The 144179-nt window shown below is 27.1% G+C and overlaps 8 protein-coding genes across 9 annotated transcripts; 7 read left to right on the top strand and 1 right to left on the bottom strand.

The window, feature by feature from the left end:
* The first annotated feature begins 1973 nt into the window (after positions 1 to 1973).
* LOC145844092 (uncharacterized) lies at positions 1974 to 25256 on the top strand. Of its 2 annotated transcripts, XM_082951439.1 has the most exons (12): positions 1974 to 2016; positions 2939 to 3058; positions 10929 to 11076; positions 12791 to 13193; positions 13830 to 14065; positions 16242 to 16576; positions 17272 to 17437; positions 20271 to 20426; positions 21059 to 21274; positions 22830 to 22883; positions 23363 to 23478; positions 24717 to 25256. In XM_082951439.1, the coding sequence occupies exons 1-12, from the start codon at positions 1986 to 1988 to the stop codon at positions 24908 to 24910; spliced, it is 2175 nt and encodes a 724-aa protein (XP_082807565.1). In that variant the 5' UTR covers positions 1974 to 1985; the 3' UTR covers positions 24911 to 25256. The 2 variants fall into 2 exon arrangements, with proteins under 2 accessions (XP_082807565.1, XP_082807566.1); XM_082951440.1 differs by lacking the exons at positions 1974 to 2016; positions 2939 to 3058 and adding an exon at positions 10566 to 10622 and having other exon boundaries at positions 24717 to 25254.
* Positions 25257 to 28575: 3319 nt separating this feature from the next.
* Positions 28576 to 32011, bottom strand: LOC145844370 (uncharacterized). The gene is made up of 8 exons (XM_082951767.1): positions 31829 to 32011; positions 31280 to 31450; positions 30844 to 31021; positions 30206 to 30275; positions 30025 to 30101; positions 29740 to 29894; positions 29164 to 29395; positions 28576 to 28882 (listed from the first exon to the last, which is right to left on the bottom strand). The coding sequence occupies exons 1-8, from the start codon at positions 31976 to 31978 to the stop codon at positions 28842 to 28844; spliced, it is 1074 nt and encodes a 357-aa protein (XP_082807893.1). The 5' UTR covers positions 31979 to 32011; the 3' UTR covers positions 28576 to 28841.
* An 18752-nt stretch (positions 32012 to 50763) lies between these two features.
* On the top strand, positions 50764 to 71423 carry LOC145844248 (uncharacterized). Its single transcript, XM_082951624.1, has 16 exons — positions 50764 to 50895; positions 51181 to 51316; positions 51701 to 51789; positions 52299 to 52535; positions 52984 to 53072; positions 53670 to 53913; positions 54168 to 54294; positions 54912 to 55029; positions 55248 to 55522; positions 55867 to 55917; positions 57380 to 57538; positions 58999 to 59119; positions 60736 to 60864; positions 61781 to 61992; positions 67669 to 67754; positions 71218 to 71423. Exons 1-16 carry the CDS (start codon positions 50815 to 50817, stop codon positions 71410 to 71412), a joined length of 2349 nt encoding a protein of 782 aa, XP_082807750.1. The 5' UTR covers positions 50764 to 50814; the 3' UTR covers positions 71413 to 71423.
* Positions 71424 to 80667: 9244 nt separating this feature from the next.
* On the top strand, positions 80668 to 88346 carry LOC145845196 (organic cation transporter protein-like). The gene is made up of 14 exons (XM_082952619.1): positions 80668 to 80813; positions 81371 to 81472; positions 81905 to 82031; positions 82423 to 82526; positions 82964 to 83118; positions 83420 to 83544; positions 84188 to 84292; positions 84810 to 84893; positions 85970 to 86079; positions 86139 to 86221; positions 86439 to 86561; positions 86861 to 86969; positions 87382 to 87600; positions 88265 to 88346. Exons 1-14 carry the CDS (start codon positions 80668 to 80670, stop codon positions 88344 to 88346), a joined length of 1674 nt encoding a protein of 557 aa, XP_082808745.1.
* Positions 88347 to 95143: 6797 nt separating this feature from the next.
* LOC145845195 (organic cation transporter protein-like) lies at positions 95144 to 101235 on the top strand. The gene is made up of 12 exons (XM_082952618.1): positions 95144 to 95289; positions 95637 to 95741; positions 95967 to 96105; positions 96198 to 96301; positions 96882 to 97036; positions 97534 to 97658; positions 98032 to 98136; positions 98638 to 98715; positions 99012 to 99159; positions 99690 to 99866; positions 100586 to 100694; positions 100971 to 101235. The coding sequence occupies exons 1-12, from the start codon at positions 95144 to 95146 to the stop codon at positions 101233 to 101235; spliced, it is 1656 nt and encodes a 551-aa protein (XP_082808744.1).
* A 7642-nt stretch (positions 101236 to 108877) lies between these two features.
* On the top strand, positions 108878 to 117606 carry LOC145845194 (organic cation transporter protein-like). The gene is made up of 10 exons (XM_082952617.1): positions 108878 to 109020; positions 109478 to 109573; positions 112918 to 113044; positions 113325 to 113428; positions 114353 to 114507; positions 114651 to 114775; positions 115088 to 115192; positions 115352 to 115429; positions 117013 to 117098; positions 117516 to 117606. The coding sequence occupies exons 1-10, from the start codon at positions 108878 to 108880 to the stop codon at positions 117604 to 117606; spliced, it is 1110 nt and encodes a 369-aa protein (XP_082808743.1).
* A 402-nt stretch (positions 117607 to 118008) lies between these two features.
* LOC145844620 (solute carrier family 22 member 16-like) lies at positions 118009 to 120978 on the top strand. Its single transcript, XM_082952017.1, has 4 exons — positions 118009 to 118131; positions 118700 to 118808; positions 120112 to 120330; positions 120854 to 120978. The coding sequence occupies exons 1-4, from the start codon at positions 118026 to 118028 to the stop codon at positions 120945 to 120947; spliced, it is 528 nt and encodes a 175-aa protein (XP_082808143.1). The 5' UTR covers positions 118009 to 118025; the 3' UTR covers positions 120948 to 120978.
* Positions 120979 to 123370: 2392 nt separating this feature from the next.
* On the top strand, positions 123371 to 125891 carry LOC145845193 (solute carrier family 22 member 16-like). Its single transcript, XM_082952616.1, has 3 exons — positions 123371 to 123447; positions 125025 to 125243; positions 125767 to 125891. The coding sequence occupies exons 1-3, from the start codon at positions 123371 to 123373 to the stop codon at positions 125858 to 125860; spliced, it is 390 nt and encodes a 129-aa protein (XP_082808742.1). The 3' UTR covers positions 125861 to 125891.
* Positions 125892 to 144179: the final 18288 nt, after the last annotated feature.

The raw sequence follows: 144179 nt of genomic DNA, 5'->3' as shown, positions 1-144179 counted from the left end.
TACTACTTAGCACAGTGTGCATCTATAAAAGCAGATTGTGTTTTTAATAAAAAGACTTCATAACTTTTTGTTACTTTCATGAAATGTTTGAGTGTTTTTTAAAGTAAAAAAAAAAATAACTAGAAGAAGAAAAATATATTAACTTAGTTTAAAGTTGTTTTATCTCATTAGTAAACTTATATTTTACAAGTATTTTAGGTTTAGGTCTGAATGAATAAGTTTTTTTTGGTTTATTTATTTTCTTTTTTAATATTTTTCTAAAGTTTTGAAGAAAATTAACACTTAACATAGTTTCTATATACCTATCATATAATAGAAAAAATCTATGTTAAAGCTTTTGTTTGCTTTATTGACAAACGTGTTTGTTCAAGAGACATTTTTCAAACAGCATTTCCGGTATTGCGATATCTACTTCCGGATTTTTTTTTGGCTACGAATTGTATACTTGTTGGCTCAAAGCTTTGAAGATTGATTCTTAATCTTCGTTTTATTCATTTTGCAAAGATGATCAACTTTAAAGGAACGTTTGAAGTTCTACACAAAATTTTTAGTTAAAAACGTATAGATTAAAATATTTTTAAATTTTTAAGGGGAAATAAGTTCTAGTTTTATGCAATATCGACTGCAATTAAAATTTATTAGTAGTAAAAAAATACTGTGTTTCTCTATACATACATAACTTAGATACAGAAAAAAAAGGTTTCTAAATTTTTTTATAAAGTATGACATAAAGACAACTCAAAATACTAAAATATTTGAATCTAAAAAAAAAATATTATTTAAGTTATTATAATAGTAGTATCTATATTCTCGAAAATACGTATTAAAAATAAATTAAAATACGTATTTTCAAAACTGTATGCAAAAGTGCCTCTTAAAGTATTACGTTTAGAAAAAAATAAGTATTTATACTATTTTATGTTGTAGTCGTATTTAAAACTTAAACACTTGTTTTATTATAATTGAAATTAACAAAACCAGTACTTTAAATAAAACTTGTGTTTTCAAAAGTATAGATCCAGTCTTTACTTCTTATTATTGTTTCGTGAATAGCTTTAAACTGGCAGTTTATTAAAACTCTATTGAAGTTAAACAGGCATTTATTTTACAAATATTAAAATAAAAAGTTTTTACTAATGATGAATTTCAAACTTAAGTTTTCTTTTTTCGAACAATGTTTTTACTGTTTAGTAAAACGGTAATTCAAATTAGTACATATCTACCGCAAAGTAATGAAACAGTTTTATAAACTTATTATAAAACGTATAAACTTGTTTCTGTAAAATTAAAAAAAACTGAAACAATTTAACAGGTAACAATTAAATTATGTTATTACTTTCAATTATCTGACTGATAAAAACTTACAAACCTAATTCAAATTAGTACTTAACGTTTTTTATTTCCAAAAGTACATTAATCTAAAAAAAACGTCCAGTTATATAATAAACGCTTTAATTTTTATAAACGAAACCCTCTGTTTAATTTTTGAATTATTTTTTTTTAAAGCTATACTACTGTAGCTATTATATCAAAATTATGTAAGTACTATAACGTACGTAAAAACATTTACTACCTCAAAAAATATTTTCTCAAAAACTTGTGAGCTTGAACTAAAACTTTTTATTTTCCATCACATTAAAATATAATTTTTTTTAATTATGAAGTTGTATTTAAGCAAGCATACTGTATGATCGAGAATCTGTTTAAAAATCACTCTTTACTTTCGTTATTAAGTTTAATTAAAAGAAAAATTTAAGGGTAATTATAATACTAAAACTAATGCAAATTAGTGTTGACAAAAGAATTCCAGTGTTTTTCTCACTAATTGTTCTTGATTTTAACTTGAAAAGAAATTAAACTTGAGCTAAGGATGTTTAGTGAATTTTTCATCAAGTGGTTTAACACTTGAGTTGAAATAAATCCTCGAATTTTTTTCTAAACTTTTACTCAAGTCTTTACACAGATTTGTTTAGAATAAAGCAGAAATGTCAAAGACGACGGTTAACAGAGCATTTAGTGAGTTTTGTTTGCTTTTTAGAGTAAGTAAAAACTAGTTATGATTTTGAATTATAAATTGGTAGTAAATTTACAAAAAAATAACAAGAAAAGCAAATATAAGCTAATAATATTTATTAAAATAGCAATTAATTGTTTGTAGCAAATGAAAAAACTGGCAACTTTACTTTTAGTCTTTTTTGTTTGATCTTTGAGCTAATATAATATTCTAGAATTAAGTTTATCGACAAAAACTTAGTTTTTGTGTTCATCAAAAGAAACAGCAATAAATGTTTAAAAGTATGTTCAAAAATAGGGTTATTAAAGAAACTTACTTAAGTTTAAAAGTTAAAAAACGATAAAAAACATCAATTTAACAAATATTAGTAAATAATCAGTACCTGTTATTAGAACAACCACTATCTTTAAGTCACAACTTTTAACGAGCTACAAAAATGAAACAAGTATAAGAAAAAGCATATTATTCATTAAATATTTTTCACTAATACTAGTGTAAAAGCCGAACATATTTAACGTTTTACTGATCATAAATATTTATGGTGCAAAAAAATATTTTAGCAAAAAAAAACAAAATAGCTAGCATTTAAAGCTAACCGCAAACTGCATTAAAATTTTGTTGAGTAAAACTCAAGCTTAAATAACTTTAACTTATTTAATAATTAATTTATAAAGTCTTAAGCCTTAAGGTATCATTTATAAAAAGGAAAAATTGTTTTTTCCAAAATACATTTTTAAAGCACTTATTTTCTGGGAAGAATAATATGCCAACTAATTACATACACACTAACTTGTAACTTTCACAACTTGCATACGTACAACCTTTAGAAATTTTACAAATAAAAGCCTAAACAAGTATTCGAATTAGTAAAAATAGCTTATGCATTTCATTATGATAATACTTATAAAAGTTTCTACATTTCAGGTATAAATCGAAGAGCTGCTGAATTGAAAGCGAAAATTACTTCAAACCGAAAGACTTTGGATGAGATGTGGAAAAATTTGATGCCCGGGTCAAAGTCAAGAAAAAGTATTAAAAATACAGGTACTAAAATTCAAATATAAAACTGAGTTTATATAAAAAAAATTATTTTTGATTTAAAAAATAACAGATTGTAGTGAAAATAAAAGCAGATAAGAGTTAGCTATTAAAACAAATACTTTATTCAGTATAGGCTATATAAAGCATTAGTTTCATAGTTAAAACCATCAAACGCATTTGTTATAGAAGTAAGTTTGTTGAAAGTCGTAGTTTTAAAAAGATTTTAGAAACATAGTTTATCGAAAACTTTTTAATAAACTTTTAAGAGAAGGGAGTCTTAATAAAATTTTTGTTTGATAGATTTATTAAGAGTTAAGAGTGATTTATGGGGTTTGTAAATATTTTTATTTAATTTTTTGTTTAAAAATATTTCTTTTAAAGGATGTTTTTTATAACTTAAGCTGTGTAGTGGATCAACATTTTTATGAAATTATTCATATTAAAGAATACTTTCTTTTGACCTGTTTTTATCAAACTTGTTTAACCTCGTTTAGTATCATAGAATTTAAAAAAACTCTCCATTAGAAAACAAAAAGTTTTTTTCATTTATACAAATAATTTTTCAACAATTAACTTAGAAAACTTCAGAAAAAAAGGCTTATTGAAAATCAAAAAACGGTTTAATGTTTCATAAACAGTCTGCTACACTTTGCATTTGTTTTTATAATATGTTGAAGTATTTTAGTGGATATACTTCGAATTTTTGTGGTTTATTCTTATTCACTGTAATAATAAGACGGTACACCTTTTCTTTTGTAAAATTAAAAAGCAGATGTTTTCAAAAAAACGTTACTTTTTCATCTATTAGATTTTCACGGAAAACGGAAAAACATCTTGAGGTATAAAACACAGATACAAAATTGAAAGTGGTATAAAAACGTCAGTAATATTTTTTCAAAGTATTTATTTCGAAATTATTAGATTAACTTTACTCTGAATTTTTCACTTTGATTTTCAGAGAACACTTATTTTGTGGTAAGATATCAAACTGATGACATTTTACTAAATAAATTATGTTACTTAAAATAATTTGAATTACAAAATCAACTATTTTCGTGTTTTCATGAATTGTAAGTAAGGTCATCACTGCCATACTTAATGACTTTTATTCTTAAATACTCCTGATGAGTGTTCTATTCGTATACTAAGACAATTTTTTTAAACTTAGGTTCAATAAGATTTTATTTATATTTTATTTTTTTATTCTAAAATCATTCTTTCTAATTTCTATAAAAAAACTTAGCTAAAATTTTGGTTTTTTTCCAAGTTGCTATGTTAATTCATCCAAGTTAACTTTGCCTTTTCTTATGACATAAACATATAGCATTGCAAAATTTCCATCAAAAATAAAAATATTACAACAAAAGCCAATTTAGCCCTTTTATGTTCTTAAAATTTTTCGAAAGCGATTTTAATGGGTTTAAAATAACATGTGTATTTTCATTAAACAATTATACGCTGTTTTGAAATTAAATTTGCACTCAAAATGGTTCAATAAGTTTCTCTATTATTAGATGAGATAATAGGTCTTCGGTGAGTGAGCTATTCGCACGTTCTTTTATTTGTTAACTTATGATGCATCTGTTTTTTTTCTATAATAAAATCACGTATTGTTTGATAAAAGTACTGTTTATGACTTTAACTCATATTTATTTTAATTCATTTATGTAACACAGGAAAACTTAAAACAAATTATGAACAAAAAAAAAAAGAATAGTACTATTGTGTAAATTTTATTTTGAAGGTCATTGTTGGATTATCGTATAAGCCTGTTTAGCATATGTTTTCCTTTATATTCAAATTTTGCTGTTAAATGCCTGTACAAAATATAAAACTTTAAAATATCTAAGTAAAAATAAACTTACAGACTATTATATATCTATCACATTATATATAAATTTAAAAATTTCAGATTGTTTCTAGAATTTCGTAGTGAACTTTAACAGTTTGTAGCCAACAAAATCATATGCATTAAATAACATGAAAAAGAAACAATGTTTTAAGGTTGACCAAGCTTTACTGGTTTACTAATTTTTCCGCTTCACTGGCAAATAACTCTTTTGTTTTGGGTACAAACTTTTTTTTTTGTTGTGCAAAAGAGTTCACATGTTTTCATATTTTACATTCACAAAAAAATAAGTTCGAAATACCTAAGGAAGTTTTCTTGTTTTAAACGTTTTAAGTCATCAATAAAGTATTTTTTTTTGTATCATATCCGAGTTTTAGTGTTAAAATTTTCACAAACTTTGAACTGTGTTTTTTTAAACTTTATTTTCGAACATCTATCTATATTGTTGGAACTAAATTGTTTCAAGTATTCATAATATATAATTTAAACATTCATACATTACAAATATCTTAAGTTTATTAAAAAATTATTTTTTAAAATACTTTAGGTTCTTTTGCTGTGTTAAATTTTTAGAGTCATCGTTAAAGTTTTTTTGTTTATATCAGATTTTTTGTGACAAACAAGTATTAGGACTATATACTTTTAGAACTTTTTTTTCGAACATCTTCTTTGTTACGACTAATTTGTTTTAAACGGTCAAATATTAAAAAATGTACCATATTTTTATATTAAAAAAAACAGAAACTGTAAACATCAAGTAACAAGTAGCAAGGCGGCTGGCTACCGCACACAAAATCATTGAAGCGTGACCGAATTTCAAATTTTCCACCTGAGAGCCGCGACCATTGTTTGAATTCTCTCGAATTTTTTTTCACCTCTCTCGTTTGTGCATAAACCTTGACACCGTAGCATGTTGCACATAAACACAGTTAAACAAGCGAAAACAATAAAGTCGTTGTTTGAACATTTTTTGCAAGTTTTTTATTTAGTTTTTTATTTAGTTTTTTTAATTAGTTAATAACTTTCGTTCGAGATTTTTGATATAGCAGAAGCGAAAGAGTTAAAGATTTATGCGCGCATATAGCAAGCAGCTTTTTATGATGAAATTAATAATTTATTAGCAGCTTATTCGTCACTTTTCTCAAGATGACAATCTTAGCGTCAGTTGAGTTTTGTTTAAAGTAAAATATTATTTCTAGGGTAGAAAAGTTTGAATTTTTTGTTTTGGCTTTTTTGAGTCATAGGAGAGTTTTTACGTTTTGTTTTTTGTCGTTTGTTGAAAAACTTAGTAGTTGTTTTACGCTTTAAGTTCGTTTAAAATCGTATAAGATATTTATAGAAGAACAATTGTCGAATTAAACAAAAAAAAAAATTACAAAAAAATAAGATTTTTTTAAAGTCATATATTTTGTATAAAAAAAATAAAAGAAAAACATAAATACCAATGCAATGTTTGTTTTAGCAACGCTTAGTACTCTTGTATTGAATTTTAAAAAACGTGTCAAATACTAAAAATAAACAATAGTTAGAAAAAATACTGCAAAGTTTGAAAAATTTTAATAAATAAATTCAATTACTTCACAGAATTACTCAATACGGTTTTAGATATTTAAAAACTTTACGAAAGCTTAAGAGCAAGATTTAAAAATTAACATTACAGCTTTTGTTGATTGTTATTTAGCAAAATTCAGTAGTAACTGTTTTTAAATTAGACTAGATGAATTTAAGAGTTATTATTACTTTGATTTTACGTTTTACTTTTGTTTCGTTTTCTTATCAGTTTAGTCGATAAAATAAGATAAAGTTTTGCCATTCGTTTGCAATGCAAAAATCAATTACAATTCAGATCTTTAAAATTTATAACAGTTTTTAACTACTAGTATGCTAATTATAGCAGTAATTCAGTAATTATAGTAGTAAGTAAATTAGTTTCATACTTATTAAACTAATACACTAATATATCAAGTTTTAAGTGTATCCATTTTCAGTAATTACTGCCTTATTAATTAATATTTTATAATTATTAAAAAAAATGAAATTTACAGACTTAAGTACTCGAATAGGAAACTTACTAGAACGGACAATTTGTTTAAAACTTATATTAATAAAATGATACTTAAAAATTTTGTATCTCAAGCACTTCCACTCGAAAATGGAACTGAGTAAACAAAACAACTTTTTATAGAAGTTTTAAAGCTTATTTTATTGTACACCTTTTTTTAATGGAAAAATATTAACTTAGGTGTATATTAGTATAAAAAACAAATGTTTTTAATTTTCAATTTTTATTATTTTTTTCAGTTTGATTGTTTAAATCATTAAAACATAGTGAAAAAAAAGGTGTAAGTAAAGTTTAGTCTTTATTACTTTCATCATTTTAATTATGCTTCTATTAGTTTAGTGGACAATTCAACTTTAAAAAAACTATACAGAAATTTCAAAAACATTATCAAGCTTTGGTTTATAAGAAATTATTACATTTATACTTTTTAGTTTTCTAAATAATTGATGAAATTTTATCGTTTTAAGCAAAAGTCACATCTAATGATGTAAACCGATTATATGGTCAACCAACCGGATTTTAATTAATTTTTATTTGTCTCTAATGCAAAATTGTTACACACTTGATCTTAATCTTAATTGAAATGTGGTCAGAAATATTATGTTTTTATATACACTTTATAGAAATGCAATGTAATTTTCGACACTTTTGAAGTAGAAATCAGTTTTTATGAAATTAGAGAAACGTTTAAAAAATTACGTGATAAATATTTAAAACCTTTGTAAAATAATTCGACAAAAACAGCCTTAATGCGCAATTTAGTACGAATGTTTAATCTGCAAATATCAAATTACAGTAAACGCTAGGAAAACGTTTTTCCTCTTTACAAATTAAAACTTAAAAAAAAAATATTTCTCACATTCTGCTGGACCAGACTTTAAAAAAAAGAAGTAACAAAACTTAGACAAATGAATAATAACTTTTCAAAGAGATAAAAAGAAGCTACTTACAAAGTCAAGTGTTAACAGACGAACGCGTGTGATAACACCACCGCGCACATAAACAGAAACTTGAAAGAAAAAACAAGAAAAAGTTGAAAGAAATACCAAGTCGCTTACACAAACTTTGAAGAGGCCTTCCTTTCAAAGAAATTTTTAATACTCATAAAGTTCTCATAGGAACCAGTGTGCATTTTCGTAAAACGCACACTGTGCAAACATTCACCTCTGTTTTGTGCAAACACCAACGATTTACAGTAAAACGCAGTTGCGAGACTTGCCCACGTACGAGAGACAAACTGATGTTTGGCATTCGAAACGACACAACCGGCAGTCAAGTTAGCCGAAAAGGCGCCAACAAGGACGTAATGTTCGACATTCGACATTGTTTGCTCGAGTGACCTTTGATACTTGAGTGTTTGTTTGCAGTTTGTTTGTTTGGAAGTTTATTGCGGCTCGTCACATTGTTGGTTTCGGGATTGGGAGAATTGTTTTTTGATGAGGATGACCTGAATTTTTGATCAATTTGTTTTTTGTGGTTGTAAAGTTTTACTGCCCCAGTTTTACGTATGTTTCGGTACATGCTTGGTTTATTGTTTTTGTCTTAAAAGTTTGTTTTTACGACAAAGTTGAGTTTGTTAACTTACAACAGGGGTTAAGAAACTGTAAAAAGAATGCTGAAAGCTTTGTTACTCTTTTCTAATTAACTAATTGTATCAGCTGTGTTTGATGAAATTTTTATTGAACAAAATTAAGTTTATGTAATTTAATTTGTTGTAAAATTGTTATCTAATTTTATGTGCTGAAAAACTTTTTGTTATTACAGTTTTGAGTTTAAAACAAGTTGAAACTCATTTTAGAAAGTAAATATAAAAAAGATTTAAAAATATATAATTAGTTTTTTAATTTTAATTTATTATAGTTTTTGATCATACCACTTTTGATCATCAGGCCATAAGTGGTATGATCAAAAATTTGTGTTAACTTGAGCTTGTCTCACGGCACACGAAAGTACAAGCTTTGGTTCTGATGACTTTTGATAATATTTTCTTTTGTATACTAAAGTAAACACTTTTAGGTTTAAAGATACAATACAACAACTATTTATCTATTCAACAAAAAAGCTTACCTAGGTATAAAAAAAACTTTGACTATTTGTTGCATTTTAGCTGGTAAAATAAAGTGATGATTACTATTTACTGCAAAAACATTGCTAGCTAAGTTTATCTAAAACCAGGTGACAACAAAACAGTTTTCACAACTTTCCATTCTCCAAGGATAGGTGAATTATAACAACCATTGTACGGAGAACAGTCTTGAGCGCCGTTATTGTAACTAAATCAACAGCTCAATTATCAAAAATGCGAACTTTCCCAGGAGATTTTCTCACTCATCGCGGGCCAAATTGGAAAGTTGCTCAGTTCAAAGTTGACGTCTGCGAAATTTCAGTTGTCTCTGTTTGTGCGAATGTAAAACTGCGCTTGCGCTGTTGTGTATTGAGATTTTCTTTTTTTTTTTTTTCAGCTGTTGTAAAAGATAATTTCTTTTAGTTTAGTTGTAGTATTTTCTAAAAAGAAATTAAGTTTTTATGAACTAACATAAAAATTATTTATAAAAAAATATTTAGGTGTAAGTTTGACTTGAAAGGTTTTTAAAAACGACTTTGATTAAAGTGTCCCTTTTTTTATTGTTGGCAAGTGTATTTTGATACAATAGTTTATTGTGTTGTTGCTCACAGTAGCGTTACGTTCCAATTGAATTATTTTTCCAAAGTTTTTATTTCTTTGCTCAACTCACTGTGCTTTAGAAAAAAAAAGCGCTTTTAATAAAAACTATTAAAAATAATGCTTGATTATAAAAAAAAACAGTGCATAGTTTGTTTAAAAACACAAATAATTATATATAACAACACAAAACTAACCACACTGCAACACGAAACTGGCAACACGCAATATTTTAATGCAGCTGAAGTGTCATAAAAACAACAAGAACATCAGTAGATCGATACGTGTGAAGTGCTTCAAAGTGTGCACTGTTCGCAAGTGTCAAGAGCAACATCTATTTGATGTAGCCCACCTTGTTTACATTTGCATGTAAAAACTTTTTGTGAGTTTTTGTCAAATGTCAAATGCTTTTGAAATTCCTGAGCTTATCAGCTGATTGTTGCTCTGTTGCCAGTGGCGACGTTGGAATGTTTACGCGTTGCGTCATAATCGTCATACTTTGTGGCGTCACAATGCTTTCGACGCTTGACAAGTCGATTGCGATTGAACGTGGTTTCAAAACAGTCGATGTGATTAACATTTTTGTTTTATTAAAAGTTTTTTATTTGACCTATTTAATAAAGAACATGGCTATTTACTCTATAGATTATCACTGGTTTAACTGTGCTAAACTTGATTTTGTTTTGTGTTGCATTTTTCTAAGTTAGACTGCTAGGTCAGTTATAAAAACTATAAAGTGTTAGTTCTTTTTTAATAGTACAGGCAACTTAGAAGTTATCATTATTAACTATGAATCTGAACAGCAACATTTTTAAATATAATAGTAAATGGTACCTTAAAAAAATAACAAATAATATTTTTTACATTTAAGACAATTTTGTTGTGACTTTTCTAAGTTAAAAAACTTAATTTTACTAGTTTTAATTAATCTTTATTCAGAGTGCTTTTAAATATTAAAAAAAATTACGTTTTTACATGGAATCTACCGTCACAGGTTAGTGCAAGTTTAAAATTTTTAATGTTTTTATAGCCATTTTAATGCTAGATGATTATAGTTTTACTAAAAAGAAAATTAAAATCAGTTAGATATTCACAAATTAAATAAATAAATAAAACTTATTTGTACCATTACTAATGAATTTACAAAACTTAATTATTACAAAAGTGAGCAAAAGTTCATGATATCATTTTTGTGTGTTTAAAAAAGTGTAAAACACTAAACAATCCTAAAAGCTAGAACTAAAGTTTATAAAAGCATTAAAACTATATAAAATTAAATAAAAATACCAATTTACATCAGACCCGTCCTACGCGAGCCAACAAGCAAGTTCGAGCCACATTATGACGTCACAAGCAAATTCGAAAGTCATCGAATCGTTTTCTAGTTCCGATGATGACGTCAACGTTCCCATGGAAATGAAAACACCAAACTTGTCCGACCATGAAAAGTTTGTTTGTTTTATTTTGTGAAAAATTCAAATTTAAGAAAAAACAACTTATTCTTTTATATATTCATTAGAAATTTTTAGGTTAAATTTATGAGTGTTTCATATAAGATTAATGATAATTTTTTGATAGCTTCTATAAACTCTTTTATTAAAAATATTATATACCAATATTTATACAAATGTAGTTGTGAAAACAGTTTCGTTAAGTGTATTTTTATTTCATTTATTGTAAATCTGTTTTTGCGTTTGTTTGACTGACATATATGAACCATGTAATGCACAAAAATAGTTCGGTCGACCACAAAGAATTTAATGTGTAATTATTTTTACATAACAGCCTTATTTTTAAAAACATCTAGTATAAATTGTTATGCAACTGACATTTACTTAATAAAGTTTACTGTAGTAAATATTTTTACAATCGTCGTTTATAACTAAATTGATTTTTTCATCCTTATAACAAATTTTTGTAGAGTTCTAAAACTTTTTTTCTTTTATAATGTTATAAATTTTTTAGTTTAAAATGATCACCTAATGTTCATTGTATTTTTTGGGCGCATCAAATAGTTATGTATAGTCATCTGTTTTAAAAAATGAAAACATACGTAGACTTAAACTTAATGCAATATATTTTTATAACTTTTAACTTAACTATAACTTAACAACAGAAAATACGTGAAAAATAAACATTCAATTAAGTAATTACTTATTAAATTAAAATAATTTTTTTATTCAAAACATTAAAGCTTTTTTTAATGTGTTTTAGTGACACTTATAGAAACAAAAAAAAAAACTTGTCCGGAAATACATAACTAATTTCATCAGTAATGATTGTGGTTACAAAAGTTTATGTAACCCACTTATTAACAACGTATTGAGTTTAGTATTTTTGAAGTATCAATAAATATACATAAGTTGTAAGTACTTCAACTTGAAAATGGTCAAAATAGTAATTATTATTTTTTCTTTAGTTTGCGAAATTTATTTTATTCCGAATCTTTTAATATTAGTGTATTCTTTAATGAACCATACATGCAACTATTCAAAGTATAATTTGCATTAGATATGTATTGTTTTAAATTTCTGTACAAAAATACAAAAATAATAAAATAAACATTACTAGTAAGCTATTACAACATTAATATTCAACAATATCAAATATTCCACGTTTAATATGTAAAATTTTGTGAATAATGTAAATAAAAAAGATTTCTTTTGATAAGTTTATAAGTATACTTAAAATAGAAAACAATAACACTTTTAAAATGAATGAATTTGCATTTTTCCGTTACTAACCTCTTTTATTAATAAACAAAAGCACTTTCACCTCTAAGCCAAACATTAAATTTTAACATAATAAAATAGTTTCAAGCTGAGTAATTACTCAAAAGTGAAAAAGAGTTTGAAGTAAAAAAATCCTTTCACCTTGAAATATATATATATGTGTAAAACGTGCAAAAGTTCAAAGCTGTTCATACACCTGAAAACCCAAAAACTCAAAATTATTTCTAAGTTATGTTTTTGTTTTCTTTTGAGGAAAAAATTTAAAAATAAACAAGTGATATTTACTATTCAAAAAACATAAAATAAATAAAAGCTTTAAAGCTTACTGCTTTATTATCAATTAATTTGGAAAAATATTTTTTGCTTGTAAACATTAATATTTTTAAACTAACATATTTTTAACGTTAACACTACTCTTTATTATCAACAGTGACTCTTTCTCCGCTTCAGAACCCAAAAAACCATCCGACCAGTTTCCACCCTCAAACCTTTCACCGATCCCCATTAAGACCCTAGAAAATTCCCCCAAGCCGAGCCCGCCCGCCAGGCTGTACCGCAGGGCCAAGAACAAATCCCTCAATGACGTCACGAAGAACGGTGACGTCACAGTTAAAAAGTTGAAGCAGAAGTTGCGGATGAACGCTGCTCAGTCTTCATCCGGGTATTCCTCCCCGTCTTCGAGGAGCAGCTCTCTGTCGCCATCATCCTCCAACGTGTCCAGTTCATCGTTTAAGAGTTCGACGAAGATCGTTGAAAACATACCGAAGTTGAACGATGATCTACCGAGTGTTCAAAAGTCCTCCGTGAATGGTGATTCCCCGAAATCTGTCGAGGTTGGTTTCTTTTTTTCAGTTGTTTTGAATTACTGAGCAACTTATTTTAGATTTTTTGGTTTTATACTAACATAATTTTTGTTTAAAGTCATTACAGAGTAGTTACGTTATTAAAAAAATGTTAAAGTTCTTTTTAAGCATTAATGATTTTATAACTTTTTTATACCAGACTCTTTTGATAAGCTTAGTACAACTTATAAAGTAGTATAACTTATAACTTTAGCCTAACATACACTTAAAACTATACAGTTTTTTAACACAGTCTTCTAAAATTTTACTTCACAAACACTTTCTATACTGATTGCAAAAATCTCAACAATAAACATAATCATAAACAGATTATAAATTTTTGTATATAATTTTTGTAAATGTGTAATCTTTTATAGTCAATGCATAAGTTTATATATGAAAATTTATTTTGTTTTATATTTTGTACATATTAAGTTATACTTGATCATACAGGACAACTTGTTTGTATTTTTTTTTCATATGTTATGTTTAATTTTTTATTGAATGTAGTTTGTTTGATTCTTTTTTGGTGTGTATTGTTTAAGCGGCTCAGGTTTTAATGACCGAGTCCATCTTCGCACAATAAACTCCAACAACAATAATAATAATAATAATCATTTACCACAGAACTCCAGTGATCCCAGCAAACCGGATAGTACAGAAGTTCCGACGAAAATAGTCAAGAGCCAGTCGTGCGTGGTGAGAAGCGAGCCCATGAAGGCCCTTCCCGCCACCATGGAGCGGGTCAAGACCCAAGATGACGTCAGGACCTCCGTCGATGACGTCATGCTGAAGAGGGCGTCGTACGCGGCTCCGTCACGAGCAGACTACAGCAAGCACGTCAGGCTGCAATCAGGAAACACGTGAGTTTTCATGTGTTTGAGAAATATTTAAAGTCGGAACAGTTGTAAAAATAACAGTGACAAATTTTAAAAAAATATGCACTTTTAAGTTGTAAATATATTTACAAATGCTGCGACTAATTGTTTCAAGACTTATGATTTGGTAGAGTCAGCAAGTGGTTTGTAAAAGTAAAGCAATGAATCAGTGAAAAATATTGTGAAATTAGCTTTGTTGCTATTATTTTTATTTGCACGCCTCTAGCTTAATATTTTCTACATTTTAGATATATATGTACAATTTTATAATTTTTCTAACAATTTATTAATTGTAGTCAATTTTTTTTTCCTCGTTTAAATTTATAGTGAGTCACGAGTCATACTAGAACATACTTATTAAAACTCATCAGTAGCATATACATACGGATAAATAAATGATTTATTAAAAAATATTTAAAAATCATTTAGAACAACACTTCAATTTAGTTTTCATGTTTTGCGATTAGATTTCTCACCTTTTAAACTCTGCGCGCTAATCCGTTTAATATTTTAACCTTTTTTATTCGTTTTTCCAACAATTGTTTTTTTAAACGCGCCAAGCGGAATTAACGTGAGCAAACGAAGAAAATCATGAATAATTTAGATAAATAAAAGAAAGACAAAAACTCAACGTTTCCCAATTATTTAATTGTAGTATTTTGAATATTTTACTAATTCATAGTAACGTATTTCTTAATACAACAGAACACCTATCTAGTTTTTGTGTATTCTTAAATTTTTCAATACTTTTTTAAGAGACAAATAAATAAAAAATAACATTTTTACTGTAAAAAATTAAAAATAAAAAAATCACTGTCCTAGCAATAGAATTTTATTTATAAAGTCTGGTCTTTAATTAAAGCATATTACTTGTCAAATTTAAAACATCTTTAACAAATTGATCTAATGTAAATATGCAAAGTTTAATATGGAAAGAGTTTTAAATAAATCATTAACTATCTAAAAGTTAGGAGGTTTGAAAATATTTATTTATTTTGCAATCACATAAGTCAAAATGAATCTAGCAGGTACTAAACGCTATAAAAATTTGTACAATATTACTTTTGTTTCGTTGTATTTGTTTTTAACGCTAAAAATAAATCAAAAAATAACAGTTCTACTTTGCTTATAAAACAAACCTTGTTTAAAGAGTTAAGCGATAAACTTAATTTCAACCTAAACTTTTAAAGCAAAAATCATTCAAATACTCATATAAAAACTAAACGTTGAGTTATAATAAATTTTAAAGCGTTTCCAAAAAGGTTTTCATACCAAAACAGTCGGAAAAAGATTTTAATGAATTATTCATTCGAAGATTAAAGTCTTTATTTTCATTTTATTCCTATTATGAGATCAAGTGCCTAATTTTAAAGATCATTTTGCTTAATTTTCTTGGAAAATTTAAATCGTACGTAGTTACACACCTAAGCTTTTAAAACGTTTTTATTAAGATTTTTCTCTCCGTTTAACGTATTTTTCAAAATTTGTACTATATGTCGGTCGATTTAAAAAAAAACTATTAGTTTTATATGAAATTAAAGTAGGTATATTAATTTATTTTTGTATAATATTTAGTTTTTCTAAGTATATATAAAGTCAGATTGGAAGGTGTTGTATAGAACTTTTTAAAACATAACTTAAAAGGCGAATAGGATATATTTGAATTACAAATATTAAACCTTGAAGTGCTAAAGCTAAAGAGCTTTCTGTTTTTATTATGTAAAGTCACTCATTTTGCCAGAGTTTTCGGAGTCAAACTTTAGTTTATGCAGTTTAAAAGTTTTGATATCATTCAAATGAATAAAGTATTTTTTTAAATGAAATTATCAATTATTTTACTTTAAAATGAAAAAAACTATATTAAAAATACAAAAAGTTAATACAGCACAAAACACATAAAAGAGTGAATACAAATAAATGTCGTACTTGTGTAGCAATAAACAAAAAGCATTTTTCTTAAATAAAGAAGTTTGTGCAACTTAAGTTTAGAAACAAAAATCTTTTCCAAGTTCTTACTACACAAAACAGAGTGTTTAATAAAAATTAAACAAACACTTAAACAAATAAACAAAATATACGTACAGACACTAAGCTTTTGCAAAACAATGAAAAAAAAAAATAAACAAAATGTTTAAAAAGTTAAACATAAACAAATTTTCAGCATCTGCATGGTCGAGGACGCCCACTCTCTAGCGCGGCAGCGGCGCAACCTGGCGCAAAAAAATCCCCACAACGGGAGCCACCACCAGGTGAAGATGCGCATCAGGAGCACGACCTTCGACAACGGAATGACCATGACGTCACAATCGCACGACAGGAGGAGCGTGCCGACGTTCCCCTTCAACCTGAACGGCAACAACTCGCACCAGGGGCGGAGGGGCAATGCGGGGGGTTACCCGTACGACCAGTATCACCACGCCAACGAGATGAACTACCCAATCAGCGAGCAGGACCTCAGCGCGTCGCTGGCAAATTTAGCGAAAGCGTCCGAGTCCGGTATGTGTGTGTTTTTCAGTTTATAAGTTTAGTGGTCAAATTTGACTAGTTAATAAACAAATGAGATTTTTAGTTTGTTTAATACAACTTATTAAAATTTTTTTCAGAAATTGTACACGCTTTAAAACTTGAATTACAACTTTTTATGTTTTACAATAAATTACAAAACAAAAACATTGAATAAATGTTATGTAAATGACAACCGTGATTTTATCACTTTGTTTTAATGTAACGATTTAAATCAAACCACTTTACTAGAAACTAAATACAGTTTATATTTTAGATTTAACAACAATAAAAACATGAACTTGAAAAAATTATCTTGAACATAATAGTTTTAAAACTTTTTTATAAAGACATCAACTATTTAAAAATAGATGTTTTGTAATTATTCTTTAGCATGTGATAATTTTCACCTTAAGAGCTTTTTTGCAACGACTTTTATGACGTATTTTCTTATAAACATAAACTACTTAAAGTAATTATAAATTTAATTATTAGTTTTGGAATTTTAAGACAAATATATTATCAAAATACTCTTATTTAATTTTGTTTATAATCATTAATAATCCCAACGAAACTTTAAACTAGCTTTTCGCATATTATTACATAAAGTATATGTTTCAAAAGTAAGTTTTATTTTCTAGCAAAACATTTGTAAAAAAGATCTTTTGTTTATGACATCACACTTTCAGGCACGAGCGACAGGGACCTGATGCCCCCACCCAACTCCAAGTTCAGCACCATGTCGGCGGCCACTGGGAGGCGCATGTCGAACATGAGATCGACCACTTCGGGCGATCTGGCGAATGGCGGGAAAAATGACAAGAAGAACCACAGCGGGTCCCTGTGGAGCCTCAAGTTAGTTTGGTTTAAACTTGCATTTTAAGACTTTCATCAATGTATCTATATTGGCAGCTAGATATTTTACTTGCGGTAGGTTCTCATTAGTAGGTGTTATATTTCTTTCTACCGTATGAAAACGGTAAAAGCAAATTTGAATTCTTTGTCACTTTAGGTATCTGTTAGAACGATGATTTTTTATCTTGAATATTTATTAATATGTGGTTTAAACTTGAAGCTATTAACAATTGTAACTAGGACTTTTTTGTTTACGGCCGTTTCTTTTTTTTTTCTAGTTGTGTGATTTTTCCTGTTCTCGTGAAAAAACATCAAGATATTAGTTTTAAAACTTTTTTTACTTTAAATCTTTTGTACTCTATCTAGATTCTTGAAGTATTACCGTGTTTACCGGTAATAATTGAAGTTTACCGTGAGTATTATTAACTTATCTTTATTATTGTCAAAGTTTTTAAAATCAGTTATAGTTAGGTTTACTGCTTTTAAAAGTTGTTTAAAGTTACTGCAAACAAATTGTTATGATAATAAAAGTTGAACAGTTTTTTTCTGATCCAATTTAATACTTTAGTTTACCTAATACGTATTTTAAACGACTTTTAAACGTTTTTTGTTTAACTTCAATCTAAAACATGTTTTTTGGAGTTTCTTAAAGTTTGTGTTACTTTCTTTTAAATTTGATACTTTTAAGTTAATTAAAGTTTAAGCCGTTGTAGCTTACTTTATAAACTAATAGTTTCTTTTCAAATTCAACAGTTTCATTACCTTCATTGTTATTTTGTAGGTGGTAATATTTAAAATATACTTATTTTATTTGTGTTTAGTTAAGTTACTGTTTCTGACTTTTTCTTATTTTTAATAAATCATATCTATAAATACGACTATTTTTGTTTGTAACATTTAAGCGTATTCTAGTTGAATTATTTCTATCATGCTTAAAATGTTGTTTACACTTTTAAGTAAAATAATAGTTTTTTTTAATATTTAACTGTTTAAATTTTAGTCTGAAAAGATTTACATTTTATAAAATTAATTTTTTACATGTTTTAAACATACTGTTAACTTTATTATTTTTAGTAATTTACTTCTTGATTTTTACAACTTTAAAAAAGTTGTTGTCAAAGAGTAAAAATTCTTTATAAGTTTTTCAAAAAAAAACATTTTTGTTTAAGCACATTTTTACAAAACTACCTTTTAAAAATTACTTGTTACAAGCTTTTAGTTATTCTTACCTGTTTATGATTGTTTTTGTAGCGTTAAAGCTTAAAACAATTCTTTATTTCATATAAAAGTTAGTTAAGTAAAACTTCATGCATATGTATCCTTAGACAGAAAAAAAATACTGGTTTTGTGTGCAAAATTATATCATTTTTTAAAATAGTGTGCTATTTTATTTCAAACATAAACTAAATATTTAAAACACTAACTAATTTAATAATTACTGGCAAACAATCAGCAAGTAGTTAATTTGATCAAGTGATTTCGCTCCAAAAGTGTCTGTTAATTGCTCTTCAGCTCTGTGTTGTTTTCTGCTATCAGCAAAGTTAAACAAGTTTGCCGATTAATGATTAACCAAGCGCATAAAACTTGTTTGATTACGTTGTCTGTCTTCTTCCCTTAAGCTGCTTACTTAGTTTAAAGCTAAAACAATAAAATAATGTTATCGTTTTTTATTAGTTTTATAAGAGGTTGCGATTTAAAACAGTATTACTAATTTTTATTTTTTTTACTGTAACATAGTTTTGTGCTAAACATAAAAAGTAAAGTTGAGTGTGTAACTGTAAAAACTTTAGTTAAAAAAAAAGTTTTGAATTTTTTGTATAAGAGAATTATTTTTTTAACTTGTGCTTTTACATGTTTTGTTGGATTTTATATTTGAATTTTTATTTATACTGTTGTTTTTTAAAGTATGATATCATTTTATACATTTTTATACTATAAAAGAAATTACGACAACGCTTTACAAAAAGTATATTGTATGATATAATTTTTAACCACAAAATTTGTTTAAAATCATTTCGCTCTAATTTTATAAGATTGTGGGTAAGCTTAATTTGAGTATAAAATATCAATTTATTTTCTGAAGGATTTGTATAAAAAATAAGTATGAAATTGATAAATTTTGACCTCGTAAATTTAAAATGATACTAGTAAAATTTCAATACATACTACAAATACTTATATACTTTGAAAATTTAAACATTGTAATGCGTTAGTAAGTTATTAAAAAAATTTTTTTTTGTTAAAATAAATAAAAAATTTCTAAATTAAAAAAGACAGAAATAATCGTCGTAAGTAAAAATAAAATTTATCGTTTTCATGACTTTTTTAAATACTAAATATATTATTCATACTTAAATTAAGGTTTTGCTTTAAAAACTGCTTATAAAAACCTTTCTTACTAGTAGAGTTCAAACTTCATCTTAATAGGTTTTCAAATATTTTTCCCAGAAAAGTTCACATTTAATCTAAATAGTTTTCCAAGTAAAATACCAAACAACTTTGCTCATCCGATAAACACCAATTTTCACTTAACAAATCTTATTAACGCTTTAAACTTCCATTTATAGCTTCAAATTCATGTTATCTGTATAAAAATTCCGAATAACATACTTATTGACCACTTGAGATGTTAATGATATTTCTAATTCTAACAGAAATTTTTTTTTAAACAGTTTATCCGTTTTAAACATTTTTCTGAATATAAAACCAAACAACTCAGGTCACCCGAAAAACACCAATATTTGCTTAACAGTTATCATTAGGCTTTAAATCTATATTTACAGTTTTATAACTATAATCGGCATACATAATAAATTCCTAAAAAAATGAACAGTTTTTCTGGAAAGAAGCCGTCCAGCCCCGGTCATCCGACCAGCTTCAGTCAACCGAGGAGACCCAGTATCAAGGAGCGGTTGAAGGGAGCGTTCAGTTTTCAGAACATCAGGAGAGCGATCAGCATGGATAAGGTGGCGGAAGAAGATTCTAACTAGTGAGTTGAAGAGAGTTTAGATTTTATATATAATAAATTTATAAACTGGCATAGATTAATTGTAGAACTTTTTTCATACCACTAGTTTTGGCATTCATTGAATGTTTAAAAGACTAATTTTTGAAGCTAGATGTAGAATGTAACTGTATGTAAATACTAAATCTTCTTTAATGTAACTTTGGTTAAAATATTTCAAGAATATTATTTAATAAGAAGATTCTAATAACTTGTGAGTTGAAACAAAACTTTTGTTTATAATAAATATATGTAATGACATAGACTAACTATTTTTAACGTTTTTTTATACATACAATTTTTGCTTTTATTTCAACTTTGGCAACTTATGAATATGTTGAATAAATATAGCTAAATGGTATAATGTGAATCAACTTTGTTAAAACTAATATTTCTTTACTAACTTTGATAACAAGTTTACAGCTTGGTTGATAATTTAGAAAGATAAAAGGTTAATATTAACAAGGTTACTGTAATGGTTTAAATTTTAAACTTAATTTTTCCTCAAAATCAACGAGAAACTGAAATTAAATTTTAGCTTGGTAATAAAATTTGAAAATTTTCACGACAACAAACTTCAACAACAGTTTACAACAACTTTACAATTTTCACAACAGCTCAACGTCCAACCGATCGCCGACGTCGCCACCCAGCGGATACAACAACGACGAGGTGTTCGAGCAGGGAAGGTTGAAGAAGTCGCCCTCAATAGCGTCGATGATCAGCAGCACGGTGAGGATGAGGAAGAGGAAGTCGAGGTTGAGAAGGCAACAGGTGAGGAACACGATCGCCATCGACACCTTCAACCTGGAAAACATCGCCGAGAAGGAACGGTGAGTTGGTTGAAATTCGTTTTTAAATCAGTTAGCAATGATTGTTAGTCAACGTTTGTTTGTTGTAGTACAAATGTTTTCCTGTTTCTTACAGCTCGTCAGGTACAATTGTGGTAGAATAAATAAACATTGGCGGAGTGTTACTATTGCTCATTTGTTTATAGTTCTCTAAAATTTGTCTGGTTAGCATACAGTCACTGATAAGAGTATGTAAGTGTGAAATTTAAAAAATAAACAAAGATTTGTCTAAGAAATCAAAAGTTATTTTAACTCATGACAATTGGCTTAATTCGAAGTTTTTCTTTTGAAAATAAGTTTATTTTTTACATCAATGTTTTCTTATAATTTATAATCCATACTCACTACTAATTGGCATGTACTTGAGTTTTAGCTTAATTTTTTTTGTTGGGAAACTTTTTTGTGTTGAAATACAAGTACAACTAAAAAAACTATCGAAATTATTATTTTTTGGTTTTATTATTGAAACTCTAAACAAACGTAACTAACTTCAGTTTTGTGATAGCTAAACACTAATCTAACGTGTAAGTTTAGTGAACTTACTTTTATACCTGACATAAATTTAACAATTATAATTTTTTTTTACATGCTCTTAATAGGTTAAAGGAAGTGAAGATTCCGGTATTTGAAAGTAGCTTAACATTTATTATAAGCTCATAGTTTATTAGGAGTAACTTTTTATTTATACATGAAATCTTCGTTTTTTTGAAACTAATAAGTAAAACTCAACAAACATTATAATTTTTTTTGCAAATTCTTCATACACAAAACTTTTAATACTAATAATAAAAGTCACTGATTATAAATATCTCGTCAAAACTGTACACTTGAACGTTTTTTTTCTGATAATTCAAAATGCCACGGGCTTTGAACATCTCGCCACACAGACAATTGAAAATTTATTGAGTGTCTCTCAAAACGGCAGATGACTGAAATATGATAAAAAACAAAACTAAAAACGAAAGAACAAACTTGAGTATTAGCGCATTTGTAAAAATAAACACATCTCTTTTTTTGAATGAAATGGGAAAATTGCCCATCTTGCTCATGAGGTTAAACAAACAGTTGCCATCTGAGATAATGTTGCCATAACAACCGTAATTGCGTTGCTGCGGGCTTGAAAATCGCTCGGGCGTGAACTTTTCACAAACTTCCTACAAAAGTTTTTGTCCAACAGGTCGAAATATGACGTCTTAAACTTAAACTGGTGATGAATCATCTGCCACGATAATTGTCACTTTTGCTGTCTCTATTGTTGTAGTGGTTTTCTTGGAAATTTTACAACTGTGTGTTTTTTTGTCATCAGCTCTCTAATAACATTCTCACGTTAGCGCAGTGTAGTTGAGCGCTTTAGTTTATTTATATTTACCGTAATTTACTAAGATATTTTGTTTGCATTTGTTATGTACTTGATTACTTTTTCCACATGTGGTTAAGGAATGGTTTTGTAGGTTGTGTTTAAGCTAACAACTGTATCTAAAAGCTGTAAATACTTATGCAATTAAAGAAGAAGTTTTAAATATTTACGTGAAAACAGGTTAACAACATCGGTGAGACATCCTTCCGAAATAAGCCGACCCAACTATTTTAGGTATGTTGAATTTCCTAACTTTAGCAGCTTTTAAAATTAGCATAAATATTATGCATAAAATCAAGTTTTAGATCTATGCAATGTAGAGTAAATGAGTATAGTAAAAGTAGGATAAGGCTGTATATAATAACAAAAAAAAAAGACATTCAAATAGAAATGTAAATAATGATTTTCAATACTTGATTAAAACAAAAACCCTCTTTTAAAAACCAATTGCAATAAAGTTAACTAAAACTGGAAATGATTTAACTTAATCTTTATTACAATGAAAAAAATGTTTAAGTCAACAAACAAATCATACAACAAATAAAAGAATATCTTAAAGTTAGAGAATTTAGAACAAATATATCCAGTTCAAAAAGGCAAAAGTTATTTTCAATTGAAAAAATTATACTTTTTTACAAAAATTCAAAGTTTTAGTTATTAAATGATATTATTTACCTATAATATTTAGTAAAACAATTATTAATAAATTCCAGACCGATCGGACGAGTGGTCAGCATCAACGCCATAGAAGGAACGGCCTTGGTTGAAATCTCCAAACCGCCTTCGGGACCCTTCGGCTTCTACCTGGACCAACATCCTCACAGCCAGAGTGAGTTTCGTGACGTCATAAAAACAAAAGTCGTATCGGGCAAATACGAGATGTTTTTAGTTTTGTTGTTTTGCTCGGCGTGGGTTGGTATAATATTTGCTTTGTGGGAGAGATCTGTTGAGGTTTGCTGCTTGTAAAGAGCGAAAGTACATTCAATTGACTTTCATGTCGCTAAAAGTAGTAAAGTTGTTTTGAATAAAACAAAGGTTGAACTTTTAAGTGAATAATTTAAAGTCGTAAAGTTTCGTGTAAAATTAAACATTTTTGTGTGAGTAACATGAAAATAGTTCAATTACATAACTTCATAGTCAGTAGCGACTAATTAAGAAAAAGACTGATATTTTTGTTGCTTTATCCTGTTGGAGTTTTAAACTTGTACATACAAACAAGTTTCCAACTTTAGTGTAAACATTTTTTATCTATATTAACTACTTTTAATTGTCAATTCCTAGTATACATAAAAGAAAAAAATCTTGTTAAACTTGACGATTATAAAACTTTAAAAACATTCGTAGTATGGATTCCAATTTTGAAATTATATTTGAAATTATATTTCGTAAAGTAGTTTTTCACTTAACTACACCATTCTACCTCTTTACGGCAAATTAATATATTAAAAAAATAAAACTTGTATTGATATCTGTAAAAAAACTAAAAGATATGCAACTTATCGTTTTGTATAGTTTTTACGAATAAAAATCTGTTAGCAATTATTATTTATTTAAAATTTTTATATGGTTAAAACGATGTATGAAATATAACAATTTTTAACGAAACTTTATAGTTTTATTGACCTAATGTTTTATAACATTAGTTGCTTGATCAAATTTTAAAAATAAGTCAAAATAAAGTATTTAGTTTACTTTCTTAACTATGCGTTGATTCTATTTAGTCGTTAAAGATTAAAAAGATAATTTTGCAAAAAAGTTGTAACGACAGTAAAACACCAAGGATTATAAGTATAAGGTTATCTATAAAATCTTATATTATTCCTTCTTTATTCCTAAATACTAGCCCTTCCACTAATCTCAGATCTTTTTTAAACAATTATAAATTTTTTTAGCATCTTTCCTCATAATTTATTCATTATCTTCCGTGTTTTTACATTATTAACTGAAGTAAATTTATAAGGTTTTAAAATATTTAGTTAGATATAATGCTTTTCAAGGTTTTTATAAATTTGACTAAATATTTTTTAGCACAGGTTTCAAATATTTAAATATAATTAACTTCGACAGCTTTCTACATATCATCATTGAACGACGGCTACCCGGAAAAGATGTATTCTGGACTGATGCGAACCGGGGACGAAGTTTTGGAGGTGAACGGAATCTCGCTGGAAGGTCTCTCATTGGACGCCGTAAACGACATTATACTCGACAGCGACAGCGTGCGGTTAAAAGTCAAGCCCGCCAAAGTTCAGACCGTTTAAAGACTGTTCGATTTTTTTAGGAGCTCGAAAGGATAGCTTACGTGTTGTTAAAGTTCAAAGCGAATAGAAAAAGTTCTTTTTGGTTTGTATTCAACAATTAAAAAGAATGATTGTCTCAAAAAATACTTACTCAAAATAATTTAATAGATAATTAGAAAATTTTTTTGTAAATGGTCTTATGCTACTTACTTTAAATTCATTAAAAATAACATATTTTATTTTTTTTACAGAGTTTTAATAAAATGGTCTTAAGATATTAAAGAAACAAATTAAAAAAGGTTTAAAAGTGGTGGTTGCTCAACAAAAACCAATATTTTTGTTTATTTTTTCTTTTTGCAACGTTTTATTTTTGTTAAAACATTTAAAACAAAATAACTGAAGCTTTCTGCTCTAAATTTCTAACACTAGTCAAATTTTAAATCAAGTTTTTAAACTTTTCTTTCTGACGTTGTATGTTCTATGCCGATATACTCACTTTTTGTTTACTTTATATGTAATACTTGCCTATCATTGTTTGTTTTAATAAAATGAATAATACTTAAGCTGTACAGCCTTGCAATTTATGTACTATTTTTAGCATTTAAGTAGACATAAAGTTTCATAATAGATAAAAGTTTTTTATATAAATCAAGTTTTTGTAAACAAACAAATTTAAAATGGTCTATTTTGCAGATTGTATTAAGTTATATTTTTTTAATTTTAGCACAAAAAATACCCTTTCCACTAAATAGCATAAGTTTTTGTTTATTTTTTTTTTAAAGTTATTCGGAACAAATAAAAATAACTTGGTTTTACTACTGGTAGTGTAACCATTTATTAAGCTTCTACTTAGAATATTTTAGAGTTGTCTCATAATAAGTACAGCTTTGGTCTTAACGAAATACTAAAAGTTTAAGTATGTTATTCGGTTAATAATATATCACTTTAGTAGTTATTTTATTTTATTAAACATAGGTACTACACATGTTACTGACGTGACAATTTAAAGACACATTTGTGAAATTATTAAAATAGTTGTATAATTTTCGATAGGAACTTTTAATTATTTACTTCCAACTGAGTTTTTTGATATTAAAACAAGATATTATTTGGGTTGATAAGGTTTCAGCAAGAGTTTTGATAAAGTTGGTAGTGGTACATAACTTTAATATCGAATAAACAAATAGAGTCATGAAGATTTGCAAAAAACTTTGCTGCAAATGTTATAAAATTGTTTACTTTATTTGTTAAAACAAAATCAGAAACTTTCTTTCAGTGCAATTTTAAAAAATCAATAAAAATAGTTTTTTATGAAAAATTAATTTTTCGGTAGTAACAAATATTTTATAAAGTTTTTATACGAAACCTAACTTGCTAATGTTTTGTGTTTAACATTGTTATTTTATCTTTTGGCCACTAACTCAAAGTCTGTAGTTTTATTGCTTTAACTTATTATTATGTTTGTGTTCAGTGTTACTTATTTCTTAATAAAAATGTTCAAAAAAAAAACCTAGTTTAACGGCATTCGATTTACAAAACTCACTAACTTTATAACTAACTTAGTAATATCTATCACGTTTTATATGTAAATTTTCTGTAGCTTTTATAAAACATACACAGTATTTGTAAAATGTCGAATATTTGTTTTTATTAGTAATTAAACATTAGTTAAATTATTTATTAACAATATATTTCTGCTAACAATCAAATTAATTTTTGTCTTCAAAATTGAACAAAATTTAAACACTCTAACAATAAATATTTCAATTGTTATTAAGATTTTGAGCTAATTGTCATTGTTAATTACAATTTAGCAAACTTAAACATGTTTTTGTTTAGTTTTTAAGGTTTAAAACTTTTATAAATGTATCATGTACAAAAAAAAACAACGTTTAGTTTCAGAACCATAAAATTAGAGTTAAGTACGTAAAAGTTACAACTTAATATAATTTTTAAAAGTATTAGTTTATAATAAAGGAGTACAATTGTTTAACAAGGTTTTAATGTTACACGAATAAATTCAAATGTTTTGACTTGTAATATTCTTTATATTTTATATTTTGTTATAATTAAACTTACTTTTTTAACAAGCTCTATTATAAAAGCAAAATGTTTAAAAATAACTTAAGTTATTAATCGTTGTATTAACGCATTGCAATCTGAATAATTTTGCTATTTTTCAACTACATCTTGTAGTTTTTTGAATAACGTAAGGCACTCGAAATACTTTTGTACTGACAGTTTCCAGATATCGTTGTTTTTAACTTTCAGTTATATAACTATTTGTTATTTAATAAATATTTTTTCTAACATAACTGTTTAAAACTACATTTATTCACTTGATTAATAAACTTAAACTCAATATTGTTAAAGCCAGATACCACAGTTTGTCTTAAGCAAAAATTTGATTTCTGTAAATGTAATAAAAATTGAAGAAATAAATAAATTAAAAATAATAAATTGAAATAACAAATAAATAAATGAATAAAGGAACTTGCTAATGAAAATTTGAAAGCTTTTATTTTAGATCAAGTTTTAGTACATTAGCACCCTAACTGGTTAAACTTCGAATATACAGAACTAAAAAAAATATATAAACCGAACAAATTGATTACCAAAAGTGCAGTTCTGTTTCATAGTATATGAAGTTTTACTGTTAGATTTTTAATTCTATATGTAAATGTGACAAAATAGTACAGTGTATTGTTTTCATTTATTGGCTCATTGTAAATTAAAATCTCAAAGAAATATATAAAAAAGGAACACAGATAATTTTTGAAATTAAAGTATAAAAAATAAGGAGCACCCAAAAACTGTTGTTGATAAAATTAAAAAAAAAGGTAAGCGTTCTGTTGTGAATCTGTTTAAAGTCTCTAATTTTCAGCAAATATCAATAAAAAACATATTAAAAAAAAAGAACTATGCTCTTTACGTTTTTTAAAATATGAGATTATTAAAAAATATTTCAAAAGTTCTGTAGTTTTTTGTTCTTTAAATAATTTTAGACATTTATCAAAACATTTGAGATGCTGCATAGCTGAAAATGAGACATAAGCACATAGTCATTTTTGATTACTAAGACTGTTTCTTTATTTAATAATAATTAGTTTAGCTTTTAAATTTATACAGCATTTATTTTAAAAGTGTGTTTATTGTGATTTTAAAAGGCACGTGCACAAAATAGTATTTATTATACTGTAGTTTAAGTAAACAAACACAAGACTATTTTTAAATACTTTCCATTTAGTTGTTTATTTTTAGATAAAAACTTGACTAATTACCACTATAAATAGACGTTGTGCAGATTAAGCAATTTATTAACGGTTATTGTGTAAGCGAACTGTTATGTTGAGTAAATAGATTGTCAAACTTTTTATTTACTTGATCATATAAGTTTTAGGTACATTGAATAAACTTCGTTTTGTACATTTTTTTTGACAGGAGTACAAACTTGTTAACAAAAACTAAGCATTGTGGACATTACACTTTTTCAATACAGTAATTTTTTGATCAAGAAAAGTTTCACACTTTTAAAATCTAGTCAAAGAATTTTAAAACCTTTTAGCATAGAAAATTTATAAACAAAACTAATGAAATACAACAAACAATGTTAACTTAAAATGATTTAAACCGTTAAAAATGAAAACAAGTGTATCTTTAAAATTTACATCTATGCCGTTATTTTTTTTTCAAATTAAATCAAAAGAGAAGTACGGTAAAGAAATAGTAGTAGTATAAATTGTTTAAAAGTTAAGTAATTGATAACTTAACTAAGTTTGACTCTTTAAAAATAAAAAATGAAATCTAAAATTTTTAATTTCATATTAAGAACATATATTAATACTACAATTTTGTCTTGTTAAATGACATTATAAAAACTAAAGTTAATTTACTTCAAAAAACTAATAAGTAACAACCGAGTACATTACTATACATAACTCTGCTCATTCCTCTACTTGATTTTTGACATCTTTATTTTCAAAGTTGATTTTTCTGTTTTAAAGATAAAGAAATGAAAAGATATATCTTAAAACTCATTATATTTTGTATATTTTAAAAAGTAGTTAAGAAACACTTTTTCTGCTTACACATATTAAAAACTATTTAGTTTTCTGCTAAAAAATTGTCAACGATGAAAATTTATAAAAAGTTAATAAACAGAGCTTGTACCTTATACACAAGTTTATCATGTTTCCTCGTAAGTTTATTATCCAACGGTATGCATAAAATCAAAAAAAAAATTGTTCTTATACTTTAAAACATTTACGACTAACCATTTTTAAACACTGGTTTCATTGTAATAGTTGCAGCCGACATTGTAGTAGTGAATGTACTTGCACTACTGTCATCTTGACCGTTTTCATTTTCACTGTTGTCTTCACAACTGTCATTATTTTGATTCGTTTCATTATCCTCATCTTTATCATCAGACTGCTGCCTGTAAGGAACAACAAAAAAGTCCTGATCCGAGGGCGGAGGGTGTTTAGAAGTATTCGTGGCTGGATTCTAAAAATTTAGATGGTAAAATAATTTTTAAGTAAATACTTGTTGTTTAAAAAGCAACGTTTAGTTCTAATAACAGCGTTTTTATACCTGTTTAAGTTGAAAGTATTTTTTTTCTCTGTTTTAACTTATTTTCGCTATCTTAATAAAAATTACAAACTTGTTTTTTACTATTTCATAGTTTATATAAACCAGTTGTTGCTCTTAATTTCACTTGTATAGATCTAAAACAGTTTTATAGAGAAAGTAACGATTAATAACAAATGTTGAATATGTCTTTAGTTTTCCCAGATTTTTACTAAATCTGAGGAAAAAGAGTTTTTCATTTTAAAAGAAGACAAACTAACAAGTGTTATGCTTGTTTTGCTTTGGATAATATCGTCAAGACTTTTTAATTTTTTGTCATACTCATCAAAACCAGCTTCGTTTTCTCTGGTAAACCGTTTCATTCTTATCCTTTGTTTTTCGAATATCTTGAAACCCCTTCCCTTCATTTTAGCAGCTGAAAATCAACAAAAAATGTTTAATGTTTTTTCCTATAAACAACAAATATGATAAGATTAAGAAAACATTAATTCAAAATTGAGATAAATTTATACATTAAGTTTACAAAACAATTTTTTTATGACAACCTTGACAATTTTTTCGCTTTTCAATCGCAGCTTTAGTCAGCTCCTCAACTCTTTCCGGATCAAAGTATTTCTGTGGACTGTATTTAAGTTGGTACTATCAATTCGCTTTATTTTTTTACTTAATAAAAATTGAAACTAAAATGACAAAATGAAAAACAACTTTTTCAAAATTCTCACTTACTAATCGTTGGGAAAAGGTTGTGAATAAACAGAATTTGTTTGTAGATTTTCGGTTTTGCTAGTATCGGTGTCTGAAAAAGAAATAAAGTATATGTAATAAATAGTTTTTACATTGTTGAATGAATTATATAACTTAATTTTAGTATAATTGTTTTGAAAACTTTTTGAGTACTGTAATTGACATAATCTTATATTTTAACTTATTTTTTAAATTAAAAATCTATATAACACACTACAAACATTTTGTATCTCACTAAAAATAAGTTTATAGGTTTTAATATTTATTGTAAGCGTAAATAGTTTTAAATAAAATTTAAAGTTTTTTGGTGGTAACTTTGACTGAAGTTTTATAAAAAATGCGTTGCTAAAAATTTATAAAAAACTATCTTTTGAAAATAAACAACTTTTACAACCAAGATACTTGACTTTTTAGATTTTATAAGTAGCAAATAGTTGAACTTTTAGACCAACTTTTTTTAAAGCTACATGATACTATATTCTTTCAAAATAGAAATACTCAAAAATTGCTCATTGTTTGATATACACTTGTACAGTCTAACTGTACAAGTGTATACTAACAAAACTAACTTTTTTCTAACTTGTTTTATAATAGTACAAAACGGTTAAATTCAAACTCACAGTACGCAAACGTTGGTTGCGGATGGGAACTGTTGGAGTCTTTTGGAGACTTGAGCTGGAAGCTGGTTGATTGCACGAAGTGATCTTCTTCTTTGTCCTCAAGTACGAACCTCTTCATTCGCTGCTGCCTCTTCTCAAAAAGCTTGGCTCCGCGACCTTTCGACTCTAAAGGCTCTATCTGAACCGACAATCAAAACTAATGGGCTGACTTTAAATTTATACTTCGGTGTTAAAACTTTAAGAGTTTATAGTACATCTAACACTTTTAAAAGTGATCTCGATTAATAATAGTTAGTTTTAAGTAATAAAAGGTGGTTAAGGAATTAATCAAGTTTTTACTTAATAAAAACTTTTGTTAAATAATAAAATACAATTAAGTAAAAGTTATTAAAATATAGTCAATTAAATAGATTAACTAAAGTTCAACATAGCATACATTGTTATTGTTATTCAAGTCGGACGTTTTTTCATTGGTTTTTGTTAGAAATGGAGGAGTGATTTCTTCTTCCTCGCTCAACTCTTCACTTTCCAACTCGTCTTCAGATGAAATGATGGATTTGGTTCCTGAGCATCTCGATGCGCTCCTGGAGCTGTAGTACGACTGCAACTGTATTTAGTTTAAATAAAAATTTTACTTGTTTGTAAAAACAGCGCATAACAATTATTAAGAAATGGTTTTATCTTTTCAAAGAATTATCTATTTTTCTATCAAAAGTGAAAGTGTATATTCAACGCAAGAAAAATAAAAGATATTTAAAAATTCATTTTACAATTCTTGTTTAGCAACGATTTGAAAAACCAATTATTTTTAATTGAGGTTTTTATCTAAAAAATACATGCTGTTTTTACTAAAAAGAAAACCCATAAACGGTTTTTTTTTCTCTAAACTTAATTAATAGGGTTAAAATTTAAATCCAACTTGCAAAAAAAATTAACCACTAAAACTTGTTTCTAAAATAAACTACAGCTTATACGAAATTACTACCTCATCATCTTCTACAGGTTGGGAGCCGAACCCGACCAAACTGAAATTCTTCTCGCTTCTTTTCCTTTTCTTCTGAAATATTTTAGCGCCCTTCGTTTTATCAGTATTACTCAACAGTGACTTGGAAATAAACTTGCTCATTTCACACATGGTGATGCTTGAATTGTTAAACTATTAAGTTAAACTTTAAACTGTTGTTGTACAGCTTTCAATATATAAAAATAGACCAGCGAAAACATCTGCGAAAGTCTACAGAGCCTAAGCCTGGACTTTCGTATGCCATGAGATAAGCTCGAGTTAACTTTGATAGTACCAATTATATTATCAGACCACAAGCCTTCTGTAGACTGAGACCAGTTTTGTCCTGTCATCAAAAATGTCATTTGCAGGACGAAACCAGTCTCCGTCTACCGAAGGCTTGTGGTCTGATGATCAAATTGGTATGACCAAACCTTTTTGTATAATATAAACCTTTTTTTATTGGGTGTATAATAAAAATCAACAAAGAACCTTACAATGATATACATATATACTATTATAACTAAGTAAAAATATAAGTTTTGTTTCTTATTGTGAACTTAACGATTTTAGGTTTACTTTTTAGTAGTGCTATTAATCTGAACATCATACTTAAAAAATATATTTAACCATTTAAAAGTTAATTAAATTTATGAACTACCTTTTAATAAAAACTAACTTTATCAAAGCTTTATAGTTTATATCATGTTATACACTTTTTATTTTGCAGTATCAAAATAAATGTTATTTATAGTATCAAAAATTCTTTTTTGGTTCATTTACACTTAAAAATATTACAGCAAACTTTTATTAAAAATTAACTAAAACAATGAAGAAAAAAAAATTAAAATAAATTTTCTTAATATAACACTAGTAGCAAACTACATTTAAATATCTACTTATAAGGTAGATGTATTATATTTCTATTTAAAAAACGTTTATACATCACTAAAAAATAAATTTAGAACGGATTACTACTTAATAGATTGATGAACCAAATGAATTGATTTTAATTCTGCTGGTATAAGACAAATGTGAAAGCTTCTAAATAAAAAAACCTTAAACTTTAACCTATTTTTGTGTGCAATAATGTAAACAATATTTAGTTAAAAATCTAAACTTATTTTGTTACACACTATCAGTAAAAACTGTTTTTGAGAAGCATACAATATTTTAGAGTAAGTTTATCTTATTAAATAAAGTTGTGATTGTAAAAAAAGATTAATGATATTTCTATAAAAATATAGCAATAATCAATCAAAAACACGGTTTTAAAAATCTACTTTTGAGTTAAACATTTTTTTCAAAATTTAAAGCTAAATTTGAGCTTCAACAAAGAAGACTTACAAAATATTTCGTTCTAAATTTGCCGCATTATTGATCTATTATGTTGTTTTAATGTAGCTGTCGATAATGAATGTTTTATGTCATAGGATTTAAAAACATCATTGCATATGGCAGTAAAACAAATAAGGTTTCTCACAACTTTTAGCAATACGAGAAACGCAGACTAAAAGCATGTTGCGTGCTACTTGCTTAAGCTTTAAAGTATACATGTTGAACTATTTTTATCTACTGTACAATAGGAATGTCTGTTTGAAGGTTTGTTTTTAAAGTTTTAGAGCAACGAAAAATGATGGAACTTAGTTTTTAGTTTTCCATAAAAAGCTTCTTTCATTTTTACAGTTTATTTTAGTACGACTTTTACTAATGTGGTTTGAATTCAAAGTAAACTTTGAGCACACTTTAGCCGTCATTTAATTGTTTTTACACTTATTTTTAATATTTTTTTAAACAACCAATCCTTAAAAACTCATAGAAGAATACAATTAAAATCACGATGAAGTTATTTGTCAGATGAGTTTAACATAAAATTTATTTTTAATTCGTGAGACGATTGTTTTTAATTGCAGTAAAGTTTCAAGGTTTTTGATTGAATAAAAATATGTTTTAAGTTTTTTTTATACAAACAAATTTAAAATAAGCTTTTTATATTTACATGCTATTTAACAATGAACTTCAAAACAAAACTGGAATAACAAGGTCTTAACTCCTGCACTAATCACTTTCAACAAAAGAAATAATCATAATGCGACAAGTTTGTGCTAGTCTGACAATTATGACGTAAGAATAACGCCTGCTTCTTTTCAAAATTATAGTTGTCTAAATCTGCTAATTGCGTCAATGCTATTTAAAGATTATAATTTTCGTAAAACACATTTTTATAAGTAATTTTTTTTTCAACATATAATTAATGTTTCAGTACTATATAAAAACGATTTCCTACGTAGTAGAACAACTTTAAAACTTAAAGGTTAATAAAATATTTAAAACGTCAAACTTTGAGTTTTACAAAGCTTTAAGGTTTCAATTACTTTTTATTGATATAAAAATCTTTTTTTTTACTTGGACTTGTCTACCTGAGTGTTTTTGAAGTATACTATAAATTTTATTTGATTATACATATGATATGCTTTTCAATGCAACAAAATGAAATCTTATAACAAAAACTAAAAACTGAAACATGCATATGAATTTTATGTGTATTTTTTTAAGCTAAAAAACGTTCAAAATTACTTTTACTTCTATTTCCGTATATCTAAATTAAATAAACAAGAGATGGGTAATTTTATTTTTAACCTTGAGGTTTTAGAAAGCTTAAAAATAATTTAGTTATTTGCACGGTCTATTAACATGTACAATTGAACTTACAAGTATTAATCTGTATATAAAACTTCAATTTATTTTTAAAACGCGAAGTACAGCTACTGCAATATAAATGATTACAACACTGTATTAGAAATCTTCAAAAAATATGCAATAGTAAAAATCTAAAACATATGAAAATAATTAAAAAAGAAAGTTATCTTTAAGCTGAAATTTATGTCTACAATTAAAATAGCTTTCTACTAAAAAGAAAACAATAGTTTACTTATTTAAAAAAAATTTAAGTTTAAAAACTAGCCAAAGAAAGACTTATAGGTTTTGAGTATTCAAGTTATCATAAAAAATGTATTGGTTTTATTTTTTAACTATTTTATAAAATATTACAGCCCCAACAACATGTCTGTGGATAATCTTCTGTGAAGACTTTGTGTTCAAGTCCGTATACCCACATTCTGTATTATATATTAGTTTGAATAAAAACCTGTATGTTTTATGTAATGTGAATTTCAAAAAATAGTAGTTTAAGATAACACTAATCACTCATTTGAATAAGTGTTAAAAAAATACGTAGTTAATTTTTTTTTTAATTTATGCAGCTTTACTGTTGTTGCTGTCATTTCAAAGCTGTTTGTAAAAAAGTAATCTTAAAAATAAACGGAAAATAACAAAAGCTTCTATAAAAGCATTTAAGCTCTTAAAACTTACTTCTTTAACCACTAATAGATACGTTTTAGATAGCTTAAAAAATCAAAATCAAAAAGTGTAAAAGTTTACAAAAAAAAAGTAAGGGAATACAATTTACTTCGAAAAGTAAAATGTTACTTTTATAAAACTAAATAATACTTTTCAACCTTCCTGTTTTGTCTTTCCACTTGAAATGACACTCGAACACAGGGACGCACTGAAGTTTGTGCCTCTATAAAAATGTCATTAATATAAAGATATATATAAAAATTAATAAATACATTTAATAAAAATTTTAAAGCTTCTTTAACAAATTAATAACTACAATTACAGCTCTTTAGCTTAAACATGTATTAAAGGCATTGTTAAAGTTAATGAGAACTTTGGGTGAAGTATTGTTATAAGTTCTGAAAGTATAAAACTAATATTATATTAAAACATATTGAAGGTGATACTTTTTAAAGCCAACAAATATATATATATAGATATATGTATATATATGAACTAGCTGAAGATTAAAGACAATCTTTTTTGTCTTTATGAAACATATGTTCTAGAATTTTTTTAATCGCATTTTACTTAAAAAATATTTAAAAGCCCTTCAAGTTGGCTCTGTAAAAAGTAATTGAGTTTAAACAATTGCCTTATTTTCTATATATATATATGTAATTAATAAGTGAAAAAAAAGTCATATGATTGAAAAACGATATGGTAAACAAAGACATACTTGTTGCAAAACCCTTCCATCGTTCTGAAGGTGAACATGCCTGCTTACAAACTCGCTCGACCTTCTGTTTATTTCGTTGTTCGGATATCCGCTAACTGGCGCCACCTTTTGTTGTTTTTTTAATGAATATTATTTTTGAACAAGCTTGTTTTTGAAATTATAATGTAATGATGTTATGAGCATTGATGGTTTTTCAAAACCACTCTGATTAGTAAAAGATCTAAGGACAATCTTCTATTCCCAGTCGTGGGTTAATATATATTTTCTTATTTTATGATAAAAACATCAGTCTCAAACTCTACTTCTTGCAACTATAAACGTTTTCTGTAAAAAATTCCGTATTGTGTACAACTAAATTAACATAACGCATAATATATACTCTTGGACAGTGTTTTAAATTGATAAGATGCTAACAGAATAAACTTAATACGCATGTATAAACTTTTTTAATGTAAAATAAAACTGACTAAATTAGATAAACTTTCGAACTCAACGGCACCACTCACACCTCGAATCAGGTCGTCTGGTAGGTCAGTTTTCTCAATCACGTGGGAAAGTTGGTGATTTTTACTGTGAACATTGTTTGATTAAACAACATTAGTTTAAGTTTAATTTATGGATTATCGTTGTCCGATAAGTATTATAACTATAATTCTACCAAATTGAGAACAGTTAAATTGAACATATTTTTTTATGTTTACAAAGTTTGTAAAAAAACTTACATTCGTAATAAAAAGTTATTGAACAATCAAAAATCAAAACTAACAATTCAACTTTGAGTTCTATGTACTTTTTAACTTTTCCTGCAGTATCGCAAACATTACAAGGAATTTTACCCATTCCATTACAAACAGTACACCTGGATAGTAATAAAGTGTAAACTTTTTAGTGTTATAAAAATAAAATCTAAGTGAAAATAGTATTGAAGTAACCTTATAAAAATTACTGATATTGCATTTTTAATTTTGAAATTGATTTTTGTATACAGACTTTGAAAAACTAAACTGTTTATTTTAAACAAAAGTAGATAGTGCATTTCAATGTTGTGAAAAATGATTAGTTTATTAAACTTAAATATACAAAAAAGGAATTATATTTTAGTAAACTTAAAAAGTCAGATATTTGACGTTATAAAATATATACCAAAATACTTGAAAATGTATAATGATTTTTTTAGTTCAACAAATTTAAATAAAGTAGTTTATTCAATAACTTTTGTCTTCCATCTCTGCAATGATGACAATGTTCTTCACCAGAATGATGTCTATGACGATGCCTGCGACCATGACCGTGTTCCCCATGCCTGCAGTGTGTGCACCAGATGAACCCTTTAGCATTACAACTGCCGCAAGAATTGAATCCGTACCCTTTGCAGTGTCTACACCTCTGTCATATAAAAAGTAAATTCGACTGTTTTTGCTGTTATCATGCAACCTTAGACCTGGGCATCAAGTTATGAGGCACATTAACAGAAGCCAAGAAAGAAAAATATATAGCACAAATAAACCTCAAAATAGCTTAATTAAGCGTTAATTTCTAATTATATATACAAGCAAGGCCGTCAGAAAAAATTATAACCTATGTTTTGTAAAACTGACAAGTTTCTCTGCCTATCAAAAGCAGCACCACTACAAACTTTTAAAAGCTTTGTTAGGTTCAGTACTTTCTATGGGCTAAGATAAATAATTAAATGCAATCAATAAAAATATCAATATCGGCAAACAGTAAATTACCCTGACGTGAGCAGTATGGGGAGTTTCGTGGTAGAAAGTGTCGTTTTTGAAAAATTCCCCGCAGTACTGTTCAATTTCCCACGGACCCAGTGCCCTTCCGTTCTCCGGCCCGTCGATATAACCCCCTGTTGGGTTTTCAACTTGTTGTAATATAGACCGATAACAAAAATATTGATTTAATCATTATGGTTATCCAATAAATTCTGACAAAAAACTGTTTATTATTAGTATGGTTGTACAAAGTTATTTTTAGCTTAATTATATATTAGAGATTCATTGTTTAATGAGATAATATTATATTTATGTAAGGTTTTCAAACTAAAAAATACTAGTTGATTTTTACATTTAGAAGATAAAACTGTGAAGAAAATAAAAATCAATAAAAGTATTCAAAATGAACTTAAAAATATGTTTAAGTAAAAGTTAACAAAAACTTAATAAAACTTTATATATATCATTTTTATTAAATCTAAATATAGTTTTCAACAAACCAACCAAAGTAAGGCACCTTGTTCCATTTTGTAGTTCTGGTTTCCACATACGTCTCAAAAGTGTACTGTTAACCAAAAAAGCATTAAAAACTAAAAAGATAGTTTATTTAAGCGTTTGAAAGAAATTGGTGTAATTTTAAAACAAAGTTATTACAAATTATATATGCTATATGAAGTTTTCATAGTGTTCTCTTGTTGAACACAATTGAAAGAATAATTTAAAAAGCTTTTTGTTGTAGAAAACGATTAAAATAAAGTTTCTTTTATCAATAAACTTTTTAGTGCTTATTCAAGAAACTAACATGAAGAGCTGAGGTGCTTATGATGTCGGTGAATTCAAGTTCTTTTGATGGCTTCTTACCATAGCAGCAATGTTCGTTCACGAATTCAATCAAACACTCCCTTGCCTCTTCAGCGGAAAGCGAACTTTAACATTAAAAAAAAATCAAGCTGGGGTACCATTTTCTTAATAAAGCTTAAAGTGTTACATTAAAAAATATTTCAACTACTTTATCAACAACTTTTTTGATTAAGCTTTTAAAAGCGCATAAACTCACTTATTTTAGACTAAAATTTTCATTACTTTATAGTATGTGTTTTTAGAATAATATATAAAAAGGTTTTAGTTGCCAATAAATTTTGATATGAACAAAATTTTAAAACTTCGGTTGTTTATCTGGAAGTAAAACTTAAAATACTTCGAGACTTTTTAAAAATCTCAGTTAAAAAATTATAAGCTGCTGTGAGTTAATCACTTCGTAAATTGTAAAAAAAAAATTGTTATTGTTTTTTTTTGTATAAATCAACCAAACTAACAATTTTTGAGAAGGTGTGAAATTAACTTGTTGAGCATCAATTGACTCGTACGGCGGTGGAAGGCAGTTTGAACCTTTAAAACTTTCAAATAAAAAAATATATATAACTGTTGAGTTTTAAATTTTTGCTTTTCAGTTTTGTAAAGTACTAATCGCTAATTTATTTTTAAGTCGAATGCTTTTCAAGCTGATTGTTTATTACACCAAGTAATTTGGTAAAAAAAACGTCATATTAAAATATTTTATCATTTAAAAATATATAAGTACCAAAACAATGAATAATTTCCTTCATCCTAAGTCTTTTACTAGAAACAGAACTTAAAATTTAATTTAAATTTTTTTTACACTCAACATTATAGAAGGTAAAAATAGATTAACGCGTTTAAGAGCATAGAAAATAAAACTTTAAGATGACTTTTTGTTTAAAACGGTTTCGTATAAACATTACTAAATCATACAGTAATTTTTTTAGTTTTATTAGAAAGCCAGCATGTTACATATCTTAGCTAAGGTTTGAATACTCGTAAAATAAACCTTCAGTATGTAGATTCTCATAGCCTACAATGGTGAAATCTTCATTCTGATTTTGCATCATATCTTTGTTAGTTGGAGCAGATGGAGTTAGCTGATCTAAATAGTTTAAGTTTAGATTTAGACTTATTAGATTATTGATTTTTAGTATATAAAATTTAACACAAATAAAAACATGAAAAACTTTGTTCACACCTTTGTTTTTTTGCTTTTGAAAAAATATTAAGTTAAAAATTTCACAAAATAGCTCATAACTTACCATTAACATTTTGTTGATAGCCATTGGGCTCAGGATACCCTACAATAGAAGAAATTTTAAATTAGTGAGTGTGTTAGGTTTGTAAACAAAATTTTAACTAAAATACAGCCTCGCTTAAAAGTTTTTACTTACTTTTTATACAGTAAATTTTTTTTTCTTATAATGTAATTATTAACTTACCGTTTACATTTTGTTGGTAACTGCCGGGTTCTGGGTAATGAGGATAGGGAAGGTCAGATTTCTCCATCTTATACGTAAAAAAATTGCCGATGTTCTGTCAAATATCTCAAATTCCTTAAAAATTTTTAAAATAAAAGTATGATAAACAATAGTAATATAATATTTTTAACTACAAGTAAATGAATAATCACATTAAGTTTGTACAATACGAAAACTTAATTATAAAAAATTACAGAATTTCTTGAAGTCGACATGAATAAATTTTGCAAAAGTTATATATTTTTCAAAAGCAAGTTTAATTGCTTCCTAATATTATTTTTTTTTCTACAATTGAAATTACTTTATACTTTAAAACATCAAATCGAAGTTTTTCTTTTTATTTTTTACCAGAATTTAATATGTTTTCAGCGTTTGTAAATAACTGGTAAAAAAACTAACTTATAAAGATGTTAACTTCATGTACATGTACAAAAAATTTTTATACTTAATATTTTTTACTTTAAAATGTATTTAATTATCAGTCGTGGTTTGTGGGTGCATTTTGGCATCAAAAACTACCTTAAATGCTTTGACTTTTACATCTAACTATGCAATATGTAGCTTTTATATGTTTTTTTTTTACGAAAACACTTAACATTGAGAATTTTAGCAAAGTTTTTATTTTTGCTCCTTTTACTCGTTGTTATTGATAAAAGTTATTTTTACAACCAGTTTGATTATTTTTAACGTAATATAAATATTTATATAAGGAAAAAAAAGATTTTTTATATCCCATTATATTTTTATCTATCAATGAAATGAAAAAAATTTCTTTTAACAATATTTTTATTACACTGTTTTCACACAATAAGTATAAAAACAAAAGCTCGTAGTTTGCTTTAGCGATAAATACTTTAAAGATAAAAATTATTTGATCTCTATAGAAGGTTATTCTTTGAATAAATTGAAATAAATTTTAGGAAAATGGTATAATCCTGTAGAAGTAAATGCATCTAAAGAATAAATTACTGAAAACTTAGTTAAAAAATCATGGTACTAAGGTGAAGAAACAAATTAAGTAGTAATGTAAAACTTTACGCTTTATAAATTTAGAAATAAACTTGAATAAAGTACGTTATGATGAAAACTCTACTACTTACATCTTAAAATTCAACGACAATACATATCTTAGTGAACTCTTTAAATGAAGACTTTTCTTACAAAAAAAAGTTTTTTATAATTGTGATTTTCACAATTTAGAAAAATAAAGTGTTTGTTCAAACAAGAAAATGTATACTAATAACCTACGATGAATACTTTTATACTAAAACTCTACTTTATGAAAAACGGTTGTATAAAATAATGATTGTTAGTATTCTAGGTTTTTGAAAATTTTACATTTTATTTCAAGTACTTTTTACAAAGCAATAAAATAAATGACTTTTTTTTCTCTAAATTAAAACAGTTGTAAGTTTTATAGATTTTCATAAAATCTATAGCAATTTTATCTTTTGTTTTTTAGATCAAATTAACTTCTTAGTTAAGTTAACACGAAAATGATAGTTATTTCGTTAAAGTTAGTTTAAACAGTGATATTTTTAAATAAACAGAAGAATAGTAGAAGCTTCAGCAAAAAGTATCTGTATTATGTAAAACAAACAAAAAATCCAAAATATTTTGAACAAAAAACGCTGATTAAGTATAAAATACTTTAATTTAGCAAACTTTGCACTTTTGCTTATTTTGATGAGTAATTGTTTTTCAAATGATACCGAAAAAAAAATTAATCTATATTTAAAAAAGTTAGAGTGTTGTGCACATGTAGTATAAACATTTAATCACTTACTGAATCTAAACTTTTATATAAAAAAAACTAGCTTCTATACTGATTAAGTGCTTTAGGAAAAAAATTGAACTTAAGTACTCAAAATAATAGTTATTATGAAAAATTTGGTAGTTCAAATTTTTCGAGCTTTATCGAACTTTTGTTTATTCAAAAACGTTTGTTTTGCTTTACACTAGTTAATGTTTGAGCAATCTGTTTACACACAGTACTTGTTTCCAAGTATTAAATATTAACAGATTTTATAACATCAATTTATTTATAATAAAGGTAGTTTTAATAAACTTATGGTTTGTTTAAGTAAGATTTGTAAAAAATGTTACGCAATAAATAATTAAAAGTGGTAGAAATTTCAGCTACCTTTCAGACTTTTTAAAACTTAGTCTAAATCATTAGTTTTAACTTTTTATTCTAAACCTTATAGTTGAAATATATTTAAAAGTTAATTAATTTAATTAGAGATCTTTGTGATTTTAAAAGTCATTGCTACTTTATATTAAACTATTAGTTATTGGTTCATCGCTCAAACCAAAAAAAAAACAATTAAATTTTAATTTTTGCGTTTAAAAACAAGTTAGTGTGGAATAATATAGTTACTCCATGAAGTAATTTCTTTTTAAAATCTAGTATGCTAAAGTTTAGCTTTTATTCTTAAAATATTTAAGTTTTCAAAACTTTTTAACCCTTTAAAAATATAATTTAGATAGATTCCAACAAATCAATTACTAAATTAAAGCAGTTTAAAAAGTAGTACTGCATTGAAAGCATTTACGTTCCTATTTAGAGATTAGTTTTTATTATTATAGTTTATGAAACGACAAAAAAAATAATGCTTAAAATTTATAGTCCTAGGACCTGGTGCACGAAAAAACTTTCGGTTTTCGAATTGCACACCTTTCGAATTGCACACCGCTTGGTTACCTTTTAACGTCTTGTCCAGATAATGGGTTTAAATAGGTTTAAAACCAATTGAATGATTAGGTTCAGCAAAATACTTTTATCATAAATATATAGTTTGTTCCTACTTCATTATCGTAACTTTTTTTTTATAGTGCTCATTCTTACCTTTAAAATGTATTTACCAAAAAACAAATATTAGATAATGTTAGAAAATTAAATAAAAATTTGTTTATATTTTTACAGATTATTTTACTGTAAAGTTTATTTAAAAACCTATAACAAATGATGCTTCTTTTTACTAATTTAGTTAGATATAAAACAGTAAAACAAATTTTTATACAAGTATAGTTTAGAACGAACCCTTTACTTTAACTTAGGTATGTTTTGAAATTAAAATTTAAAATGCTTTTTAAAAGTCAAAAACCAACTGCATTCAAAAAATAAAAATTTGTTTGCAAAATAATTTTTTTTTTATAACATCTTAAAGCATTAGTTGTTCTAAGATTCAAAAAACCTTCAACTCAAGTTAAAAAAATTGTTTAGTTCAATTTTTTTACTTTATTTAGTTTATTCTTTTAAACTTTTTAGTTAATGATACTAAAACAACTAACAAAAGCATATTTTACGGTTAGTATGTTGAACTCGTTCTGTAACTGTAAATATTCCTTTTAAATGTGCTTGGTTTGTAGATGAGAATACGTATTTTAATGATCTATATAGGCAAAACTCTAAGTAAAAAGCTTTGTCTAATTTTGCAATTATTTCTATCTCGAGTTTTTAAAAGTGAAAAATAAAACTACAAGCGGTTATGATGGAAACGTTTGATGTGATAGGGTGAGTCAGAAAGACTCATGCTGATTACGATCAGATAACGCCTGAAAAGCTCAACGGCGAAACATCATAATATAAATTAGTTAAACATCTTTTACTACTGTTGTGAAGTAAAATTAAAAAAATACATCTTATAAACCAGTATTAGTTTTTTGTTAGTACTATAAATAAAGTATAAACTATAAAGATATGTAAACTTTTTTTTAAAGTATTTAGAAATTGAAACATACTTTTTTAACTTAAAATTAATTCAGTAGTTTGAACTTTATAAAACTTTTAAAAACTATACTACATACTTACATATGTTTATCAAACAGAAAATGAATATCATAAAATTATTCTATCAACTGTACATGACATAAAACAAATTCAATACAATATTTTTTAATTTTTGATAATTAAAAATTATTGAGTTACAATTGTTTTATATAAGTATTCGTTAAAACCTTTTGTTGAAAAGAGAAATACATACTTTAGTTTTATTTTTATTACACGATTGAAAAAATAACCTTAACCGGGAATGGCCTTAAAAGCTCTTTACCATTTTGGCCATTAGTATCACTTTCAGCAAAACTTTAACCACTAACTGGCAGCTGCGATCCCAATACTTGTCTTCATTTTTTCTCTTTTTATCTTTGACAGATGGCAGGTGTAAAAAGAGGTTCTTCTGATCGTGGCTTTGTTCTAACTGTCAATGTTTAAATCACAATTTACTACTGCATCCGTAGCTACCAGTGGTTTGATATGTGTTTGAAGTTGTACATTACTTATTACAAAGCTTATAATTGGTAGTTTGTTTTTTAAAACCTTCTCAAAAATATATCACAATTTTCAACTATATATAAATTAATTCTGAAAAATAATTTAAATTTTGTCAATAAATTTAATAACACTTCTAAAAGTATCTTTTTGTTGTTGTTAAAACTAATTAAATTTTATCCTAATATTTAGTTTAATGATATTATACTTAATGAGTCCTATATTTTGCACTAGAGTCAATCAAAAACCTAATTTGACTCTTAATTTTTAGATATTCTTATACTCTAATTTACTATAGTTTATTAAATGGCAAAGAATGTGCTCAAAATATTTGGTCCCAGGACCTGGTGCACATAAAAACCTTTTGGTTATCTATTGCACACCACTATGATATCTTTAAATGGCTTGTCCAGGTCTTGTTTCAATAGAGAATAACCTTAGTTCAAACAAAATTAATTTTAAGGGTCAACATAGCTTAGCTTAAGCCCAAAAGAATTAAAATAGTAGACACAGTAGTATATACTGAAATAATATTTAAAACTTAGTTCTTAAAGAGTTAATTGTTTTTGTATCAGTTAGAGTTAATTATGTTTTTAAGTATTAATATGGTTTTTTATGTAAAATAGTTGTTTTTGATGCTAACTTTGTTGATTCTTTAGTTTTATTTAACATGTTATAAATTAGAAAATTAGCAGTATTATCTAGAACATTTTTATTTCAGTATATAATCTGTTGTAATAGAAATAAAAAAGAATAAACAGGTTACAAAAGCTAAAAATATAAGTAATTTCATTCCGGTCAGAATATGATTACCAATTAAGAATTTGACTTTAGCAATAAAAATAAAATTCAATTATCTGTCTGTAAAATAAATTTTCAAAAAAACCTACCTAAAAGATTTATTTTAGATGATAAGCTGCAGCTGTAGCATTTCATTGTTTGTTGCATGGTTGTCACAGTCAAGGAAACTCAGGATATTTTGAAACTCTAGAAAATCTCAGGGAGACTCAGGGCAGTTTTGAGTTTTTAAAAATCTCAGGATGGTTTTAAGATCAAAAAAACATTTAAATGAGTTTAGTGAACATCCAATGCAGAAGCATTCATATACAAGCTTCCTTATAATTATTAAGAAAAAAAAAGAACATGAGGTATAAGTAGTTAGTGCCAGTGACAAATTTTTTTTAAAGGATTTGAAAAAAAACACAGGGTAACTCAGGGTAGTTTAAGGTTTATTAAAGGTCAGTTTTTTTTGACTAAAAGAGTGGCAACCCTGTTATTGGTGTTGTTTTTAAAAGTTTCAAAACTACTGATAAAAATTGTAAACACAGTGCTATCTAGTGAGTTGTGTGTTAGATTTTTAGAATGGTGATATTTGTTTATGCACTACAGTATTCCTAAAGAAATTAGCTGTCTTTAATATTAGATCTGTGATTTTGATTGTAAACTTTGAAGAGCAAGTTTAATAACAGACTGTATGTTTTAGCTTTTTGGATGTCAATAATGTTCATTAAGTATCTTTAAATGCGTTTAAAGATAACAGAATGTTAACAACCTTCACAATTACCAGTTTAAATGAATTTAACTCTATAGAGTTTGTGTTCTTTGCTTAGTAGATCTCTATCAAAACTTAAAAGAACAACCTTGAAAAAAGTTTAGTATCTTTTGAATAAAAGCCTCTAGTGCCAAATATAAATCAGGGTTATTAAAAGAAGATTGCTTAATATTAATAAGAAAGTATATTTTTTTATTGAAGAAAATTTTTTAAATGTTATAGTTTGTACCTTCTGCAAAATATACTAATCTTATGATCTCATTCTCTATCTTATATTTAAAAGACTATAAAATTTTGTTCAGCTGTTAAAATTGTTAACAATGATACCAATTTACAAATAGTGATCACTTTAAAAAGACTCCCCATCATTCTTTAATGCATATTAATTACTTCTACATTTTAAAGCAAAACAATATTAACTGCTGAGCTTTTAAAAGGTCTAATATATATATATATAAAGTCCTTAGTTTTTGCATGTAAGTTAAAACATTGTAAAATACATAGTTATATAGCTTAGTTATAAATGAAATAAAGTTTGTATCTTCTTAATTTTTTATTTTAAAGCTTAATATTTTTCAAAAATTTAACTAAATAAAACAAATTATTGTTATGAAAAAGTATCCCTAAGCGGTATTAGCTGATCTTATGATGAAAACAATTTGAAAATTTTGTGAAAAGCAATTAAGGTTACTGATAATAAAAACTATTTCTGTAGTTGAAAAAAAAGATTAATAATTTTGATTAAGGTAATCAATGGTCAACTCAATAGACTTCTTTTTTAATATGCATGCAAACTAAAAAGTAAAAACTTGTTTCATAAAATGTCAATCTTCTAAAAGATTTTAACCAACCTTTGTCAAACTTTCACAGATTAATCTTTTCTTATTAATTACAAAAGTACATTCAACAATTTTAGTATCTTTGAGATAAAGTCTTTTTTCAAAAGAAGGATTTTTTGGGAGCTTTTGTGACATAACTTTTGATAAGCTTAAAACACAACATATAAATGAATATTTAAAAACTATTTTAGGAGCATTTTCTCAGATTAAGTATCAAAAAACAAAACAAGTATGACCCAACTTTACTTAAATTGCCACAAGTTTGAAAATGAAAAAGTTTATTCTTTTAGTTTTTTTATAATACTGACTATATCTCAAAGTAAAATTGATAATTTATTTCAATAAAAAAATATTTATAGTTCATACTTTTAGCTCCCATAAAAAAATAAATGTGATCACTCACAATTATGGTTACCAGACTTAGTATAGAGATAGACTTATTGGTCATTGATTTTTTGTTGTATATAAAAAATGAATATATTTACCTTACTATGATATTAATCATAAACATCTGAATGAACACTTTTAAAAAGAAATAAATACTTTTAAGATTTCCAAGTATTTATTTTTGTTTTAATTAGGCCTTTTTAGTGAAGCTAAATATAAGTATTAACTAATTTGACATTGCTATGGACAGTTATGTCCTATAATGGAACTAGCATCTGAAATTAAAATACAGTTTTTTATACTATAAAATATTACTTTAAAGATCCCTAAAATTGGTGTGTGACTGTACTAAATTATTGAAAAAAGTCTTTTAAAAAGTCATTATTTTTCAAAAGTTTTTGATAAAGTTATCCTAATTAAGCAAAAAAAAACATTAATTCTTCAGATATAACTTGAATTTGCAACTAGGTAGTAGTACTGTTTATGTTATACCAATGAAACATGTTTATTTAAATGAATTGTGTTATACCAATGACTTTTAAAACAAAATTATCACAGAAACTTGAAATAACTTGATAGAAAGTAACAGCTTAAATAAAAAAAAGCTTTACAATTTATTTAAGTTAATTAAAAATTAATAAAAACTACCCTTTCACTTTCAGTTCAAGTTAACATAGCATTGAGACAACAAAACTCATACTATAACTTAAAATAAAGTCAGAAAATTACAAATATAATTCAACACAAATCTGTAGATCCTAAATACAGCAAACTAGCTCATAGTGATCTAGTAAAGCTACCTTAAATATTATGTGGTATTAATCAATAAATTTAATTGATTTATTAAATTGGTTGAAAATTACTGTTTATTGTATTATATTAAAATGAAATGTTTATTATTGTTATTAACAAATAATATTACTATGAATACTATGAGTGTGAACCAAAAAAATTAAAAAAAAAGTATTTAGCTGTAGTTTAGGTAAATTAAAGATAAAAAAGTTGTTGCTTGTATCAAACCTATTAGTTTATAAACTCTTAAAATGAGATCTTAGATAATTTGAAAAAGTCTTTTCTTCTAAAAGCTTCTTTTCTTTCAATACATATCACTTCAACTAAACAAACTATTTTAAAAATTATCAAAAAGAGGGCTTATCATTTTTTTGCAGTATAAATCTGTAGTTTTGTATTGGTTTGTAACATTGATTTTTGCTGTAAAACATTCAATCATGTATGTTTTATACCCATTTAAAAAATAAGGCAACAATGAACTTAAAAATAGACCAGAATTATTTCTATGGTTTTACAGATTTGGTGTTCAGACTTAATTTTCTTTAAATTAGTTTTTAAAGTTCAAAGTATACATTTTGTTATGATTTTCAGTAATCTTAGTATTTATTAAAAATTAAAATTGTTGGTTGTTTGGCCCTTCTTAGCATTCTTATGATGGCAAAGTAAATTATTATTACCAATTTAGATTCACCTTAAGTATTCAAATGTGTTGTTGCATTAATTGCCTGTTTTTTTTGTATTTTTCAAATTTCTTTAAACTAGGTCACTTCAATAAACTAGCTGCATTTGATAAATAAAAAAAAAAACTAAAAGAATCCTTTTAACAATAATTTTTGTTTTATAGTTTAGACTTAAAATAAAGTTGTACATAAAATTACTTTTTTATAAATTAAAATCTTAACTAATATAAGTCTACAACTTTAATTACAATTTAATACAACAAAATTTAAGTATAGCTTTGTCTGAAACAATAGTTTATTGGAGTTGTTTTTTGACCCCGGATTACGACTTACCTGTTTTCTTTAATATTAGTCTATTAGTTTTAAGCTTTGCAATGAAATAATTGTAGTAAGTATTTCAAAAAGTAAACTTTATAACTGTATTAAAAGCTAAGTATGTGGTAAAATACTTGTATATACATTTAAAATAGTATGTGTGTACAAATTATATATTTCAAGAGAATTAAGAAGAAGCAGAGTGTGAAACCAAATGAAACAAACTGTAACATAAGGTTGCTTTTTAAATAATTACAGCCGAATACTGAGCTTGTTATGTAAAAAGAATAGTTTATTTAAATAAAAAACCTTTAAAGGTACTAAAAAAAAGGATGCTGTTGTACTTTAACATTTTTTGAAAGGTTGTCAAATATGTAGCTAACAAGATATCTTGAGATATTTCTTAAGTGGTCAAAGGCCAACTATGAGTACTATTGTTCTGAACTGGTTACAATAGCTGAGAAAATGTCAAGTTAATTTTTGAGAATAATTTTACTTTAGTTCGATTTTTTATAAACAGTAAGGTTTTTGTTTTTATTTTTGATGAGCATTTATAATGAACTTTGAATTTATATCAAAATATTTGTCTTTATAGACTTATAAATAATCAAGTAGAAAAATAATGTTACTAAATTAATAACTAGTATTATTAGTAATTATTACTAGTATATTATGATTATTAAATAATAAAAATTACTTATTTTTACAATGCTCATAATGCATTATACAAAAAATAAGCAAGTTAATTGTTGTAACTCATTTTTTGAAAAGTGGGTGTTATTTTTTTCTATTTGGTAATAGAAACTTTTTTTAACTTGTTATCTTTAAATGTTACTTAATTAACCAAACAAATCACAAAAACTAATAATTTTGCATACCTTGAATTACTGTTAAAAGAGTTACAATTTCAGTAAAATTTTTACTAATTGGTCTAAGTAAAAGGACAGTATTAACCTTAATGTATACTTAATTTAGCAATATTTTATTGTTTAATAGCTTTTGATATAGGTTTTTAAATGTTATCATTAAAAAAATTTTATGTTTAATTTTACATATTGATAGACATTTATTTTATCAATAAACTCATAAGCTTAAAATAGAATTTTGGTTTAATTAAAACTTAATAAATTATTATATTTTGCTCTCCTAGTTTTGAAGAACAATTGAAAAAAGTTAAAAGTATCTTTATAAAACTGTTTGATACTAAAGTTTAATAAAAGTTTTGCAAACTATACAATGTTTGCAGTAGTCCTAAAATCTACAATGCTGTATTGAAAACTAGTTACTTCACATGTACTTTGTGAATATTTGAAATCAACTTTTTATTATCACATTGGCTTTCTCCAAATACGAGTTTTCACCTTTTTGAAAACCAAAACGCCTGATATTTGTATGAAACTTTAACAGTATCATTAGATTATATTGTTTCTTTTAAATATTGCTGTTGTAAATCAGAAATCTGTAAAACTGAAATATAAACAAGTTATTACTATTTTTAAACAAGTATAAAGTTTTGTGTAAAATTATGCTCAAAATTAATTATGCGCTGTAGTTTTAAAGGCAAAAAAGGAATTGAAACTTAAAAAATAATGTTTTATAGTTTGTCTTAAATGAACTTATTTAAAACTAAAAATCTACTTTCCCTCAAAGATACAAACTAACTAAATAGTATCTTGTCTAAATAATCAGATTTTTTTCTTTTAATCTAAAAAACTAAAATATTGTTGTTATGTTTCATAAAAATTCAAATAAATGTATTGATAATTAAATTTTTTCAAAGTACAATTATGTTTTAAAAACTAGGCTTTTACTGTTTTGTAAGTATGAGCTGTAAAAAATATGGTTTTTAACTTACTCAAGTATGCTTGCAATGCAAAGTCAATCAACAATGTTGTTTCACATTCGCAGGTTGATTCATAACTGAGTACAGCTTTATAAATAGTTACACATAAATTAAATTCACAAAAGAGTCTTGTGAAAAACTTCCCCCCAACCAGCTGTGAGATGAGTCAAGTAAAAGTGAAGCAGGAAAACGAGAATGTGTCCTACACGTTTCCCATGTCCTGTCTCATCTGCAAGGGGCAGGTTTGAGTGAACATTTCTATTTGAAGTTTAAAGCGTAACTCTTTTTATTTCACAACATTGCTTTAAATGATAGTAGGCAGTCAAAAAGTAAAGAAGTTTGTGTTGTTTGGTGCACTGATGTGTTTAAAACTTAAATGCTGCAACTAAACAAGTTATAATTTTTATTAATAATTTTGCATTTAAACATTCAACCAGTAACATGTTAACTTATTTCATAACTTTCAACCGCTCTTTGCTGCATCAAAACCTTTTAAATTCACAATGATCAAAACATCAGTTTCGCAGGTGAAGAACCCTTGGATATGCTGCAACACTCACGTCTTCTGCCACGAGTGCATCAAGATCTGGCTGGAGAAGAAGTCGCGCTGCCCCTGCTGCAGGGTCGACGTGTCCGGCGATCGACCCATGCTCCCCGTCAGAGGTGAGACCGTTGTTAAGCGTGATAAAGTTTTTAGTGAATACTGTTCGAGTTGTAAGATGTTTGAGATTTTATGCTAAGCAGTGTGTTCATTTGGTAACAAAATATTTTAAACTATATGATAAGAAAACAACTTACTCAATGTCTACATTTTTTTATCAACTTACAACGATGAAAAAATAAATTGATAATTGAATACTTTTATTTGTGAAACTAATTTTAAAATGTTTTATTTTTATTTGTGCTCAACTTCTTTTCTTTAAAAGTAACTAACCAGTTTTTATACATTGAAGATAAATTCAAACTCTAAAGCGTTTTGTACTCTTCCCATTGTAGATTATAAATTGTAGTTTGGTATTTATACTAAACACGGAAGCATATGTATAGGAGGAGAAATTACATCTGTGTCCATCGACAAGAAAATGGTGCACGAAATCAACAAGAACAAAGTGGCTTCCATTCTCGACGATTATTCAGTATGTGATTTGTATTTATTTTGTCTTATAAAGCGCTTTATTTTATGTGCTCGTACTTTTAAAGACTACTGAATATTTTGTATTAAAGCAGGTGTACTAAAATTTTATTTTAAATGACTACTCAATACTCAGTACGTTTTTGTGTAGTAATGAGTGTAAAATGACAAACATTCGCAAAAGTTTATTAAATATAAAAAAATGTAAAATTTAACGACTTTATCTAACTAAAAAAAAAATACTAACCTAAACATTAAAAAGAAAATTAATAACAATTAATTTACATAACTTGTACAAAGAAAATGAAACTAATATAAAACAAGTACTAGCCTTCAAAAACACAAGTATTTCAATTAAAATAAGTTAATAAAATAAATATAAACTTTTTATACGTTTCTATCACTTTGAGAATCTTATGCTAAACGAAAATTCTAAACTTTAACATTTTCGGGACCTTTTTTATAAATTGATCCTGCTGCAAAAATAAAATGCAAAAAAATCCGATCTCGCAGAACGAACTGGTCGCAAAGGACAGGGAGATCGAGTCTCTGAAGCAAACGTTGGAGGAGCACCTGATGAAGAGCCAGATGACCGCCGCCGCCAACACTTCCGACTCCCAGCAGTCCACCGGGTCCGTGTCGTCGGGGATAAGCGCCGATTTCGCCAAAGACGACCTCGCGAGCACCTTCGCTTCGTGCAGCAAGATCGACTCCGACATGTCGGATCGCAACATCAAGCTGCTCAACGAGGTACGGAAAATAAGTGTTGTGTTTTCATTGCATATTAATCTGCATGTACTGTGTGTGAAATTATTTTTAGTTTTTTGTTAAAAAAATCTTATCAAGCTGCCGAACGAGGTGCTGGTAAAGATGTTGTTTTCAAAACTCCAGTTTTATATGTAATTGACTTTGGTTTAAAATAAGTTTTTCAAACTTGAAAATGAGTGTTTCAGTTAGTTGCGTGTTGAACTGCGTGCACCTTGTCTGAAATTTTTTTCATTTATTTTAAATCTACAGCTTTTGTAAGGTCAACCGTAAAGTCAAGTGATTTCTATTTTAGCATTCCAAGAAATTTTTTTCCTTGTTTTTAGTTGTCACATTTAGTTTTTGTGCATGATTTTTTTACTGATACCTCTTGTTTGCTATGCTGTTTAAATCGCCTTTGGTAATCGTAGTTCGTCATACTTACGTTCTTTAGGAGCTGAAAGAAGAGAAGGAGAAAAGGAGCGCGGTAGAGGCGGAGTTGAGAAGAGTGAAAAGCCAGCTCATGCTTCAATCCCCGACCAAGTTTGTTCGAATTAATAACAAATATATTATTGTAAGTTTTGGTTTTAAGAAAACAAATAAAAAGAGATCTCAACTACTGGAGGAGATTCAAATATATTGAATAAGATTTATTTAAGCACCGACGAGGTCTTTAACTGAAACTTGGTTTGTAAAATAAATTGTTGAAAGAATAAATTCATAAGTATGTTATTTTGCAAGACGTGAATTAGGTCTGCTCTTTCAACTTTTAATTCCAATTCTTGCTGCGAGAGAGCAAAAAAAAGTCTGAAAGTTGAAAGTTGTTTTTTATCATGAATAAACGCAAAGTCCGAAGTTGTTTAACTTGTCTTTGGTTGAAAAAATACATTTTTGCTTGAACGACTAACCTGTTTTTTTATAGTTCTAAATTAAAAAACTAATTATCCTGCCATAAGAATCCTGTTGTAGTCTCTGACTTCGACCGGCTATATTTAAAAGTTATTTTGAGTTTAAAAAAACTGTAAAATGCAACTTGCATCCTGGTTAAAACTCAATGAAAGAAGACTAAACTGTAAAAAAAAGTCACCACCCCCCTATTCCCTTAACAACTTTGAAAATTAACGCGTTTTTCAAACACAGGATGAGCCGCGCTTACGTGGCCACGATGGAGGCGCAGCTCAAGTCGGCGCAGAAGGAGTCCGAGCAGCTGAGGAACGCCTTCAAGAAGTCCGACGAGTACACCACCAAGCTGGAAGGGGAAGTCCGAGCGTTGAGAGCGCAAGTCGTAGGGATGGGGGGATCTCCCGAAAGCGACAAGAACCCGGTGAAGATCGAGCCCAGGGCGAGGAAGACCTCGAAGGAAATATTTCCCACTCTCGTTGAGGTTCGTTACTTAATTTTTACACGGTAGATTAACGCAGAAGCTCGGAGTATGTAGTTTACAAGTGTTTTATAAGCTTTTGTATGTTTTTTTTGAAGTTTTATATAAAATAAAAAATTAGATTTAAAAGAAATAAGTTGTAATATTTTGTACAGAAAGTTACATTTCTAAGGTTTTTAAACCTTTGAGCACAACCAGAAACTTCAAAACTGTCAAATCTTTTTAATCAAATTATTTAAATTTTTTTTTTTCTTCAGGTGAAGCAAGACCAAGTGCAGAACCCTTCGGCGTGCAAGAGGCTGCTGTTCGACAAGGCCACCCCGTCTCCGGACAAGAAGAAGAAAAGCTTCGTTTCTTTCCCGGCCGGCAAAAAGTTTCTGACCAGTGAGCGCTTTGCAGTACTTGTGAAAAATAAAAATGTATGAAGTTTTTAACCGTTCAGTACTTTTCAGTGCTCATAAAAAAGCCAACAAAAAACAAAATTGCCACGCGTCAAAGCTAATTTAGGAACCTAAAAATATTATTACCCTCAAGCTTTTCACAAAAGCGTGTTTTGTCAGTTTTGTTGAATGGCTTCAAAATTTTATGCATCGAATTTAAACGTACTGCGAATTATGATGGGGAGCAAAGTTAAGCTTTTCATTTATTTGCTCGAACTTACAAATAATTTTTAAAACCATTTTTCCAAAAAATGTAAAATACAGACTCGTACAACTGTTTTGATTGTTGATAATCACAACAGCGCAAAATATTATCTTTTTGTGTACGAAATATATAGTTTAGTAAATTTCGAGTTAACTAAAAAATATATTTGATGCCTTACAGCACAAGTATTTGTATCTTAAAAAATAGCAATAAATAGTACCTACAACTCAAAAGGAATGCTAAATTGATCCGTCAAAGAACTTTTGTTTGTTGTTTAAAACAAGTTGCAATTATAATTTAAATTACACAACGTTAGTAAATATGCATGGTACGATCAAGTGTCTATTTTTTTAAAGTCAACCCCATCAAGACCGAGGTGAAGGAGAAAATGGTGAAAGTCATCATACCGCGCAACGGGCTGAGGAAAGCCGAGCAGATCACTTCGACCTCCGTTCCTCTTGCGCAAAAGCAATCGTGAGTTTTGATAAGATAAATTTTGTCAAGTGTAAAATGTGGCACAACACACAATGTGAACCTCTTCTTTTCGAAAGGAAATTTTAATGTAAAAATCTCCTTTATGCTCTAAGAAAAATTAAACACAAAAACAAGTTTTGTTTGCTGTTTTAAAAAATTTCGTACAAGTTTGTAATCAACGTAACGTTGCATTTTTGATAACAAAAAAAAAAAAAAAGATCGGATCTGGTGTTTCCCCTGGACGAGGAAACCATCCAGCCGCCGCCGCCCTGCTCCTCCTCGTACGACCCCTCCCAGATGTACTCCTCCAGCTTCAACACGGAGGAGCAGCAGTCGCTGATGCGCAAGTTCGAGGAGATAGTGAGGAACTCCCCGCCACTGGAGGACCTCATAGAGCCCAGTTCGTCTTCCACCATCAACAGCGAGATCAACAGCTTGCACGTCAAGTCGGGCAGGTGCTCGTCCCTGGCAATAGACGAGATCGACTGTCAGAGTGCGTTTTTTACGTTTGAATATATAATATTCTAGCAATGCTGGGTTTTATTTATTAAATTTTATAGTGTTAAAATGTTGTTAAGAAGTTTTGCTCGTGTTGCGAGTCTTCTGACTTTTGTTCTTAGTGATGAGTTTAAAGGTCAGCTTAGGTTTACATTTTTTTTATTATTCGAGTTGTTAAAGATTTGTTGTGGGTTAAATTAAAAGGCAAGTTTTTTTTTGTGTAAGAGTTTAAAAGTTTTATTTAAAAGTTAAGGGCATAGGGGGTTATAAAAAGTTAAGCTTAACTCAAACTGAATTTCAATTTAAAGTGTACAATGCAAATGTGTTATTCATTTTCAGGAGCGCTCAACAACGACGTGTTGTTTTCAAACTACCCGAAGCCCCACCCAGGTAAGATTTAAGTTAAATAAATAAAATATTTAATATTAACATTATGATACCACCCGAAATAATGACAACAAACTGTCGTATCAGTGGCGTGGTCAACACAATATTGCGAGTTGTGAACTGTTCAAAGACTTGAAACGGCAGTACAACTTGATAAAAAAAATTGTTTTCATACACTTTTTGGATATGAATACACTCGTTGTAGTCATGCGATAACGTTCAAGCTTTGCAGCCTTGCTGCTTTTGCAAAGCTAATAAGAATTATAATGCAAATTAGTGTGTAAGGTAGTGTATTTAAAGTCTTTTGTTTCCGTCAAAGTGTAAAAGTAAACTCTTGAAAAAAATATAAGAGATTCAAAATACTTCAACAAATTAATGTTAAACGACTACTGATTAAATACCTCATAAGTAACAATAACTCTTTTGTTCACAGATAAAAACAAAAATTCTAAAAATACAGATAACATTTATTTATAAATTCTAAACAAATGAAATTAAAAAAAGCTTAATAAGATTTCTTGAATAGAATGCAACACAAAACAAGTTGGTTTATTTCTCCATTTGTTTTATTAAAAACTACCTATTTTTATCCAAATTTTATAAAAACCTATTATCAGATTGTTAATATTTTATAAACTGACCATAAAAACGCAACAAACGATTTTTCAAAGAGAACCTTCAAACATCAAGTGTATCACAAAATACAAGCAAAACGTATACTTTCTTATAAAGTTCTAATTGATTGAAAACTTTACTATTTAATGTTGAAAAATGAGGTATTTAGCACGATACTTCGAAAATGTTACATATCGAACAGTTTGCATTTTATGTTTGATTGCATATGTGAGTCAATATCTAGTATTTAGTATTTGTAATAAAATCTGAAGTTTGTTTAAAAGAAAATCAAAACGTTGTACAAAAGTATGATTTTGTTTACTGTTTTCATACAAGTAGCAACAAGTTAATATATACTTGCATAATTTTCACAAATTGCCGCACAATAAACGTATTTACAAACAAGGACCTTTAAGCACAATATATCCATGTTTATAATACCAGCAGAGTATGTCCTTTCTTATGGATTGCTAACTTACTGACCAAAAAAAAATTGTTTTAATCTCAAACATATAAATTTTCACATGTCCTCATCTCTAGCACTTGGTATTTGTAACAAACCCAAAGATTTTTAGTCACATAAAAAAATGCAAAGTTATGCTTATGAATATTTTAACATCAACAAGTTAACGGTGTACGGTTTATTTTAAAATAGTGCTGATAAAAATCAATTTATTTTTTAAATAAATTTTTTTGCTTTCTACTTTAATACAAGTAGCAACGACTTATTATACACCTATATTATTTTCACACAGTGCAAACCATGCCTGTGATTTTTGTTAATACACAAACTGTAACAAGTTAACAAGTATGCAATTTATTTTGTATTGATAATCATAAATTCACAAAGTGCCCACGAAAACGACGATAAACGCGGGTTCGAGCCGCATCACGATGTCGAGGCTGTCGGTGGAGGAGCAGAAGCTGTTCAGCAACCGGCCCAAGTCGGCTCCCAGCAAGACGTTCCTGCTGCAGTCCAACCTCTTCTCGACCATCAAACCCGTCGACGGTTGGTTTTGATTGTATTTTAAGTACACAAGTTATGCTGGCCACAGGGTTGCCACTTTACCTGGAAACCTAGAAAAACCTGGAATTTGGCAATTCAGGCAAAAAAAACATGGAAAATCCTGGAATTTGAGAAATTTTGAATATAACCTGAAAAAAGCTGGAACTTTAAACAAAATCACTTAAAAAAACTGGAAAAACCTGGAATTTTAACAAATTTCACATGTTCAGTAGTAAAATTTCAATTTGACTCAAAGAATCTATCATATAAATAAATTTTTTTTGTCATCATCAAAAACGTTTTTTATTAAAAAACATATTTAAAGTAGCTTTACAGTATCTTTTTAATTTTTTATACTAGTTAGCACAGTTTCATATCTTAAACTTAACTTTAAACTAAAAATAGACCCAAAAATGTTTACTTTTAAACACCTGGAAGAAATTTGGAAAACCTGGAAAAAATTTTGAAAAAGCGAGTGGTAACCCTGTGGCCAGCTGTTTGATTAATTTTTGTTATTTGTAAATAAATAGTTAACATTTAAACATTAATCTTTTCAAACTAAATAAATTCTCAACCGTTAAACCCGCTGACGGTCGGTTTTGATTTTGTTGTTAGTTGAATGAACAGTTACCTTTTAAACTTTGATTATTTTAAAACAAATTTTTTCTCCGCTAAACCCGTTGATGGTCGGTTCAAGTTAAACTTTAAAAAGCTTGTTTAAAATGCAAGTTGCTAATAAACTTGTGCTGGCTAGCTTTTAATGTGCAAAAAATAACGCAAGACCGCAGGACTGTTGCCGTGAAGTTGAGGAATGAGTGTTAATTATATATGAAACTCTTTGATGGTTGGCTCGTTTGTTTACTGTTTGTACATAAAAATTAAAATACTCCTGATAGTTGATTTTAATAAATCATGAATAAGTGCGCTACAAAACCTTTGGTGTTTGGTTGTAGCTTAAAGTTATAAAGCTAGAAAACGTTAGGGTTTAACCTGCCTGAGGATTATTAGCTATTGCTTAAGTATCTTAATGATTCCACCATGAATATTTTTATGGATAAAAGTGCTTTTATTCAATTCAATTCAATACTCGAGAATAAAAAAATACTTTCATTGAAGTATTAAAGTTTGGTATAACAATAATATACTGTGGTTTACCAAAGAATTGAAGTTTACATTAACTTTTTTTAAAAGGCCCCCTTTAAGAAATTATAAAAGTTATGGCCCCTTCCAAAAAGAGTTCTCAAAAAACGACCATTAAAAACGCCAAAGACCTTTTTTTGCTCTTCATCATCAATTCCAGAATATCCAGTGTAGGTTTCTATCTATGACCTCATGGCCCCCCTGTGACCTTTGCTGTTTATGGCCTCCTAAATTTTTGTAATTGCCCCCAAGGAGGCCACTTGGCCCTGTTTGGGAAACCCTGATCTGGAGGTACTTATTATAAATTGTGATAACTTTTTCAGGATTCGACGACTACCCGTCAAATGACGAGCCAACCACGTCGAACATCTCCATAAAATCAGAGTTCAACTGTCGTCTGAGCGTGGATTCTGTGAAAAATTCGCGTTTTCAACCTTACAAAAAGTTTGTTGATCTATTATAAAAGTAGTTATTTAGATGAAATATAATAAAGTAGAACATTTATTTGCAAGTTTCAGCTGTATAGTTAGTGTTAGAGTATTATAGTTTTTTAATGTTACGATTCTGTGAAAAATTCGCGTTTTCAACCTTACAAAAAGTTTGTTGAATAGTTGTTGTAAAAGTTATTATTTGGATGAAGTATAATAAAGTAGAAAATTTATTTGCAAATTTCAGCTGTAAAGTTAGTGTTAGAGTATTATAGTTTTTTAATGTTACGATTCTGTAAAAATATCCCGTTTTCAGCCATACAAAAAATTTGTTGAATTGTTGTTGTAAAAATTACTGTTTAAGTGAGAAAAATCTGATAAAACTTACTTAAAGACTAATTCTGAAAAATATTAAAAACTTTGAAGTAGAAAAAATGTGTTATAAAAGAGGAAATAGAGTTTTATGATTTTTGAATCTTTCTATGTTAGAATATTATGCACTTATACAAAGTTAAATGTTTGCTAAAAGTTTGTTCAAACTTAAGGTTGTATTGTATTAGAAGTGATAAAAGAGGAATTTAGTTATGAATCATCAATCTTGTTTATTATGTAAACAAGAACAAAGTTGGAAGTGTTTTAAAAAGTAGAATGTTAAGTTCAGAAATTTACGTATAACACATTGTTACACCAAAACACAATAAAACCAAGTGAACCTTTTCCATGTTATTTTATATATATATCTGTTTTTTTAATAAAACAGAAAATTTCAGCCAGAATAAATTTTATTTCTTTAAATCTTGTAATAAGCTAATATGAAACTGGTTAACGCTATTAAAGGTTGTGCTGATAAATTAAGAAAATTCTATACAGCATTCCCAACTACCAAGTGAATGCGTTCCATTTTATTTTCGATTTATCCTTTATTTTATTTGGAATATAACAAACTAAATTATATCAACAATGAACTTTATTCCCTTTAAGCTTGTGTCAAACTAATATTGGCTGTTGATAAATCAAGATTTATAGTAACTCAAACATTCCACGCTGGCTGTAAAAATTGACCTTCAAATAAGCCGCTTGTAAAGTTTTACAACTTGAATGCAAACAACTTGGAATGTTTCGACATAAAGTTGCTTTTTTTATTGATAAACTAGAAATAATGATAAAAAGTATATTTAATAAGAAGTAAGTAATTGAATGTTGTGCAGATAATGTTAGATTTCAAAATGTGTTGACATGGAATAACTTTTATTTTAACAATATTTTAGATATTTAAGATGCTTCTAAGTTTTATATCTTGAATACGTTGAATTTTTCAGGAGTCTTCAGTAAAACTTACAGTACTGACATTAGGAAAAACTCCTAATGTCAGTAAACATAAACAAAACATAGTTAATATTTTTTGAAACTCAAACGTTAGACATTTCTAGTAACTAAAAGTTTTTTTTACCTAAATGATAAAATTTAAATGTAGATGAATTATATATTCTTTTAATTTTTTTGGTAATGCCAAGTCTTCAAAAACTTTTAATTTCCATATCAAGTATACAACCTAGTAAAAAAAAACAGTAGTTTTAAGTTAAGTACCTTAATTAAAGTAAGGTAAATTGTTAAATTTCAAATAACTTTCAGAAATTCCAAATCCACAGCGGCGAACAAGCCCGCTGGTAGGGGCAGAGGTAGGAAGAAATCAACAACGAACACGAGAAAAAGCAAGGTTAAAAGCCCGACATCTTCGCCGATTGTCAAGGGAAAGCTTGTGTGAGTTTTAAGATTCGTTAAAACTATTTACTAACATGTAATTTTTTCCTGTGTACCTAATCATGGAAAACACATACGTTTAGAATATTACAGCACTGGTTTAAATTTTTAGTATAATTTGTAATATGTAAACTAGTTTATAAACTTTAAGGGTTCCAACGCTTTTTATACAAAAAACTAGCGTTGTTCCTTATTTTAAAGTTGCAAGTTCATACCAGAAGATATTTTGATTATATAAAAAATGATTAGACTTTTTGAGCAATAGTCAGTTTCGTAAAAAGTCTCCAATGCGAACGTGTGGGAGCGAAAACTGTTGTGTCCTATTTTCTGTTAATTGTAAGTTTATCTCCTCCCACGTTTTACCTCGAGTTTCCAGGAAATGTTTTTGCAGATTTAACAACAGTTTCTCCAAAAACTTTTTAAAATTAAAAATAAAGACTCTACGATTAAAAAAAGAAAGAAAATTCATCTTTTCTTCTTCCTCAGAAAATATTCTCTATTTAAAAAGTTTTTTTTTGCATTTTTAGCTTGCCCTTTTTCCATAGGAACCTATTAAGCTTAGCATTTTTGATTGCTCATACCTCAAAATTTACTTTGAATTTATAAAGATGTAAACGCAGTTGGTAACTTAATTATTATTATGAAAATAATACTAACTTATAAAAAAATAGTTTATCTCCCTCATGTCCCAAAACTTTGGTAAATTTTGATTTAGTTAGTTGATGTTAAAAATAAGATACCCAAGTTGAGTAAAATATTAAATATAATATAATATATATAATCTAATGTAATATTTAATATAATAAAAATAAACTATCAAAATAAATTAATTTATTAAAGACAAGCATTCGTTTAAGCTAATTTTAAAAACGTAATAAAGTAGAAAGTTATGAAAAATTTTCAATATATATCAAAGTTGCAAGAGCCCGTACAACCTAGTTTCTCCCGATGACGTCATAATCAACGACCGCAGGGGCACGCCGACCCCCCACGTCAGGAGAATGTTCGGGACGACCACCCCGACCATCCTCAGCAACGGAAACATCATCTCGGGACCCGGTTGCCAACAGCAACAACCCGGCACCCCGGCATCGAGCTCCGTGAAAAGTCACGTGATCAAAAGATCAGGTTTGTTTTGAATGTTGAAAAAAATCAAAAATTATATTTTTTTTGCAAACCTTGTTTTAAGCACGATCATTATGTCTTTAGATTTAGTTGTATTAATTCTGATAAAGCTTATGTTTATTTATTTATCTGTGTTTAAAAGAATCATTGGTGTAAGAAGACATATTTTGATTAATGTAAAACAAAAGGTTAGTTTAATGCTGCACCTTGGACGGTAAAAATTTTGTTTTCTGAAATATACTCACTCCAGATCTAGAACGACCAACAAAAGTCGCTCTTGCTTTTCAAAAAAAAACGAGCCTTGACAAATTTCAATTCCCCAACCGTTTGAAGTGCTCAACATTTTTTCCCTCAAAAGCGACAATTGAGTTTTTCAATTTGTATTTTTTCAACTGGATTCATGTGGCGTGCTCGCGCGAAACTTTCAAACATTTTTCATTTTGTCAATAGTCTATTGTCACTGTGTGGTTTACAAAATGGAAGCTTTCAATAGTTTTTGCGTTCCAATGCTAATTGAGGGCTGCCTCTTTGAAATGTGTCTCTCTGTGTTTAGGCGCACTTGTGTGAGAATGGGTTTGAAATATTTGATGTTTGAAACAGTTCACTTTTGAGGACGCAAGCCAAGCACTGCTGATTGGGGTTTTTTAATGTTTAGTTTTTTTATTGTGTAATCTCGAGTAAACTGATTCCACCTCATGAAAAACTTCAATGAACAAAGTAAATTGTCATGTTTGAATTTTTCTTTGAAAATACTTCCATCTATTGTTACTTAGTTTGAAGTGTTACAAAGTGAAATTACAACGGATGAAAAAAACACATTTTTGGTTGCTATTCAAGTAAAGTTTTAATAAATTGTAACATCATAGTGTTTTTTGCAAATCAAGGTATAAATTTGAAAAAGCAAAAATAAAAATAAAAGTTTTTAAGCATTCATTTTAGGGTTATATTAATACCAAGTGAAGTATTTGTTACATTTGTTATTTTCGTCAACAATTAATTCAGCCAATTGGTTTATCAATAAGTAGTAAATGGAAACAAGATAAGTATTTAGATTAAACATAGCTTAATTGTACTAATTAACTTTACAAATTAATTAAAACTATAAAAATTTAGTTACTGCTTGAAATAGATTAACAAACAAATGTTCTTACTCATATTTTGCGAAATTTTTTGTTTTATTGATATAATCCGGAGCTTGTGTCTTATTATAAAATTATGTAGATTCTTTACTTTGCAATAAAAAATTTAATCAAGCAAGTTACGTTGAATAATTAATAAACGTGAAATAAATTTAATGTTTAAAAATCACTAGTTTGCCACATGGTTGCTTAATCTTAACCAAACTCATAGACTGTTTTATGAATAATAAGATTAGTTTTTTATATGAAAGAGTGGCAGTTGTATATTTTCCATTGCTGCAATGATTGATTTTGTTCTGGGATTAAAGTTTATCAAAAGGTTAATAATCAGATGTTGTAGATCTTTAATGAATATGAGATAAGTGTGCTAGAACTACTGTAAAAAAAAAATTAAAGTTTTCAAATTGATTTTTTGTAATCAAAGTTTGTTCAAGATTATCGTTTAAATAAATTCACCAAATGATAAACGTTGACAAAATAAATTTTAACTTTAGTATTTTTAAGTTGTCGTTAGTTAACTTTACTAACAAATTTGTAACATCTCAGTAGTAGTACCTGTTTAAAAACTGTAAGTTACACATACTTTAAAACTTATGCAGTTGTACTAACTGACTCACATTTTTAGATTTAGTTTAAAAAAAAATATTCATACAAATTTAACAGAACAGTTTTAAAATTCCGTTTTATAAACTTAAAAAAGAAGCAAAAATATACTTTGAAAAATAATATGTTTATAGTGTATTTTTTATTTTTGATATGAAAAAGTTTTATATTTTCTCAGCTCAAAGTTTAGAAAACTTTCAAAGTAATTTTAGTAAGTTTTATAACCAAACTTTATTTTTATAGTTTTAATTACTTTGTTTAAACTATAGAATAAAAAAATATTTTGACAGAAATAAGTTATTAAATGCTTCAGTAAGAAAACTTGCCTTAATTGAAGTTAAATATTTCCCTTTGACTAGACAAAAAAGCTAAAAATAAATATAAATTTATGTGTTTTTAGTATGAGAAACTGTTTGATCTGTAAAAAAAAATTAAATAAAGAAAATATGCAGGTGTAAAATAATTAAATAAAATTTATTACAAAATAAAGATTATTTCCAAAAACAAACCCAGAAAAAGCTTAATTTTATACTGAAATGTTCAAGTTTATACTAAAAACATAAAAGTTTTCCAAATAATTTCTAATTAAAATAAATTTATACATATATGTAGTAAATTCCAGTTAGTTTACAGTGTTCTTTAAAGTTATTATATTAACGTTAAATTTTTGAAATTCCTGCTATTTACATATAAAAGTGCGTTGAGATAGATATCCTGCAAGTAAAAGTTACATATATTTTATACCTAAACATAATTAAGATTCATTTTAAACTAAAATGTAAACTTTTTATTGTTTATAATCACAAAATTGAATTTTATTCAAACTGGAAAAAAAAAGCTTATTTATATAACATAACAAAATATTTTTAATTTTCTATTTTATTGAAGTTATTTTAGGTTTATTTAGCTGATTTATTTCATGGTGTGATTAAAAAATAAGTTAATATAACTTTGATTTTTCAAAATTAATCAAACAATTGTTATACAAATGTCGCTTAGTAGACTACTACGCTATTTGTTTCATTAAAGTTTTTGGAAATCATATCCGGAGGTATGTATGGAGAAAATAACCAAAAAACTCAACCAAAAAACTTTTTTTTTTGTAAAATGTTTCAAACATTGAAAATAAGCATGAACGTTATTTTGAAAACAATTCATTATGAAAGTTGTAATCAAGGATTTTTTGAGGCTGTGAAACACTTGATAGTATTCAAAAAATATGCATAAAGACGTGTTTGTTACAAAACAATCACAAAAAATTAAGTTGTATTTAGCACGCTTCTGATCTCAAACATGTTGCAGGAAAATGCGGTGCTAAAGACTGCAGTTGCAGGGAAATAAAATAATCGAGAAACCCTGGTTTCACTTTTGCTTTAAACTTGACTAATATAAGTTTCAAAGCGTTTCCTTGTTGCAACATATAAATATTTCAACTTCACCTTCGAACAAGCCTAACAGTTACTTCCTTTGATTTGAATGATTCAATTCAGGTTTTTTTTTTGAAATTGAAGCGCTTGCAACCAAATTAAATGGAAAATAGTGATGTTGTTTTGTGAGAAGAAAAATAAAAAAATATGCTGAAAACACGAACTGTTATCGTTTCAATTTTTTAAATCGTCAGTAAAGCTGAAAATTACTGTATATATATAATATATGCAATTCTGAATTACTGTAGCCTTTTACACAGTACTTTTCTGAGAAATGCACGAAAGTAAAAACATTTTTCTTCTAAATTATATGTGGGCGTCTAAATATGTTTGACATTTGAATTTTGCGAAGGCATTTCAATGCTGGATTTAGCTCTTAAAACATTTTTAATTTAGAAATTATTTATAGAATACGATGACGTTTTGAGAAAATGATTATCATCATTGTTTATGGAGCTTTTGACGTATAATGCATTCAACTACTTTTTAATGTTTAAAATACTTTTGTACTTTGATTTGTTATACTTATCTTACTCCTAACAACCAAAACATGTATACTCAAATCTTTAGTATTAGCGTAAGCAAAAGTCAATGATGGTAGAAAAAGTAAACTTAATGATTACCGATGCGTCACTAACCCTTGTAGATTAAAATCATCCAAAACTTGGTGACTCTCTCTATTTTGGTTCATTTACCTCTAGTTTTAAATCTGCAAGATCAAAAAGTTTTGTCTGTTTGGAAAAATACATGCACTTTCCAATGTAAAGTATATGTAGAATTTCAAGGGTTGAAATGAAAAATATTCAAAAGTCTATTTTATTATAAAACAAAATTGACTCCGTAAATATAATAAATACATTTGTTTTGTTAACATTCATAAGTTATCGACATACTGTATTAGTCCTTTTTCGACCAGAATGTAAAATGTACCTGAAGAAAAATATTAGTATGAAATGGTAGTAGACTTTGAGTAATATAAAGACAACCAAAGTATAATTTTCAAATGAAAGTCATCGTACAGTTTATTATGACAAGGGGGCGTTTATTCTGCTAAAATATAAAAGAAGTTGTGTTGAAAATACAGTTTATAGTGAAAAAACATAATTTATAAGTTTAGACTTTGTAAAATTCAATTGTTGTAAGTTTTATTAAAACAAGTGGTTACGTATTCTATTCTGCTAAAAGATATGTAAAAAAGAAATGAGAAAGAAACAAAAAAGCTATTGTAAAGTTTGATCATTGTATGTTTTTTAAAACAAGTGATTCTTTATTCTCCTAAAAAGTTTTTAGGAAAAAAACGTACATAACAGAAAATTGTATAGTGGAAATAGAATAAAACTTTTGCAAAATTTGCTTATTGTATATTTTGGTTGAACAAATGATTGTTTATCCTGCTAGAATGTGTTATAAAAAGAATTGATAGAGATAGTAACAAAAAAAACATTTCTAAAAAATTTGATTTTTGTATGTTTAACAAATGATTGTTTATTCTGCTAAAATTTGTTAGAAAAAGTACTGAAAGTGATTATAAATTTAAAAATATCAAACTTTTCTAAAAAATTGATCTTTGTATGTTTTTGTTCGACACCGTGATTGTTTATTTTGCCAACAATGAAAGGAAGCTTGTTGGTAAAAGGTGGTCAGAATTTTCTTCGTGTTTGTGTTTCAACTTAGCGATAAAGTTATTTGCATTCAAACGCAATCAAGGTTTTGTGTGCGTTCAATGCGTTTCTCAATAACTTTTGAGTGGTTTTTAGGTGAAACATTGCAGTTGAACAAAGTTTAAAATCAGTTTATTAAAACTTATTTAATAAAGATATAACTTTTAGTTTAGAAAAGTAAATGTTTTAAATATATTTTATGTTTATGGTTTATACATATTATTTTGTAAAATTTTAGCTTATATTTTTTTTGAAATGGAAATATTATTAACAAATGTATTATTTTTTCTTAAATAACTATTTGAAAAAGCAAAGATAAAAATTAAATTAGTAGTAGTAGAGTATTCAATTTTGTCCTACAAAAATCCAGTTAAACAAAACACATAAACACTTTCTAAACTTAGATTCTTTAAGTTTTATACAATTTATCATTATGGGTCACCAACGTTATTGACATCATGCAATGTTATTGTGCGCTCGCTTTAAATTTATTTACATCTAAAGGACAATTTAAAGCTCATTTGCCTCATAATGCTTATTTCTTTCTCACTGTCTTTACAATTTTCTCAACCATAAACTCAAAATAAAAGGTATCTGCAGCGCTTTTATTGATGCTTAAGGAAAAAGAATAGTACAAAATTGCTTGTTTTTACTTGAATATATGTAGCTTTTTTACAAATGCTGTTTTTACTAGTAAAAATGTACAGAAAAATTATACAGTTTATTGAAGTTCTAACTTTCTTACCACATAAAATACCAAAACACTAATACACAATGTACTTGTGATAAAATATTTAAAATAAAAATTTTTTTTTTAATAATCACTTATTTTAATTATTTTTTCTACAGAAACGCCCAACCCAACTACGACCTTCCAAAGAATCAACATTCTCAGAAAGATACCTTCAGGATCGTCTTTGAACGGATCTAGCTTCGTTAGTTTGCCTCGAGAACTTGTTAACATTTATTTAATATCAAATTGTTGGCTTATGTTTATTTAAAGAAAAAGTGAAAAAAAACTTAAGTTTTTAACGTCAAAGTCTTTCAGCGATAAACGTCAAAATGAAATACACTGGTTTCCTAATTAAACAAACTGCACACACTAGATAAATTTAGCAGCGTGTGTTTAAGAATATTAAATCAACTGTTTTTTTTTTGATAGGATTAATGATTAATGAGAACAATAAAATCTTAACATGTTTTAATAGTTGAACATGAATTTAAAAACGTTTGTCACAGATCAAGTTTAGTCACAAATAAAAAACTTAGTTTACAATATTTTTTATTGCTCTACAATTTTTTTGTGCACACCATTCAAATACAAATGAACACCAGTGTGCGCAGGAACACCAAACTTTTAAATAATTCATTTTACATCAAAAACTAATATTTTGATTTCACGAAAACACTTTGAAGAAGCGTTCAAAAATTCAAGTGATCAGCTTCGCACCACTTGAGCAGTTTGAAAGCAGTTATGCAACGCAGAAAAACTAAAAACATGAGAAAATGAAATATGAGAAAGCGGCGGCCGAGAATCGATTATTCAAATTTCAAGCGCATTTCAACTTTCAAGAAAAATTTTAGGGTTTTTACCTCGCCAGCGCAAAACAGACATAACTCGAGGCAATGCGCCGCCCTCTCATTGGCGCAAAATTTTTCAGCGCTTTGTGTGTTCGTCCGTGCCGTATGGTGATCGCTGAAGTATGACTCTTTCGGTTGCGTAACGCCACAAAGGTGGCTGTGTATTTCGCTTTCGTTTTGAGTTCGTCCAAACTTGATTGAGGAAAGGAGTTTGAATTTTTTTGTGAAAAACAAAATTTTTACTAACAAAACTAATGGTTGTATGTTGTTTTTTACATTTATTTTTTTAACCCCGGTTTTTGTAAAATATTAAGAGATTTTGCTAAGTCACTAAACAAAAACAGTTGTGCTCATATTATTTTATAAAAAAAAAACTAATGTTGCTGATAAGTTGTGTTGGTTGTTTGAATAAATAGATATATATATACATCTAAAGCAATTAGAACATTTTTCTTTTGTGCACACCAAAAAAAAAACTCTACACACCAGCTTGCACTTGTGCACGCTTCGAATAAATTAACATAAACAAAATTACTGATTACAGAAGTCACTAATTTAAATTTAATTTTAAAAATATACCAAAACCAAGTTTGCCATGTAAATTTCAAAACATTTTATTAGTTTTATTTTATTAGTTTTAAAAAAAATAAAGATTTCATTCTCAGACGTTCACTGAAGTACTAAAATAAGAAACGACCAACTAGTTTTGCGATGCCAATTAGTTTGGAGAAGTTTTGAACATTTTACTCTTTGCAAGCTTGTTTACATATAAAAAGTATTTTATTTGAGCTACAAAAAAAAAATCAAACTAATTTTTCAATGCAAGTTAGTTTTGAAATGGTTCTAAACCCAAGACTGCATCAAAACCTTTGTATTTAAGTTTTCAAATGCAAACCCTCTCTGCTAGCTTATTTACATTTTGTTTCAATGCTCGCTGGGGCGTGAAGTTTTCAAAGAAAAACTTTTCAGCTAGGAAATGAGTCAAGTCAAATAAGCAAAACAGTTGATCTTTTGAAAATACTGCGCCCGTTTGCTAATTTTGTTTGAAACAAATTTGCGGCTTTGAAATTAGATTGTATTTTGTTGTTTGTTTGTCCATTTGTACAAAAAACATTAATCTGTAAACATATTTTGGAAATATTCCTTTGCATTCATTTAGCTCGTTTGCGAACTTTGTTTAGAAGATGCAGCTTTAGCATTAGATTATTTTTTGTTTTCTATTCGGCCATTTGTACAGAAAAATATTAATCTTTTAGAACATTTAAATAGTTCTTCCTTGAAATGATGTAATTGAATATCTTAAAAGTTGTGTTTTTAAGTAAGTTATTTGAACGGGTGAGAAAACTTAATATTATTCAAAGTATGTTTGGTAAAGTACTTCATCAAACCGATTTCTTGTTTGATAGCATTGTTTAAATGTTTACCTTCTTGAATTTTTTCGAAATTATAAAAATTGAGTGAATGTTTTGAGACTCTAAAAAAGTTTTGTATGACATATGAAATAGTTCAATTTTTTTTGAGCAAAGTTAAAATAAAATTTCAAAGCTAATCTCGGGCGAAATTTCAACTTGATTGAAATTCTTTACGTTTAGCTTGTAAGAAAATTCAATTCGACAGTTTAAACGTTAACTTGCGTATTTGAAATAAAAAAAATTCCAGTCACAAACGCAAGTCTGATTGAGCTTGTTTCAGTAATTTTCATTGTAAATGCTACCTCACGTTTTAACTGAATGGCGTTTTTCTCGGTATGAGCTTAAAACCGGAAACTCAAAATAAACTTTGAAGCTAGTTTTTTTGAGCTCGTCTAACTTTTGAGCTCGACTTGTTGTTTGGCTTGAAGTTAAGATGGTTGTTTTCAAACGCTTATTGCGGTTGCAAGATTAATTAATTTTAAATAGTTTGATATAAGTGCAAGAACTTTTTGATTCAAAGCTTCTTAAATTGAAAAATTGTAAAGTTTTTACTTGAATTACAAAAATTCAAAACGGTTTACCTAAGGATGTTATTGAAATTTGAGTAATAACCTAAGTTGAAATATATTAGAATTTGCTCTTTTATATGTCAAAAAGTTTATATTTTTTAATTACCTAAGTCTTTACAACTGTTATTCCAATTATGTACTATTTATTGAAGTTCATTAAAAGATAAACTTTTTTTAATTAAAATACTTTGCTAATTGACTGCTTAATTAAGTATTTTTTAAATGTTTGTGTTTATTTTTTATCAAGCTTTAAGATAAAAGTTAAGTTTTTATCAACATTGTTATGAATGATAACATACTTTTAATTAAAATTGATCCTGGTTAAGATTGAACATATTAAAAAAAAAACTTTTAATTTATAACATTCTGAGAAGCGTTTTCCTAACTAATCAAATGGACAAATTTATTTCGCTTTGTGAAAACATCAAAAAATTATATTAAAAAAAAAACTATGAAAATTAATTAAAATATTTGTACTCAGTATGAATCTGAGCTTTATAATGTTAAAACTATATTAATGTTAAAACTCCGGCTTCAACTTTATATTCAAATCGTCTCTCTCGTTTTTGAACTCTGTCATATTGAAAGCCTTCTGCCAATTGACACTCGATGATGTATATTTGATATTATTAAAATCATTTTTTTTAAACACGTTTTCTCATTAACAATTATCTTTAATAACAAATTGTAAAACAGAATAGTTTTTACTTTAATTAAAAAAGACCACGTTGATATTGAGCTTGATAAAAATTAAAAAAAATCCAAACATGTTTATAGTTCATTTTTTTATGAAAGTAAAACTAGAATACCGTGTTCACTGGTGCATTTTTGTTCAGATGAACACCGGTGACAAGATCAAACAGCAAGCGGGACAAGTCGGCCGGAGGAGGAAACAGAAGCTGACGCAGAAGCTGAGCCCGCCCACCAGCAGCCAATCGCAAGCGAGCAAAATTCAGCTGACCAATCGCGGCGTTGCCAACCAGATCAAGATCATCACGACAACGCGGAGGCTGAACCTCGGCAACAATTGAAAAGTTTTTGGAATTTAACGATGTTTAGTTGTCAAAATAGTATTTGTTTGAGCATAGTTTGTTTTTGGGTAAAATTTGTTCTTAGTTAGGGTGCTATAAGGTTCTGATTTTTTTTATTAGGAAATTTTCTCGCTCAAAATTGTAAAAGATGATGAGTTAATTTTTATTTGAAGATTCGACTGACTTAAAGTTTCATTAATGGAGTTAAAATTAAATCAAACTGGCAAATACTTAAAAAATTAGTTATAGTTACATACAAAGTTATCTACCTTTTATCTCTGTCTAGCACAAGTCGTTTAATCCCGCAAAAGTTGTTTGAAGTAATTTTGTAACAACTGATTCTACCTCTTTTAACGATTTGCCTGACAGCTTGGGGTACCCACCACCTGCGTACATGTGGCTACTGAATGGCTTATGGTGGCTTTTCAATGTAGTTTTGAGTTTTGAAATGTGCTGGGTTGTTGTGTACGTGTCAAATTTTGATGTGAGTATCAAAGAAGTTTGTGATTAAAAATTGTTTGTGATATTTAGAGAATTGGTTTGTTTTTAATGTGAAAATGGTTTTAACTGTTTTTTGATCACTTGAAATGTTTTGATAAATATGTTACACACATGTTAGGTATAGAATTTTTTTAGATAATATTTTGAACACGGATTTTTAAAATTTATCAAATTGTGGTTAAATAATACTTGTTTAGTTTCTTTTTATTATTGTATTAGATTTTCTATGTTGAATGTCTTTGTGATCTAGAAGTCTGTCATTTATATGTGTTGGTATAACTGGAAATCAGTTTCGTTTTCAAACTGTTTTTATTGGTAAGCTGATTCAAACTGTTTTTTTTTTTCACGAGTCAATTAAGTTAATTTATTTATATACATTTTAGAAAAATCTTAAAACCTTAATTTGAGCGTTTAAACATCGAATGCAATTTTCATTATTATTTTAAAATACTTTTTACAAGCTGCGAAAATAATTTCCAAACTCACTCTTGCCTGATTATTTTTTTTTTTCACTTTTTTTTATGGTATTACACAGCCTTTTTATTATTTGTTAATTTATAAAAAGGTAATTAAAAACTTCAAGAAAAGGTAAATTTTGGTCAAGGTGAATTTTAGAGTTAGATTAGCTTGTGATAGGAAATGTTTATATTATTTATTTTTGATCATGTCAAGCTTTACAAAATAAAAAACACCGTGTGAAAAGTTTGAGCAGTTTCATTGGTTTTCGTGACAAAAAGTTTAAAGCTTTTCACCAGGCTCAAGTTACAAATCGTAAGCACATAATGTCCCAAATAAGGATTAAAGTTAAAACAAAAAAAAAGTAAAAAGTTTGATGACGTAATTAGGTTCGTGTAGTTTTTAGTAACTTAGTTTTATTAGGTATAACTTTTTTTTTTCTTAGAAGGCTGGTAACCTTTTGTAGCGCTGACCTCACACACAATAGCTGGTAACTTATTTTAAATTATTTTATTAAAAAAGTCACCTCCTTAATTATTATTGTTTTTGCTTATTTATTTGAAAATGCGCTCTAAAAGTTGGTTTCGGTCGCACGACTGATACTATACAAACTGCCGTTTTTGACAAAATAAGTTGTTTTAAAATAAATAGCTAATGGTGTAATTATTTCCAAAGCATACGAGAAAGCAGCTTTTTTGAGTAAAATTATGATTTTTTTCACTTGGTTTTCAAAATTTCAATGTTTTTAAACCTTCTGCTAATGGGTAATTTTATTTCCAAGACTTAAAGTTAAGGCATCAACTGGAGTTATATGGAGCTGGAAAAAACAAAATAGTAGGAGCTAATTTTATTAAATTTGATTCAGCTTTATATTGTGCTCATTAATCTACTTTTTACAGGTTTTAAATATGTCTCAAAAATCCATTTATTGAGCACTTTTAAATTTAAGTACAAAATCTTAAAAATAAATGCTGTTTTTATTAGTTTAAAAAAGTAAAATTATGTAACTTTTTTTTGATATTCATCGTGATAGTCGTCGCTGGTTAATGCCATGAATCATGGCGGTTTTCTCTCATTTGTTTTTTTTTGTTTAGACTTAGTTTTTGTTGTTTTCGGACGTTTTGTTTTTGTGTTTGTTGTTTTTCGCGAGGCCAATATTGTTCTTGTATTGTCGTCTTCGTTTTAGAGTTAAAATTAAATTTCAGTACGCTACCTTGGTATTGTTTTGTATACTGCAACTCTTTTTACAGCTTAAAACTAAAATTCCGTTTCACGTTTAACTCTGTTATGTATGGAACAGTTTTTTTATTAGAATTTATTTTTAAACAAAAGTATTTAGACAGTTTTATATATATATATATATCAGTTTTAATAGTTTTTATTAAGTGTAATTTAATTTTTTAACCTAAAACTCATATAACTTCAACTACGGTCACTATTTTCCACTAAAAATTGTAAAGTTAAGTTACCAAATTATTATTTTCCCTATAGTATTTGAGAAGAGTTCTCAGACTATTTTGCATAAAGTTAAAAGTTTTAGTAAAAATTAGGACGACGTTAGAAAACTAAATATTTTTTCAAACTTAAATGGGTTTTTGTAAGTATTGAATAAAATAAAATCTATAACTTCTTCCAATTTATTGACTTTAACATTAATTCAGTAAAAAGTAAACTTTTTACTTGTGTTAGGTAACCTGTAATAAGTATTTCTTATCTTAAAACAATGGTTTTTAGGTATTTGAACAAAAAAAAGTTACTGCCTACAGTTTTGTATTTCTAAAAATAAACCTTTGGAATTTTCAGCTGAAAGTAAACTGTTAATTCCAAATATAATTTGAAAAGTTTTACTTATAAAAAATAAAACCTGTTTAAAGCGCCTTCTATGGATAATAATCTACAATTTGATCACTGCAGCTATAGCTAATTAAATTTAAAATAGTTACACAATGCCTTATAAAATAAAGTCTACTGTGTGGTAAATTTGTTATGTAAGTCATAGGTGAAGCTGCGTAATTTCTACTTGGATTGTTTTAAAATAAGTTTTTGTATTTAAAAAGTTACTAAAGATGCTTTTGACTGGAATAAATTTATTGAGTGTTGGAAAAATGCACACCATCTACACTTGCCCAGTATATTTTCAAATTGCTTGTTTTTGTACCCTATGTCTTGCAAAAAATCAAAACAGTGAAAAAATAAAACTTTGAAAAAGTATGAATTTCTCAAAGATCTTGAAACCCCAAAATTTCAAGTTTACGTTTGATCTAAATCAGATTTTAGTTAGGCTTTTACTAAAAAAGTCCTCAAACTTTTTTTTTCTAACTATTTCCCAGAAAAAGCATCCGATACAATTTTCCGAATGAAAACATTCCGGAAAACAAAAAACAAAAACCTCTTTTGTTTACCCGCAAATATTCGGCCTCTCTTTCGTCCTGAAAAGACGCTATTTGCATTGTGACGTCATAATGAACGAAAAGCGTCAATGGTGGCAAACGGTCGGCGGTTTTGCGCGGCAAACTGTGACGTCACATTAGTCATGAACGTTTCGCTAATTTGTTGCCACTCTTCTCACAGCTGTGTGCCACTGGACACTATTGTGAGTTTGTGGCAAAATATACAGGGTTAATTAAAAATTCTTTTTTTTACCCTGATAGACTAATTAACCTTGTCAGGGAAGTAAAACTTTTGTGTGTACTCACTAATTGAAGTCCACCCAAACTTCAATCAAAAGTTGTTTCCTTCGGTGTAAGAACTAATTTAAAGCTTTTATTAGAATTGTGCGTTATTTTTCAATAATGTATCAATTGTGAGTTTGTGTAAAAGCTGTTCAGAATTTTAAACGTGTTCGACTGTTTTTTAGACTCACTACTGTTTTTTTGAAATAAACTTTTATACGTGTTAATATGCCCACCAAAATTATAATCAAAGATTAAAACTTTTTCTGATGAATTAATTAGCTAAATACATCGAAGAATTATTACTCAAGAGTTTAAATCTATTATGATACTTAAGTTTAAAATAAATATATTATTCCCCAAATGTTCGACTCACTTTTGTTGTAGTGTATGAATCAGTTCTTTCAACAGATTTTACAGTTTCTTAAAGTTTTCTAATTTGAGTTGAAAGTTCTGTGTTACTATTTTAAGCTCAAATGAGCAATAGTCGTTATTTAAAAGTAATTTATTGATCATGAAACAATCACTGTGATAAAAGTGTTATTAATTGAAAATTGTAAGAGTTTTTAAAGCTATTTATAACAAGCAATTGTGTGACTGATTAGTAAATTCCTGAGTTTATTATAACACTTGATGTTAATACAACTTTTAAACGGTTTAAAGTGTACATGGATTTGATTTTAACCAAGTGCGAATCATAATAGTGTAATATACTTATTACTCGAGGGAGTGCTAAAATTAAAACGATCCGTTCGTTATAAGACAGAGTGGCTAATATAATTAGTAATAAATGCATTGTGATTGAAAATTACTAGTAAGCAGTTTTTATAGAAACTATTTATTTCAAGTTTTTAATATTACGATGTATTGGTTGTTTTTGAAAATTCAATTCAGTGTTTAAAAATCTTTATAAAGCTTCATGATATTCTAAAATATGTAACTAAGTCTTTAAAACAATAAAGTTTCCTTAGATTAAGGTTTTCTGTTTAAAATTTGTTACTTTCTATGGATTTCACTAACCCTTTTTTAAAAACATGTAGTTACCAAAGACTCATTCTTTAGTTTGGATATGTTGTTGCATTTAAATCTCTAAACTATTTAAAATTTCGAAATGATTTATCTATAAATAGTCGGTAAAATAAAAAAAGTTTAAATATTTGACAGTTACTAAGTTTACCAGTCAGACATTAAAAAGGTGATCAAAGTTTACACAAATGTTGTTAAAACAAAGTAATACGAAAATCTGCGTTGAAAAAAATATTATAACGTAGGATATGTACACCTTTGACAACTCCTGTCAAAAGCTACATACTAAACAGGGTTGCCACTTTACCTGGAATCCTGGAAAAACCTGGAATTTGACAATTTAGGCAAAAGTAACCTGGAAAAACCTGGAATTTTTAAGAATTTTACTAGTTCAGTAGTAAAATTTCATTTTGACTCAAAAAATTTTTCATATAGATAAAATAATTTTGTCATCACCTAAAATTTTTTTATAAAAAACACGTTTTAAGTAGCTTTACAGTACCTTTTCAATCTTTTTATACTATTTAACAAAAATTCTTACCGTAAATTTGACTTTAAACTAAAAATAGATCCAAAAATGTGTACTTTTAAAAACCTGGAAAATTTTTTTAAAAAACGAGTGGCAACCCTGACTAAAGAATATTTTGATTTATTATTGAATTCGATTGGACAAATTGTGAGAACAAAAGATAAGTTTTGAAATGTGGAAACGATTACAATTAAAACAATTACATCAAGTACTAACAGCTTTATTTCGTTATAGTATTTACATTAAACACATAAAACACACTTAAGTGGGATTTTTATGAATTATTTAACAATTTATGATAACATATACTTAATTTTGATTATAAATTATGAGCTGTAAGCAGGGTTGCCACTTTACCTGGAAAAACCTGGAATTCGACAATTTAGGCAAATATAACCTGGAAAAACCTGGAATTTGATAAATTTTGAAAAAAAACTGGAATTTTGATCAAAAGACCTGGAAAAACCTGGAATTTTTAATAATTTTAACATTTTCAGTACTAAATTTTCCCAAAATCTATCATATAAATATGATTTTTTTGTCATCATTAAATTTTTTTTTTATTAAAAAACACATTTAAAGTAACTTTACAGCATCTTTTAAATGTTTTTGTACTATTTAACACAGTTTCTTTTATAGAAATTAACTTAAAACTAAAAATAGACCCAAAAATGTTTACTTTTAAAAACCTGGAAGAAATTTGGAAAACCTTGAAATTTTTTTGAAAAAACAAGTGGCAAACCTGTGTAAGAGACAAACCCGTTTAAGATTCAAGATTTATCAATAAGAATAATAGTTTACACAAAAAATTGTTTTGTTTACACGAAACTGTCAAGTGTCAATTATTGTGTTACAGGGTTATTTTTACACCTTAAAATTTTTGCTTTAAGAAAGTTTAAGGCTTGTAGGTCTCGATTGAATTTAAAGCGTCAAACTCTGTAGTGTTCCTTCAAACTAAGCTAATATCAACCGATCTGGTTTTGTTAAGTTTCACATGATAAAGAAAAATACGGTCAAAAGCATTATGGAACTTTTTTTTCATCTATAAAGTCTAGCTGCTTCTGTTAAAAACAAAAACTTATTAAATAATCATACATGGTCGCTTCTGGCTCAGAAAAATCTACTTTTAAGTGTTTAGTAAAATTAGTTTTCACCTTTTTGATTAAAGTTTTGTTTTTTGTTAAAAGCTGATAGGTTTAGAGTAGAACTTTTTCCAAAGGAAAACTATTTATATTTTAAAATTCCATAGTTTCTGTTGTACAACTTTTGATGTTACAGTCAGCTATTTTTACAATAGAACTTAGTCTAACTAAAGTTTTTAATGGCTTTTAATACTTTTATTATAACTGTTGCTGCCCTCATCATTTAAATTTTAAACACTTTTCTTTGAAATACCTTTGCAAAACAAATTTCGGCTACATAAAATTAAAGTTACGACAATTTAGACACTTATTATGTTGTAATATAAAAAGGGCCTAAAGAATAAAAAGTGTATGAAGGTAAAAATATGTATTGAAAGTTTTTTTTATAACTTGTAAAAACAAAGTCATATCTTATAAGCGCTCAAAATATTTGGTCCTAGGACCTTGTGTACGAAAAAACCTTTCGGTTATCGAGTCGTACACCATATGGATGCAATTTAACGTCACTTTAACCATACCCAAAAAGTGATTTGAACTATAAAAAAAAGTTATACCAAAAGGCCTAATTAATGAGCTTATGGTATTAAAATAAGAATCGAAAATAAGATGAATAGATAATTCACAATAACTCAGAAACTAAAATGTAGTATTTTTTATTGTCAGGATTTGAATCATCTATAACTTATTTATTTTTTGCAATAACAGTTTCAGTTCAATAAATGGCATATTTAGCTTTCAGTGAGTTTCAAGCTTTAAATTAATACCTACCGTATTATGACTAACTTGTTTGTTAACTTCTTAATTTTATTGATAAACAGTTTTTAATCTGTAATGCACGCAAAAACTAAAAGTAAAGTTTTACTGAAGTATAACTTTATCAAAATAAGATCAAAAGCTAAATAAGTTATTGAAAGTAGAGTTCTAAATGGTAATCTAAAACTTAATGGTGATTTTAATAACTGAAAAAAAATTAAACAAAAGTGGATAAGGGGTATAAACGTAAATTTAAAGTTCAGTCATTTATGCAAAATACGTAAAATATATGAATAAGTTTAAGCAAAGTGTAGGACTATTGAATATAAGCTTTGTAGGAATAATATATTTATCATACATAAATATCTATTATACTTTTTTTTTACAGTTTACTATCAACAAAACAATCTCCTTTTAGCTAATTAAGTGGTGAACTTTGAATTGTTTTATTTGAACAAATTACAATATATAGATATATTCAGTAGGTATATCATATTTAACAATTACAAGTATCATAAGCTTTTGAAAATAGATTAAACAAAATAAATACAACAATCAAGATAGTTCTACAGTTCATATAAACACAACTAGAGAACTTATATAAATAACAGTAGTCTTACAACAAAAAGGCCAAAGGTTTCGTAAAGTTAACTATTTTTATACCAGATAACTTTGTATTTTTATAACCTTTATAAGCAGTTTTGAATAAATGAATAATATTTTTAGTTTAAGTTTGTAAATGAAATTATATGCTAGCATAATAGACAAATATTTTAGAAACTGATTTTGATAAAGTTTTAGGCTAACAAGTAAAATACTAAGGGTTATTTTTGATAACTGTTTTTGGTACTGTTTTTGTGACAGAGGTTTAATTTATTTGTTGAATAAAAAAATATAAAAGGATAACTCCATATGTACTTCACGTAAACTAGCAAGATTTAAAGTGCTTGAGTTTTAACAAGAACGAAACCGGTCTTAATTTAAGTGGTGAAGTTTACTGTTTATTATTTCTATTCTAGAAACACATTAGTGTAAAAAATTTTTTTATATAAAACAACATGTAATTAATCCTTCATTTATTGTTTAAAACATATTGAAAAAACTTATTTTTTTGAAGTTTTTCAAAGTTAAAAGTCTGACAAAAAAAAGTTGAAATATAGGAATGACAGATAATTCACGTTTTACATTAAAAATGAAACCTATCCTAAAAAATGAAACTTTGTTGTTTTACCACAAAAGTTATTTTAAATCAGTTAGTCGTTTACCAGTGCATTAATAAAGTAGGTATTTCCATGTAATCAAAACTAAGCAAATCTTGGAAGGATTAATAGTAAAAAAATGGATCTAGATCAAAAAAAGACCATAAATGTTCAATACAGGGGAATTTGGTGGTCGCAGGCCAAATTTAAAAAATAAAAATACTCGCGGGTAGCAGTTGCAGTTGTAGTTTTTACTCTTCATAGTAGGCCTAAAATATCCAAAGTTCAGAATTTCCCGAAAATTGGACCTAAGACATTTTTTTGCTCTTCATTTCAAACCTTAGAATAACTTAGAATTTCCCGCAAATTATATCTATGACCTCTTTTTTTGCTCTTTATTCCAAAACTCAGAATGTGTAATATAAGTTTCAACGTTTACAGGCTACATTTGCATGCTCGTGGGCCGCAGTTTTACCTCTCATAGGCCGCATCCCATTTAAAATTAAAGCATGCTCGCGGGCCGCAGTTTGCCGACCCATGTTACAAATTATTTCAAGTTTAGTCTCTAATCAAAATAATAGTTTGTGTTACTTTTAAAAAAGTAGAACTAACAAAAGTTTTAAAATAAAGAAAGATTCTATTTGAATAAGATTTAACTCAACTGATGATCTCGTTTTGTTTAGTTCAAACGAGTGAAACATTGTTTCGTTAATAAAGTTTAAAATTAAATAACTTGAATTGATCATTCTCCTTATCATTAAGTCGAGAACTTGTGATCTATTAAGTAAAAAGCACACAAAGAAACAAACTTCAAAATGTAAGTTTTTGTTTAAATTTACGAACTTTTATAGTGACGTAACAAATAGTGTAGTACACTTTTGTATATTATAGTACAACTCATACCAATTAAGAAAAAGAAAAATTAAATCTAAGTTTTGTACAATGCAATAAAAATATATAAGTAACTGAAGTTTCCGATGATAAATTTTGATGTTGTCCTAACTCAAATAGGAGGTTTTAATCGAGCACAAATTGGCCTAGGTTTGGTGTTATGTTATTCAGCAATCATTTGCGGACTCAACACAATTTCACCAGTTTTTGTGAACTATGCACCAGAGTTCAGGTTTATATTAAAGTACTTGTACAGAATTTTTATTATAAATATAGATCTTCGGATCTTAATCTGGAAAAAAAATAGTGAGGATCTAGTTTTTGCATAGAGTAAGGTCAAAACTTAAAAGTTAGTAGTTATTTCAAAAATAAAACGAATCCTAGCTATAAAGTCTAAATATTTAGTAATTTTTTTACATTATATGACCAATAATCTTATAATTTGGTAGTTTGCGCAGTAAAAATATTTCAATTTTTTTAATGATAAGGATACAGTAGATTAACAGTTATAAGTGTTGTTATAATCATTTGATGTAATGATTTTTTACTCAGAACTGATAAATTGTAAGTTAAAAAGTATGCATAAACGTTAAAAAAATAACGTTTATCTCTCAAGTAAAAATTGTTCAATTATATCATTAAACCTTACTGCTGAATTTAACAGAAGTGAGTTTTTTTATGATACTTTATTAATTTTGGTTATATTACTTATATTTTTTTGTACAAGAAAGTTTCCAAACGAGTTTATATTTTACACAGTTAGTTAATTTTTCGTAAAATTTAAAACAGGTGCTTGTATCCTCCATTGGAAAATAAAGGCTATACAGAAGAACAAATTTTAAATCTTACTACGCCTCTTGATAAAAATGGAAAGTTCGATTTTTGTAAAAAGTGAGTTGAAAAAAAGGTTTTTTATTTCACAATTATCTGTGACTTTTGTAGATGATTGTAAAGTAAATCAGAAAAATAACAGTGTATTTATAATAGTATTCCAGATGTACTTTAAAAAAAAAGCTTAGAAAAATTTGCTTATTTAAAACTAGTCTGTTTTTGTTATTGTTATTCAAATTATTACTGTTGTTGTAAAGTTAAAACATTAAATTTAATTAAGTTGAAATATATATTATGTTTGTAATTTCGAAGTATTTATCGATCATCAAACATTTTTTGACGCTTAACAACTTATTGCACTTGTGTATAAGTTTATAAAAAAAGTGGAACTTTCAGTTTCATAAAACGACTATCAAGCTTGTGTTTTTAAAATACCAACAACAAATTGTTGCAAATTTTCAAAATAAAAGCAGCAAAACAGCTTGCTTTTAGATACGGGTACAAGGAAATATGCACTTCAGAAAATCCTGAGCTTTGCATTGATAAGTCGGTTGTCACAGAGTGCAACAAGGGATACCACTTCGATAAAAGTATATTCCCCCAAACCGTTGTAACTGAAGTCAGTATAAACAAAAAACAGTTAAACAATTGATGAAAATTATTAAAGTGTTCTGTAATATAAGTTTAAACTAAAGTTTTGTTCAAAATCTATCACCGTAACTGCTTTTTGTCACTATGATTTTATAAAATTTTTACGTTTCTTTTTTGTAAAGCAAAAAGTTACACAAGTTTACTAATTATACTTTATTTAAAAGTGTTTAGTTTATTTCTTTACACATGAAAATTATCGAACGACTAACATACTTATACAAAGTTTTTATAAATAGTTTAATTTATATATAAGTTCCTACAAACGCTTTAAGTTATAACTAAAATTGCTATAAAAAAGTATTGTTTTAGTAAGTTAAGTATGCAGTTTAATTTTACTCTTTATCTACACATACAATTAGTTCCAGTTGGTCTGCGAGAGGTCGTATTTGAGTGACCTGGCCACTTCATTATACATGGGCGGACTTTTGATCGGGTCGCTTTTCTTCGGACACTTTTGTGACAGGTTAATTAATTTTTTTGATAGTTTGAAACTAATTTTTTTCTTTAATTTGGTTGCTTAAAAAACAGTTTAAAACGAATAACTACTACCGATTAGTTGGATTTACTACAAATAGGTTTAACTTTATTTATCGCGTTTATGTAAGTACATAATATATAACAAAATTTGAAAATATTCTGTTAAGTCTAAAATATTGTTATATCCAATACACACTAGTATTTCAATTGTTTTTTTGTTTAAAAGCTACTAACGAAAATCCCTGAGTTAAATATTAAAATTAAAAACTCACTTTTTATGTTTGTGAAAGTAAAAAAGCGCAGATTTCAAAAAATTATGCCCTTTATGTGCATTTTTTATTCTAAGTAACCAGATTTCATATTGTAGCACTTTTTATTTTTTACTAAATTTAATCAAAAAACTCGTAGTAATATTATACACAGATACGGAAGGAAAATAGTCATGATAACTTCAGCTCTGAGCGCCTTCACCGGACTCTTCGTAAGTTCCCGCACTGCCACCTACGGCTGGTTCGTTTTCATGAGGGTCATTACAGCCGTGTTTGGATACGGCCTCTACTTGTCCAGCTTTATATTCGGTTTGTACTGGGAGTTTTGTGAAACTTATTACCTTAGTTTAAAAAATTGACCCCAAATAAAATTCAATTGAAAAAAATATACTAATAAAAAGAACAAAAAATTGATTTGTTTTTAAATTTCTGCTGACCTGAAAAGAATGTATTGCATAAAATTTTATGCCGAGTTGTATTTAGTTTTACAAAAGATATTCCTTAAATGAAGTTTTAGAATAATGATCACTTACCACCTCTTAACTCAGTATTGATTAAAAGCTGATTTCAATATTTATTAACACCTAATACGCTCCCATACTACATCTAGTGGTTGAAATTTGCGAGACGAAAAGCCGGCACATACTGGGTGTTGGTTACCAGGCCATGTTTTCGGTGGGTGTCATGGTTGAATCGGCACTGGCGTACCGGTACAGGGACTGGCACGAACTGGTGGTCAGTTTTATTTGTATTTGTTTATTATTTTTTACACTGTCTTTTTACTGATTTGAAAAATATTTACCAAAACTTTTTGGCAGTCATTTTGCAGACTTTTCAAGTCACGTGTATATTTTTGTGTTAAAGTTTTTTTTTTATTAACCTACAAATCGTTTTAATTTGTTTTTATTTTAATGGTATAAAAGTTATCTTAACTTAAACTGTGGTCAAGTTTTGTTTATATACAACTTTATGTTAATCCTTAATTCAAATAGCTTATGTAAAACATTTAGACTATGCAGATAATAAGTAAAAGTATTTTGAACAGTAGCTATATCTATAAAAAGGTTTTTAAACAAAAAAACTTCATAAATTTTGAGCTAAACTCATTATCATAGAAAGCTTACTTACAAACTTGAATGTATTTTCAAACTTATACAAAACTAAAGTAGTATTAGTGCTTGTTTAAATAGCTGCTATTAGAGCTTGAAGGGGTTGCAGGTAAATAATAAAACAATACCAATTAAATAGTAAAATCTCATGGAAATTAGGTAAATCTGAAATAGGTTCCTTTGGTAACTTTGAGTTAGAACTACTATCAAAGACTTACAAAAAACTTGGAATATTTGGTTACAAAATTACAATACAACTGATCTTTCAGGTGGCTTCCGCTCTCGTCGCGTTGCCTTTTGCTTTCGTCATGTTCTTCATTCCGGAATCCCCTAGGTGGCTCTTCAGCGTGGGGAAGGAGGAGCAGGGTAAAAGTGTGAGAAGTTTTTTAGTAGTTTTAGTAAAATAATATGATTATATGTGAATAGGGCTTCTAGTATTGCACTGATGGAGTTCTGATGCGACAGTTTCTAAAATCTTAATGGCGTGTCGACAAAATTTTTCTGTGCATATCTTGCCTTAAGAAAAATGAAAGGTTGACAAACAATTAAAAAAAAAAATACAATCATAAATACCAAATACATTAACATTTGTTGGTTAAAGAAGTTTTAAACAAAAATAATAACTAAGCATAAAGTTGTAGTTTTTAATACCTATTCTACGGAGAAACTTGGTAAACCATTAAAGCTTTGATAGAGTAAATTTAAATTTGTTTTTCTGTAATTTGGTTTAATAAAAATCATGGTAGAAAAACTAATAGGCAAGCTTATAATTTTAAGATAAAAACCTAATTATCTTGTATTTTTTCTTTTACTATTTTAAAACAGGTTTCTTTTTTGAACAAAACTTACGAACAAAATAACTTGATGTAATTTTTAACTTATTTTTACCAGGTTTCTAGGTTATTGGCACGCCTTAACGGAAATAGACTTCAGGAACCGAATATTTGGGAAAATGTAGAACAGACAAAAAAAGAAGTTAGTTATTTATTTAAAAAAAGTTTTAATTTGAGTTTTAATTAAATTGTTACGAAAAATTACAAGTCTAATTTGTATTTACAGTAACCTCTCGTATCTTTACGCACTCATGACGTTACGAACTCTCGTTTAGTTACGCATTTTAGAATTCCAAAACATTCGAAAAATAAAAATTCTAATTCATTTAATATTGCACAAATTAGCTTTATTTTATACTTTTAATTTAAAATATAAATTTAAATGCTAACACACCTCTCTATATCTTTAGACTCTATAAACTTATGTTCCATGACTAATTGATAAACATTTAGTTATACCTTAGTATATCAAAAGTTTTGTTAACAATAAGAGATTAAATTAAAACTCTGAAAGAAATATGACTGTGTAAAATAATGAAAGTATAATGAAATAATGAGAGTTTAAAACATAAATAAATAATGCAGCACTCTTGCCAATGAAACTTCCTAGTAAAAAGTAGCAGTGATACTTAGTACATTTAGAGCTTAAAATTAACACTAATCTTGTTTCAAAATGCTTAGTTAAAAAAAAACAAATGCTTAATTATAAATCGAATTTGCTAAGTAAATAAGAATATAAATGTTAAGTATCAAATAAGTCACATATAGCCAAAAATACAGATAAAATCTACTTATCATTAAAATTAGTAAAATTTTCTACAAGTATTATTATTCTATATAAATTTAAACCCTTTTTTTAACATATGTATAGTTTTATGTTTTGTTATCATATTTATAAATATAGTGACCAAATTGTCAAAAGTTGAATAGTCCCCAGTCTGCTTTTAACTAGAAACAATATCAAAAAGCAGCTATTATATTAAGTGTCTTTGGTACCTCTCGTATCTTTACAATCTCTCGCGTCTGTACGCGCTTTTTCTGTGGACACAATGTGCACAAATAAGCGAGAAGTTACTGTAGTATTTATTGAAATTAAATATAATCGTTTTTAATTCTGCTATAATGTTTACTTAAATATTGAAATCAAGTAATTTATCAACTAAAAGTATTAATCATGATAAAAACATTTAAAACATATCAATAACAAACTTACACAAGCAACAGGAAAACGAAAGTACCATTCAGGAAGAGGTACCCAAATACTCCCTGAAATCCCTGATGAATTCCAGGTTGATGAAAACCATGGTGCTGATGAACTTGGTCACATGGTAGTTACTGAAGAAATGTATTTTACTTATACTTAAGTAAACATATATTTGTCGAACAGGTTTGTTACCGACGCAGTGTATTACGGAATCTCCTTCCAAACGGACACCTTGAAAGGAGACGTGTTTGTCAACAACGCCATAAGTAAGCTGAAAAACTTTTTATAAAACCAGTTGAAATATTAACAAAGTGTAAAGTTTCGTTATAAGGTTTTAAAAAGAGCATTTAAAAACTAGACCGAAATTTTTTTTATAACAATATCAAAATCTCAAAAATAAATTAAGTTTTTCTTTTATCTACTTGCTTTGTTTGCACTTTGTGCTTTGTTCGCAAACGTTTCGGTAACATTATCTGACACAAGGTGGAGCGCTGGACATCGTGTCTCAGGTGTTTTTGGTTTTAGTTTTGGAGAGGGTGGGTCGCAGGATGATGCTTATGACGTCGCTGGTGTTCGCCGGATTCGCTTTGATGCTGTCGGCAACAAGTAATAAATCAAGTATAGTTGTTGTGTGCTTTAAAGAAAGTGTGTTACTCGATGGTTTTACTCTTTTAGATTTTAGATTTTTACAGATTCTAATTTATAATGAGTCTTAGAACAAATATAGAACAATTGTTTTTTGTTAAGTTGTTACATAGCTTTTGCTTAGGTCAGCATAAAAAATGTAGAAATTAAATTTGGTAGTTTATTACGGATGTAGTTATAATTCGTTTTGCACAAAATTTAGAGAAGAGTCAAATTTGTTTTTTTTTTTGAAAAAGTGCAAGTATTGAATATGTTTTAAGGTGCCGGAACAGTAGGGTTGGTGTTTATTTTTTTCGCAAAGTTTGGAGTGGCAATATCCTTTTCGGTTTTATACAACTTGACCTGCGAGCTATTCCCTACTGTTATCAGGTACTTAATACCTTAAAATACCTTGAAAAAGTATCAAAAAATTTATATAGAAGATGTTGAAGTATAATTTTCGAGGCAGTTAGAACATAAAACTGTTATTGTTTTATACAGACGACATACAAGTTATGGTACAGCCAAAAGTGCTTTTTAATGAATATCTAAACTACTATTCGATGTTTGTTATTAAATGTATAATAGAAAAACGTACACTTTAAATTTTCGTTCTAGTATAATTTTAGTTAGTTAATTAAATAGAAACCTTTATTACCTTTAAATATTTTTTTTTAATGTATCTTTTATTTCTCTACCAAACAGCCAACAGAACAAACTTTTCTGTTAGAACCTAGTAGTTTTCAACCTTAAAAAACTAAAAAAAAACAACAACAGCAATCCAATTTTTCTTTATTAACAGAACGAACGCCGTCGGCGTATCATCTGTTTTCGGCAGGATCGGCAGCATTATAGCGCCCCTGCTGCTCAGCCTGCAGAACAGCACCGTGTCCTGGCTGCCCAACATCTTGCTGGGTCTGTTGGGCGTCGCCTGCTCCCTGGTAACCTTCGCCTTTCCTGAGACGACCAACATCGACATGCTGGAAACTATCGAGGAAGCCGAAGCGTTTTATGAGAAAGAGTCAGTTTTGTGTTTGTTACTAAGTTTACTTGTTAACTACGAACATTTAAGCAAGTTGTGGTAAACTTTAAACTGATTAAATTTGGTTTACAAAGCACTAAACTCATTAGTTTGTACTTTTAATTTTTTTGTAAGTAACTAACTGGTCATCTTCATAAGACTTAAAGTTATTTTACCGTCTGTTATGTTACACAAAATGATTTCAGTAAACTTTTACTGATCTGTTTTTAAGTTCTCATATGAATATTTTTTATTACTTTAGCAAATTAAGCTTTAGAGAAAAAAAAACAAAAAAAAGTTTTTAAATTAAATATATATAAGAAACTTTTTTTAGGCTAATTTGTTGTAGTTTAGTTTTGAGTCTAGTTTTTAATACTTTGTTAAAAGGCCATTATAATGTTTGAGCCTCAAAGAATAACAATAAAAATAGATTAATTGTTTTGTATTAAAGCTAGTTTTAGCCACAACATTATCAAGTACAAATATATAACTTTGCTTTTATAGCTTCAATTTGTTTTTTAATTTTCTTAATTATGAGTTAAAAGAAACAAAATTTATAAACAAGCATTTTTTTAACAATGTTATTTTTGAAAACAATATAGTATCAAAATGGTTAAAAGTATTTTTCAAACTTTTATTTACAACTGACTTTATACATTTACAGAATGGGGTATAAAAAGAAGTTTGAAGACCTGAAGGTAAAACTAAAAAACACAAAAGTTTTCGAGCAAAAAAGTGAAAGTTGAATAATTAAAGTGCATTTTATTTATTGATGGTTTTTTTTCATGTAAGTAAATAAAACTATGTTTTAACTTATACTTTAATTCTTATTACTTTTCACAACTGTACTTTTGATAAAATTTAAGCTTGTAAATTACATAAGTGACAGTTTGAAGGAACAATTTTTTTTTAAGTTGATTTTAACAAGCTTAACTTTGGTTGATTGTTGTTCATATAGAAAAAAAAAGTTCTATACCACTCAAGTTACATTTAAACATCATATTATTTACTTTCGTATTACTTAACATTAGTTTAATAATTAAGTCTGCTCATTTTTTATTTATTGGGAATTATGAAGTTATAATAACTTAATAAACAGTGTTATCAGCACGTTTGAAAGTAGTACAAATTCATACACCTACTTAAGTATAAAAATGATTGTTTTTTATGCGAAAAGTCGATCTTATAAAGTCAACAAACTTAAACAAGCTAATGTAAAAATTTCAGTAAAAAAAGAAATACAAGATTTATAAAAGAGAAGATAAACATGTCAATGTTTAGTAATGTAAAGTCGCTAATTTATTATAAATATCATTGAAAAATTTGTCAATAAAACAGGATTTTTAGTTGTATATTATATAAAGATTAAATAAAATTTTGAAATAAAAAAAGTTTTTTTATATTGTAGGAATTATACAGTTTATAAAAGACAGGTATATGTCAAAAATTCTTCTAAAAGTACATTTCTGTTATACCTAAAAAATCTCATGCTATTAAAATTAGTTGTTTTTATGAAAGGTATTTATTAATAAAATTATAGTTAAACTTTAATTACAATTTAAAGACATCGTAAAATTAGGTTTTTGTTTAAAAAACTGTTTAAAACACTGTACAAATTTACTATATGTACTTAAAAAACTTTTTACTTAAAATTTACAACTTATATTTTTTTATTAAAGAGCTAGCATCTTTATAGATTTTTTTTCATCTGGTTTGTTTTATTCATTTATTTTGTAAGTAAATTTAAAAAAAGAGTCTTTAAAAGTGTTTCTAAAATATAGCTCTAAATACAAAAAAATATTTTTAGGGTTGAAACAAAAAAAAATATTACTATTTTAAATAAAATTACTTGTTTAAGTTATATTTATAAAGTTCTTATATCATCAAGCAGAAAAGACTACAATCAATTTTATATAGTTAACAAATAAGTGGATTTCTTAAAATCTAAAACAAGATTAAAACATCATAATGTCATAAAAAAACTTACAACTACATACATACAATTCATTATTTTAGGTTTGTATATTTTAAGAAAAGCTAAATTTTCAAATATGCATTACTAAATCATTTAAAAACCGTTAGTTTAAACTTTGAAACGAGAATATTACTTTAATTAGCCTGTTTAAGTTCTAGTTAATTATTAATTGAGTAGTAATTAGAAATTTGTAGCAAGTTTTATTTTGTATATTTGGCAAGTAGTAGTTTACTATAGCTTAAACTCTCATTGTAGCTTTAATAAAGATTTACAATATATCGAAAATACAAGTCGAATAAATTTAGTTAAAACTAGAGTTGTTGTTTAGCTAGACTGTTTAAGATTAACAGCGAGACTTTATTTGGTTTGTTAAAGTTGTATAAAAACTAAAAGTGACAAAAAAAAATAGTACAACTATATTTATATTATACAAAACTCCTTTTTTTATTTGAATTAGCTATTGTTTTAAAAGTTAACCAAAAGAAACTATTTCGAATTTTTCATTACATTAAACAGTATGTAATTTTAACAAGCTTACATTCATAGTTTAAAGAATTTTAGTGTTTGTTGTCAAAGGATTTATTGAAGTTTAAACAAACTTAATAATTTTATTTGAAGTATTTTTGAAAGTACTAAGAGCAAAAACTGTTTTTTAATTCCAACAAGACTTATACTAACACTACTACTTTAGTCTTTAAATATTAAAAAAAATCAAGTTGAAATAAGAATTTGCAGAAAAGAAAGCTCACATAAACAAGATTCAATCAAATTATACGTAATTACGTTAAAATCATTTTTATCAAATTTATCTAATTTTTTTTACAAAAAAATCAACTTTAATTATGTATGTGAAATATAAGTTTATTTCACAAGAAGTTTGTTTTTGTAAAAAATGCGTATAAGCAGTTTATCTAGTTCTTCGTTAGATATAAAGCTAAATGTTTTATGTTTCATCTAAAAGAAAAGGTTTAATTGTTAAACTTAAAATTTTAAGTTTTACTACTAAAATAATTTTTAATTCGTTAAAAAGCTTAAATTTAAAAATATAAAGTGATATTGTTCTTTTTATATATTAGTTTACAAATTTTATTGTAATGTAAAAAGTTAAAAGTACATAAACAAACGTTACGCTTAAAATTTAGGATCAAAAACTAAATAATTATCTTTAAAAGTACGTTAAAATAGTGTAGTAGGCTAAATATATGTTTTTTCAATCTTATATCACAAATCACAATATACTTGAGAAAAAAATTTAGTATGTTGATTAGAAACTTTGAATAATTTTGATATAATAAATACTCTGCTAGTAATTCTGATCTTTTGTAAAACAATTTTCTGTACTAAAATACTTCAGAAAAAAAAAACACATACCAAAACATAACTGAAACGTTTGTTTATTTATTAATTTGCAAGATAAAAATATGTAAACAAACTATAAATTACTCAATCTTTGTACCTAACAAAACAAAATGAAGCTTATCACTACTTAGATTCTAAAAACATGCGAGATCAAAAGTTTTAAAGCTAATTTTTTTTGGTTCTTTTAGTTATATAGTTGAATTTAGACCTTTTAAATTTTAAATTTGTTTGTTTATTTAGTGACAGTCAAAATTTTTGAGTACACAATAATAAAATGCTTTGATTTTTTTCATTGTTTGAAGGACAGTTAAATTAAGAATAGCTTTTAGATTCTTATTTTGAACTTTAATTAACTTTTACTCTCATGATAAAAATATATTATGATAAAAAAAAGTTATTGTTCAATACACGGGCTTTGAGTTATTTATAAAACTAGTTTTTAAATTTATGTTAGTGTATTTATATTGATAAGGATAGAAAGAAACTAATTTAAAATTGGATATTTGCTTACATACTTTGTTGATAAAGGTTTTTTTAATTTAAATGAGTTTATTTATCAAAGTTCGAAATCAGTTTTAATAGTATATTATGTAATTTTTTTTAAATGACTCTTAGTTTATTTTCATTGTTAAAATTAAGTTTAAGTTTAAGTGAAAGTTGTTTATTTATTAACAGTTTTTATTAAAATTTTTAAACTATTAACTTTAATTTTTAGCTATAACACTTAAATAATTTTTAATTTCTTGAGCTAAGCACTTATCTTAAAGGTTTATATTCATTTTTCACTGTGTATTATTCAAATTCTATTTTAAATACATTAGCATTTGTTAGCTACAGCTTATGTTATTGTTTTAAACAACCTGTTAATTGTGTTTGTATGTGTTTGTTACTTGTTTAAAAACAAATTGTTGCTACAGGACAAACAACGACGAGTGGTCTAATTCACAGATTTTCAAACGTTTCAATAGTTGCGCAATAATTTTTAAACTATTTGAATTTTGTAAAACTTTCGGCTGCAAGTGTTATGGCTTCTTAAACCAAAATCGTCTCGTGTCGAAACTTGACACAGCTTTTATACAAAAATTATAACTCTTAAGACCGCTAGATAAAAAAAAACAATAATTGGGCTTTAAAATAAAACTCACAGTGAAAATGCAAGTGTTTTTATAAGTTATTGTGGTGTACAGCAGGGGCGACTCGTGTAAGAGGCATTGGTGCAGTTGCCTTACCTAAAAAACTAAAAAAAACTTTTTAGTTTTGTTTTTGAGTTAACCTCCTTAAAAAATTAAGCTCAGTTTATGACCGTGTTGGCAAAATAGCAGGCAAATTTTAAACAGAATACGCATTTTTGGAGAAAAAAAGTTAATGCAAAATGTTATGATCATGTGCACATAACATTATGTTGTGCTTTTTAAATCTTCCTACAACAGTACAAGTTTAAGTATATTTGTACTGGCTTATAAAAAAGACAAGACACAGACAAATGAAGAAAAAATTACTATTTTAAGAAAGTTACTTATTTGAAATATTCATTTAAATTGCATTGAAATGTAAACATTTAGAAAATAACTAAAATAAACTTTATATTATATAATAACAAAACAAAAGTAGTTGTTTTAGTGTTAAAAACACTTATGATTTAAAAGAATCAATTCTTAATTTAACATATTTTAATTAAAGTAGTTTGAAACTTAAAACACACCCGGGCTACTTACTCATTTTGACTGGTATAATGTTTTAGGAAAACTTAGAGTAGTTTCTATGACACTACTTTTTTTCTCTTTCATTTTATGTTTTTTTTTTTGTTAAAATAAATTTCAAATTTATAAAGCAACACTTGTCTGCTTGTATGCACTTTTTTGAGCTATTAAAATTCAAAAAGTAGTAAAAAAACGCTTTAAGATTAATTATAGGTTTGCATATACTAAACTCTTTTATCCTTATGTAAACTAAGTTTATTATGAAGAAACCTGTACATCCATTAAAGCGTCAGGGTTGCCACACAATCAGGCTAATCAGGATAAGTCAGACTAGTTCAAAAAATTTTTGAAAAGTTCAAGCTAAATCTGGCCAACTCAGGCTAATTTGGATTTTTTTTTGTATATCTGTCAGCCATGAGTTTTGGTCTTGCAACGTTAAACTAAGAGAGCTTTCAAGGTCACACGTTTATTTTAAACATTAGGCTAGTTTTAAATTTTAAAACTTTTTTTTTTAAATATGTGTTTTTACAAAGTTAATTTTTATTATTTTAGTATTTTTATACATTTCAGCTTGATTTATAGAAAACTTTTCAGTTTTTGTCTCTTAATAACTTTGTTTCAACTGTTTCGCAAACTCAAGCTGACTCAGGGCAGTATGGTTTTTCAGACAAGTTTTTGTTTTCAAAAAGTGGCATCCTGTTAAATATAATTTATTTTGTACTAAATTGTAAAATTTAACTTATTTAAACAGGAAAATTGGTAGTTTACAAATTTTTTTTTACTAAACCTGTAATATATTGATAACATACTTTCAATCTGTTTTGTACTTGAAAACCTTTTATAAGCATTTTAGCTAAGGGTTGTCATTTTCACACACATAGGCTACTCAGGATAACTAGAATAATTCAAGATTTTAAAAAAATTACTCTGGCTAACTCAGCCTAACTAAGTCAGGTTTTAAATTTTTTGATAAAGTTAGACTAGTTTAGATGTTTTCCTAAATCTTAGGCTAGATTTTAAGCTTTTTTTCAATTTGATTTTATCTCTGCTTACTATAACTTTAGTATTTAAAGTTATTTAAGCTTAATTAACAGTATTTTATAGGTTACAACTTATATTTATTATTTATTTAAATTTATAATTATCTCGGCTAGCTTAATGTAACTCAGACTAAACTTCGTTCACTTATACAGCGTTTTTCCTGAAAGAGTATCAATTCTTTAGTCTGATTTAAATATAATCATATTCAACTTACGAAAAAGTTTTTACAGTATTAATATTTTATGTGTTTTAAAGTTTTTGCAATTTTTTTTTGTAGTAATTGTTAAAGCAAAGTTTTAATTTTAAGGCAAAGTAAAACTGCTAAAACTCAAGTACACATATTTGTTAAATAAAAAAAAACTGTAATAGTTTTACGTAATTTTTAATTGTAAAATCCCTGTTTTTTTTATAAATTTTAAGTTCAAGCTAGATAAAAAATACAAAATATTTGAAATAAATAGTATTTTTGTTATATGAACTTGTCGTTTTAAATTAACAATCGTTTTGTTATAAAAAATAACTAACGTTATTGTATTAGAAAATGTCATAAACTAGCACAAAGTAAAAGTTTCAGGTTTAACATAGTTTTAGAACTAATTTGTTAATCTCACCCAATACCGCGCGTCGCCATTGGTGTCACTTGAAAAAATACTCAGTTCACCCTAAATTATTTTTCTAAGCTTTTACTTTTTTATTGGGGCTTATAAACCGTTAACAAAAACAATTAGCACGTAACGTAATTTAATTATCAAATATATTTTACCAAACCAGACCCTTAATCTTAGCTGTGAAAGCTACCGTTTTACTTATACTAAACAAATAGAATCGCTTTGAAAGTTTTTAAAAACTCATCTAGCCTTTTGTTTGTTAACTATATAAATATATGTATATTATTAAATGTTTTTGGTTACAAACGTTTTTTATTTTGATTATAAATAAAAATTTTACTCTTTTATTCGTTGCTAACAATTAGTTTAATATAATTAAAAACGTTTTAGTCGCCATTCACCATAATTCACATTTTAAAATAATTTTGTTAAAGTTTGTTTTAAGCTGCCTAACTATGATATATAAATACTCTAAGAAATTAAACAAATGCTATATTTAGTACAAACCTTAAGTTAAACACAAAAATGAGTACTTACACAAAACTCTGATCAGATTTATACTTTTATACTTTTCTAAAAACTACTAGTTTTTCGCAGCTTTTTTGCTTAAGATAGATTAAAGTTTATAAGACTAACTTAAAGCATGTTAGACGTTTTCTTCTTTTGTTTTAAATTCACAATAAAAACGTTTAAAATTTATAACTGTTTTTTCTCTTTTACAACTTTTTATTTTTAGTTTAACAGACGTTTTGTTATACAAATCAACTTACTCGGTTGTGTTAGAATATATTTTAAACCAACTCAAAATAAACTACAAAATTGTTACAGCTTTCTTTATTGAAGTTTATAAAACTTGGAGCATGATAGACTTCGACCATGTGTTGACCCAGATCGGGGGTTTCGGCAACGTCCAGATAGTATTGGGGTTCGTGATAGGCTACACCGCAATTTTGTCAGGGTTCAACACAATGTCCCCTGTGTTTATCAACTACACCCCAGATTATCGGTTTGTTATTGTACTCTATTATATTGTTAATATTTTTTTTATAATAGTGGTGTTATATCATATTATGTTGTTATATTATATATTCTATTATTAGGTTGATTGATTTTCGTGTTGTTATGTATTTTTTGTTTTAATCTAAACATAGTGCATAAACTACAATAAAAGTTAAACGTTTTTTCACTATATTTAATAGTTTGTCTAACAATTGTATTTTTGTTACCAACTTTTTTTTGTTCAAACAGCTAAAATTAATATCTCAACTATTTTTTTACGTTAAGAGCCCATATTATTAACTTTTAATTAAGTACTCAAAGAGTGATTAGTTACTGAAAATTTTTAAAACATAGGTGCAACTTTCCCTACTTGGAAAACAGTACTGAATACACCGAAAGCCAGATACTGAACATGACCACGCCAAAAAAAGACAACGGGGAATACGACTTCTGTAAACAGTGAGATTATTAAGATATTTACTAAAAACAATGATAATAAAAATAATAAAAATTCATTCAGCTGCAAATTTATTTTTCGATTATATTGTTCAGCTTTTTTAGACTGACTTTTAAAACTGAGAAAATACACCTTAAACATCCTGAACGGCTGTTCTTTTGCAGTAAAAAAATGACTTTGAGAATGTTTTTCTTTTCAGTACGTTTACAAACACAATTAAATTAAAGGTATTCCTACAACGTGTCCTGCGCATCGCAAGCGGACCCTGAAAACATAAACTCCTGCATTGACAGCTCAACGACGACATCGTGTGTCAGCGGTTACACTTTCGACGACTCCGTCTTTTCAGAAACCGTCATAACAGAAGTCAGTTGATGAGTTTTACAAAATTTTATGGAATATTTTGTTTTGCATGTAGCAAATGAAAAAATTTATTAAAATCATTTTTTCAATAACAGTTTGAGCTGGTATGTGACCAGGTCTATTTGGACTCTTTGGCAACCGCCCTGTACATGGCTGGCGTCTTGATCGGGTCGATATTTTTCGGGTACCTTTGTGACAAGTAAGTTTAAATGAGGTTTCGTAAACTGAAAAAGAAACTAGCAGCTTGGAAATGTTTTTTTTTTACTTATACTTTCGTTACTTTTTATATTTATAAATGATGATAAAATTTCTATAACATGATGTTTAAAACTAAATTAGGGCGCAATTGATTATAAATATATGTCATTAATTATCAAAAAGTTTATTTAAATATAAAAATAAACTTATTACCGATTTTTTGTAACAAAATTTTCGATTAATCATATTATGTAATTATCCAAACATTATATAATTTTAAATACTAATCATTAAGTTAATAATTTTATAATTTCAGTTTATTAAATATTAAGTTAAAACAATTAAGAATTAAAAGCCAAGTCTATCTGTTTTAAATTAACTAGCTTTAAAACATCAAAAGAGAATATCAAATAAAAAAGTTGCACATACATCACTTTATTAAATTTGAAAACCCATAGTGAAGGTTGACAGTAACGGACTGAATTATTTATGTTTTTGAAATAATTTTGCTGTTTTTCTTTTTTAATTTAACATGAAACATTTTTTTCAATGCTGCAAATCTTTTTCAACAATCATCGAAGGTTCGGAAGGAAATTGGTGATGATCGGTTCGTCGGTGCTCGCGGTCACGTGCTTGTTCGGCAGCGGTTTCACCCACACCTACGCCTGGTTCGTCACTATGCGGGTGGTACTGGCCGCCTTCGGGTACGGAATGTTCCTGTCCAGCTTCGTTTACTGTGAGTGGAGAAATATTTGAAAAAAATTAAAACAAAAAGAAAAGTTTTTGGAGAAATTAGCTAAGTTGTTGTTTGAGATTTAGAACATTTAAAACGAAAAAGATTACTTAATATTGGTGTTATATTTTTGTAAATTTAGTAATATTATTACATTTAGCTTTTCAGTATAAATATATCCAGTTTTGAAAATATAATAAAAGAAAAATTGGGAATTGTCTATGAAAATTAAGACTAAAAAAACTTAGACAAAATCTTTGTTTTAAACTCAGAACTCTGTTATTGATGTAATACCTCTCTCAGATCTATTTTAATAGTATCAGCTATCTTTTTATTTCATATGCTTGTCGTTTATCATGAAAAAATAAATAAGAACTTTAACACTTAAAAGTATGCAGGTGCAGAACTTATACAAAAATCTATATATGTTTTAAATTTTTGTAACTTAACTAGTTTAAAAACTTTAAAAAGTAAAGCAATTTTAACATTGAAACCTGCAGTGATAGAGATATGCGACAACGAGTACAGGCACATCCTGGGAGTCGGGTACCAGGCCATGTTCGCGGTTGGCTACATGGCCATATCCGGACTGTCCTACCAGTGGAGGAATTGGCACGAACTGGTGGTCAGTTGTTTGATGTTTATAATGTAAATAAAACAGTTGTGTTGCAAGTAGTTTTGTGTTGATCCATCAAACGGTTTACGTGTTGAAGATGGTTCTTTTTTTTTGCTCTTTGGTTATTTCATTTTCAGGAAGAATTTTTTATGGCAATTTATTTTTATTTCACAGCGTTTTGTTACACGTTTGTTTTCTAAACAATCAAAACATATTTATAGAGAAATTAAAACGATGAAAACAGAAGAAAGTTTTGCTCATTAAACTAAATAAAAATTTTATACAAAACTTTTAAAGACTTTATTTACCTGTATACAATACACTATAAAACTTCTATATTTGAAAATTAAAACATAAATTTAGCTTAATGCTCTTATTTCAGGTTGTGAGTGGAATTTTTGCTTGTCCTTTCGCTCTTGTCATGTTCTTCATCCCAGAATCTCCGAGATGGTTGTTCAGCGTTGGTAAAGAAAAACAAGGAAAAAAAGTAATACATTTACGCTTTATATTTTAGATATTTTTTTTTTTTTAATATCACTTTGTTTTTTTAATTTACAATAGTTTTGTTGTATTTAGTTCGTTTAAGATAAAAGCAATTACTGTGTTTGAAATATAAGTTGAAAGTAGTACCTTTTATTAACTATATCTAAAAACTCAAGTACAAAAATACTCAAAAGGTATACAGAGTATTAAACCATTTTCTAAAGCAAACTTGTTGTTCTTAAAATGCTTTAGTTTTAAGTTTTAGGCCTTGTTTAAAATAAGTTTATGGCACTATGCGAAATTTACTGAAAAAGGGAAAAAGAAAGTGATTTGAATATATTAAAAAACATACTAAAACACTTAATTGAATGGTAATGTTATATTTAAAAAAAATATTTTGTTCTAGTGTTATATATAGTAGCTGTCTAGTAAGGTATACTGAGACATAAACTAAAATTTAATAAATAATAATTTTAAACCCAATTCAAAATCAAACACTTTTCAGATTTCGAGGTTGTATGCAAAATACAACGGCAACAAACTTGACGAGCCCCAAATATGGAAGGACGCTTACAGGGAAGATGTTAGTTGAATTTAATTTGAAAATTAGTGCTAAAATTGTAAAAATTAGATTGTTTACAGGTGTAAGTTTTCAAGCATGGCTTACATTTGTATCTCACTACTTTACATGAACAAAAACAAACGTGGTGTTATTGGTTTTTTTTTGTTTGATATTTTTCCATAAAAATATCATTTCCAAAGCAATCTTGTTTTAATCCGAATGGCAAACATTAGTTTTTCGAACAACTTATTCATTATCATTTTCTTCTTTTCAGTCGTTTGATCATAGCTGAAATTAATAAAAAAACATAAATAAAGGACAAAGAAGTTGAGGAGGAAAGCGCATCGATCGGAGCACTGTTCAAAACGGGACCGATCCGGATCATGACCTTCAAGTCAATGTTCAACTGGTTCGTGAACGGAGCCGTCTACTACGGAATCTCGTTCAACGCGGATTCGCTCGAAGGTAATCGTTACGCAACAACTTTCAATAAGTATTTGTTGGTGTTTTTCTACTATATTATTATAGATCCGAGTGTTATTAATCAATCTATTAATAGTCCTGGGCAAGACATTTAACTGTTTTGAGTTAAAAGGTTTTTCTGTACTACTTAGACCAAACTTTTTGAGCCCTTTTTCAAAATTAAAAAGGCAATTAATTTTTAAGTAAGTTCACTTAGGTTTTATGCATAACGAGTCATATCAAAAAATATACGTGCTCATTTTGTTAACATTTCTTAAAAAAATTATACGGTTGTTTGTTTTCGTAAACTAACTAAACTATTTTTAAGTTATTAAAACTAATAAATAATTGTAGTCACTATCAAAGAGAACATGTTTACGAACAACACAGTCTAAGAGCTCATAAGAAAAAAGTTCTCATGAACACGAGCTACTTGTTTGAACAATTTTCAACACTTTTAAAAAGAAACGCTCAAGAAAACGAGTTCAAGTAACTTTCCGCTCTTTTTCATCTTTTTCATCCCCACTTCACAGGATCGGTCTTCCTCAACAACACGATCAACGGAGCGGTGGAGATCGCCTCCTACGTCTTCCTCATCCTGTTCATGGAGAGGCTGGGAAGGAGGATCATGCTGTCGGGATCGCTGGGAATCGCGGGGGTGTCGTTGCTGGCGAGCACCATCTGCATCAACGTCGGCAAGGGCAACGATGGTGAGTTGTTTGCGTGTTATGAGGGTTAGAAAGTAAACTTATTATAGAAAAAATATCATAAAATAACAACTATGGTGAGGTTTTATGTCTGATTTTAAAAGTTTATACATTCACTTAAAAAAAAAAACTGTACTTGAGATACAGAGTTATGCGTGATAATGTTTAAAGTGTTTATTCAATTTACCTTAGTTACTAAAAATTACACTTCAAAATTTTAAAAGGTGATGGGTTTCAAGGTAAAAACTGTCTTTTGGTTCTAAACTTTAAAACTTTTAAGGGCATCGACTTTGTGGTTTAAGAGAACGTTATAGTAACTAAGGTGAATAAATGACATAATAATGTTTCAAACTTAATTAAACTCGATTTATGTTCTGTTCTTAAGAAAATCAAATTTGTAAACTTACAGCTATTTAAAAACTCAAAAAAACTATAAGACTACTAAAAATTGAAATTTAAAAAAACAAACATAAGATTATCTTTTAGCACTTGTAAAAAAAACAATTCAAATAGATTTAGGTAAATTTTTAACTATGTTTTGTAAAATCGAGAAGCTGAAAATGATACAAGCTCTTTTTTATATAATATAATAACGTATAAAATCTCTATATAGTATAAAAGCTTTATAATAACATCTTTTTCAGCTAAATTCTAACACTCAAGAATAAGACTAAAGTTAATCTTTCATTTAATTAATTAATCTAACAAACATTTATTTTCAGGAGTGGAACTAGCAGGATTGATCTTCAACTTCATAGCGAAGTTCGGAGCAGCGGCCTCTTTTGCAGTTATTTACAACCTGACAAGCGAGCTGTTTCCCACTGTTGTCAGGTACCTAACACCTAAAGCAGAAAGAAAAACACTTTTCTACCTAATATTTTTAATTTTTAATATTTGAATTCCATAGATAAATTAATATGATAAAAAAAAAATATTTTATTTTTTAAACATAAAAACGGCATACTATGCTCAAAAAAGTGACCAAAACTCAATTTACTTGACATTTGAAAAATCTTAAAGTATGTTTTCATTCTTTAAATTAAATCAACATAATAAAACTTCTATAAAATATTCAGAAAATACGGAACTTTTTTCAACCAATCACAGGACGAACGCGGTGGGGATTTCCTCGGTGGCGGGAAGGTTCGGCTCCATTCTGGCGCCCCTGCTGCTCGGGCTGGAGGCGGCGGTGCCGTGGCTGCCGTACACCATTTTGGGCGTGCTGGGGATCGTCGGGGCGGGGGTTTCCCTCAGCTTCCCCGAAACCACGGGGGTGGACATGATGGAGACGGTGGAGGAGGCGGAGAAGTTTTACAGGGGGGAGGAGTTAGTTTGTTTCGTGTTTGGGGATTTTTTTGGTGGTCAGCGTTAAAAAAGACATTTTAGTTGAAGTTTTGTGATTGAAAAGATGTAAGCTGGGGAGCTTTGCAGGGGAGAGGAGTGACTTTTTTGATGACTTGTTTAGTTAACTTATTTATTATGTGTTTGAAAAAAATTAAAACTTGGATTTTATATTCAATAATTTACTTGAAACAGTTTTTAGAGAACTGCTGAGTTTGTTTGAATTTTGTCTGATCGACAAAGGAATAAAAAAAGTTAATATTAGTATAAACTAATTTAAGGTGGTATGTTTAGGGCCAATAAAAGGTATTTTTTTTGAGATCAGATCAACAATTTAATTGCAAAACTTTTTCAATTAAAAGCAATAAGTTTATGAAGTGTTTGGTTTTTAAGTTTAATGAAGTATTTAAAATTGGAGAAATAAAACTTTTAGATAGTAAAAAAATATAACAGTTAAAAATTAGTTTTTTATTCATAATTTTTGCTTAAGTTACGATAGCAAATACTCAATACTTATAAAAATTAGATCATATGAAAATTAAAACCATCTGATTGTATAAATCTCAAAGTTTTGTTTAATTTTTTCAGAATGTCATACATCAATAAAGCTATTCGGGACGATACCAGCAGTATCGAAGAACAAAATTCAGAAAAAAATGTAGAAAAGAAATTCTAGAAAAATCATTTATTTCAAATGTTTACTGACATTGTTTAGCTTGCAATCATGCTGTGTTTTGTGCCATTATATTGCATATTTAAAATAAAATTTCAATTAAGTAATTCTAATAACTAGGTTAAAGTAGTAAAAAAAGTATGTAAACTTCATAGTTTTACTAGAGTAAAACTTAAAACTTTTCAAACTCAAATAACAACGTTATAACTTACAGCTTTTATAATTCAATTTGTTTATTCTTTTTGCTTATTTTTTAAAATCAGCTGAAACTAAAGATAAACTATATTCGTCTGTTTTTATGTATGTTTTACAAAAATATTGTTAAATTTTCTTTTAAGTTTGAATTTATGACTAGAGATAGCTTAAATTTGTTTGGTTAAAACTGATAATAACTGTTTTTATGTGTCAATAGTTTAAATAATAACACTGTATTTGTTATTTTTTTTACTAAAATTACATTGATTAACAATATAGCTTTCTATAGAAATAAACTATAAAAGGCTTTTTTTTAATTCTTACCAGAATATTTTTTATTTATAGTTTAAGCTAAGTAAAACTTCCTTTAAATTTATAGAATCTTAAACTACTATTAAAAATAGGACAGTAAAAAATAGTAAGCTACCTGTCTTCTAATCCCTAAACAAAACTTTTTTTAACAAACTGTTATATACTTAAATTATACTTTTCTTTAAACAAACAAAACGATTAAAGAACGATAAGATTTATACTTTATATAAACCCTTTAAATACAAATTTTACCTACTTTTTTTTTAATTTTCTATACAGTTAAACATAAAAAAAAAAGTTATTTAAAATAATTATCATCAGCACCGTTTTAAATATAACAATAAAATTCTAATATACCGAATAAACCATTTATAATATAAAAAGAAATTTGTAAACAATTTAATAAATTCATACAAAGCATTCATAAAAAGCTTTTTCAACGTCTTACTCACAAGAACGTCCTATGTAGTGATCTACCGGATTCTGATCGAATTATTTGAAATGAATAACAGTCATTTTTTGGTTGAAACAAAACTTTCATCTTTAAAAAATAAATTTCATATATATAATTTATAACAAAAATTCCCCTAAAAAGACACAAGTAAACAATCAAGCATAAACAAATCCCTAGTATTAAAAACTTTTACAAATCATAATAACCTATTTAATCTATATTCTTATCTAAAGGTATCCAAATATCTATAAACATGTTTCCGTTTTTATAGAATTTAAAAATATTACAGGTGAATTTTCAATTCTCATTTCATTGGCATATACTTCCTTTAAGTAGATAAAAAAGTGTATGTTGATTTTATCAAAGTAAACTTTCTTCCTTCTTTTGATGAGACTCCAGTATTTTTTTTTCTCTTGCTTTTTTTTTGTTCAACGATTTAAACTTCTTAAATCATCTGTCCTTCGTATATATCCTTTAATAATCTATACTTCGTTTTATAGTATATCCTGTACGGTTTGGGCTACCTCTCCAGTCTTTGTACATAACGATTTACTAAAATTATTATACATAGACTTTTGCAGAATGCTTTACTTATGCAAAGTTATACCAAGAAAGATTTTTTGATTTGTCTAAGAACCAAATTGAATAACATAACCATGAAAATACGAACTCTTAGTCTACTTTTCTTTTATGCGTATTATTTTTTGTTCAAACATTTTAAAAATTAGTTAGGTTTCATATTACAGTTTTGAATAGATTTAATTTAATCAAAGAATAATTTGAGCAATGAAGAAAGACTAAAAATTAACTTGTTAGACTTGAAAGAAATTAATTTCAGAACAGAACTAGTCAGTAGATCATACATTTTGATAATTTTTACCTGAAGTCTTGGTTGTGATGTACTTTGTTTTTTGTAATATCATGTAATTTAAACTCTAGTACTTGTATTTTTCTCCTTTATTGCATTTTCAAATAAATTAAATTAAGTTAACCTCAAAACTAACTATTAGTTTCATAGTAGCTTTTTAGTAAACTTTAAGCATGTATGAGTGCTATCATAGAAAGACATGATTTCTAACATAGTTATACTATTGTATTAAATAATTTATTTATTATAGAATACAAAGCTATTGTTAACTTTATTGTTTATGAAGTTTTTAACACAGTTTACTTAAAAAAATTAAATCATAGCAATTGAGCTCAGATATTTATTGGCTGATCATAGTGATTATCTTTAGTTATTTAAACTATTTTATCCGGTCCATAACTTAAGTAAAACATAAAAACAACTTATTGCATTAAAAATCCACAATCATCGGTAAAACTTTGGACATCAAGGAATAAAAATAATAAAAAGTACTCTAATCCAAGTTTCGGCAGACTACGGTCCGCGGGTCAAGTTTGGCCCTTAAAGCAAAAGCATGCGGCCTGCGGTTTACTTTTCAGCTAAAAACATACTGTTTCAAAAGAACTTAAAAAAAATGTGCTATACAATCTCACGATTAGACTCTTAATTTATTAATTAGTTATCATTAGTAATAGTATTGCTTACTCTATCTTAATTTTAATTGAAAAGTTAATTTTATTGTTAAAAAAAATACTTTAAGTAACTGTGGCCCGCAGAAGACTGATATGATCTAAATTGATTTTAGATTATTGTTGATATAGTTTTAAACTGTAAGCTGTATTAACATACTAAATTACAATAAACCAAATTAACGATACTAATTGGAAAACAACAATAAGACAAAATAAGCCTTTTGATTTGATTTAAAAATATTTATTATAAAAAGTAAGTTAATGTAGCTATTTATAACAAACTTGTAAAACATCTAAAAACAAATTTTCTCTTAAAAAAACTTTTTATGTTGACATAAGCTGGGTATTTTGATGTATAAACAAGCTTACAAGCTGTAAATATGAAAAACCTAAGATAAATTAACATTTATATCCAAAAATTAATCAACGACCATCAGTGTACCACTAATTTTTAAGATGAAGAATTTTCCATTTTAGTGCTAGCTAAAAGCTTTTTTCTTTAAACAAGTTAAATTTTAAAACGATTTCATACTTAAGTAACAATAGTTTATATATTATGTTCAAACTATGAATCAACAAAATTTTCTGAAGTATGAGACGCTTTCTTAAAATCTAAATTAAAAAAAATAATCACTACTAGTGTGCTCATTTAGCGACATTGTAAACTTTAGAGAAAAAGAAAAAATCTCTTTGTTGACGAATATAGTAATAACAAGCCTTAAGTACTTTACATCAGTTCTTATTGATTGTCTTGCTTGAGTTTCTTGCTTATGATTTATTTTTTATGCACTGAATATTTTAATTTGTGTTATTTACTGGTACTTATAGATTTTTAAATTTCAGTATTTTCAGTATTTTCAGTTATTGCAATTAAAAACTCTAAATTGTTTGTTTTGCTAAGAATATTTTACAACAAAATAAAATTAGTTTTTTTTTTTGTTAAGCATTATTTATTATAAGCAACGATTATGAGAAAACAAAAGAAATGTCATTTTTGATAGTTGTTTGTTTTAAAATTATGCTTGTTATAGCTTTATGTTAATTTCAGAGAGGTCGGCACTTTTCGCTAGATCAAAGTGATAAAAGCTAGATAAGAATTTTTAAACTTTTTTTGACCTTTTTTTTTGTTTTTCTTGAATATTAAAGACGTTGTGTTCATAATAAAGGTGTAGAACGAAAGTATAAACACTGTTTGGTTTTCATATAAATCTTTTTTTAAAGAAAAGTTTTGAAAGCTTTTGTTATAAGTGCATTACTATACTTATTTTATGTAAAATCTTAGTATATATTTTATTTTTACAAAAACTCTAAAGTGAAAAGTTGTTGAGTTTAAAACTTAACATTTCTATTTCAAAAAAATTATTTCAGTTCAGACTGCTGCAGTTTTTTTAAGTTAAATTTCGAAACAACTTAAAGAACGCTAAATTTTGTTTCAATTAATTTTCAGTTAGAAAAAGTTAAAGAAATATTTAACCACGAAAACTTGTAAAACACTGAGAATAAACTTGAGCGATATTTAACAACCAATCAACTTAATTGCTCGCAACAAGGAACGTCTATTGCAATTAAAACGAAAAAAACTTGCCATAAAAACAATGAATCATCGCAAAAACTTTTTGTTTTCTAAAATGTAGTTGGCTTGTTCTAAAAGCCTTAGTAAACTTTGATTTTGTGTTGTAGAAAGTTGTACGTATTCAAACAGTTTAAAACTTTTTTTTTTAATAAAGACAGTGCTTATTCTGTAAATTTTCTATCTTAGTTTAAATTAGTTTTATGTAACATTAAAGTTTAAAGATAAAAAAGTTGCACTTGTTTATGTTTTATTTTGTTTATACATTACCAAAGTGCATTATCTTTTACAACTGTTTGTTCAAATAGTGATGGTTTTGGTTAATAATTAAAATAAAGAGAGACGAATTTCGTTTAGAATGTTAAAACTTACTTTGATGTTGTTCATTTAACTTAAAGTATCATAAACTTCAAAACAAGAAATTTAAACTATATACATACCGACGAACTTTTCAAAGCTAAAAATCTTTTTGTTAACTAAAAATAAATTGTAGCTTATATTTTTCATTAAGTATAGTTTAATAAATAAGTATTGTACTTAAAAAATCATTGCAGCTTTATTTACGTTTTTTACTTTTTCTTTGAGAATATTTTTTACATTCTTCTTTGTCAGAAACAAGTACATTCAGCGAAATGAAGCATTCTAAGTTTGAAGTTTAAGTGTTGTAATTTTTTTATCTAAATCTTTATCTAATACAGGAGTATATCAAAATTGTTTCGAGTAATCAGTTTTTTTACACAACAAACAATTAAAACTTTAAGCTAAGCCGGTTTACTTTTAATTTTAACAACTGTTCAGTGAGCCAATTACAAATACAAATTTATAATAAAAATATAAGCGTTTTCAGAAAAGTTTAAAAATCTCAGTTAATTTTTTGTTTTGTCAAAACTTTAAAAGTTTACTTTTGAGCAGACTACACTTATTTAAACAGTTATTAAGGTTATTTCTGTATTTCTACGAAAAATTTTAGCATAAAATCTCATAAAAAAATAAACTTTCTTTGAAGATTATTATTTTTATTTTATAAGCGAATCAAACCACAATCTCAAATAAAACAACACAATAAACGACTTCAAGACTTTTCAAATTCTGTAAGCAGATTTTTGTTTGTTACGTCACAGGCAATTTGCTGGCTCGCGGTTTGCCAATTCATTGTTCAATCGAAATGAAGTCTGTTCACACTTGGGTGTGCGATCAAGCGGAACGAAGTTTAAAATCTGCATGAATCAAAACGATCAATATCAGTTGCTTTAAACGTGGGAATAAAATAGTTTGAAAGTCAATTTAGGTGTAGGGTAGTTTATTTTTCTGCAAAAACTATCAACTTAACTGAGTGATTTTTTCTTAAGAAAACTTTTTTAATTACTTTCTTCTCTTTTTTTTTGCTTTATGCAGGTATAAAATAACGAAAATGCAATGTGCATACATTTATAATTTCCGTGATTAGGAGGTTTAGGATGTTTATAAAAAAATTTCAAGCTTCATTTTATTAGAATTACAAATATTTCTTACGTCTTTACAAGAATAAACAAAAACGTCATTTTTTGTTTAACAGCTCAGTAATATTTCATGAGTTATAATGACTCAAAAGTACGTGCTTAGTAGTTTATGAACTGGTTTGTTAGTTTTTAGAGTTAACTAGAACTACATGCCAGTTTAAGTTTGAATTTGTGCCGAAGTTTTTTTAACTTGAGAATTTTAATTTTTTGTAGTCTGTATGTATTTGATTTTTTTTCTCACTTATGTTAGCCGAGTAAAAATCGATACTTCAAACATTTTAGTTTGTTAAGACAGTTTCATTCAGATATAAGATATAAAAAGTAGTAAACAACTTTGTTGATGTAGTTGAGTGGTTGAAGTTTAAAGATATTTCATAGTAAATTTTAACATTTTGTCTGACAAAAACTCAAATTATTAAAAGTTCTTTGTTTTAAATGTTTTATAATAATTATTCTAATTGTAATAACTATTGATTCTTTTGAAGGTGTGATTCTTATCAAACACGGTTAAAGTAAGTAAAAGTAGAGAAAAATTTATAAAACTGAAAGCTCTTTGTTTATAGAATAACAAAAAAGTATATATAGAGGAATAAAAAAACTATTAACAACATATACTTATATTTATTCATAAAAAGATCTTTTTTAAATATTTTTAAATACCCTGTGATTTGATTGATATTAGTTCGTATTATACAGTAATAGTAGATATAATACTCATAATTTAAAACAAGTAAAAGAATTAAACAAAAGAAATAATATTAAAAAAAATTAGCGCACATTGACAGTATCTTGCACTAATAATTTTTTTAAACGATATAACCGTAACAAACTTCTTATAATTGCTCAAAACAAAAGTTATTTCCGGTATGATACAAATAATTCAAAGGTTTACTGATAAACAGCTGTATATTACAGCCGTTTTGGTTTTATTTGTTTCAATTATTAAAAAGTTTGTTTTCCTTTTCAACATTTGATTTATTTATTTACATTCCAGAACTTTCACGTCGAGTTATTTTTATATTGGTTTCAACTTTTGTTGATATACGTCATATAGATGTTACACACTTATCCAAAATAAATTTGCGGTTCCAAAAATGTAAACAAGATTTTTTTTAATAACAAACACTTTTATATTTTATTGGCATTTTTCTTGCTCGTTCTGTTTCAAACTTTTAAATTAAAAATTTTTTGGCAAACTTTTTTCTTAACTTTGTAAGAAGTTAATAATTCAAAAACATCTTCTTTTATATAAACTCGTTTAGTTTTAAAACTCACGTTACCTTAAAAAGAGATAAAACAAAAGAAAACCATAAAATTTAATTTTCACAGAGTATTTACAGCCACTAGTTTTTATAGTTTCAGCAGTAAAGTTCAAAGCCAAGGCAACAAAACATTTTAACTACGTCATAATTCTCACCACCACTACAAACGATGGACTACGAAATCGTTCTCGAGGACGTCGGTAACTTTGGAAGATCCCAGAAAGTCCTGGGCCTGATCATCGGGTATGTGGCAGTTTTCACGGCCATGATCGAAATGTGCCCGGTTTTCATAAACTACACCCCAGATTTCAGGTACGTGTTTTTTTTTTCTTCGTAGACATTTTTATTGCTTTAAAAAGTCTTCTACATGTGTTTTTACTCTTAAATGTTTGCTAAGAGTAATAGCAAAAGTTCTATTATTTCGTAAATTATTGTTTTGTTTTTTTTAATCTTGTGTTTTTGTTGAATCGAAGTCTTTTGCAAGGCCTAAATTAAAACTTTTTTCGCTTAAAACAAGGCTTATGTTAAAGTTTAATAAAGATAAAACTATCAAATTTTCTAAATTATAAAAACAACAAAATGTGTTTAACTAAGACTCTTTAAACTAATGTAACTTTATTAATTAAAGTTAAATAATTGAATCTAAGACGGTTTGGATTTTCAGCTTTACAAAACTGTTGTGAAAATTTCATAAAATTTTTTAAAAGTAACTTAGTACCATGTGTTTGTAATCATTGTAGTTTTTTATTTAATTTCTAGTTGTTTTTAGATGCAAATCTGCTCTGAACGAATCAAATTATTCTGAAAACGAAATACTAAATTTAACTGTTCCTTATGAAGAAGATGGTTATAATCACTGTAAGAGGTGAGCGTATAGTTTTTACATTTTTTCACAAGTTTATTTGCGGAACGCTTAAAAATAGATTGTATAAAATAAATGTTTTTCAATTTTTTTTCCAGCATTATTCTATCAAACTATATTTTTGCTTTATACTTACTTCTACAGCAAATATTAAAAAACACATATATACATATAAAAAAAGTGTAGAAATAGATAAACTAAATCAACTTCCAAAGAGCCGACTTAAAGGGCTTTTAAATAGTTTATTGCAATTTTTCGATTTCGAAAAAACAAGAATTAACAGCAGAAGATTATAAGCAGTTTTATTGTTTGTATGAAACAATTTTCCTTTTTTTTTAATTCGACTACTTGCAATAAATTTTATATATGTAGAAATAAGTTGATTAACTTAATAAATTTAATTTTTCAACACAGAGCCCACCTTAAGGGCTTTTTTGATAAAAAAGTTTGTTACAAGACGTAAACACTTGCAGAACTCAAGTTTCGTGCCTGCGCACTCCTTAACTGCAAAACAAGTTCAAAATAAAGCACAAAACAAAACACTCAAATGAAAGTTTAGAATTTGAGCATAAATACATTATAACGTAATTTTGAAACTGTTAAAAATGATGCAAAAGTGCTTGTGCAAGAATTAACTTCCCAATCGACAATAAACTGGCAAAAATTCATAAAACTTCAGTGAGTGACTACAAATTTGAACAGAAAATTGAATAATATGGTCTACAAGACGATACAAACTCGTTTCTTTTGTTTAGGGAGGTTTTATCTTTTAGTGCATACACAACGGTTGTTGCTTCTTTGAGACACAGCTTACATATCGGGCTATTGTCGTCAGCTATAGGCTGTTCTCTTTTATGTGACATATAAAAAATCGTTTTTGAAGTTTAATAAATTCTAATTTTACCTTATAACAAATTAAATTTCAACTTCTATTTTAGTTTTTATCTTGTTTTTATTTTATTCAATTTTCTGTTCAAGTTTGTAGTCACTCACTGAAGTTTTATGAATTTCTGCCAGTTTATTGTCGATTGGGAAGTTAGCTTTTGCACAAGCCGTTCGCATGATTTTTAACAGTTTTAAAATTACGTTGTAATGTATTTATGCGCAAATTTTAAATTTTCATTTGAGTGTTTTGTTTTGTGCTTTATTTTGAACTTGTTTTGCAGTTGAGGAGTGCGTAGGCACGAAACTTGAGTTCTGCAAGTTTTTACATCTTGTAACAATCTTTTTTATTAAAAAAGTCCTTAAGGTGGGCTATGAGTTAAAAAATTCAATTTATTAAGTTTATCAACTTATTTCTATATATATATATATATATGCATATATAAATTTTTTTGCATATAGTCGAATTCAAAAAAAACAGTAAAATTGTTTCATACAAGCAATAAAACTGCAAGTTTTTATATCTTGTAACAAACTTATATATATTTATCTAAAAGGTAAAAATATATACATACGCTTAGTACGTGTGAGATTAATACAAATAAAAGTTAATTTCAATTATTTAGTCGTAATACTTGCGAACTTTGAAGAAATTTTCTTTGTATTTAAACTTCTTATGGCTTCCAACGACAGTTTGTTTGTAAAATAAAAAACTCTAAACAAACGTAAGCAGTGTCTGTTTTTGTTTGAAATACAATTTGCTCTGCTTTATTAATAAAGCATCGAGAACTTTAACTGTAACTTTAAACACTTCATCATATGTGTATATATATAAATATATACAGTTTATTAGGAAAATGCTATTTTAAAAATTCCAAAACATATGTTTCATAAAGACAAAAAAGATTGTCTTGAATCTTCAGCTGGTGCAACTAAAAAATAAACCACTTTGGTAAACAAAAGTTTTTTATTAAAGTTTCTACTGATTACAAATATTTCCTTTAGTATTTTAAAGTTTGTAATAATTTTACAAACCACTTTAAGCGTTTAGAATTAAAGTTTATTGTTTATTTTAAATTTTTCAACACAAGTTTAATGTATCGGAATTTTGTCACTTAAAGTTGGCACAAGCTGTTGTAACAAACAAGCTTGGTTGACAGATATTTCAAATGATTTCACTTTTAAGCCTTTCAAATAACTAAGCTTGTATACAGTTTAATTTTTATTTATCATATAAAATTTTAAGCTAACCAAAGTTCTTATATCGCTTAGAATATTATATTATCATAAGATTTATTTTATAAGATCAGCAAAAGAGAACGGCAACCATGTCTAAGTGTAAAGTCACGTGTAAAACTTATGGTTTTCTATACAAACTAAACAAGTTATTGAGTACTGCTTTGGTCGAGTTTTTATAAAAATATGTTATTGCTAATCTAAGTTTTGATAAACAGTATTTAAATAACATCTCACTACTAAAAGTTTAGCTAGGGCCTTTTGTACAGTAAAAATAGAGTTTCATCTATTTAAAAACAAAGCTATTTAAAAGTTAAAGAGCGCAAATATTAGAGGATATAATAGTTTTGAAATTTTTATGTTGTATATCAATATTGTAGAGTAGAGAAGATTTTTAGTACTTATCTAGATTTACAAGAAAAACTTTTTCGCCAGCTGCGTAAGACCTTTACAGGCTGTATAGTTTTTCAAACTTGTAATATAAAAATAAATAAATAAATATTTTAAAGTAAAACAGTTTATAAAAAACCATTTAATAAGCTCTACTTAAAACTGTGAATAAAACTATTCACATTTAAGTATTTAAAAAAAAAAAAAAAAAAAAATTTTGAACAAGTTGTTTTCAAACCAAACCATTCTTCGCAGACCAGATTTTTCTGTTAAGTTTGCCTGCAATCTTTTATTTTCCCACCTCTTTTCTAGAGGAAGCAATTGACTTGTGTTCTCACGCGTGGCATGACGACTCACGTTTATTACAACTATTACGTCATTGTTTGGTACAACGCTAACAGAAATAGCAAAGTTATAAATACTACAAAAAAGTATGAGCAACACTTTTGTTTAAAAACAACTACTATTGATTGCAGCGGTATAAATATATTTATTCACTGTAGTTAAAAGGTGCTCGTAATTAGGTTTTTTAACAAATGTTCACAGCTATAGAGTATACGTACAGCAGAGATTTCATTTTATTTTATTGTAGTCAAAATTGAAACAATAATGAAAACGAATGTAACTTATTACCTTTTTAAAGTTAATCTAAGTCTTATTGCAAGTTTTTTAAACTAGTGTCCCTTCAATGAGCTCTTCAGTTAACAAGACTAGTACGGATAGCTCCACCAAAAATTATATATTATAATTAATTAAACATTTCTTTAAGTCTAATATTTTCAACATACTCTATACTTTTATGTTTGAATTTTTAACTTAAAGACTCTTTTGTTTTTTAGGTACAAATATATAGATGACTGTTCATTGAGCAACCAAGTAGAATGTATTGACAGAAACCATACTGAAGATTGTGTAGATGGATACAAATTCGATAAAAGTCTCTTCTCCCCTACTGTTGTTACTGAAGTATGTTTGGTTTTGTTATCAAAAGATTAATTTCTTATTCAGCTAAAATATTCATTTAGAAACAAAAGCATATTTTGTTTATGTTTTCACATCTGAAAAGTTCTAACAAGCATGTAGAACATTTTCAACTTCGCTTAAGTGTTTTACTTAGCTGCACAGTGCCATCCTAAACAAAACATACCATACCACACCCATTATAAAGTTAAAAAACTTTCAAGTAACTTTATCAGTAATGAAGTTAAAGTTTCTTTAACATTGTAGTTTTTTATAATATTTTCAGTTCGAACTAGTTTGCGACCGGGCCGCTTTGGACGGGCTTGCCACTTCTCTCTTCATGGCCGGAGTCCTCATCGGATCCGTTGTGTTTGGAATTGTTTCGGACAAGTAGCTTCACTGTTTACTTTATTTTGAATTTGTTTATTGTTGCGTTGTTTGTGTTTTAGTTTTAAGCTTCGTTTTGTGCAGTTGTGTAAGTTTAAGTAAATTTATAGTAAATTAGATACCTAAACTGTTTAAATCAGGGTTTCCCAAAGTGGGTCAAGTAGCCCCCTTGAGGGCCATGACAGAAATATAGGAAGCTATAAGGAGTAAAGGGCCAAAGGGGAGCCATGACCAAAGAGGGGCCACGAGGTCATAATTTGAAACTTACACTAGATATTTTTGAGTTGATGACCAGGAGCAAAAAAAAGGTCTAAAGTGTTTTTAGTGGTAGTTTTGAAACTTACACTAATTATTTTGGAGTTGATGATGAAGAAAATAAAATATGCTTTAGGTTTTTTGATGGTACTTTTTTGAGAAATTTTGTTGGAGGGGGTCATAGCTTTTTTAATCTCTGTTTAGAGGGCCTTTTAAAAATAGTTAGGGAAACTCTGGTTTAAATGCTCAAGCGGTCTTTTTAAGCGAGACTAAGTTCTAGCTTATTAATACTTTATAAGACTTTATATGACCTTTTAGTTAAACAACTTTCTAAAATTTCTAAAATTGAGTCATATTTAAAAGTATAAGTTCAAGTTGTATAGATAAATTATCAATTATTTTCGTACTAGTAAACTAACAGTAATTAGTAAAAAAGTAAGTATATGGGGTAGCACTTTCAGTACTTTTGAGATAGATATTTTTATTAATTTTTCTTGTTTTTAATAAAAAAACTGAAAAAAATTACACACCTTAAAAAGCACTTGGTACTACTTAAAATAAATACGAACATTTTCTGTATTTATTAAAAAAAAAAGCAATTTCTCGGAAAACTAACTAAGATAATTAAAATATTGAATGTTCAGAAAACTGAAACTTTGAAGTATTTCGCAGGTTCGGCAGGAAGACGGTGATGATAAGCAGCACAGTGCTGGCGTTCGCGGCCCAGGTCGGGTCCGCGTTCACCCACAAGTACGCGTGGTTCGTGGCCACCCGGATGATCGTGTCCACGTTCGGGTACGGCATCTTCCTCGCCAGCTACGTGTACCGTGAGTTTCTGCAGAGATTGTAGTTGTTGAATTAACAGATTGCATGATACTGTTGTAAGTTGACGTTTCTTAGAATTTACATAAAAAAACATTGTTGATGTAAAAATTTTTATATCTAAATTATAATTTGCATAAATTTGTAGTATTGGAAGTTTGCGCAAACAAGTACAGGAACGTTTTGGGAATGTGGTTTCAGGGAATGTACTCTGTTGGGTACATGGTTCTGTCGGGAATCGCCTACAATTGGAGAAGTTGGCATGAAATTGTAGTCAGTTTTGTATTAAAATATTTAACTAGTAATTGTGGGTAAAAGACTTTGGTACTTCTACCAAATACGAAGTTGTTGTCAATCATTATTCTGCTTTTTGATGTTTTGTTGTTCGAAAAAAAAATTCCTTCTTCTTAATATTTTCATTTTACTTAAAACAAAAGAATAATATTTTTATTTTAAAGTTAGTTTTAACTTTTTTAATTAACTAAGCAATAATAAAAATAGTTTAACCAAAAAATAATTGTTGATAAAAAAATCATTTTTTATTATTTAGCGTTTTATCAACTATTCTTAATTCTATTCTTTCAGTTTGTTCTCTCGATTCTTTGCATTCTTTACCCGCTGGTGGTTTTTTTCATCCCTGAATCGCCGAGGTGGTTGTTTTCCGTGGGAAAAACTGAAGAAGCTAAAGAGGTAACATAGAATATCTGTATACTTAAAAATCAGTATATTTTAATAAAACTATAAGCTTTTCATTGTTGAAATTGTTTGTATTCTTTTTGTTTTGACGTAATAGAAACTATTTGGAGGTTCTAAACTCTTTGAATATCAACAAGCTCTTGTAATTTTCAGGTCACCAGAAAACTGGCAAAGTTCAACGGTAATAAAATCGTCGAACCGGAAATTTGGGAGAAAGCTTCCAATTCCAAGGTTATATATATATATATAAAGTATATTTTTTTATTATTCAATGATTTGGTATGACAGACTAAATCTGCAAGGTGTATCTTGCATAAAAAGTTTACAAACATTACAGATATTTTAAGTTGATACAAAAAATTAAAATGTTTGCCCTTGAAAGTTAAACAGATTATTGTTCGCTTTTCAATTATTGTTCCAACGAATTATGTTTATTGTACAATTTATTTTTTGAAATTTTCTGACTTTTTCTTTTTTGAGTGTTTGTGTAAACAATTAAGATTAAAGATTTAAAAGTTTTAAGAAGTTAAGATTTGTTTATTAGCAGTAGCTTTTATTGAGTGTGCATTGAAACAGTTTGAAATATTCATCTTTACCTAATTGATAAACTAAGTTGATAGTCAATAACTTAACTCATTTGTTATTATTCTGAATAATGAACTATATTTGAAGTAAATCGGTTGTTACAATAGTGTTGTAAAAACCGTATTATTTCGTTTTGTTGTGAAAAATATTAAAGATTAATGACTTTACCATGTAAAGTTAAACAAGATAGTGTTTTAGTTGTTTGTTTTTCTCCATATAATGTAACAATTTAGCAAAAGTGCACAACCTCTAAACTTAAATATCTGATGAAATTAATTCACTTCGAAGTTGAAAAAATAATTAAGGTTTTTTATTACATGGTAAGAGTTCATTGTTGTTTTTCTCTTTGAAACGAAACAAAAACAACTCATTGTTTAAATTTCGGTTGTTTACAAACATAAAAACAGCTCTTTTTGTTTATGCCTTAAACAAAAAGTTATAAAGTAGGTTATGTAAACATCTTTTCTCAGAAGTTAATCTAAAGGAATTGAGGTTCCATATAAGAAAATTTTTCTAAATTGTTACATAAAGATATTGTATTGCTAGTTAAAACAAGAAAACATTTTTTAAACAAGCTGGTTATAGTAAAAAAATACAAGTAATCAATAAAATATTATCAAAGCTTATTTTTGTTTTGTTACGAGCGGAGGTTAATATTATTATGATTATCACATACACAATTTATAAACCTGTAATCTTATTTGTTTTTTTAATAATAAGACACATAAAACGACGTACGGTATCTTACATTATATTATTAACTTCTTTCTTCTTAACTTTTCAAACAATAACAAATTTTGATAGTTTTTAAATCATCGTAGCTTTAAAGAACTTTTTTAAATCTTGTCCTTTTAATCAATAATATACTTGGTTAAAACAAATAAAACAAGGAAACCAACTCAAGTGAAGAATATAAATATTCATAAAATTTACTATAAGATTTTGCTGTTTTCACTGCAAAACGGGTTAAAAATTGTACCATTAAAAAGCTGTAATAAACTAAAATTTATACAAAGTTGGTATTAATGCAATTAACTAAAGAAAAATATGCTTACTAAAGCTCTAAGTTCTATATGATGACTAGTTAAACTCTTTCACATAAGCAAGTAAATATTGAAGCAGTATTTCTAAAATTTACATAAATAAAGCAATCATCTATCATACTATCAAGTGTTAGTTTAGTATTCATGTGCTTATAGAAACTTGGTTTAAACTAGACATTTTTCCAGGTTGAAACAATAGAAGAAGCCTCAATTTTAGATTTATTCCGAACGAAAAGAATAAGAAATATGCTCTTTTTGTCTATGGCTCTCTGGTTTGTTATGATGCAGCAGTAAATTGTATAAATTTTCACTGTATGAAATAAAATATGTTTTGAAAATTAGTAAAAGTACGTGTTAAAAAAAACGATATAAAAGTTAACATCTTTCTTACAAAAATGTTTAACGAAAATGACATAAAAAATAATTAACTTATGTTAAAGTAGTGAAAAGAAAAATAAACAACCAAATAAACAACTTTTTCGTTTTAAGAATGGCAAAATGACATACATTTCTAATGGAAACCTGTTTTACTAGAACAGTGATTTAGTATACAGGTGAACTTATACTGTATATGAATTGTGTAGGCTCTGTGAACCAGTAGCAACTTAACAAACGAATTCCAAACTTACTTTTTGTATTTATATTAAAAATCTATTATTTTAAATTATTATACTCATTGTTCCGAACAGGTTCGTAACCAGTGCAGTGTACTACGGCGTGTCTTACAGCGCCGACACTCTACAGGGAAATATTTTCGTCAACAACACCTTATGCGAGTAAAACTTTTACTGTTCCTGTTGATTTGTTGTCATATATAAGTTGTTTGTTGCGGTAAAATTTATAAAACTTAAATAAGCTAAAGAAATAACAGTTTTTTAGAAAAACTCAGTATTCAGATACTATTTTTAAAATGACCGATTGATTATGCTTTTTCTGTGAAGTATTTTTAGATATGAAGTCCTTAAAACTTTTAAGACGAAAAACTCAGTTTTTGATCTAAACTAAATCAAAGAATAACACTTTTTTGAAAACTAACTGTTTTACTCCCTCATTTGTTATAAAATCAACCTTCAAAACTTTCCAGACACACAACGGATTTTTAAATTATTCAAACAAAAAATACATAAAAACTTACACAACTTTATTAACCACCAGACGGCGCAGTGGAGCTGATCAGTTACGTCATCATCCTGTTGTTCATGGAGCGGACGGGGCGGAAGCTGATGCTGGTCACAATGCTCCTCCTGTGCGGTCTGTGCCTCGTCGTCACCATCCTCTGCGAACAGTTCGGACACGATAACAAAAGTACGTTTTGCACGATTAAGGGAATTACCCAAGTTTTTAGAAAAAATTCCGGGCTGAGGAAGAACTTGCCAGAGTTTTATCAGAAAAGGCTTGATGAGGGTTTTAACTATGTGTATGATAATGAATTCTTGTGTGAAAATTGTGATTATTTTGTTGTGACATTGTGAAAACTTAACAGTTGTTTGCTTAGGTTTCATTGTTTTAGTGGTTAAACTTAAAAAAAAATATTTTATATCTTCTGCTTTAGTAAAGGTGATATAGGGTAGGTTTTTGTCATTAGAATTCGAAAAAAAGCTTCTTTGTAGGTAAATTAAACCACTTAATTATCATAAGTCAAGGAAAAAGTTTCCGAAAATAACTAACAGTTGGAACATTTTGTTTTTACCATAGCGTTTTAATTTTTCGTAAATGATATTTGAAATTGTTTAACTGTAAGCTCTAGTATAAATTCAAGTGTTTCTTAACCATGTCAGTGAGCGGACAGTTGTGTTATGTTTTGTATTTTGATAAATTTTTAGAGTAAATTTATTTAGAAAATATCCAAACTAATTTCGTACGTTTCATTTAGGTGCGGAAACGGCAGTTATAGTGTTTTCAATGATGACAAAGTGCTTTATTGCCGGGGCATACGCGATAGTTTATCAGTTCATAGCCGAATTGTTCCCAACTGTGCTAAGGTGAGTTTTCAATTTTTTATACATTTGACGTGAAAATTTATTTAAATAAAAATTTACTAAAATTTTTTGCTTATACTGGTTGAGATTTTACTTTGCATATATGTTTGAAAGGCTAAAAAAAATTTTCAATTTATTATATTAGAAGAAAAGCTCTATTAATTGGTTACAACCTATAATAAGTAAGCTTTAAGAAATTTATAAAACAACACTTACTATCTTAATTGTTTATTTAACTACAACAATAAAGTTAACAAATATTTGAAAATAATTTTAGGCCATTGAATGAAACTTATAAAACTTTGTACATTGATAGGTTTATAAAACTTCTTAAGATGTTATTTATTGCACTTGTTTTCATACCGAAAGTCAATCAAACTAACAAAAGTTTCTAAACAATATTTTGTTTAAGTTAAAAAAATAGATTTTAATTAACTTTTGTAAATATCTTTTGCACAAAAATTAAGTATCAGCTACAGTTAAATACAGCAAAAAATTAAAATTATTTAGTTGACTATATTTAAAACCAAAAAGTTCGTATATTAAGCTTAATTTATTTTTTTGGTATAATTGTAAAAAACAAAATAGTTATATTCGAAACATTCGATAAAAACCACAGTTGTTATTACATAACTCAATAAAGATATACTAACTCTACTAAACTTTGTTTTTAGAGATTTAACATTTTTTTTCATATTAGAAAATATATTAAAAAGTATGTTAATTGTTAGAATTTTCAGGACTTAAATTAAGAAAAAGGTGTATTCGATGTAATAGAAAATAAAGAAATATTAATATAGTAAAGCATAACCTAAATGAATAGACCTTATTTTACATTGAAAAACTAATCACAACGTACAAATAGAAAGAACTGAAGCTATAATTAAAAACTTAGTTAATAAAAATTATTAAAAAAAAAACATAAACTAATATTAAAACGTATTCTAAACGACAAGTGCAATCAAAAATACAAATTAATAAACGGGTTCTCGATAAAAGTTGCAAATAAAATAAACACAAATAAAACGAAACGTTTCTTATTTAAGGACAAACCCCTTTTTACATTAGCAAACAAAATACCATGTATGCTGATTTTTATTTTGAAACTAACCTTATTTTTCGTTAAAAAAACATTGCCAAATGTGAAAATCAATTTGATTAAATCAGAGTCAGTTCAATAAAAATCCTAGTAAACTAAAATATGTCTTTAGTTAATTACACAACATTTTTTTTTTAATAGAACAATGCTAACTATGATAAAAACTGCGAATAAAACAAACAGGAACAAATTATAATTCACAAACAGAACGAACGCGGTGGGCTTGGCGTCGGTGGTGGGCAACATCGGTTCCATCATCGCCCCGTTGCTACTCACCTTCAAAGAAACCGTCCCGTGGTTGCCTGGCACCATCAACTGCCTGATAGCCGTCATCGGCGCCATGGTAACCATGGGGTTCCCGGAAACCACCGGGGTGGACATGATGGCGACGGTGGGGGAGGCGGAGTATTTCTACAAACACGGAAGGTTTGTTCGAATGTTAAAAAAATTATGTTTTTTACTTTATGTTTACTTTTTTGATAATGTGTAGTCAAAACTGACTTTAAGCTTTTTGTTTAGTAGCAACTTTTTTTCTAGTTTTATAGTTATAGTAGTATTTTTTTTTTGATAAACAATTTTATAAAAATACTATAACTTTTACAAACATAGAAGGATTGTTTTTCATTTAAAAAAAAAATTGCGTGTTCACTTTTTTATGTTTATTTTTTAATCTTGAGCAGTTAATTCACACTTTGATTTTTTTCTGTTCTTGGTCTACTAAAAGCTCACTTGTAGTGATGCTAACATTATTTTGTATAACAGTTTTAAAATTATTCATGTTTCTATAGTGTATTAGCTTAACATTATAACGTTTGATATAGTCAGTTCTAAATTTTACCACTTTTAAATTTTTAATTCTTATTGTTTAAAACTTAAACAAATTTATATCTTAGAGGTTGTTGTATTAATTCTTAAGTTCTGTTAAAGTTTTATCTTTTTATTTATGCAGGTTACCGAAACAAAATCAAGCGAACATTTCTGAAAACATCGAAGAAAATGGTGAGAAAAATGAAACACATACAAACAGTATGGTTCGACTTTAGTTACTAAATATTTAACCAAAATATGCAGTTTGTGTCGGGTCCAGAATGTTTTAGGATAATTGTTATTGTTTCTTTATCAGTTCAATAAACAAGTCATTTCTTTTCGATAAAACTAGAGCTAAAAAGCGACACATTGTTTTATCTTTTTTTTTAAAGTTTGTTACATCACGTGGTACTTAAGTTTACATTTTCAATTAGTTTGTTAACATTTTATCCAACAAAAAAAAAGTCTCGTTGACTAAGACTAACTTTAATTTTTGTCTACTACTTATATTTTTTTTAAACTAGTTGTATGTTAATACAACAACTTAATCCATAGTCAACTACACTCCGTCGATGCTAAATTTCAAATTTTAGACAATACTTGCTTTGTTCTCTACTGTATTTCGTAGTTTTTTGCAATGCATATTTCTTTAAAATTTTCCACTATTAAATAATAAGAAATGAAATAAAACTTGTGTTTTATTATGCATCCGTTTTTTTAGATAATACAAACAAATATGTAGACAAAAAAATATATTAATAACTCGTTATTAATAAGTTGTGAAGTAGTTTTGAAATGTATTTTGTGTAATAAAATGCATTTTATTATATGATAAATAGCTTTTAGTCAAAACTTTAAAGTTTTTTATAGGTAAAGCTAAACTTTATATTAGAAGTACCGTATAAAGCAAAGGTTATCATTTTTAAACATGTCAGTATACTAGTGAATAAATAGATTTTATAAATTAGACTTACTAAGTAATTTCTACTTGGATAACTAGTTTTTTCATTGATTATGTCTTAAATACACGAAAGCTTATCATTGTTTAGCATGCTTCATACAGACAGTCTGTTTTAAAGCTCTAAAAGCAATTGCAAAATAAAAAACCTGGTATAAGCTGTCAGAACTAATTGAAGCTGGAGCTTGTTTTGATCCCAAATTTTACGATCGATAATAATAGTAACAATATCTTCAAAATCTTAACTTTATTTTCATTTTACTTTCATTGGACTTTAAGCAAGTCATTATTGTATAAAAGTGCAGACGACTTATTTGATAAAAGTTAAACGAAAAAAAAACAAATTAGTTTATTCACAGTTTTCAAAGTTATTTTTTGGCAACTCACTGAAAGTTTAAAAACGGAAATGTTTTGTTAATTCTTTTTGTTAAAACGCTTAATGAGTCATATTTTATCAAAATTCTTTATAAAACTCAGTTTTAAACAAAGTTTATACTATCGGGCCAACTGGTTGAAGCTGAGATGGAATATAAAATGTCAGTATATCAACAATTTTGATATTTTATAAAGTAAAAGTTTGTACATAACTATTTGTAAAGTTTTATATACCTTATTAATATTCAAATTTTTCATTCTATTTGTCATTTAGAAATAAAATATGTATTCACTGTATATTAGTTTTGAATTAGCTGTAAAGTAAAAGATTATTAAAGTTAAACAAAAGTATTGAGATAGCAAGTTATACATTTTCTTAGAGTGGTGGTTTTCAGGTTAAATATATCTATGAAGTAAACTACAAACCAATTAAGGGGTACTTTAAATTGAAAACAGATTTTAATAAATAGCCAAGAGCATCGCACACCGCGCGCAAAGCGCGCTTTTGTGCTAGCCGAATAAGGCAGATAAATTTTATAATAAGTAAAAAAAAATTATAATTAGAAATTTTTCAAATTTATGATAATTTTGAAACACTATTAAAAACTCTTAAAATTTTAGAAAATTTATGTTTAAACTAAGGATTAGAAAAAGTTAGTTTGAAACAGATAATGTAAAAAGAAGAAAAAAATTAATATATCTATTCACTTAAATATAAAACAAAAAGAACTACATAAGTAAGAAAATAGTTTGTAATAAGTAGCTAAAAGTAACGCACACCGCGCGCAGAGCGCGCTTTTGTGCTAGCCAAATAAAGCAAACACTAACAAATAATAATTAATAATAAAGTAAACAAAATTATAATTAAACTGTTAAAAATATTAGAAATTCAAAATTTTCTAGTATTTTTCAAATACTCTTAAAAAATACTTCAAGTTTTTAAAAACTGCCGTTTAAACTAAGTATTAAAACATAATTACTCCACTAATTATAACTTTAAACAAATCTAAATTCGTTGGCCTAAATTCATGCCTTAAAAACTTAAATTCCTGCTTTAAAAACTGTCGTTTTAACTAAGCAATAAAAGATAATTACTCTACTATAAAGAATAATAGTATTTTAAATTTTAATTTTTCTTAAATGATATTTGAATTTGTTTGACTATAAGCTTTAGTATAAATTCAAGTGTTTCTTAACTATGTCAGTGACAGTTGTGTTATTTTTTGTATTTTGAAACTTTTTAGAGTAAATTTATTTAGAAAATATTCAAACTAACTTCATATGTTTCATTTAGGTGCAGAACTGGCAGTTATAGTGTTTTCAATGATGACAAAGTGCTTTATTGCCGGGGCATACGCGATAGTTTATCAGTTCATAGCCGAATTGTTCCCAACTGTGTTGAGGCGAGTTTTCAATTTTTTACACATTTAACGTGAAAATTGATTTAAATAAAATTTTACTAAAACTGTTCGCTTATATTGGTTGATAAATTATTTTGCAAATATATTAAAATATGCTAAACAAAATCTTTAATTTATTATGTTAGTAGAAAAGCTGTATTAACTTGTTACAAAATATAATAATCAAGTTTTAAGAAATTTATAAAACAACACTTACTATCTTAATTGTTTATTTGAATAAAACAATAAATTTAACAAATATTTTAAAATCATTTTTGGCCATTGAATACAATTTATAAAACTTTGTACACTAATTGATTTATAAAACTTCTTAAAATGTTATTTATTGCACTTGTTTTCTTATTTGTTAACTTATTTGTTAACTTTATTGTTGTAGTTAAATAAACAATTAAGATAGTAAGTGTTGTTTTATAAATTTCTTAAAGCTTACTTATTATAGGTTGTAACCAATTAATAGAGCTTTTCTTCTAATATAATAAATTGAAAATTTTTTTTAGCCTTTTTAAACATATATGCAAAGTAAAATCTCAACCAGTATAAGCAAAAAATTTTAGTAAATTTTTATTTAAATAAATTTTCACGTCAAATGTATAAAAAATTGAAAACTCACCTTAGCACAGTTGGGAACAATTCGGCTATGAACTGATAAACTATCGCGTATGCCCCGGCAATAAAGCACTTTGTCATCATTGAAAACACTATAACTGCCGTTTCTATACTAACTCTACTAAACTTTGTTTTTAGAGATTTAACATTTTTTTTCATATTAGAAAATATATTAAAAAGTATGTTAATTATTAGAATTTTCAGGACTTAAATTAAGAAAAAGGTGTATTCGATGTAATAGAAAATAAAGTAAATATTAATATAGTAAAGCATAACCTAAATGAATAGACCTTATTTTACATTGAAAAACTAATCACAACGTACAAATAGAAAGAACTGAAGCTATAATTAAAAACTTAGTTAATAAAAATTATTAAAAAAAAAACATAAACTAATATTAAAACGTATTCTAAACGACAAGTGCAATCAAAAATATAAATTAATAAACGGGTTCTCGATAAAAGTTGCAAATAAAATAAACATAAAATAAACTAATCACAACGTACAAATAGAAAGAACTGAAGCTATAATTAAAAACTTAGTTAATAAAAATTATTAAAAAAAAAACATAAACTAATATTAAAACGTATTCTAAACGACAAGTGCAATCAAAAATACAAATTAATAAACGGGTTCTCGATAAAAGTTGCAAATAAAATAAACACAAATAAAACGAAACGTTTCTTATTTAAGGACAAACCCCTTTTTACATTAGCAAACAAAATACCATGTATGCTGATTTTTATTTTGAAACTAACCTTATTTTTCGTTAAAAAAACATTGCCAAATGTGAAAATCAATTTGATTAAATCAGAGTCAGTTCAATAAAAATCCTAGTAAACTAAAATATGTCTTTAGTTAATTACACAACATTTTTTTTTTAATAGAACAATGCTAACTATGATAAAAACTGCGAATAAAACAAACAGGAACAAATTATAATTCACAAACAGAACGAACGCGGTGGGCTTGGCGTCGGTGGTGGGCAACATCGGTTCCATCATCGCCCCGTTGCTACTCACCTTCAAAGAAACCGTCCCGTGGTTGCCTGGCACCATCAACTGCCTGATAGCCGTCATCGGCGCCATGGTAACCATGGGGTTCCCGGAAACCACCGGGGTGGACATGATGGCGACGGTGGGGGAGGCGGAGTATTTCTACAAACACGGAAGGTTTGTTCGAATGTTAAAAAGATTATGTTTTTTACTTTATGTTTACTTTTTTGATAATGTGTAGTCAAAACTGACTTTAAGCTTTTTGTTTAGTAGCAACTTTTTTTCTAGTTTTATAGTTATAGTAGTATTTTTTTTTTGATAAACAATTTTATAAAAATACTATAACTTTTACAAACATAGAAGGATTGTTTTTCATTTAAAAAAAAAATTGCGTGTTCACTTTTTTATGTTTATTTTTTAATCTTGAGCAGTTAATTCACACTTTGATTTTTTTCTGTTCTTGGTCTACTAAAAGCTCACTTGTAGTGATGCTAACATTATTTTGTATAACAGTTTTAAAATTATTCATGTTTCTATAGTGTATTAGCTTAACATTATAACGTTTGATATAGTCAGTTCTAAATTTTACCACTTTTAAATTTTTAATTCTTATTGTTTAAAACTTAAACAAATTTATATCTTAGAGGTTGTTGTATTAATTCTTAAGTTCTGTTAAAGTTTTATCTTTTTATTTATGCAGGTTACCGAAACAAAATCAAGCGAACATTTCTGAAAACATCGAAGAAAATGGTGAGAAAAATGAAACACATACAAACAGTATGGTTCGACTTTAGTTACTAAATATTTAACCAAAATATGCAGTTTGTGTCGGGTCCAGAATGTTTTAGGATAATTGTTATTGTTTCTTTATCAGTTCAATAAACAAGTCATTTCTTTTCGATAAAACTAGAGCTAAAAAGCGACACATTGTTTTATCTTTTTTTTTAAAGTTTGTTACATCACGTGGTACTTAAGTTTACATTTTCAATTAGTTTGTTAACATTTTATCCAACAAAAAAAAAGTCTCGTTGACTAAGACTAACTTTAATTTTTGTCTACTACTTATATTTTTTTTAAACTAGTTGTATGTTAATACAACAACTTAATCCATAGTCAACTACACTCCGTCGATGCTAAATTTCAAATTTTAGACAATACTTGCTTTGTTCTCTACTGTATTTCGTAGTTTTTTGCAATGCATATTTCTTTAAAATTTTCCACTATTAAATAATAAGAAATGAAATAAAACTTGTGTTTTATTATGCATCCGTTTTTTTAGATAATACAAACAAATATGTAGACAAAAAAATATATTAATAACTCGTTATTAATAAGTTGTGAAGTAGTTTTGAAATGTATTTTGTGTAATAAAATGCATTTTATTATATGATAAATAGCTTTTAGTCAAAACTTTAAAGTTTTTTATAGGTAAAGCTAAACTTTATATTAGAAGTACCGTATAAAGCAAAGGTTATCATTTTTAAACATGTCAGTATACTAGTGAATAAATAGATTTTATAAATTAGACTTACTAAGTAATTTCTACTTGGATAACTAGTTTTTTCATTGATTATGTCTTAAATACACGAAAGCTTATCATTGTTTAGCATGCTTCATACAGACAGTCTGTTTTAAAGCTCTAAAAGCAATTGCAAAATAAAAAACCTGGTATAAGCTGTCAGAACTAATTGAAGCTGGAGCTTGTTTTGATCCCAAATTTTACGATCGATAATAATAGTAACAATATCTTCAAAATCTTAACTTTATTTTCATTTTACTTTCATTGGACTTTAAGCAAGTCATTATTGTATAAAAGTGCAGACGACTTATTTGATAAAAGTTAAACGAAAAAAAAACAAATTAGTTTATTCACAGTTTTCAAAGTTATTTTTTGGCAACTCACTGAAAGTTTAAAAACGGAAATGTTTTGTTAATTCTTTTTGTTAAAACGCTTAATGAGTCATATTTTATCAAAATTCTTTATAAAACTCAGTTTTAAACAAAGTTTATACTATCGGGCCAACTGGTTGAAGCTGAGATGGAATATAAAATGTCAGTATATCAACAATTTTGATATTTTATAAAGTAAAAGTTTGTACATAACTATTTGTAAAGTTTTATATACCTTATTAATATTCAAATTTTTCATTCTATTTGTCATTTAGAAATAAAATATGTATTCACTGTATATTAGTTTTGAATTAGCTGTAAAGTAAAAGATTATTAAAGTTAAACAAAAGTATTGAGATAGCAAGTTATACATTTTCTTAGAGTGGTGGTTTTCAGGTTAAATATATCTATGAAGTAAACTACAAACCAATTAAGGGGTACTTTAAATTGAAAACAGATTTTAATAAATAGCCAAGAGCATCGCACACCGCGCGCAAAGCGCGCTTTTGTGCTAGCCGAATAAGGCAGATAAATTTTATAATAAGTAAAAAAAAATTATAATTAGAAATTTTTCAAATTTATGATAATTTTGAAACACTATTAAAAACTCTTAAAATTTTAGAAAATTTATGTTTAAACTAAGGATTAGAAAAAGTTAGTTTGAAACAGATAATGTAAAAAGAAGAAAAAAATTAATATATCTATTCACTTAAATATAAAACAAAAAGAACTACATAAGTAAGAAAATAGTTTGTAATAAGTAGCTAAAAGTAACGCACACCGCGCGCAGAGCGCGCTTTTGTGCTAGCCAAATAAAGCAAACACTAACAAATAATAATTAATAATAAAGTAAACAAAATTATAATTAAACTGTTAAAAATATTAGAAATTCAAAATTTTCTAGTATTTTTCAAATACTCTTAAAAAATACTTCAAGTTTTTAAAAACTGCCGTTTAAACTAAGTATTAAAACATAATTACTCCACTAATTATAACTTTAAACAAATCTAAATTCGTTGGCCTAAATTCATGCCTTAAAAACTTAAATTCCTGCTTTAAAAACTGTCGTTTTAACTAAGCAATAAAAGATAATTACTCTACTATAAAGAATAATAGTATTTTAACTTTAAACAAATCTAAATTCGTTAACCTAAATTTCTGCCTCAGAAAGCTCGCTTTCTTTCGGTTTTGTACGTCCCAACCTCAGAAAGCTTCGCAAAAAAAGGCACGCTTCGCGCGCGATCTTGCTTTAACTTTCATGCCTCAAAGGCTTCGCTTTCTTTGTACGTCACAACCTCAGAAAGCTCCGCTTTCTTTCGGTTCTGCTTCGCAAAATAAGCACAACAGCGCGCTTCGCGCGCGATTGTGCGATCTTGCTTTAGCTTTCATGCCTCAAAGGCTTCGCTTTCTTTGTACGTCCCAACCTCAGAAAGCTCCGCTTTCTTTCGGTTTTGCTTCGCAAAATAAGCACAACAGCGCGCTTTGCGCGCGATGTGCGATCTTGCTTCTAGCCTCTCTTCGTACTGCTGTTTTTGATTTTGTTTCTCCATCCCACCCACCCCAAAAATTATATCCAATATATATTTTAAACTATTTTTAAAATTTCAGAAATTTCATGTTACGTCACTAATTCTTCCAGATGTACTGTTTTAGTCGACATAAAATCGTTAAAAGTATGTATAAAAAATTTGCATAAAATTAGCATAACTTTTTTTTTTGAGTTGATTATGAAATTTAATATTTTTGGAACTTTACTTTGAAATTACTGTAATAACGTTAAGTCTTATTAAATAAAAGTGTTATACGTTTAAGAAATGAATAAAATATTACACAACTGTAGTAACTAATAAATAAAACAAAGAAAGTCAATGTGCTATAAAAAAACATCACTTGTGTGACAAACAGTAACTTAATTTAAACTTAAAGTTTTGCTCAAATGCAGATTGAAAAAATGATGTTAAATTAATGTGATTTATTAAAATCAACTACCAAAAATTTTTAGAATAGTTTTATGTTGAAAAAACCTTTTTATACTTCCTTATATGTAAACAGTTTGTATTTGTGTTATACAAGCGAAGATTACAAAATTTAATTTTAACGTGCATATTTTTATGCTTAGGTTTTTTATAACTTATATCTCAGAACTACGAAAACTAAAATACTAAATCTTAAATAAAAGCCTAAGTAAGTCATTTTTGTAATTATTAAAAATTTAGTTTTAAGTACAAAAGGGTTTTGCAATAAGTAGAAAATAAATTGTCGTGCCTTTTTAGCATTGTGTTGATAACGTTTTTATTTATTCATTCAAGCAGTTTTTGTTTAAAAAGGTATTTTAGTAGACGAAAGAAAAAAAACAGCATTTATTGTTTTCGTTTGTTTTATTTACTTGCACAATAAAATTTATTTCAACATGAAAAGTTTTTTATTATTCAATTATCTTGTAAAGGTATACTAAAACTTTTTAGTAAATAAAGACGAACGATCTTTTAGTTGATTAAGAATTTTTAACTTTTACTATTTGTTTCATTTTTTTTAGTGGTAAAACTTTTAAAAATGTTTTGTATCTTCTGCTTTAGTAAAGGTGAGATACGGTAGGGTTTTATCATTAGAATTTGAAAAAAAGCTTTTTGGTATGTAAATTAAACCACTTAATTATCATAAGTCAAGAAAAAGTTTCCGAAAATAGCTAACAGTTGGAATATTTTGTTTTTACCACAGCGTTTTAATTTTTCTTAAATGATATTTGAATTTGTTTGACTATAAGCTTTAGTATAAATTCAAGTGTTTCTTAACTATGTCAGTGACAGTTGTGTTATTTTTTGTATTTTGAAACTTTTTAGAGTAAATTTATTTAGAAAATATTCAAACTAACTTCATATGTTTCATTTAGGTGCAGAACTGGCAGTTATAGTGTTTTCAATGATGACAAAGTGCTTTATTGCCGGGGCATACGCGATAGTTTATCAGTTCATAGCCGAATTGTTCCCAACTGTGTTGAGGCGAGTTTTCAATTTTTTACACATTTAACGTGAAAATTGATTTAAATAAAATTTTACTAAAACTGTTCGCTTATATTGGTTGATAAATTATTTTGCAAATATATTAAAATATGCTAAACAAAATCTTTAATTTATTATGTTAGTAGAAAAGCTGTATTAACTTGTTACAAAATATAATAATCAAGTTTTAAGAAATTTATAAAACAACACTTACTATCTTAATTGTTTATTTGAATAAAACAATAAATTTAACAAATATTTTAAAATCATTTTTGGCCATTGAATACAATTTATAAAACTTTGTACACTAATTGATTTATAAAACTTCTTAAAATGTTATTTATTGCACTTGTTTTCTTATTTGTTAACTTATTTGTTAACTTTATTGTTGTAGTTAAATAAACAATTAAGATAGTAAGTGTTGTTTTATAAATTTCTTAAAGCTTACTTATTATAGGTTGTAACCAATTAATAGAGCTTTTCTTCTAATATAATAAATTGAAAATTTTTTTTAGCCTTTTTAAACATATATGCAAAGTAAAATCTCAACCAGTATAAGCAAAAAATTTTAGTAAATTTTTATTTAAATAAATTTTCACGTCAAATGTATAAAAAATTGAAAACTCACCTTAGCACAGTTGGGAACAATTCGGCTATGAACTGATAAACTATCGCGTATGCCCCGGCAATAAAGCACTTTGTCATCATTGAAAACACTATAACTGCCGTTTCTATACTAACTCTACTAAACTTTGTTTTTAGAGATTTAACATTTTTTTTCATATTAGAAAATATATTAAAAAGTATGTTAATTATTAGAATTTTCAGGACTTAAATTAAGAAAAAGGTGTATTCGATGTAATAGAAAATAAAGTAAATATTAATATAGTAAAGCATAACCTAAATGAATAGACCTTATTTTACATTGAAAAACTAATCACAACGTACAAATAGAAAGAACTGAAGCTATAATTAAAAACTTAGTTAATAAAAATTATTAAAAAAAAAACATAAACTAATATTAAAACGTATTCTAAACGACAAGTGCAATCAAAAATATAAATTAATAAACGGGTTCTCGATAAAAGTTGCAAATAAAATAAACACAAATAAAACGAAACGTTTCTTATTTAAGGACAAACCCCTTTTTACATTAGCAAACAAAATACCATGTATGCTGATTTTTATTTTGAAACTAACCTTATTTTTCGTTAAAAAAACAATGCCAAATGTGAAAATCAATTTGATTAAATCAGAGTTAGTTCAATAAAAATCCTAGTAAACTAAAATATGTCTTTAGTTAATTACACAACATTTTTTTTTTAATAGAACAATGCTAACTATGATAAAAACTGCGAATAAAACAAACACGAATAAATTATAATTCACAAACAGAACGAACGCGGTGGGTTTGGCGTCGGTGGTGGGCAACATCGGTTCCATCATCGCCCCGTTGCTGCTCACCTTCAAAGAAACCGTCCCGTGGTTGCCTGGCACCATCAACTGCCTGATAGCCGTCATCGGCGCCATGGTAACCATGGGGTTCCCGGAAACCACCGGGGTGGACATGATGGCGACGGTGGGGGAGGCGGAGTATTTCTACAAACACGGAAGGTTTGTTCGAATGTTAAAAAAATTATGTTTTTTACTTTATGTTTACTTTTTTGATAATGTGTAGTCAAAACTGACTTTAAGCTTTTTGTTTAGTAGCAACTTTTTTTTCTAGTTTTATAGTTATAGTAGTATTTTTTTTTTTGATAAACAATTTTATAAAAATACTATAACTTTTACAAACATAGAAGGATTGTTTTTCATTTAAAAAAAAAATTGCGTGTTCACTTTTTTATGTTTATTTTTTAATCTTGAGCAGTTAATTCACACTTTGATTTTTTTCTGTTCTTGGTCTACTAAAAGCTCACTTGTAGTGATGCTAACATTATTTTGTATAACAGTTTTAAAAATTTTTCATGTTTCTATAGTGTACTAGCTTAACATTATAACATTTAATACAATCAGGTCTTAATTTTACTACTTTTAAATTTTTAATCTTATTGTTTAAAACTTGAACCAATTGAGGTTGTTGTATTAATTTTTAAGTTCTGTTAAAATTCTATGTTTTTATTTATGCAGGTTACCGAAACAAAATCAAGCGAACATTTCTGAAAATATCGAAGAAAATGGTGAGAAATATGAAACACATACAAAAAGTATGGTTAAACTTTAGTTACTAAATATTCAACCAAAATATGCAGTTTGTGTCGGACTGGTCCAGAATGTTGTATTAGGATAATTGTTATTGTTTCTTTATCAGTTCACTAAAAAAATTATTTCTTTCCGATAAAACTAGAGCTAAAAAACGACACATTGTTTCATCTTGTTTTTAAAAGTTTGTTACATCATGTGGTACTTAAGTTTACATTTTTATTTAGTTTGTTAACATTTTATCTAACAAAAAGTCTCGTTGACTAAGACTAACTTTAATTTTTGTCTGCTACTTATATTTTTTCAAACTAGCTGTATGTTAATACAACAACTTAATCCATAGTCAACTACACTCCGTCGATACTAAATTTCAAATTTTAGACAATACTTGCTTTGTTCTCTACTGTATTTCGTAGTTTTTTCGCAATGCATATTTCTTTAAAATTTTACACTATTAAATGTAAAGAAATGAAATAAAACTTTTGTTTTATTATGTATCCGTTTTTTAGATAAAACAAGTATGTAGACAAAAAAAATATATTGATAAAGAGTTATTAATAATTTTTGAAGTGTTTTTGAAATGTTTTTTGTGTAATAAAATGCATTTTATTATATGATAAATACCTTTTAGTCAAAACCTAAAGTTTCTTATAGGTAAAGCTAAACGTTATATTAGAAGTACCGTATAAAACAAAGGTTATCAACTTTAAACATGTTAGTATACTAGTAAATAAATAGATTCTATAAATTAGACTTACTAAGTAATTTCTATTTGGATAACTAGTTTTTTCATTGATTATGTCTTAAATACATGAAAGCTTATCATTGTTTAGCATGCTTCATATAGACAGTCTGTTTTTAAGCTCTAAAAGCAATTGCAAAACAAATAACCTGGTATAAGCTGTCAGAACTAATAGAAGCTGGAGTTTGTTTTGACCCCGAATTTGCGATCGATAATAATAGTAACAATAACTTCAAAATCTTAACTTAGTTTTTTATTTTATTTTTATCGGACTTTGAACAAGTTATATGGTATAAATGACAGACGAGTAAAAGTTTAAAAAACGGAAATTTTTTGTTAATTTTCTTTTGTTTAAACGCTTAATGAGTCATATTTTATCAAAATACGTTATAAAACTCAGTTTTAACCAAACTGAGTTTTTAAGAAATAAATAATTTCTATTTTGATAACTCGTTTATTCATTGATAATGTCTTAAATTGAAATAATATACTTGAACTGCGCTTTTGAGAGCGTCGTGCAAAAGTTCCACGCAGTAGTGCTTTTCACTTCGTTCTTTTTACTGCTGTTTTTTACTACCTTGACATTGCTGAGCCTCAAAAGAAGTTACAAGACTAATGACTCGTTTAAATTAAAATGAAAACAAAATGAAAATTTAAATTAAGACTTTCATGTGTTCGTAATACCTGTACAAACTACAAAACATTTGCGTTTGTGTGAGATTGTTGAACGTTTTATATTTTAGTTTTATCTGACTGCACAGTTCTGTTTTATAGTTTTCGTCATATTTAGAGCCGGATCGTCTAAAAATTATTTTTTTTAGTTTGTAATAGTTAATGTTGCTTCTAAATGGGTAGGCTAAAAGACAACTTAAGTCAGTTCTAGTCAAATAAAAACTTTCTAGGTCCGGATAGAAGTTTTCTTTTATTCAAAAACTTTCGAAATATTTTGAACAATAACAACATGTTTTAGTACCATTGTTTAAACCATTGTTTTGTTACAGTTTGGATTGTACGTCGTCACGTTATCCAGACTTGAAAAAACAGTCACATTTTTATACAGCTGCGTCTCACAATACTGCTTAACCCCACTAACGGTAGTTAGAAAATCTTTTGTAAATGCCACATCAGAAACGTTATTTGCAACAGTGTGTGTGTTTTTTAAAGCTGACAAGCTGTTCTGACAACCAAGTCCATAAAATGCTTAATAAAACCATTATAAAAAATTGTAGTAAGGTACTGTGTGTATCTGTAAAGTATACTTTCTAATTGGCTTAAAGTTTTGTTATAAATACTGAACAAATAGTAGCAAGTGCTAATCTTAATTTACAATCAATTGCTATATCAAAACATCGAGTTTAAAAACTTGTAAACCACATACAGTTTACTGCATAAAACAGACTTTGCATGTGTTTCGGACTAAATGCTTTATGCACCAAATCTTACTCAAATTTATGTTTACTAGTGCAAAAATAATAAAAGCATTTATTCAAAAATAAAGTATAACGACATTTTAATCAAGTTATAAACATCACTGAACTTTTTTACTTTTTCTTCCAAAATTTTTTGATACCAAAATTATAAAAAATTTAACTTATGGGCTATTTGTTTAATAAAACTTTGTAACAATTTTTGAAAAGTTTGCAAAAACTTACTTTATGAAAAATTAACAAAAACCATAACAGATCAGTTAACTAGAACTTAATAAAAACTGCTCGTATATACGTATTGATTTTGTGTTAGATTTAAAAAAGATTTACTTTCGGTAGTAGATGTATATGCTTTGTCTTTCTGATATTTTACTTCTGGTTAACTTTTGTAAATTTCTTCTTCTTCTACTTTTGCAGTGTGCATAATTAACAGTCATTTTAAGGACATATCTTTGATTTTGTTATGTTTACTTCATCGCATTTGTATTGTAACTTGTTTATTTATTTTCAAGTTTTATTATAAATCAAAACACTAGATCATAGCCTGAATTTTTGTGAAACATTAAAAGTTAAAAGAGTTTTTTATTATTCAGTTTTTTAGAACAGCTTGTTCCAAGCTACTTAAATATTTTCAATAATATATTTTGTTTCTGCTTGTTTAAAAAGTATCTTGTTTTATAAACCCTAATTTACTATTTTAACTTTTACTGTAATTGTTTATGTCATCCAGTTAAATACTTATAACTATTTACTTTTTTTTTTAATGACCTAGTTGTCTTGATAAAATCAACCTATCTTATAACTTGACTTTTAATTTTAAGTTCTCTATAAAATTCATGTTCTTGTTTAGTTCCACTTATTAAATACCTAACTAAATTAAGTGTTTCTACAACCAAACAACTAGTGAATGAGTAAATATCTAACAAATTAGAGGTGATTCACACATAAAAGATTTTTCTTTATTAACCTGATCCGTTGTTCAAAAATTAGCCATCCCTGTAATAATAAATCAATCCGAAGTAGCTTTTAGTGTTTCCGAATTCATGACGTAAAAGGATTTTTTTTTCTTGTGACATGTTTTTTGATTATGTAACATTGTATAAAGGTTGTCAATAAAATCACGATTTAGCAAACCTTAAAAAATAAAAAATTACTGCCAACAGTATCTTAATGTTGCATGATCTGAAACAAATCGGTGTTGCACAAAAACTGAAGCTTTAAATTGTATACTTCACTCACATAATGATATAAAATTAATCTTTTAAGTTTCTATTATTTTATTAACTTATACTTATTCTTAGAAAATACAAAATGTAGAGTAAATGAATATAAAATTGTTGTAAACTGATAGCTTAAAAAAATTAATATTTATTATCGTCATATCTGTTTTGCGTTTATTTTTGATGAATGCACGTTTTTTCATATAATTGCTAGTGTAATAATTTTTTAAAAACTATAAATATGTGAACAATCACTTTGCGGATTTAATTTTTTGCAACTCAATGAAAAATTTAAAAATGGAAAGTGTTTGTTAAGGGTCTAATATACACGTAGGGACGATTTTGCACGATTGGTCACTTTTGCACGAAGTAAAAAAAAATAAAAACAAGAAAATGAATAAACAAAAATTACTATATAGAAAAAAAAGTTACCGACTGAGGGTAAGGATAATGGTGATAGTAAAAATAAAAATGTATTATAAAAACTATAAAAAAATTTAATAAACAAATAAAAATAACAATTACCTACCGAGGGTAAGGGGTAACAGTGATAGTAAAATACATAATAAACATTATTATTGCGCTGATGAACTGGTATGTACATTTAATTCTAACTAACACAGGTTTGAACTGGGTTTGCAAACAAATGGCTTTGTGGATGCTAAGAAACAATGTCCTATGCAATAGTGAACTGAATTTATAAAAACCTTTGTAAGTGGGCGTTTGTGGTTTTTTCAATGTTGTTCAAGTGTGTCAGTTTCGTGCAACTTTATAAAAACTAAAGTGTATGTGTCAGGTGCGGGATATTAATGTTTAGAGGGCCGCTGTACTCATGTACTTGCAGTAACTATTTTATATGCTCCACCACCATGTTATAATGATTTAATCGTAGTACTAACACAAACACACCAATTAAATCAACATTCAACTTGTAAATTTTAGTTTAATTATTTTGACAATGTTCTTTCAAATAAATAACAAGGCTCAGGTCGTAATTTGGTAAATGTGAGTCCTTAAAGTTTGATAGTTATTGTTGTTCAAAAATTTAAATTTAAACATAATTAATATCAAGTAACAGGGTTGCCACTTGTTTTTTCAATTTTTTTTCCAGGTTTTCCAAATTTCTTCCAGGTTTTTAAAAGTACACATTTTTGGGTTTATTTTTAGTTTTAGGTTAATTTCTATATAAGAGACTGTATTAAATAGCATAAAAACATTAAAAAGATACTGTGAAGTTACTTTAATTGTGTTTTCAATAAAAAAAAATTTTGATGATGACAAAAAAATCTTATTTATATGTTAGATTTTTTGTGTCAAATCGAAATTTTACTACTGATAAAGTTAAAATTATTAAAATTTCCAGGTTTTTCCAGGTTTTATGATCAAATTTCCAGGTTATTTTTGCCTAAATTACCAAATTCCAGGTAAAGTGGCAACCCTGCAAGTAAGTCTCAGAGTAAAATAATATGTTTATTTAGTTTGTACTTTAACTGAACATTAAATCGTTACAGTTTAATCTTTTCTAGTTTGTTCTAGTTCGAGTTTTGTTCTAGTTTTTATTTTGTATTATAGAGTACCTTATTAAGTATAATTTTATTTGAAGATAAAAATTAAATTTATAAACTTTAAAATTCAGCACGTCATATGTTATATTATTTCTTTTCCTTTTCGAAACTTTACTTCTACATGTCACGTTACATTTAATACTCCAGAGAATATTAAACAAAAATAATAATGATTTTCTGCAAACCTAGGTTCGAACTAGGTTTCCAAATATAAGTAGGAGTTCTTCAATCAAAAAAACCTTATTTTACAAGCTTCAATTTACATTAATAAATTTAAACCTTTGTAAGCGAGCATTTGTGATTTTTAAAATGCTACTCAAGTAGGCCAGTTTCGTGCAAATTTATAAAACCTTGAATTCAAAAAGCAAGCATTATTTCCTAAAATGTCTTAAACATTTAAATTAAACAAACTATTTGTGCGAAACTGTTTTGGTCGGTAGGACACGATATTTGCAACAATTTTAATTTGTCGAACCGCTGTAATTTATAACGAATTAATCATGAAATAACTACAAAAAGTTTCAAACTTTTAAATGCACATAAACTATCTTACATTTATTACTGATAAACTTTATTAACAACATAATCAAAACGACAACAAACTCAAAAACAGTAAAAAATTAACAACAAACTATTATAAAAATGAACGTGTAAAAACCCGTACAAAACACAATTTTAAGTACATTATAATAATGACATAATAACAATCAAACATAACTGTATTTTCATTTTGTGCTTTAAGAACCAAATATGCATTTATTACACAGCCTCATGCCGATGAAAGCACTTGTTTTCTTCTAAACATTAAATCAATTTCAAAAAAGAAAATTACAAAAATAGAATCAATTTTTTTTTAAATAAAATACATAAAATTTTCAAACAACTCTTAAAAAAAGCTTCAAGACTACTTTTATAACTGAACATCACATGTAAAAGTTTATCATTATGACACCAAGGGTTATTATAGATTTAAAAATAACATTCATCGGCACAAGGCAACACTGTTGTTTTTCCAATATAAAACAATAAAAAAAACCACCCAACTGACTGGATTCAAGGCAACTGGTCCTGATTGGGCGCTTCCGGGTAGCAGGAAAGGTCCAAGCTGACCACGTTGCTCGCAATGCACCCGTCGCCTTGCTGTTGTAATAAAAAAAATGTTATTCTCTCGTTTTACCCGCGTTTTCAATCTCTCTCGTTTTTTAAAGCCTTCCGTCAACGATCGCGCTAATTTTCCCCTAAAGATTTTAAAAAACAAAGGCGTCAATTGGCACGGGATTTACAAATAAGAATTAGTTGATAATTGCTGGCAACGCTTCTTGCTGTGAAAACTGTTTGTTTATTTTAATAACAGTAACGTTTAAATTGTCGCCAACAACTTTTAGCAGTAACACTGGAACTGAAATAAAAACTTGTCTTGGACCAGTGCTGCTTTTTTTGTGGTTTTTAAGAAACCAAATAAAACTATACAAAAGAAGAGTAGTTTATGTTAATATTTTTCCAAAAGTTATTATTCAAACCACTCACAACGGGGTATATGCCGACGAGGGCGTCCACCTTGTTGTAAAACTCCTCCTTCAGCGAGATGACGATGCACTGCACCTTGGTGGACATCTGCTTGATGTAGTCCGCCACCTTACCAATGTTCGTGTTGTCTGCGGAGTTAAATTGATAAATTCAAAAAAATATTATATAAAACAAATTATACAGTATCCTTCTTTTGTTGTACCGACGTATGTTTCTGTGTGTTAACGGATTAACATTAAATTCAAAAACGTGGATCGTTTATTCAAAATTTTTAAAACAAATAAATTTTTATTGTGCAGATTGGCAACTGAACGAACTGCACTCCTCCGATCAGCTGAACAAACTTTGAATTAGTTTCGTTTGGTATTTTCAAAATTATTTTGCATTTTTCTATCTATATAAGCACCTACATTTGTGTTGTCTACGAAACAAAATGTACTTCATAAGCTTATACATAGAAGCTATTTCAAGCTTTAGTGTGTTTTGTAAACAGATTTTTAAATGAAAAAAATGGCGCACAGTCTTTAAAAAATTCAGAAAAACTGATTTATACTGTATATTTTTTTAAACATTTCAAAGCTTTTTACCAATGGAAGCACTTATTGTTGCAGATTTTTATAAAGTATAGCGTATGTGCCAACAGGAAAAATGATGAGTCAAATTTAACCTAGGTTTGAACTAAGTTTGTAAATAAGCAGGCCAACTAAATGGGTACCAACCAACTTGCAAACTCTTTGTAGTTGTGGATTATATTATTAATTTTTTAAAGCGAGAGTTTGTGAATTTTCAATGCTATTTAATAAACAGTGAGCCTGACAACCAGCAACAGCAGCATCCGAGACAACCTACGAACGGCATGAAATAGATTATTTCTAATGTTTATTAATTTAATAAAGATAATTTAGGAAGGTAAGAAACCAACTGAAGTTATTTTAAAGTCTATTGCAAGTGATAAAACTTGCTGTCCTTAAAGATTTTTTAATTTGAAAAACGTTCGTACATCACAACAAAAAAAACTAAGCTTTTTATTTATACCATGGACTTGATCTGAAAAATAAACTTATATAATAAAGAATTTAACTAAAATAATCAAGCAACTATTACAACCATCAAAACGCTATCCCAACTATTACAACCAAATAACTAACAGTTGGAATATTTTGTTTTTACCACAGCGTTTTAATTTTTCTTAAATGATATTTTAATTTGTTTAACTATAAGCTTTAGTATAAATTCAAGTGTTTCTTAAATATGTCAGTGAGCGGACAGTTGTGATATTTTTTATATTTTGAAAACTTTTTATAGTAAGTTTATTTAGAAAATATTCAAACTAACTTCGTATGTTTCATTTAGGTGCGGAACTGGCAGTTATAGTGTTTTCAATGATGACAAAGTGCTTTATTGCCGGGGCATACGCGATAGTTTATCAGTTCATAGCCGAATTGTTCCCAACCGTGTTGAGGTAAGTTTTCAATTTTTTATACATTTGACGTGAAAAATTATTTAAATAAAACTTTACTAAAATTATTCGCTTATATTGGTTGATATTTTACTTTGCAAATATATTTAAAAATGCAAAACAAAATTTTTAATTTATTATATTAACAGAAAAAGTCTATTAATTGGTTACAACCTACAATAATTAAGCTTTAAGAAATTTATAAAACAACACTTACAATCTTAGTTGTTTATTTGACTAAAACAATAAATTTATCAAATATTTTAAAATCATTTTAGGCCATTGAATACATTTTATAAAACTTTGTACATTGATAGGTTTATAAAACTTCTTAAGATGTTATTTATTTCACTTGTTTTCATACCGAAAGTCAGTCAAACTAACAAAAGTTTCTAAACAATATTTTGTTTAAGTTTACAAAATATGTTTTTAATTAACTTTTGTAAATATCTTTTGCACAAAAACTGAGTATCAGCTACAGTTAAATACAACAAAAACCAAAATTATTTAGTTGACTTATTTAAAACTAAAAAGTTCGTATATTAAGCTTAATTCATATCTTCGTTATTATTGTTAAAAAAAAAAATTATTCCGAACATTTCATAAAAACCACAGTTGTTATTGCATAACTCAATAAAGATATACTAACTCTAGTAAACTTTGTTTTTAGAGATTAAACATTTTTTTTTATACTATTAAATAAATTAAAATGTATTTAAATCATATTTGGATTTTTAGGACTGAAATTAAGAAAAAGGTGTATTCGATGTAATAGAAAATAAAGTAAATATTGATATAGTAAAGCATTACCTAAAACAACAGACTTTATTTTACATTAAAAAATTAATCACAACGTACAAATAGAAAGAAATGAAGCTATAATAAAAAACTTTTTTAATAAAAACTAATAAAAAAATTAAAACATAAACTAGTATTAAAACGTGTTCTAAACGACAAGTGCAATCAAAAATACAAATTAATAAAATGTGTGCTTGATAAAAGTTGCAAATAAAATAAACAAAAATAAAACGAAACGTTTCTTATTTAAGGACAAACCCCTTTTTACATTAGCAAACAAAATACCATGTATGCTGATTTTTATTTTGAAACTAACCTTATTTTTCGTTAAAAAAACATTGCCAAATGTGAAAATCAATTTGATTAAATCAGAGTTAGTTCAATAAAAATCCTAGTAAACTAAAATATGTCTTTAGTTAATTACACAACATTTTTTTTTAATAGAACAATGCTAACTATGATAAAAACTGCGAATAAAACAAACACGAATAAATTATAATTTACAAACAGAACGAACGCGGTGGGTTTGGCGTCGGTGGTGGGCAACATCGGTTCCATCATCGCCCCGTTGCTGCTCACCTTCAAAGAAACCGTCCCGTGGTTGCCTGGCACCATCAACTGCCTGATAGCCGTCGTCGGCGCCATGGTAACCATGGGGTTCCCGGAAACCACCGGGGTGGACATGATGGCGACGGTAGGGGAGGCGGAGTATTTCTACAAACACGGAAGGTTTGTTCGAATGTTTAATTTTTTTTTATGTTTTTTACTTTATGTTTACTTTTTTAATAATGTACAGTCGAAATTGACTTTAAGCTTTTTGTTTAGTAGGAACTTTTTTTCTTTTTTTATAGTATTAGGAGTACTTTTTTTTGGTTACCAATATTATAAAAATATTGCAACTTTTACAAATATAGAAGGTTTGTTTTTTTTAAAATTGCTTTTTCACTTTTTTATATTTATCATTTAATCTTGAGCAGTTAATTCATACTTTGATTATTTTCTGTTCGTGGTCTACTAAAAGCTCACTCGTATTGATGCTAACATTATTTTGTAAAACTGTTTAAAAATCATTCATGTTTCTATAGTGTATTAGCTTAACATTATAACGTTTGATATAGTCAGTTCTAAGTTTTACCACTTTTAAATTTTTAATGTTTAAAACTTGAACAAATTTACATCTTAGAGGTTGCTGTATTAATTTTTAAGCTCTGTAAAAATTTAATCTGTTTTATTTACGCAGGTTACCGAAACAAAATCAAGCGAACATTTCTGAAAACATCGAAGAAAATGGTGATAAATATGAAACACATACAAATAGTATGGTTCGACTTTAGTTACTAAATATTTAACCAAAATATGCAGTTTTTTCTGATCCAGAATGTTTTAGGATAATTGTTATTGTTTCTTTATCAGTTCAATAAAAAATTCATTTCTTTCCGATAAAACTAGAGCTAAAAAACGACGAGTTGTTTTATCTTGTTTTTAAAAGTTTATTACACCATGTGGTACTTAGGTTTGCATTTCAATTAGTTTGTTAACATTTTATCCAACAAAAAAAGTCTCGTTGACCAAGAATAACTTTAATTTTTGTCTACTACTTATGTTTTTTCAAACTAGTTGTATGTTAATACAACAAATTAATCCATAGTTAACTACACTCCGTCAATTCTAAATTTCAAACTTTAGACAATACTTGCTTTGCTCTCTACTGTATTTCGTAGTTTTTTGGCAATGCTTATTTCTTTAAAATTTAACACTATTAAATGTAAAGAAATGAAATAAAACTTGTGTTTTATTATGTATCCGTTTTTTTAGATAAAACAAACAAATATGATTTTAAAAAAAATATAATGATAACGAGTTATTAATAAGTTGTGAAGTATTTTTGAAATGTATTTTGTGTAATAAAATGCATTTTATTATATGATAAATAGTTTTTAGTCGCAACTTAAAGTTTTTTATAGGTAAAGCTAAACTTTATATTAGAAGTACCGTGTATAAAACAAAGGTTATCAATTTTAAACATGTTAGTATACTAGTTAATAAATAGATTCTATAAATTAGACTTACTAAGTAATTTCTACTTGGATAACTAGTTTTTTCATTGATTATGTCTTAAATACACGAAAGCTTATCATTGTTTAGCATGCTTCACATAGACAGTCTGTTTTAAAGCTCTAAAAGCAATTGCAAAATAAATAACCTGGTATAAGCTGTCAGAACTAATTGAAGCTGGATTGAAAATTTCTCAGAAACCTACCCGTTGCATGGGTGTTAGAATTTGTAACTACAATGTTGCATCGATAACTCACACTGGTATACGTATTTCGGATTTGAATAATTCATACTAACCCAGGTTAGAACTGGGCTTACTAACAAATGGCTTTGTGGATACAAAGAAACAATGTCCCTTGCAAATAGTGAACTGAATTTATAAAAACCTTTGTAAGTGGGCGTTTGTGGTTTTTTCAATGTTGTTCAAGTGTGTCAGTTTCGTGCAACTTTATAAAAACTAAAGTGTATGTGCCAGGTGTGGGAAAATTAATGTTTAGAGGGCCGCTGTACTTATGTACATGCAGTAACTTATTTAGACGCTCAACCACCATGTTATAATGGTTTGATCGTAGTACTATTACTAACACACCAATTAAATCAACATACAAATTGCAAATTTTAGTTTTGGTTATTTTGAAAATGTTTTTTGAAACAAATAACAAGGCTTAGGTCGTAATTTGGTATATGTGAGTCATTAAAATTTGATAGTTATTGTAAGCATTGTTGTTTAAAAATTTGAATTGAAATTTATACATAATTAATATCAAGTAAATCTCTGAGTAAAAATAATATGCTTTTCTAGTTTGTAATTTAACTGAACATTTAATTTGTACAGTTTAATCTTTTCTAGTATGTTCTAATTTAGTCCTAGTTTTTATTTTGTACTATAGAGTACCTTTCTAAGTATATTTTATTAAAATATAAAAATTAAATGTATAAACTTTATAATTCAGCACTTCATATATTATAGTATTTTTCGGCGTTTTCAAAACCTTAATACATGTAATGTTTAACTTAACACCTTAGAAGCTATAAGAAAAAGATATTAATGATGGTTTTATACAACCTAAGTTAGAACTAGGTTTGCAAATATGAATATTGACGCAACATTATCAAACATCTGACGTTAAACTAATCTAAATTATGTTAATAAATGTAAACCTTTGTGAGCGAGCATTTGTGATTTTTTAAATGATACTCAAGTAGGCCAGCTTCATGTAAGTTAATAA

The sequence above is a fragment of the Thalia democratica genome, chromosome 9 (assembly GCF_965202585.1).
Source record: "Thalia democratica chromosome 9, ktThaDemo2.hap1.1, whole genome shotgun sequence".
In the NCBI taxonomy this organism is placed as follows: Eukaryota; Metazoa; Chordata; class Thaliacea; order Salpida; family Salpidae; genus Thalia; species Thalia democratica.
The sequence above is the reverse complement of the archived record's forward strand: the minus strand, read 5'-3'. Positions and strand labels throughout refer to the sequence as shown.

Coding starts and splice junctions, on each gene's coding strand:
- LOC145844620 (XM_082952017.1), top strand. CDS start 118,026: ATGGAGCGGACGGGGCGGAAGCTGATGCTGGTCACAATGCTCCTCCTG. Junction 118,809..120,111: donor TTGTTCCCAACTGTGCTAAG/GTGAGTTTTCAA, acceptor ATTCACAAACAG/AACGAACGCGGTGGGCTTGG. Junction 120,331..120,853: donor TATTTCTACAAACACGGAAG/GTTTGTTCGAAT, acceptor TTATTTATGCAG/GTTACCGAAACAAAATCAAG.
- LOC145844092 (XM_082951439.1), top strand. CDS start 1,986: ATGTCAAAGACGACGGTTAACAGAGCATTTA. Junction 16,577..17,271: donor AGCGAAAGCGTCCGAGTCCG/GTATGTGTGTGT, acceptor TCACACTTTCAG/GCACGAGCGACAGGGACCTG. Junction 17,438..20,270: donor GGGTCCCTGTGGAGCCTCAA/GTTAGTTTGGTT, acceptor AAAAATGAACAG/TTTTTCTGGAAAGAAGCCGT.
- LOC145845195 (XM_082952618.1), top strand. CDS start 95,144: ATGATAGACTTCGACCATGTGTTGACCCAGATCGGGGGTTTCGGCAAC. Junction 98,716..99,011: donor AGGACGCTTACAGGGAAGAT/GTTAGTTGAATT, acceptor ACATAAATAAAG/GACAAAGAAGTTGAGGAGGA. Junction 99,160..99,689: donor CAACGCGGATTCGCTCGAAG/GTAATCGTTACG, acceptor CCCACTTCACAG/GATCGGTCTTCCTCAACAAC.
- LOC145844248 (XM_082951624.1), top strand. CDS start 50,815: ATGAGTCAAGTAAAAGTGAAGCAGGAAAACGAGAATGTGTCCTACACG. Junction 55,030..55,247: donor CCTCTTGCGCAAAAGCAATC/GTGAGTTTTGAT, acceptor AAAAAAAAAAAG/ATCGGATCTGGTGTTTCCCC. Junction 67,755..71,217: donor CTTTGAACGGATCTAGCTTC/GTTAGTTTGCCT, acceptor ATTTTTGTTCAG/ATGAACACCGGTGACAAGAT.
- LOC145845194 (XM_082952617.1), top strand. CDS start 108,878: ATGGACTACGAAATCGTTCTCGAGGACGTCGGTAACTTTGGAAGATCC. Junction 114,508..114,650: donor CCTCGCCAGCTACGTGTACC/GTGAGTTTCTGC, acceptor ATAAATTTGTAG/TATTGGAAGTTTGCGCAAAC. Junction 115,193..115,351: donor AAACTGAAGAAGCTAAAGAG/GTAACATAGAAT, acceptor TGTAATTTTCAG/GTCACCAGAAAACTGGCAAA.
- LOC145845196 (XM_082952619.1), top strand. CDS start 80,668: ATGATAAATTTTGATGTTGTCCTAACTCAAATAGGAGGTTTTAATCGA. Junction 81,473..81,904: donor AAGTTCGATTTTTGTAAAAA/GTGAGTTGAAAA, acceptor GCTTGCTTTTAG/ATACGGGTACAAGGAAATAT. Junction 84,293..84,809: donor AGGAGGAGCAGGGTAAAAGT/GTGAGAAGTTTT, acceptor TATTTTTACCAG/GTTTCTAGGTTATTGGCACG.
- LOC145845193 (XM_082952616.1), top strand. CDS start 123,371: ATGACAAAGTGCTTTATTGCCGGGGCATACGCGATAGTTTATCAGTTC. Junction 123,448..125,024: donor TTGTTCCCAACTGTGTTGAG/GCGAGTTTTCAA, acceptor ATTCACAAACAG/AACGAACGCGGTGGGCTTGG. Junction 125,244..125,766: donor TATTTCTACAAACACGGAAG/GTTTGTTCGAAT, acceptor TTATTTATGCAG/GTTACCGAAACAAAATCAAG.
- LOC145844370 (XM_082951767.1), bottom strand. CDS start 31,978: ATGTGTGAAATGAGCAAGTTTATTTCCAAGTCACTGTTGAGTAATACT. Junction 31,451..31,828: donor AACCTGTAGAAGATGATGAG/GTAGTAATTTCG, acceptor AACTAAATACAG/TTGCAGTCGTACTACAGCTC. Junction 29,396..29,739: donor GCAAAACAAGCATAACACTT/GTTAGTTTGTCT, acceptor CTAAATTTTTAG/AATCCAGCCACGAATACTTC.